At 44.6% G+C, this 142,569-nt stretch overlaps 3 protein-coding genes and 1 non-coding gene across 9 annotated transcripts; 1 reads left to right on the top strand and 3 right to left on the bottom strand.

Annotated features, from left to right (window-relative positions):
- Nucleotides 1–32,086: 32,086 nt before the first annotated feature.
- Nucleotides 32,087–46,091, bottom strand: TMEM230 (transmembrane protein 230). 3 transcript variants are annotated; one of them, XM_054467887.2, is made up of 4 exons: nt 45,954–46,091; nt 41,765–41,878; nt 38,598–38,720; nt 32,087–33,174 (listed from the first exon to the last, which is right to left on the bottom strand). In XM_054467887.2, exons 2-4 carry the CDS (start codon nt 41,861–41,863, stop codon nt 33,034–33,036), a joined length of 363 nt encoding a protein of 120 aa, XP_054323862.1. In that variant the 5' UTR covers nt 41,864–41,878; nt 45,954–46,091; the 3' UTR covers nt 32,087–33,033. The 3 variants fall into 3 exon arrangements, with proteins under 3 accessions (XP_054323862.1, XP_063515068.1, XP_063515069.1); XM_063658998.1 differs by having other exon boundaries at nt 45,748–46,068; XM_063658999.1 differs by lacking the exon at nt 38,598–38,720 and having other exon boundaries at nt 45,748–46,077.
- Nucleotides 46,092–47,946: 1,855 nt separating this feature from the next.
- PCNA (proliferating cell nuclear antigen) lies at nt 47,947–59,675 on the bottom strand. Of its 2 annotated transcripts, XM_054467884.2 has the most exons (7): nt 59,491–59,675; nt 52,576–52,912; nt 51,759–51,856; nt 51,600–51,667; nt 50,445–50,639; nt 48,434–48,557; nt 47,947–48,351 (listed from the first exon to the last, which is right to left on the bottom strand). In XM_054467884.2, the coding sequence occupies exons 2-7, from the start codon at nt 52,794–52,796 to the stop codon at nt 48,272–48,274; spliced, it is 786 nt and encodes a 261-aa protein (XP_054323859.1). In that variant the 5' UTR covers nt 52,797–52,912; nt 59,491–59,675; the 3' UTR covers nt 47,947–48,271. The 2 variants fall into 2 exon arrangements, with proteins under 2 accessions (XP_054323859.1, XP_063515067.1); XM_063658997.1 differs by lacking the exon at nt 59,491–59,675 and having other exon boundaries at nt 52,576–54,021.
- On the bottom strand, nt 54,407–54,529 carry LOC129022184 (small nucleolar RNA SNORA26). Its single transcript, XR_008496273.1, has one exon. It is a non-coding gene; the product is annotated as a small nucleolar RNA SNORA26 (small nucleolar RNA).
- An 89-nt stretch (nt 59,676–59,764) lies between the features above and the next one.
- CDS2 (CDP-diacylglycerol synthase 2) lies at nt 59,765–131,025 on the top strand. Of its 3 annotated transcripts, XM_054466830.2 has the most exons (13): nt 59,765–60,140; nt 106,645–106,781; nt 108,284–108,380; nt 109,732–109,829; nt 111,878–112,017; nt 115,487–115,545; nt 116,161–116,243; nt 117,960–118,047; nt 118,861–118,929; nt 119,788–119,940; nt 122,164–122,283; nt 122,834–122,937; nt 123,201–131,025. In XM_054466830.2, exons 1-13 carry the CDS (start codon nt 60,084–60,086, stop codon nt 123,331–123,333), a joined length of 1,338 nt encoding a protein of 445 aa, XP_054322805.1. In that variant the 5' UTR covers nt 59,765–60,083; the 3' UTR covers nt 123,334–131,025. The 3 variants fall into 3 exon arrangements, with proteins under 3 accessions (XP_054322805.1, XP_054322806.1, XP_063515066.1); XM_054466831.2 differs by lacking the exon at nt 118,861–118,929 and having other exon boundaries at nt 59,787–60,140; XM_063658996.1 differs by lacking the exon at nt 123,201–131,025 and having other exon boundaries at nt 59,787–60,140; nt 119,788–119,960.
- The last annotated feature ends 11,544 nt before the right edge of the window (nt 131,026–142,569 follow it).

Genomic DNA, 142,569 nt, shown 5'->3' with positions numbered 1-142,569 from the left:
GTGAGCCACTGCGCCCAGCCTCAGGCTCGTCTTTCTTGCTTCACCATCCATTATCAAGGTCGTTCTCTTCAAGGTTGCAAGGTCCACACTGCAGTTCCACATCCAGGTTCCAGGCAGGTGGAAAGGTAAAAGAGTATCTTGCGGCTGATATTGCAGCTGTTCCCGTTTTAAGGCGTTTTCTCCAACAACTTCCACCTGTGTTCCATTGGCCAGAACCTAGCCACATGACCATACCTAGTTAGAAGGCATGCTGGAAAATGTAGTTTTTCTATTAATGGCTGTGCGTATTAGTCTGTTTTCACACTGCTATGAAAAAATATCCGAGATTGGGTAATTTATAAAGAAAAGAAGTTTAATTGATTCACAGTTCTGCATTGTTAGGGAGGCCTCAGGAAACTTACAATCATGGTGGAAGGCAAAGGAGAAGCAGGTACCTTCTTCACAGCTCACCAGGACAGAGTGAGTGCAAGCAAGGGAAATGCCAGATGCTTATAAAACCATCAGATCTCATGACAGTCACTCATTATCACAAGAACAGCATGGGGGAAACCACACCATGATCCAATTACCTCCACCTAGTACCTCCCTTGATACATGGGAATTACAGGGATTACAATTCAAGGTGAGATTTGGGTGGGGACACAGAGCCAAATCATATCACCATGTTAGGCCAAGATTATCCAGTGGTTTTATTACTTATCCAGCTAAGGTTCAGCGGTTCTATTACTAAAGAAAAAGGGGAGAATGGATGTAGTACTGGGCATCCAGCCATCTGTACCACCCTGCAGTCCGTTTGTGAGAATATGAGCATCCCACTCTCTTCAGCATCGCTCTCAGTGCCAAGGATGGTACGAAGGGGACAAGAATCCTCCTACCCTCAGGAACAGAGGTGGGGCCATGGGGAGTGGTTGGCGCCATTCTCACCATTCACAAGAGGAGTTGCATAGGGGGTAGGGGGCAGCTGGAATTCCTCTGGCCTGCTCCTCTAGGCATATGGAGCATTCCCTCCACATATCCTGCTCTTAGTAGGAGAAGCTGTCTGCTGCATTTTACAATCAGAGTCATTTTCATGCTGACATACTTATTCCTACGACATTTTCAGTTTAGCCCTTTTAAGATACTTATCTCAAATTAGAGGCACCAACCTCAGTCAGGTGGTGACACCTGTGTTCTTCTTCCTTCTGGAAGCCTTGAGCTGAGTCCTCCTTCGGGACTCCTCCCACTGATGCCTCCCATCATGTACCCACGGGATGCTGGTAGGTGTCTGTGGTCAGCTTTCTTTTGTTCCTGTGAGGTGGCTTCAAGACTCTGAGAAAGAAACACCCCTTCTCAATTCCACCACAATTTCTGCCTCTTCAAACCCTCAAAAAATCCTAATTGTCAAGAAATCACATCTTATGCATTTTGGTGCTCCGCAACACTTCCTGAAGGCCTGTGTGAGGCAGGAGCTCAAGATCTACTTGTTCATTGCATGGTTGTTTGTGATCTGTCACTCAGTGAGTGACCAAGGTAAACTACCTCTGAAGAGAGCAGACACCGACATTTCCTTCCCTCCCCGTAGATGAATGCTGCAATGCATTTCAAGGGGTAGAGTATAAGTCCCTTTCCTTTCCTTTCCTCTCCCCTTTCCTTTCCTTTCTTTCCTCTCCCCTTCCCTTCCCTTCCTTTCCCTTCCCTTCCCTTCCCTTTTCCTTTTCCTTTCCTTTTTCCTTTGTGAGACAGTCTCCCTCTGTTACCTAGGCTGGAGTGCAGTGGCACCATCTCAGCTCACTGCAACCTCCGCCTCCAGGGTTCAAGTGATTCTTGTGCCTCAGCCACCCAGGTGGCTGGGATTACATGCATGCACCACCACATCTGGCTAATGTTTGTATTTTTAGGAGAGACAGGGTTTCACCATGTTGGCCAGGCTGGTCTTGAATTCCTGGCCTCAGGTGATCTGCCTGCCTTGACCTCCCAAAGTGCTGGGATTACAGGTGTGAGCCACTGCACCCAGCAAATTCCCTTTTCTTTGAATTGGGGCTGACCTTAGTGACTTAAGAGTGGAAAGGACATCTTATATCTTCCAGGGCATGGCGTTAAGAAGCCTTACAGGTCTCATCTAGCTCTCTTGGAACTTTGCTCTCGAGGTACTCCTTCTCAGACCCCAGCCCCCATGCTAAGTGGACTCCTGAGCCACCTGGAAGGGCCATGCATAAACTTGCCAGCTGACTGTCCCAGCTGAGTTCTCAGCAGACAATTAGCATCACCTACCAGCCACATAAATGAGCCATCTTGTATTTGCATCCAATTGAGTCTTGTGCTAACTGTAGCACGAACCAATATCTAACAACAATCACCTGAGAGATCCCACATGAAAACTGCTGAGCTGAGCCCAGTGAACTCGCAGAACCATAAGACACAAAAATCGATTGTCCAGTGATGAAGTGTTGGGGCCATTTGTAATGCAGAAATAGACACCCGGAAGAGTGACTAAGCCAGGAAGAGAACCCGGAAGAAGTTGTCTTGATCACCAAGGAGTCTTACTGGTGAGAAAGCACTGCCCAGCTTACCTACTCTGCCATATTGCTGATCCAGATGAGCTAAGGGCTGTGGCAGGTGACAGGTGGCCTCCTTTCACCACAATGTTTCCACTAATTCAAGTGTAAGTGAAAGCAGTATTTAATTATTGAGAGGGTGAAGACCTAACAAATATTTGCATAAAAGAATTTTTGTTTACCCTTTGCAAATAACCTGGCAGATTTTGTTTGTTGGTTGGTTCTTTATTTTCCTTTTGAGACAAGATCTCACTGTTGCTCAGGCTGGAGTACAGTGTGCGATTAAGGCTCACTATAGCCTCAACCTGCTGGGCTCAAGCGATCCTCTCACCTCAGCCTCCCAAATAGCACAGCACCACTCCTGACTAACTTTTTTTTTTTTTTGGTTGCTCTGAAACAAATGTGGCAGAATAAAAGAAATAGGCTTCCCAGAAGATATATAGAATCTTCTGTTTATTTGTTCGTTTCTCCTTATTTTCTAGGAGAAAACAATGACCCATTTCCAGGTGAATGGCAATGGAGTAGTTGTCCGAGGGTACTCAACACTCAAGAGTCAGCTGATCATGTCCTTAGATGCACCAGAAATGATGGTAAAGCTTGGGAGTGGGGATACCTTTGATTCTAGTTATTAGCGAATGCCTCAGCTCAGCATCACTGGGCTATATGGGGCCTAAAGCAGGGCAGAGCCAATCAAGAGCACACAAAGACAGACAGATGCAGAACTGGGCATGGACGTGTAGGGACAGGAAGCCGGAGAAAGATGAGAGCATGAATATGCATGTAAGTGTACATAGATTTGGCCGGGCACGGTGGCTCACACCTGTAATCCCAGCACTTTGGGAGGCCGAGGCAGGCGGAGCACCACAGGTCAGGATTTGAGACCAGCCTGACCAACATGGAGAAACCCCATCTCTACTAAAAATACAAAATTAATCAGGCGTGGTGGCGCATACCTGTAATCCCAGCTACTTGAGAGGCTGAGGCAGGAGAATCACTTGAACCCGGGAGGCGGAGGTTGCAGTGAGCCAAGATCGCGCCATTGCACTCCAGCCTGGGCAACAAGAGCGAAACTCCGTCTCAAAAAAAAAAACAAAAACAAAAAAGGGAACACAGATTTATAGTTATAGTGATACATATATAGCAAGGTGAATACAGACATTAATATGTGCATTTAGAGAAAGATATACAGGAAGTAGAAAAATGTCTTTTTTTATTTTTTGAGACAGAGTCTCACTCTGTCACCCAGGCTGCAGTGTAGTGGCATGATCTCAGCTCACTGCAACCTCTGCCTCCTGGGTTCAAGTGATTCTCAAGCCTCAGCTTCCAAGTAGCTGTGACTACAGGTATGTGCCACCACGCTGCCACCACACCCGGCTAATTTTTGTATTTTTAGTAGAGATGGGGTTTCACCATGTTGGTCAAGCTGGTCTTGAATGCCTGGCCTCAAGTGATCCACCTGCCTCAGCCTCCCAAAGTGCTGAGATTACAGGTGTGAGCCACTGCACCCAGCCTTTTTTGAGTTTTTGTTGGAGATAGGGTCTCACTCTGTCGCCCAGGCTGGAGTGCAGTGGCACCATCATGGCTCACTGTAGCCTTGACCTCCTGGGTTCAAGTGATCCTCCCACCTCAGCCAGCTGAGTAGCCAGGACTATAGGCATGCACCACCATGCCTGGCTAATTTTTGTATTTTTTTGTAGAAATTGGGCCTCACTGTGTGGTCCAGGCTAGTGTTGAACTCCTGGCCTCAAGCGATCTTCCCACCTCAGCCTCCACATTAGCTGGGATTACAAACAAACATGAGCCTCCATACTCAGCCCCTTTCGAATCATATAGTTCTTGGCGAGTTTGCAGGACCATAGTTCCCTGTCCATGGCGATGGTTCCAGGGAAGGATAGCCACCCATGTTGGCCAAGAAGAACTCTCCCCAGCATTTTTCTACCTGGAGCTGGTAGGAAAGAGTGTTTTTTTTCCTTTTTGGCCGTGAGACTATAAGAACATGAACTTGAAGTTTCCTGATGATCTAGTTCCAGCTGGGCGTGGTGGCTCACGCCTGTAATCCCAGCACTTTGGGAGGCTGAGGCGGGCGGATCACCTGAGGTCGGGAGTTCGAGACCAGCCTGACCAATATGGTGAAACCCCGTCTCTACTAAAAATACAAAAATTAGCCTTGCGTGGTGGCCGGCATGTGTAGTCCCAGCTACATGGGAGGCTGAGGCAGGAGAATTGCTTGAACCTGGGAGGCGGAGGTTGCAGTGAGCCGAGATCGTGCCACTGCACTTCAGCCTGGAAGACAGAGCGAGACTCCATCTCAAAAAAAAAAAAAAAAAAAAAACACAAAAGATCAGTTCCAACTTCTTTGTGGAGACTGATGACTTGAGAAACAGAAGCCAAACAGCACAGTAACTTAGTCTGGATTCCCCAGGAATAGACTCTGAAGTGAGGATTCATGTGCAAGAGATTATGAAGGAGGTGCTTCCAGGGGAAACAGTAAGGGAATGAAGGAAGCAGGTCAGGGAAAAGGAGAAAACTGAGCTAGGGTGGCATTTCATGTGAAGTTCCAGTCTCAGCCTTGTCCCTTGGGAAGCTGTGGGGTGTCAATTACACCTCAGGGTTATCCTTCTTCAAGGCAAGAGATCTGGACTTTCTTCCTCCCACACTATCACCCTGGTAAATATAAAATCCCAGTGCTTACACAGCAGCTCAAAAAACTCCAGAAAGACTCTACTGAATGTCACAGGTGTGGGAAAGAACCAGGAAGGTTCTGAAGGTGGGGCGCCAAAGACAATGAGAGAGAATGTGGACACAGGGAGCCCTAGTTGAAGTGGCCTGGAGGTTCTGCATTTTTCCTGCCCTGGGGCTTGGCTTTGGTGGCTCACACGGAGGGAACTTCACTGTGTATCCTGGCTTGGTGCCACTGGCTGGGACTCCAGGGTGTGGTCAGAGCTGTTGGAGGGCAGGACCGGAGCCAGGGCCTGGCTGAGGCCTGGCACCAGGGACTGTACTGGTGAGGCTGCTTGGGCCCTGGATAAAGAGCAGTGATGTGAGGTGCCAGCTCAGAGGCCAGAGATAGGAAAGCCCAAGGGCTAGCCTAAGGCTTGGGTAGTGGGAGTTGATGCAACAAAGTGGGGGAGACTGAAACAGCTTCCTCTCTCTTCCTTTCACTCTTAGACTGTCCTCCTTGAAGGGAATCAGAATATGCCACCCCAAAATATGCCACATTGGCACAAGAATTATTTTGAGCTGAAGCCAATTAAGAAATAGCAGACACCGGAAGAACTCTCTGCCTGTGTTACTGTGTTTGCGGGAATACCTGAAGCTGGGAATTTATAAAGAATAGAGGTGTATTTGGCTCACAGTTCTGCAGGATGTACAGGAAGCATGGCACCAGCCAGGGCTCAGCTTCTGGTGAGGACTCAGGGAGCTGCCACTCATGGTGGAAGGTGAAGCAGGAGCAGGCATGTCACATGGTGGGAACAAGCAAGGCAGGGGAGGGGCCACACATTTGCACCACCAGATCTTGCCTGAACTCAGAGCAAGAGCTCACTCATTACCATGAGATGGCACCAAGCCATTCATGGGGGATCTGCCCCCATGACCTGAACACCTCCCACCAAGCCCCTCCTCCAACACTGGGGATCACACTTCAACGTGAGATTTGAAGGGGCACACATCCAAACCATATCACTGCCCCTCCCATTTCTGCCTAAAAGCAGAACATAAATTTTCATTTGTAAGGTTGTCTTTCTCTCCCTACCAGGAAGAGTAGAATAACTCTTAATCACCATTATCACTGGAGATGGTACCAAGATGAATCTGCGTAAACAAACCTTACTAGATAACCCTTATCTAACCTATTTATAGTTTCCCCCTTATATTTTCTTTCCCACAGTTTACAACCCCTAGAAGCCCAAACCCATTTTTCTTTGTCTAGTTACCTCTCCACAATTTGTCACCCTTTGTTAAAACGATATAAAGTTTCAGGCCTAAACACTGCTTTAGGTTTTCACTTCTTTTCTGTGAAGTCCCTGTGTAAACACAAAATAAAACTTTCCTCCTGTTAATCTGTCTTTTGACAGTTTAACTCTCAGGCCCAGCTATAGAATATAAGAGTAGAGGAGACCAGGCATGGTGGTACATGCTTGTAATCCCTGCACTTTGGGAGGCCAAGGCAGGCGAATCACTTGAGCTAAGGAGTTTGAGACCAGCCTGGGCAACATAGTGAGATCCTGTCTCTATAGAAAAATAAAAATAATGAAAACATTTTATTGCCTTTTTAAAAAAATTTTATTTTTATTATTTTTTTAAAATAAAGACAGGCCTTGCTGTGCTGCCCAGGTTTGTCTTGAACTCCTGGCCTCAAGCGATTCTTCCGCCTTGGCCTCCCAAAGTGCTGGGATTATAGGCATGAGCCACCACACCTAGACATAAATTTAATGTTATATGTTTTTTACCACAATAAAAAAGGCATACAGAATATAGGTATATACATTTATCTAAGTGCATCGACCTGTATAGTTAAAATGGTACTTTTTTTTTTTTGAGACAAAATTTTACTCTTGTTGCCCAGGCTGGAGTGCAATGGCACGATCTCGGCTCACTGCAACCTCTACCTCCCGGGTTCAAGTGATTCTCCTGCCTCAGCCTCCTAAGTAGCTGGAATTACAGGCACGCGCCACCACACCTGGCTAATTTTGTATTTTTAGTAGAGATGGGGTTTCTCCATGTTGATCAGGCTGGTCTCGAACTCCCAACCTTAGGTGATCCACCTGCCTCGGCCTCCCAAAGTGCTGGGATTATAGGCGTAAGCCACCGCGCCTGGCCTAAAATGGTACATTTTATGGAACACAGATAGTACTGCAGTAAAGCTGATTTAAAAGAATAAAATAAAACTAAAAAGAGGCCAGGCACGGTGGCTCATGCTTATAATCCCAGCACTTTGGGAGGCTGAGGGTGGATGCATCACCTGAAGTCAGGAGTTCGAGACCAGCCTGGCCAACATGGTTAAACCCCATCTCTACTAAAATACAAAAATTAGCTTGGTGGCACATGCCTATAATCCCAGCTACTTGGGAGGATGAGGCAGGAGAATCTCTTGAACCCATGAGGCAGAAGCTGCAGTGAGCTGAGATCACGCCACTTCACTCTAGCCTGGGCAAAAGAGAGGAACTTCGCCTCAAAAATAATAATAATAATGAATAAATAAAAAGAAATAAAAAGAATCTTTTTCCTATAGGGGCCCAACCTCATAACATCCTATGAAATCATGTTTTGCAATTGCTGTCAAGGTTTCTAACAATGAGACCAGGTTTAGTGGCTTACACTTGGAGGCCGAGGCAGGCAGATCACTTGAGTCCAGGAGTTTGAGACCAGCCTGGTCCACATAGCAAAACACTGTCTCTACAAAAATATATATACAAAAATTAGCTGGGCGTGGTGGTGCGCACCTGTGGTGCTAGCTACTTGTGGGGCTGAGGTGGGAGGGTCGCTTGAGCTTGGGAGGCAGAGGTTGCAGTGAATTGAGATAGTATCACTGCACTCCAACCTGGGCAACAGAGCAAGACCCTGTCTAAAAAAAAAAAAAATTGCAGCAATAGCTTAAGCACCCAAGTCCTTCACTGGACAGGAAGTGTCCTAAGGGTACTTTCTATGGTCTGGTTGTTATTGTGCCCCAGAGGATGACATGATGCAGTGACTTGAGAGGCAACCGTTAAATATTGTTGGCCGGGCACGGTAGCTCACGCCTGTAATCCAGCACTTTGGGAGGCCAAGGCGGGCGGATCATCTGAGATCAGGAGTTTGAGACCATCCTGGCCAACATGGCGAAACCCCGTCTCTACTAAAAATACAAAAAATTACCCAGGCATGGTGGCAGGCGCCTGTAATCCCAGCTACTCGGGAGGCTGAGGCAGGACAATCACTTTCACCCATGAGATGGACGTTGCAGTGAGCTGAGAGCACGCCACTGCACTCCAGCCTGGCTGAAAGTGAGACTCCATCTCAAAAAAATAAATAAAATAAAATAAATAAATATCGTTGAATGGATGGACTCACCAATTCGTGTTTGTCTGTTATGTAACAAGCACCTATGTATATTCTCTGTGTATACTTTGCCTGTTTATATTCTTGGATTGATATTCTTTTTTTTTTTTTTTTTTTTTTTTGAGACAGAGTCTTGCTCTGTTGCCCAGGCTGGAGTGCAGTGGTACGGTCTCGGCTCACTGCAACCTCTGCTTCCTGGGTTCAAGCGATTCTCCTGCCTCAGCCTCCAGAGTGGTTGGGATTACAGGCAAGCGCCACTACACCTGGCTAATTTTTGTATTTTTAGTACAGACGGGGTTTTGCCATGTTGGCCAGGCTAGACTCGGTGATCCACCCACCTTGGCCTCCCAAAGTGCTGGGATTACAGGCGTGAGCCACCATGCCCAGTCAATTGATATTCTTTAAATTCATTCATACATTCTTTCAACAAATATTGGCAGAGCGCCGTGGCTCACACCTGTAATCCCAGCACTTTGAGAGGCCAAGGCGGGAGGATTGCTTGAGCCCAGGAGTTTGAGATCAGCCTGGGCAACATGGTGAGACCCCATTTCTACAAAAAACAAACAAAATTAGCTGAACATGGTGGCATGTGCCTGTAGTCCCAGCTACTCGGGAAATTGAGGTGGGAGGGTCGTTTGAGCTCAGGAAAGTAGAGGTTGCAGTGAGCTCAGATCATGCCACTGCACTCCAGCCTAGGCAACAGAGCAAGACCCTGTCTCAAAAACAAAACAAAACAAAACAAAAAACAAACATTTACTGAGTCCCAGCTATCTGACAGGCTATCCTAAATGTTGAGGTTACACAGTGACCGAAACAGAAAAACTTTGGTACTTGGCCTGGTGTGGTGGCTGATGCCTGTAATCCCAACATTTTGGGAGGCGGGTGGATCTCCTGAGGTCAGGAGTTTGAGACCAGCCTGGTCAACATGGCAAAATCCCGTCTCTACTAAAAATACAAAAATTAGCTGGGCATGGTGGTGCACACCTGTAATCCCAGCACTTTGGGGGGCTGAGGTGGGTGGATCACTTGAGGTCAGGAGTTCAAGACCAGCTTGACCAATATGGTGAAACTCCATCTCTACTGAAAATACAAAAATTAGCAGGGCGTGGTGGCAGGTGCCTGTAGTCCCAGCTACTTGGGTAGCTGAGGCAGGAGAATCACTTAAACCCGGGAGGCGGAGGTTGCAGTGAGCCGAGATTGTACCAGCGCACTCCAACCTGGGCAAGAAAGCGAGACTCAATTAAAAAAAAAAAAAATCTGTGCCCTTGTGGATTCCATCTTACTAGGGGAAATACTTGTAAGTAAGATAAATTTGTGAAATATATACTATGATGGTAGTGAGTATTAAGGAGAAAAATGAATCAGAATCAGAGATAAGTAGCATGGGGCTTGGGGGCTTAGCTTCACTGAGGTGATATTTGTATCAAGACTTCATGAATGACACACAGACATCAACCTCACTGCCCCGTGGAAGTATAATCTGAGGCAGAGCAGTAGAAACTGGCTCAGGAGAAAAGGGAGGATGCAGACATGTCAATTAGACACAGCCAAGGATGCTTCATGATTTCCTGGGTGTGTGACCTGTGTAGACGCACAGGGACCCACGCTTAGAGGGACTCTGTGCTTGATTTAATGCTCTGCTGTCACCCTCTTGAAGTTTTTAATCAGTTTTTAAACAAGGGACTGTGCATTTTCATTTTGCACTGGGCCCTACAAGTTATGTAGCCGGTCCTTCATTCTGTTGAATAAACAATGGCTTCTCCCTATCACCCTCTTTGGAAGCACAGATACTCCCAGCAAATGCTAATCATTCATGTTTCTAATTTACTGGGGTGACTTGTTTTTCCTCTAACAGGTGTGAAGTATGAGATAGAGACTGTATCATCCAGGGTAGGCTGGAGTATGCTGCATGACAGAAACGCCCAAATCCAGTGGCTTAACACAACAAAGGTGTACTTCACTCTCGCACTTTGTGTTCATTATGGGTCAATGCGGGGCTCTGTTGTGCATCATGATCACTCTAGGACCGTGGCAGAGGGAAAGTGAAACAAGGGAAATTACGCACTGGCGGTTAGAGCCGCTATTCAGAAATGACACATATTGCTTGAATTCACATTTCCTCGGCAAGGCAAGTCATGTGGCAACACCCTCCTTTAAGAGATGAGGAAGTTCAATCCAAACATGAGCCCAGAGAACTGGGCCACTTGTCTTTTTGTGTGTTTTTTTGAGACACGGACTCTTGCTCTGTTGCCCAGGCTGGACTGCAGTGGTGTGATCATAGTTCCCTGCAGCTTCAACCTCCTGGGCTCGAGCAATCCTCCTGCCTTAGCCTTCCAAGTAGCTGGGACTACAGGCATGCACCAATGGGCCCAGCCTACATTTGTTAATTAGTTATTCCAACACTATTTATTAAACAAGCTATCCTTTCTCTGGTGATTTTAATTGCCCATTTATCATATACAAAATTTTGCTGATATTTGTGACTCTTTTTGCATAGTGTTTCTGTTCCATTGATTTTTCTTTCAATGCCTATGCAGAATCACCCTGTTTTAATTTCTGTAGGTTTATAATGCCATTTTATTTTATTGTTTTAGAGAGAGGGTCTTGCCATGTTGCCCAGGCTGGCCTTGATCTCCTGGGTTCAAGGAATCCTCCTGCCTCAGCCTCCTGAGTAGCGGGACTACAGGCACAAGACACCATGCCTGATTTGTAATGTCATTTAATATCAAAGAGGTTAAGTATTCTCAAGATTCCCCTTTGACTTTTTCTTGGCTATTATATTAATCTTTTATTTCTAGATAGATTTCAGAATCACTTTGTTGAATCCCCCCACTCCTTCTATGTGATTTTGATTGGAATGGAATTGCATTTGTAGATGAATTTGCATTTCTTTATAATATTGAGACGTTAGGTTTTTGTTTTGTTTTTAGAGACAGCTTGCTCTGTCACCAAGGCTGGAGTGCAATGGCACAATCATAGGTCACTACAGCCTCCAGCTCCTGAGCTCAAGTGATCTTCCCACCACAGCTGGGACTACAGGTGCATGCCACTGCTTTTACTAGTGTAATGAAATAATCTTTCCATCCCCTGGGAGAATGGTCACTCATGACTGAAATTCACTGAAATTTTTAAAAAAGAAGAAAAAAAAATTGGAAAGCCTTATTTTCTCTCTCTCTTTTCTTTTTTGAGACAGGGTCTTGCTCTGTTGCCCAGGCTGGAGTGCAGCGGCGCGATCCCGGCTCACTGCAACCTCTGCCTCCCAGGCTGAGGTGATCCTCCTGCCTCAGCTTCCCGAGTAGCTGGGACTACAGGTATGCACCCCCATACCTGGCTAACTTTTGTATTTTTAGTTTAAAAAACTAACTGCATAGTTTTTGTTTGTTTGAAAAAAATCATTACATCTTACTGAGATACTTAAGAAGATTATTTTATAAAACTAGTAAAAGCCGGGTTACTATATTCAGTAACTTTCTATTAATTTGATCTTCAAGTATTTTGTTTTATAGTTCTTGTGAATGAGACAGTGTTCCTAAATGTTATTCTAGTAGAAGTTCTCTCAATTTTGATATTATTTGTAATCATCTATCCTGCTGCTGAACTCTCTTATTAGTGCAAACAGCTTTTTGAAAAAATCTCTGTGTTCTTAAAATGTAGAGGCCGGAAAATAAAGAAGAAAAATCCTCTTGGTTTTTGTAAGTTGCAATTAATGTGTTCACAAATTATGATTAGTCGCTCATTCTTTCTTTCTTTCCTTTTTCTTTTTGTACCAGTTTCATACTTCTCATTTCTACAGCAAGACTGAAAGTTGCTATGTTAACTGATACATTTTAATTTCTGCTGTCTTCTGTGACCCCATGACTGCTTCTCTCCAGCCTGGCAGCAGCTAGCGTGTTCAGTGCCTACTGGCTTAGGGAAGGAATGACACAGCAGAACGTAGAAAAAGGAAGTCAAGTTCTTGAAATTTTTAGTTTCTAAAGTCTTTCTCTTTTTTTTTTTTTGAAATGGAGTCTCAGTCTATTGCCCAAGCTGGAATGCAGTGGCACAATCTCGGCTCACCACAACCTCTGCTTCCCGGATTCAAGTGATTCTCCCGCCTCAGCCTCCTTAATAGCTGGGTCTACAGGCATGCGCCACCACACCGGGCTAATTTTCACCATGTTGCCCAGGCTGGTCTCGAACTCCTGGCCTCAGGTGATCCACTCACATTGGGCTCCCAAAGCTGGGATTATAGGCATGAGCCACTGCACCCAGCCATCTTTCTCGGACTTAAAATAGCAGATGAGGCGAGTGACACTCTATACCAGGTTACACACTGTGGCCCCTGGACCCCTGCTGATCCATGAACTGTCTGTTACTGTCCATGATGAGTTAAGTACAGATATTGAGAACAAACATTTAGCAGCTGTTATAGCAATATGATGTCACAATATCCAAGTGCATGACTGGCAGACTCATTTCATTCAATAGTGTACAGGCCAAAAAGATTAATTCATGACAATTAGAAGTAAAACAAAACTGGTCTTCCGTCATAGATTGTTTGATAAGTGCTTCTTTAACTAGAAGTCTCTAGATGCAGAGAAAGAGGAGAATTAGAGAGAAGCATGTGGGTTTGAATCTGAGATGTGTCCCTGCATCTTGTCCCCTCCCCTAGAAGCCCAAAAAATTGCTGTAAGTGGGTGGTGGGGTATGGAAGGGGCGACCTGCCAGCAGGAGAACAAGAGATATCCTTGACGAACCAGAAAGCTGGAATCTGAAGGGACCCATGCCCTTTTTCTAAGTAGAGTCTGGGAAGTGGCAAGACAGTGAAAAGGCTATGGGCACAGCAGGGGAGCTGGGTCTGGCAGCCCACATGGTTCTCACGCACCCTGGCGGAGCAGCAGAACAATTTGATGTGTGTCCAGAAGGAGCCCAAAGGCAGCAAAGAACCTTGAACACTCCCACGAAGTCGGCACACATGCCACCTAAAGCTCCCACATGCCCAAATGGGGTGCAGAAGGAGCTAAGAGACACAGATCAGAAGAATGTTCATGGCTGAGAACAGGGAACAAAACCACAGCTACCTGTATCACCAGTACCCAAGGTCTAGACAAAACAAAATACATCTCAGCCAGTGTGGACACTCAAGAGTCAGATGCTCCTCCTTTCTGGAGGCCTTGACACTAAGTGACAGCCCTCCCTGCTTGCCGTCAGAAAGGGCAACACTCTCATTATGATGAGGAGTAAATTTCCATCACCTAGGAGAATGGTCACTCATGTTTGAAATTCACTGATTTTTTTTTTTTTTTTTTTTTTTTAGACAGAGTCTTGCTGTGTCACCCAGGCTGGAGTGCAGTGGTGCAATCTCGGCTCACTACAACCTCTGCCTCTCGGGTTCAAGCAATTCTCCTGCCTCAGCCTCCCGGGTAGATGGGATTACAGGCACCCACCACCACCCACCATGCCCAGCTAATTTTTGTGTCTTTTTTTTTTAGCAGAGATGCGGTTTCACCAGGTTGGCCAGGCTGGTCTCAAATAGCTGACCTCAGGTGATCTACCTGCCTTGGCCTCCCAAAGTGCTGGGAGCCACCACGCCCAGCCATTCACTGAAATTTTTAAAAAAGAAGAAGAAAATGGGAAAGCCTTGTTTTTCTCTCTCTCTCTCTCTCTCTCTCTCTCTCTTTCGAGATAGGGTCTTGCTCTGTTGCCCAGGCTGGAGTGCAGAGGCATAATCCCGGCTCACTGCAACCTCTGCCTCCCAGGCTCAGGTGATCCTCCTGCCTCAGTCTCCCAAGTAGCTGGAAGTGCAGGTGCATGCCACCATGCCTGGCTAATTTTTGTATTTTTAGTTTTTTAAAAAATAACTACATAGTTTTTTTTTTGTTTTGAGACAGAGTCTTGCTCTGTTGCTCAGGCTGGAATGCAGTGGCGCGATCTAGGCTCACTGCAACCTCAACCTCAACCTCCTAGGCTCAAGCAATCCTCCCCACCTCAGCCTCCTGAGTAGCTGGGATTACAGGTGCCCAACACCACACCCGGCTAATTTTTGTACCATTAGTAGAGACAGGGTTTTACCATGTTGGCCAGAATGGTCTCGAACTCCTGACTCTCAAGTGATCCGCTCACCTTGGCTTCCCAAGGATTACTGGGATTTCAGTGCTGGGATTACAGACTTGAGCCACCATGCTCAGCCTTAAGGAAACCCTTATTTCTTGCAAGGCTGTCTGTATATTGACATTCATACGTCCTTTGGCTTTGTTCAATCAAAATGATAGATGTTAGTGGGCATTTTTACCTTGTTTCTGATTTTAATGGGAATGTATTTGGTATTTTATTATTAGTTATGGCATTTGTGATTAATTCTTCATATTCTGTTTTTTTTTTCTTTTTGAGATGGAGTTTTACTCTTGTCGCCCAGGCTGTAGTGCAATGGTGCGATCTCGGCTCATTGCAACCTCCACCTCCCGGGTTCAAGCGATTCTCCTGCCTCAGCCTCAAGAGTAGCTGGGATTACAGGCGTGCACCACCACACCTGGCTAATTTTTGTATTTTTAGTAGAGATGTGGTTTCACCACGTTGACCAGGCTGGTCTCGAACTGCTGACTTCATATGATCCGCCTGCCTCAGCTTCCCAAAGTGCTGGGATTACAGGCGTGAACTACCGCACCCGGCCTAATTCTTCATATACTTGATGATGTTAGGGCCCATCTTTTGGAAGTTGGTTAGGGAGTTTTTTTTTTTTTTAGAAGCGGAGGTTTAATAGAAGAAAGAGAAAGAAAAACAGCTCTCTCTCTCTATTGAGAGAGCGGGGACCTCTGAGAGGAAAGACCCAGCTAGGGAGTTTTAATATGCCTTTTTATTAAATCAGGAATAGATGTAGAATTTTATCTGATGGCTTTTTGGCTTCTATCAAGAAGAGAGTCATATGATTTTTTTCCTTCAACCTATTAGGGCAATCAAGTACACACAGATTTCCTTAATATACCTTTGACTTTGCCCATTTGTTTTAACCCATAGCTTGGTTTTATCTTACTATAATTTATTTACAATCTTAAAATCAATATTTATAAATGAAGTTGGCATGTACATTTCTTAACACATTCGTTTGGATGGGCTTTGATATAAGCGTTCTACTAGGCTTGTTAAATGGACAGTGATGCTTCTAAACTTTTCTCTTGCTTTGGATTCTAGAATGCAAAATTACCTACAGTCTTTCTTCAATGTTTAGTAGAAAATTTCCATAATATTGTTCAACTAGGTCTGAAAATTTGGAGGCATAAGATCTTTTTCTCTCTCTTTTATTTTAGGTTCAGGGAATACATGTGCAAATTTGTTACGTGGGTAAATTATGTATCGTGGGGGTTTGGTATACAGACTATTTTGTCACCCAGGTAATGAGCATAGTACCCGAAAGGTAGCTTTTTGATCCTCACCCTCCTCCCACTCTCCACCATCAAGTAAGCCTCTGTGTCAACTGTTCCCTTCTTTGTACCCAAGTGTGCTGAAGGTTTAGCTCCTGCTTATAATAAGTGAGAATGTGTGGTATTTGGTTTTCTGTTCCTGGGTTAATTCATTTAGGATAACGGCCTTCAGCTCCATCTGTGTTGTTGCAAAGAACACGATCTTATTCTTTTTATGGCTGCATAATATTCTATTTTAATTTTTTTTTTTTTTTTTTTGAGACGGAGTCTCGCTCTGTCACCCAGGCTGGAGCATAGTGGCGCAATCTCGGCTCACTGCAACCTCCGCCTCTTGGGTTCAAGAGATTCTCCTGCCTCAGCCCCCTGAGTAACTGGGACTACAGGCGTGTGCGCCACCACGCCTGGCTAATTTTTGTATTTTTAGTAGAGATGGGGTTTCACCATATTGGTCAGGCTGGTCTTGAACTCCTGACCTCGTGATCCACCCACCTCAGCCTCCCAAAGTGCTGGGATTACAGGCATGAGCCACTGAGCCCGGGTTCTATTTTAATTTTTATTATTATTGTTTTTTGAGATGGAGTCTTGCTCTGTTGCCCAGGCTGGAGTGCAGTGGTGCAATCTCTGCTCACTGCAACCTCCACTTCCTGGGTTCAAGCGATTCTCTCCCTCAGCCTCCTGAGTAGCTGGAACTACAGGCGTGTGCTACCACAGCCAGCTAATTTTTGTATTTTTAGTAGAGATGGGGGTTCACCATGTTGGCCAGGCCGGTCTCAAACTCCTGACCTCAGGTAATCTGCCTGCCTCAGCCTCCCAAAGTGTTGGGATTACAGGCGTGAGCCACTGTGTCTGGCCCCATAATATTCCACGTTGTATATGTACCACGTTTTCTTTATCCAGTCCACTGTTGATGCAACATAAGATCTCTGGTGACTCTTTTCCTATCCTCCAGAGTTATTGGTTTATTCCAATTTTCTATTTCTTCCTGAGTCAATTTTAGTAATTTATATTTTATTTTTAAAATAGTCCATTTCATTTATTTTTTAAAAGTCCATTTCATTTCCATTTTTTAACTCACACACAAGGTTGTACCTAATATCCTGTTACCTGAATGTTTATCCCTGAATCCAGAATTTCATCTGAAAGCTGTGTTCTTGGACTCCAGATTGCCACCTACAACAGCCTCTCTGATCTCACTGTAGGTACGAACCTTCTTTTTGTACAAGTTTCTCCTGTTGCTAGTAGCAACTCTCCTCTAATTCTCCTGTTCCATTTTTTTTTCATGCTCCTGAATCTTTTTTTCTTTTTCTTTTTTTCTTCCTTTTTTTTTTTTGAGACAGAGCCTCACTCTGTCACCCAGGCTGGAGTGCAGTGGCACAATCTCAGCTCACTGCAACCTCTGCCTCCTGGATTCAAATAATTCTCATGCCTCAGCCTTCTGAGTAGCTGGAATTACAGGCATGAGCCACCATGCCATGCTAATTTTTCTATGTTTAGTAGAGACAGGGTTTCACCATGGTGGCCAGGCTGGTCTCAAACTTCTCATCTCAAGTGACCTGCTCGCCTCGGCCTCCCAAAGTGCTGAGATTACAGTGTGCCACTGCGCCTGGCTTCCTGAATCTTTTCATGAGCCAAGTTCCTCTTTACATCTTTACCCAAAGGAGCCTGTTTTTCTCTGGTGTCAGGAGTTGTGATATGGGTTTCCTGTTCTAATCTTGTAGTCCCAGACAAAAAAAAGCCATACTTTATTTGGGCTTATTTACCAGATTTAGATGATGAGCTGAGAGTGAAGAGAAGGGCTGGACCCCCAGCTAGGGTAGGGGACGGGAGGCCAGGCTCTTTTCCATGACATAAAGGACTCTCCAACATCTCACCTGCCTGCATCCTCTTCCAAGGCCCCTCATGTTACAACCCCTTAGCCATAAGAAAGCAGGTGGTTGTCAGGCCATACCTGCCGTGTCACCTCTCACAGGTGCTCCTCTCACAGGCTGCTCCATCAGTCCAGATGCCCACGTCATGCTTCTTGACTTGGGTAGTACATCCTTGAACTTCCACTTTTATAATTTAAGCTATACATTTAGGTTCATGTACTTTTCCATGTATGTATTATATTTCACAATGAAAAGGGTTAATATGCAGCTGGGTGTGGTGGCTCACGCCTGTAATCCCAGCACTTTGGGGGGCCAAGGTGGGAGGATCACTTGAGCTCAGGAGTTTGAGACCAGCCTGGGCAACATAGTGAGACCTCATTTCTATCTAAAAAAAAAAAAAGTATTGGACAGCACGGTGGCTCACGCCTGTAATCTCAGCACTTTGGGAGGCTGAGGCGGGTGGATCACTTGAGGTCAGGAGTTCAAAACCAGCCTGGCCAACATGGTGAAGCCCCGTCTCTACTAAAAATACAAAAATTAGTCAGGCGTGGTGGCAGGCACCTGTAGTCCCAGCTACTCGGAAGGCTGAGGCAGGAGAATTGCTTGAACTCAGGAGGTGGAGGTTGCAGTGATCAGAGATTGTACCACTGCACTCCAGCCTGGGGGGCAGACTGAGACTGCCTCAAAAAAAGAAAAAAAAGTGGCGGTGCGAGGTGGCTCACGCCTGTAATCCCAGCACTTTGGGAGGCCGAGGTGGGCAGATCACAAGGTGAGGAAATCGAGACCATCCTGGCTAACACGGTGAAACCCTGTCTCTACTAAAAATACAAAAAATTAGCCAGGTGTGGTGGCGTGCACCTGTAGTCCCAGCTGCTCGGGAGGCTGAAGCTGGAGGATGGCGTGAACCCGGGAGGCAGAGCTTGCAGTGAGCTGAGATTGCACCACTGCACTCCAGCCTGGGCAACAGAGCGAGACTCTGTCTCAAAAAAAAAAAAAAGAAGAAAAAGAAAAAAAAGTATCTGTATATATTTTTATATATGCTTTTTTTTCTGGAAGAATACAATGACAGATTGTTAATATGTAGGCTTTAATATTTTGCTTACTATAATTCCATACTTACATAAACAATTCTATTTTTATCTTTTTTTTTGAGGTAGGGTCTTGCTCTGTTGCTCAAAGTGGAGTACAGTGGCACAATCACAGCTCACTGTAGCCTCAACCTTCTAGCCTCAAGCAATCCTCCCACCTCAGCCTCCCAAGTAGCTGGGACTACGGATGCACACCACCACGCCTGGTTAATTTCTTATTTATTTGTTTAGTTATTTTTTTGACACAGAGTCTCACTCTGTCCCCCAGGCTGAGTGCAGTGGTGTGACCATGGCTCATTGCAGCCTCGACCTCCCAGGCTCAAGCAATCATCCTGCCTCAGCCTTCCAAGTAGCTGGGACTTCAGGCATGCACCATCATGCTCAGCTAATTTTTGATTTTTTTGTAGAGATGAGGTCTTGCTGTTTTGCCCAGGCTGGTCTCGAACTCACAGATGCAAGCAATCCTCCTGCCTCAGCCTCACAAAGTGCTGGGATTATAGGCATGAGCCGCCATGGCCGGCCAACAATTATTTTTCAAAGTCTGGAAGATGACATAGGAAAACCCAAGACTGACCCTAGAAGACAGAGACACCATCACAGTCTCAGCTGTGTCCAGATTTCAACACGTAGCTGTCTCCCTCCTAGACAATAGACAACCTTGCCTTCCAGCCTTCACTCCAGAGTATCAATTACTCACAGGGTTTTAAACTTTGGGACCTGATCATTGCTAGGTCTTTGCCAGGCTTTGTACACTCCAGGTGCTTTCCAGATTTAGATGATGAGCTGAGAGTGAAGAGAAGGGCTGGTCCCCCAGCTAAGGTAGAGGATGGGAGTAAGGAAGGAGTAAGGGGACATATTTTTTTTTTTGAGACAGAGTCTCATTCTGTCTCACAGGCTGGAATGCAGTGGTACAACCTACAACCTCTACCTCCTCTCCCCTGGCCTGGGTAGAGCCTGGCTTCCTGTCCCCTACCCTAGCTGGGGGTCCAGCCCTTCTCTTCACTCTCAGCTTATCACCTAAATCTGGTAAATAGGCCCAAAGAAAGTATGGCTTTTTTTTTTTTGTCTGAGACTAGAAGATTAGAATAGGAAATCCATATCACAACTCCTGACACCAGAGAAAAACAAGCTCCTTTGGGTAAAGATGAGAAGAAGTATTCGATGGAGTAGCTGGGATTACAGGCGTGTACCACCACACCTGGCTAATTTTTATATTTGTAGTAGAGATGAGTCTCAAACTCCTGGCCTCAAGTGATCTGCCCGCAGTGGCCTCCCAAAGTGCTAGGATTACGGGCATGAGCCACCACACCCAGCCAGGATATACTTAAAAAAAAAAAAAAGAGTTTCAAGGCCAGGCACGGTGGCTTACGCCTGTAATCCCAGCACTTTGGGAGGCCAAGGTGGGCGGATTGCCTGAGGTCAGGAGTTCGAAACCAGCCTGGCCAACATGGTGAAACCCCATCTCTACTAAAAATACAAAAACTAGCCTGGCGTGGTGGCGCATGCCTATAATCCCAGCTACTCTGGAGGCTGACACAGGAGAATTGCTTGAACCCGGGAGGCAGAGCTTGCAGTGAGCCGAGGTCGTGCCACTGCACTCCAGCCTGGGCAACAGAGGGAGACTCCGTCTCACAAAAAAAAAAAAAAAAAGGTTTCAAACACAATTAATTCAAACCAACCTCCCTTAAAAAGAAGGAAAAAAAGCCAGCATTTTCCACGGGAGACAGAGATTTGAAAAATGAAGCTGTGTTCGTGTCTCCTAACTCGGCTAGTTCAGCAGAAGGGTGGGCAATAGGGAAGCAATCAGGTGTTTTTTTTAATCCTCCTGCCTCAGCCTCACAAAGTGCTGGGATTATAGGCATGAGCCTACTGCACTCACCTGGCTAGAGGGCGGTAGCATGATCACAGCTGACTGCAGTCTCCACCTCCTAGGCTCAAGGATCCTCCCACCTTAGCTCCCTGAGTATCTGGGACCACTGGCACATGCCACCACGCCTGGCTTAATTAAAATTTTTTTTTTGTAGATGGGGTCTCACTATGTTGCCCAGGCTGGTTTCAAACTCCCGGGCTCAAGAGATCTTCCCACCTCAGCCTCCCAAAGTGCTGATATTACAGGCGTGAGCCACCATGCCCAACCCAGAACCAGGTTTAATAACTGTAGAGGAGGCAACGGTGATAGGCGGTCTAAGCAGCAGGTGGAATGATACTGTTAAATGACATCAAGTTCATCTGAGTGTGGGTGGGAACTTAGTATAATAGATTTTAAAGGGATCACTCTGACTGCTGTGCTGATAAGTGACTATTTTATGTTGATAATATACTGAGATAAAAATGTTATGGTCACGAAATAAAAATTGATTGCTGTAAAATGTGAACAAGAGTCCTTGGACATTAAAACCATGATAGCAAGTAACAGAGCTGGGTGTGGTGGCTCACGCCTGTAATCCCAGCACTTTGCTGGGCCGAGGCAGGCAGATCACGAGGTCAGAAGATCAAGACCATCCTGGCTAACACGGTGAAACCCCATCTCTACTAAAAATACAAAAAATTAGCCGGGCGTGGTGGCACACACCTATAGTCCCAGCTACTCGGGAGGCTGAGGCAGGAGAATTGCTTGAACCTGGGAGGCGGGGGTTGCAGTGAGCCAAGATCACCCCACTGCATTCCAGCCTGGGCAACAGAGCGAGAATCTGTTCCAAAAAAAAAAAGAAAAGAAAAAAATAGTAACAGAAGAGTTAGAAGGCTGGGTATAGTGGCTCATGCCTGTAATCCCAGCACTTTGGGAGGCCATAGTGGGCAGATCACTTTGAGGCCAGTAGTTTGAGACCAGCCTGATCAACATGGCGAAACCCCGTCTCCACTAAAAATACAAAAATTATCTGGGTGTGGTGGCACAGGCTTGTAATCCCAGCTACTTGGGAGGCTTAGGCAGGAGAATTGCTTGAGCCTGTGAGGCAAAGGCTGCAATGAGCTGAGATCGCCCCACTGCACTCCAGCCTGGGCAACAGAGTGAGACTCTGTCTCAAAAAAGGAAAAACAAAAACAAAAACAAAAACAAAAAACAGTAGTAGAAAGTATAACAGAGGGCTGCATGGTGGCTCATGCCTGTAATCCAGCACTTTGGGAGGCCGAGACCTGTGGTCAGGAGTTCGAGACCAGCCTGGCCAACAGGGCAAAACCCCATCTCTAGTAAACAATACAAAAATTAGCCAGGCATGGTGGCACGTGCCTGTAATCCCAGCTACTTGGGAGGCTGAGGCAGAAGAATCGCTTGAACCTGGGGGGCGGAGGTTGCAGTGGGCTGAGATCATGCCACTGCACTCCACCCTGGGTGGCAGAAGACTCCATCTCAAAAAAAGAAAAGAAAAGAAAAGAAAATATGACAGAGGAGTTGAAGGAAAAAAACTGAGGAAATCTTCCACAAAGGAGATCAAAAAAACAAAATATGGAAAAGAGACAAAAACATGAAAAATAGAAAAGGACTGACATCTAATGAAAAAATTCCAGAAACAGGAAACCAAGGTATGAGTGAAATAAATTATCAAGTAAATTAATTTCAGAAAATTCCCTAGCATTAAAGGACATGAGTTTCCAGACTGAAAGAGCCAAGAGCACCTGGCACAATGGGTAATGGGTGCTGAATAGAAATAGGCCAACAGCAGGACATGCATTGTGAAATTTCAGAACACTGAAGACAATTCTACAAGCATCGAGAAAGAAAAATGACGACAAAGGAGGAACCAAGAATCAGAAGTCACGCGGGAAGCCAGAAGGCACTACAGTCACTTCCTCCCCTCAGAGGGACAATGGGCAGGAAGAGGACAGGGCAGCAGCCTCCTTAATGGAGAGAGTTCTTTCAGATGAAACGGATGGGAGACTAGGGGATATATACAAATGGGGTCAATTTGGGCTTAACTAGGGACAGATACATAGAAAATCATGCAAATAAACATGATTATTAACTCCAATGAGAAACTAAAAGTTGTGTCAGAAGGAAAAGAAGTCATACTATGTGTTCTGGCTCAGCTATGAATAGCGTTTGTGTATCCTTAGCAATATCAACATTAATATTGATCCAACCAAAATGACACAATTATATGGACAAATGGAGGGACTGAAAGCACGTGTCTGTGATGAAGGATGACCAAAGAGCAGCCCAATCTGCACCACTAGATATAGTCAGTTGATAAGGCCTAATACTGAACAATTGTGAAATGGTAATAAAAATATTTCACATGGAGATGAAAGTTAATACTAAAATATTCATCTGGAAGAACTGAAGGTGGTTGTCTCTTGCAGAGAAATGAAAGAGGGGTTGCCAAGAACTACTGATTTTCATGATAAGCCTTGTTGAATTTTTTTTTTTAGGCAGGGTCTCGCTGTCACCCAGGCTGAAGTGCAGTGGCGAGATCATGGCTCACTGCCGCCTTGAACTGGTGGACTCAAGCAAACCTCCCACCTCAGCCTCCCGAGTAGCTGGGACTACAGGTATGGGTCACAGAGCCCAGCTAATTTTTTAATTCTTTGTAAGGATTTTTGTTGTTGTTGTTGTTTTTACTGTTTTACTTTTTTTTTTGTTTGAGATGGAGCTTCGCTTTTGTTGCCCAGGCTGGAGGGCAATGGGCTCACGGCAACCTCTAACCTCCACCTCCCAGGTTCAAGCAATTCTTCTGCCTCGGCCTCCCAAGTAGCTGGGATTACAGGTATGCATCACTACACCTGGCTAATTTTTGTATTTTTAGTAGAGATGGGGTTTCACCACGTTGGTCAGACTGGTCTTGAACTCCTGACCTCAGGTGATCCACCCGCCTCGGCCTCCCAAAGTGCTGGGATTACAGGTGTGAGCCACTGCACCCAGCTGGTATTGCTATTTTTGTTGTTTTTTTCTCCCAAATATCTTTGATCTGCAGTTGGTTGAATCTACAGATGTGGAACCCAAGGATATGAAGGGCTGACTGTACTCATTTATTAATATTACTTATTATATTTGTTCAGTTATTTCAAATATGGATCTATTTCTACATAAGTATATTGCAAACTTCTGGAGGATGAGCATGGTGGATGATTCCCTTTTGATACCTACCAAAGCTATGTCCATAGTAGATGCCCCCAAAATAATTCATGGATAAACATAAAGGTCGAATTCAAGGTGACTTGATATGCAAAGTTAAGTCAAAGTCTGGAGATAAAAACCAAGGTTAGATTAAAGCTGACACTGTAAATAGTTAAGATATTTGGAGAACCTAAGTACATCAAGATAGAGCTGCATTCAAAGTTCTGTGGTCTACTTTTTTGGTTAATGTTTATTTGTTCTAATGAAGAGATACTTTTGTTCCCAAAGTACTCTCAAGTTTCAAGTTTTGGTGACCTGGGACTTGGTATATACACATGGGTTTACTCTGCCAACACCCTATGTGACTTTCCAGACTTTGTGCCTACCTCCTTTGTTTTCCTAGATTGCAGTCATAATCTCCACACACTGAGATACTGAACTTCTTTTATTGCTGGTCTGATACGATTCGCAGAGAGAGATTAGTTTCTTGCCCCTTGCTGGAGGTGGGGAGATGAAAACACCAGGGAGAAAAATACAGTGGAAGATCATCTTGAGTTGATGTTCAGAACAAGGAGTCCTCGATCCTGGGCCAGCATCAGTCCATGGCGCTTTTGGTCTCACTGTGGTTTCACTCCCCATTAAATGGGGAAAATACGTGACATTTTCTGACATTCCGGGTTCTACATATGCATATCAGCAAATGTAATACACACGGTAAGAGAATGAAAGGCAGGCCAGGCACGGTGGCTCACGCCTGTAATCCCAGCACTTTGGGAGGCCGACGCAGGCAGATCACCTGAGGTCAGGAGTTCATGACCAGCCTGCCCAACATGGAGAAACCCCGTCTCTACTAAAAATACAAAATTAGCCCGGGTGGTGGCGCATGCCTGTAATCCCAGCTACTTGGGAGGCTGAGGCAGGAGAATCGCTTGAACCCGGAGGCAGAGGTTGCAGTGAGCCGAGATTGCACCATTGTACTCCAGCCTGGGCAACAAGAGCAAAACTGTCTCAAACAACAACAACAACAACAACAAAAAGACAATGAAAGGCAAAAATCACGATCATCTCAATAGATGCAGAAAAGCATTTGAGAAAATCTGACATCCTTTCATGGTAAAAACTCTCAACAAGTTAGGTATAGAAGGAATGTACTTTGATGTACCTTGGAATTTACCTTGTATGACAAATTCACAGTGAACATACTGAAAGCTCTTCCACTAACATCAGGAACAAGACAAGGATCCCCACTCTCACCACTTATATTCGACATAGTAATGGAAATCCTAGCCAGAGCATTAGGTGAGAAAAAGAAATGACAGGCCTCCAAACTGGAAATGAAGAAGTAAAACTGTCTCTATTTACAGATGGCATGATCTCCTATATAGAAAACCCTAAAGACACCACCAAAAACCTGTTAGAACTAAATAAAATTGTAGGATACAAAAGCAACATATAAAAATCACTAGTGTTTCTATACATTAACAAAGAACTATTCAAAGAAAAAAAGAATAAGAAAAAATCCATTTTATTTCATATTTTATTTTATTTTAATTTTGTTATTTTGTAGAGAGAGGATCTATGTCACCCAGGCCGGAGTGCAGTGGTGCAGTTTTGGCTCACTGCAACCTCCACCTCCCGGGCCCAAGCTATCCTCCCATCTCAGCCTCCTGAGTAGCTGGGACTACAGGCACATGCCACCATACCTGGCTAATTTTTTTGTAGAGATGGGGTTTTGCCATGTTGCCCAGGCTGGTCTTGAACTCCTGGGCTCGCGCGATCTGCCTGCCTCAGCCTCCCAACGCGCTAGGGTTACAGGCATGAGCCACTGCGCCTGATTTATTTATTTATTTATTTAGAGATGAAGTCTTGCTCTGTCGCCCAGGCTGGAGTGCAGTGGCACCATCTCGGCTCACTGCAACCTCCACCTCCTGGGTTCAAGCGATTCTCATGCCTCAGCCACCCGACTAGCTGGGATTACAGGAGTACACCACCATGCCTGGCTGATTTTTGTATTTTTAGTAGAGACACAGGGTTTGCCATGTTGGCCAGGCTGGTCTTGAACTCCTGGCTTCAAGCGATGTGCCTTCCTTAGCCTCCCAAAGTGCTGGGATTACAGGCATGAGACACTGCACCCAGCCTAAAAGGTCCCATTTATCAAAGCTATATAAAATGTAAAATACTTAGAAATAACTCTGATATCCCAAAACACGAGAAACTTGGAGCTATCAACAAATCCGATCAAGTGAGCTTTTTTTCCCCCTTTTTCCTTTGTGAGATGGAGTCTCGCTCTGTCACCCAGGCTGGAGTGCAGTGGCACAATCTTGGCTTGGCTCACTGCAACCTCTGCCTCCCGGGTTCAAGCGATTCTCCTGCCTCAGCCTCCTGAGTAGCTGGGATTACAGGCGCGTGCCACCATACCTGGCTAATTTTTGTATTTTTAGTTGAGATGGGGTTTCACCATGGTGGTCAGGCTGGTCTCGAACTTTTGACCTCATGATCCGCCTGCCTCAGCCTCCCAAAGTGCTGGGATTACAGGCGTGAGCCACCACACCCGGCCTTTTTAAGTGACAAGGTCTCACTCTGTTGCTCAGGCTGGAGTCCAGTGGACCATCATAGGTCACTGCAGCTTCAAACCCTGGGCTCAACTGATCTTACCTCAGCTTCCTGAGTAGCTAGGATTACAGACACACACCACCACACCTGGGTAATTAAAAAAAAAAAATTTTTGGCCAGCATGGTGGCTCACGCCTGTAATCCCAGCACTTTGGGAGGCTGAGGCAGGAGGATCACGAGGTCAGCAGTTTGAGACCAGCCTGGACAACATGGTGAAACCCCATCTCTACTAAAAATACAAAAATTAGTCAGGCATGGTGGCACGTGCCTGTAATCCCAACTACTCGGAAGGCTGAGGTAGGAGAATAGCTTGAACATGGGAGGCAGAGGTTGCAGTGAGCCGAGATCCCGCCATGGCACTCCAGCCTGGGATGGATCTAGACTCCATCTCAAAAAAAAAAAAAAAAAAAAAAAAAATTTTGTAGATCTGCTGCTCAGGCTGGTCTCGAACTCTTGGCCTCAAGGGATCCTCCTACCTTGGCCTCCTAAGTAGCTAGGACTACAGTTACTCGCCACCATGCCGAATGCCATCAGTAAGCTAAGTCTTACACTTTTCTGATCACAGCTACAGGGACAGCTGGTCTTACTGCCCAGGTTCCTCATGGTCACCTCCTATTTCCCAATGCAAATCATCTCCTCGCAACTACGGGCAAAGGGGCACTGCTTTTCTTCAACTCTACCAGGCCACAGACCCTCCCAGGATGTGCTGGTGATTTTGCTGCTGCCATTATTTCAGCTGTGGGGCAAAAGCAGCCTGGTGGATGGTGGTCTCAGGGCAAACTCTGTAGACATTAATTCTAGAGAAAACCCTCTCGAAGGATTGGCATCTTAGCCAAGAAACTTTAACCCTCAGGTTGGAGCATTTTCTAGTTGGCTCTTCTTGTGTTAGTGAGAGGAATGAAAGAATGGAGGCATTAGAGACCCACGGATGGAGGCAAGCCAGCACCTCCAGTGTTCGGAGTAAACTCCTGAGCCACCAGGCCTGCCTCCCACAGAAATGGAAAGAAAACCTATCCTGCCTCTCACTGGGTCATAAATTACACATCGTCCCCTTCCCTGAGCCTTCAGGGAACCGAAGCATGTTCCACTCCTGCCACCGACCTTCCTCATCTTTGGGACTCCTGTCTTGATTTCTCACTGATCACAAAAAATGATCTTCACAAAGTCTTCCTGCATTGTTTCTCTGCCATTTCTATGAAGCTTCTGCAGACTTTGGGAGTTACTGTCTTAGCTAGAGAATAATAGTGGATCAAAGAGGAGAGACTATACCTTCTAAGTGCCCCCACACCCAGAGCCACCCATTGGCACTGCCTGAGGAGGTCCAGTCTCAAGGTGAGGAGATGGACTAGGAGGGAAACTGGGCCCCCATCAGTCAGCGCTTCTCAGACACTGACATGGCAACTAACAGGTAGAGTTCTTGACATACAGGGCTCTTGCTACAATGCGGATACCGATTTAGGAGAGGAGCCCAAGATTCTGCATTTCAAATTTCCCAAGTGATGTTGATGTTGCCGGTCCACAGACCAGACTGCATTTGCGTAGCAAGGAGCAAGACTGAGGGGAGGTGAAAAAATAGAGGAAAAACAAGCTCCATGAGAGGCGATCTGGTGACGCTCCAGATCTAAAACCTCTTGTCTTCAAGGACTTCCCTGCAGGGCCTTTCACCTTTTCCAGAGGATTGGAGCACACAGCCTTCCAGGCCCAGCCGCATGCTGGTAAAGGGCCAGGGGCCTGAGACCTCCTCACACCCTCCGTCAGCAGCTGTCAGGGAGAGGAGCCCCGCCTGGGCTGGGCAATCAACCCTCGCCCCTGCCGCTGGCTCTGGGGTGGTTCTGCCATGGAACAGCAGGTTCAAGACGGCAACAGGGTAACAGATGGTCTCTCTTCCCTCCACCTCTGCCTCATCCCAGGCTCTGCTCCCTGAAGCCAAAGCAGTGATCCTCTTTACTTTCTCAAACAGCAGCTTACTTTGTGCCAGGCTGTGTGAACCACCATCTGGAACTGTTTTTATTTAATCCTCACAATCACCTTGTGAAGTAGGAATTGTTCTATCCCCACTTTAGAAGGAAACTGAGGCCCCATCACTGAACTACATACCTGTGAGGCCAGGAGCCTATGGGACTGAATCTAGGAGAGAAGCCTCAGGATAGGAATTTAATGAAAAATCAAGGCAACTAAGGTGCTTTGATTGGTATAGGACCCTTCAAAGGTAAGCAGAAAGCCAGTGCTGTTACTGTCCTTCTACCAGGTTCCCTTACCATACACCAGTGGCAGGAGGTTCTCCTGTGCCAGCTGGTACAGGTAGGTCATGAACTGGGCTCCTTGGCCTGGGCAGAGGGTGCCAGGCAGAGGCATGACTGACCAGGCAGCACCAACTGTGTGAAGAGTAGCTGGCCTGCTAGGCAGCTGGTGGAAGGCCATTTAGGAAAGTCTGAAGTAAATGTAGGTAGGTACTCGCCTACCTAACCATACCTCAAAGGAACAGTGTCCTGGGATGGAAATGCACACGATTCCAGCTCTTCATTTGATAAACCTGTGCCTACAAGCACTGTGCTAGGCTTTGTGGGAGGGTTTAAGACACAGTCTTTGCCCTTAGTGAGGAAAATTAGCATGCTGGATATAAAAGTAAGAGTGGTGGAAACTTTGGTGAACTGGAGAATGCTGCTCAGCTAAAACTTGTACTACCTTACTTTAGTTGGCTGGAGCCTCTCTGCAATGAAGGACCACCTGATTTTTCAAGTCCAAAATCAAGACCATGTGAACACTTCCCTTTTTAGAAACGAAAAGAACTTGGGGATAGGTGGTCAGAAAATAAAATGGAACAATTCAAAAAATCAATCCTCAAATGCAGGCCAACATGTAGCTGCTAGTTTGCAACCTGTGCTCCTCATTACCCAAGCCCTATATTTTCCTGTTGTACCTCCAGCACCTCACAATTCCTGGCAGAACAGAAGTGCCTCTGGTATGACCACATGAAGCTCAACCAAGAGACCCATCAGAGTGGCAACGGATCTGAAATTTCCATCATATGCAGAATAGCTGAAGCAACTGGAGAGGGTTTTTAGCCTTGGAAATGACTAACAGGAGGCCTAAGAGTTGTTGCAAATAAGAACACCCTTTAAAAAAGTTAGGATATATAGTCTGGCCAACACTTTGGAGTTGGGAGGAGGCTACTTTCAGGTAAAATATACATCTGACAACTGACCACGGTTCCCCAACTACTTCTACTGTCCATACACACCTCCCCCATTTCTTCACTGGCCCATTACCTAAAAGCATTTGGCTGTCATATCTGGTAAAGGGAATTCAGGCTTTGCCATATTATTTTTTTTAGTTTTATTATTTTTTTGAGATGGAGTCTTACTCTGTCACCATCTGGAGTGCAGTGGTGTGATCTAGGCTCATTGCAACCTCCACCTCCCAGGTTCAAGTGATTCTCCCACCTCAGCCTCCTAAGCAGCTGGGATATAGGTGCCCGCCACCACACCCAGCTAATTTTTGTATTTTTAGGCCAGGCTGATCTCGAACTCCTGACCTCAAGTGATCCACCCACCTCGGCCTCCCAAAGTGCTGGGATTACAGGCGTGAACCACCATGCCAGGCCCAGGCTTTAATCTCAAATATCTCACCTACTTCCTACCTAAGAATCTTCTCTAACTCAGGATTTTTTTTTTTTTTTTTTTGAGACGGAGTCTGGCTTTGTTGCCCAGGCTGGAGTGCAGCGGTGCGATCTTGGCTCACCGCAACCTTAGCATGCTGGGTTCAAGCGATTCTCCTGCCTTAGCCTCCCAAGTAGCTGGGATTACAGGCATGTGTCACCACACACAGCTAATTTTGTATTTTTAGTAGAGATGGGGTTTCTCCATGTTGGTCAGAATGGTTGAACTCCCAAACTCAGGTGATCCGCCCGCTTCGGGCTCCCAAAGTGCGGGGATTACAGGCATGAGCCACCGTGCCCAGCTAACTCAGGATTTTTCTAAGGATTAAAATGAGATATGTAACAAAAGTATTTGGCAGAATATCTGGCAAAGGGGTCAAGAAATGTTCAACATTATTATGGAGGTTTACATCTTTTCTCCCATCCGGGTGTTAACCAGGCCTGACCCGGCTTAGCTTCCAAGATCAGATGAGGTCGGGAGCATTCAGGGCAGTATGGCCGTACAGGTTTAGGTCTTTTCTATAAAACACCAAATAATACAACTATGGTCAAAACACAGAAGTTGCAGGGAGTCTGATTTTGGCTTCATAAATGATACTTCTGTAACAATGCCAGCTGGAATGAGATTACAAGTGTGAATGTTCAAACAGAGCAGCAAAGGTCATTCCTCAGGGAACTCTGGAGAGGAGATTCCTACCCCAGGTAGGAAGTTGGTTGGTTTCTGCTCTGATCCTATGACTACTAAATGCATAGTATGAAAAACTACACTTATAATGTGCATTAACAAGAATATGACTGATCTTCATGGATATGGAAAGATATACAAAATAGAACTGGGGGGGGGCGGGAATTATAGAACCATACAATGGGAGCCCAAGTTTTAAAAACCAAATATATATTTATGTGCTTAGAGCATTTCAGGAAGGGTATATTAAGAAATTTATTTGGAAAACCTTGAGAGGTAAGCTGGAGTGAATGTACACTCTCCACTCCATGCCAAAATGTTTACTTTTCACTTTATACCCTTCTGTTTATTTTTTTTGACCAGCAGCATCAACTTTTTAAAAAAGGACCGAATAGGCCAGGCTCAGTAGCTCATGCTTATAATCCCAACGCTTTGGGAGGCAAAGGTGGGAAGATCACTTGAGCCCAGGAATTCAAGGCTGCAGTGAGAAATGACTGTGCCACTGCACTCGAGCCTGGGCAGTAGAGCAAGACTCTATCTCAAAATAAATAAATAAATAAATAATAAATAAATAAACCAAATCATTTGGTTGGCCAAAACCTTCTGATCTGAGCTTTGCTTGGCAACCACTCTCCAAGATAAAGCTTTATGTGTCACCTCACATATTCACTGTCAAGGCTCAGGAACTCTAGACTACTGGACTCCCCAGTCAACATTCCCATTACCAAAAGTGCCTAATCTTGGAGGCTGCTTCAGGTCACCCTTCTCTTTGTCCCTCACTTCCTGAGTTTTTTTTTTCCCTCCAACTGCACTTACTCTACCGGTGATCTCAAACAGCCCTCTGGCTTTTAAGATACTGACTCCCAAATTTTTATTTCCATCCAAGACCCAGTCTTAAACTCTAGACACACACATGCATCGCAACTGCCTCCTCAACAGCTCCACTTGGATATTGAGTAGACATCTAAAACTTGCTCTTCCCACAGCCTTCCAACTCAGCTGATGGCATGTCCAGGCTTCCAGTTGCCCAAGTCCATAACTTCAGAGTTAGGGAAAGTCGAGTGTGACCCACAATGCCAACTACCTAGAAACTAAGGTAGATCTGGGTACTGGGATTAAAGATATCATAAAATCATTAAAATGTTTCCTGATATGTTTGAAGTTAACTCATTTTATTTCTAGGATTTGGATTTCAACATTTTAATTTCTTTGGAATGTAAGTCACTTTTTGCAAGCTAAAAAACAGAATCAAACTAAGGTGATCTAGTCCTCTAGGTATCCAGGCTGATCCTTGGAATCGAGCAGAATGATGCCATACTACAAGGTGCTAGCAAGAGGGCTATAAACTCTAAATAATAACCACTAATCTACATGTTTCATTAGGAAATAGCCAAAAGTCCAGCCATTAAAGGAATAATCTGCAGAACATCTTGATTTACAAGGGACAAAATGATGCAAATTATATGCTGTCCAACCTACTGGTGAACTGGATCAGAATGGGCCAAGGACTGTTAAACTGTTAAAGTATTTACATTTTGAAAACTTGCTCTGCAGGATAAAAAAATTCCTGGTTGCTGTCAATAAGAAAGCAAGTAAAAAAATATTACAGATGAACTCACTGATCTTTGATTTTACTAAGGTCTTCCACCGGAACATGAAGGTAGGGATAAGTGTAGAGGATAATATACTCAGATATTTTTAAAATAAATTACTTAATAATAAGAAATTAGCCATACTACATTCTTCCATTTGCTACAAGAACAAATTGGCAATGAAGACTATTTAAAAGAAATGCTCAGGTCTACAGAGGGTGGTGGCAGGCAACACTTTTCCATTACAGAATAACGTCTATTCTTCCATGATACATATTCCTGTGGAAAAACTTGTCAGGGCCAAGGGATGAAAAACAGAGCATGTCCTAATTAGCTAACTGTAGGTTCACTTAACATCTTTGGGAAGGACCCATAAAATCTGGCCATTATTTTCTTAAACATCTGCAAGCTGCAGAATTCCTTAGTCCTTAGCTATAGTTTCTGCTAGGTATCTTAAAGCTGGGACAGTTCCACTGTGACTCTTCTCCTCAGCTATGGGGTGGGTGCTAGTCATCAAAGTCTGGAATGTCATCATAGGAGTAACCACGGTAGCCTTTGGATGCGTAGTAAGCGATGCGCAGGTGGTAAAATCCGGGTAGGAACACCAGAATGCCAATGATCAGGACTGGAATGGCCCGGTCTGCCCCCTGGTGGCAGAAGGAGGCAAACACATTAGTACCGTAAGAGTTACACATTTTAAAATAAAAAAACGTCACAGACCTAATCCTTAGATTAGTATTTTATACTCTTCAAGTACATTTTCTTTGAGTTGTATACCACCGAGGGAAAAGGTTTCCTCCTGATTATAAATTGAAGAAAAAATACAAAGTACTAACAATTATAAAGAAAAAAATGACCCATTCCCATCCAGATATTTTGGCTTCTTTTCCTTTTTTTAAAGCTCTTAGTTGTGAACACACCATACTCTGTGTCCTGTGGCCAATATTATTAAAACCTTTTCATACATTTAAATTGTAAGGATGTGTAACATACCACCGAAACGGACATACCACAGTTTTACTTAATTGCCCCACATACAGCTGCTGGACACTTCGGTTGTTTTTCACCTTTTGTAATTGTACAGATACCACTACAATAAACTCTTGTGTTTTTCTCAGCCTTTCAGGTTTTCTTTTCTTTCTCTTTTTTCTTTTTTTTTTTGAGGTAAGAGTCTTGCTCTGTTGCTCGGGCTGGAGTACAGCGGTGTGATTACAGCTCACTGCAACCTCGACTTCCCGGGCTCAAGTGATCCTCCCACCTCAGCCTCCAAGTAGCTGGGGTTACAGGTGTGAGTCACCATACCCGGCTCATTTTGTACATTTGTTTGTTTGGTAGAGATGAGGTCTCGCTATGTTGCCCAGGCTGGTCTCGAACTCTGGGGCTCAAGCAATCCTCCTGCCTCAGCCTCCCAAAATGCTAGAATTATAGGCTTGAGCCACTGCACCTGGCTGGCTGTGTTCCCTGTTGTGTGTTAGTTATAGTCAGAATTGGTTCAGGACAACTTAGATACTGTGTATGTGGGGACAGCCCATGAGAAAGAACCACCAACTACTTTAGGTTTCTAAGGTTTCATACTGAAGCTCAACAGGAACTCCAACCAAACCTAATGTAAGAAGGAACTGACTTATGAGGCACAGTGACCCCACACATATAACAGAATTGCTATTTCTCTCCAAATACTGACAGTATGTCCATGGCACTGCACAGCTACAATGACAGCATGCTGCTCCAGCTACAGCCCTTTACCAATCAGGACTCCTGTATGCCAGGCTCAGCCATGTTGTTCCAAACTATGACAGGGCAAACTGTCTAATATCTCAGGGGCCAAGTTTGCCTACCTGCCCACCACCTCCCTTATAGGAACTATGGAAGTTTACTGTTGCTCAAAGGAAGAAAAACATGTTTTTCCAACAGAGAACAAAATGTACAAGAAAATCTTTTTGTTTTTTCTTGTACCAGACATGAATATAAATCTGCTGTACCAGACATGAATATAAAAACAAAGATTGAACCATGAAAAAAAATCTAAAACATGAATAGACAAACAAAGAGTAATGAGATTGAGGCCATAATAAAAAGTCTCTTAGCAAAGAGAAGCCTGGGACTCGATGGTTTCGCTGCTGAATTATACCAGTTAAAGAATTAATACTTGGCTGGGCATGGTGGTTCACTCCTGTAATCCCAGCACTTTGGGAGGCCAAGGCAGGCAGATCGCTTGAGCTCAGGATTTCAAGACCAGCCTGGTCAATATGGTAAAACCCTGTCTTGACAAAAAATACAAAAATTAGACAGGCATGGTGGTATACGCCTGTGGTCCCAGTTGCTAGCGAGGCTGAGGTGGCAGGATCACGTAAGTCTGGGAGGCAAAGGTTGCAGTGAGCGGAGATCGCACCACTGCACTACGCCTGGTGACAGAATGAGACCCTGTCTCAAAAAAAAAAAAAAAAAAAAAAAAAAAAGAATACTAATCCTACTGAAACTATTCTGAAACAGACATGGAGAGAATACTTCCAAACTCATTCTACTAGGCCAGTTTTACCCTGATACCAAAACTAGGCAAAGACACATTGAAAAAAGAAAAATAGGCCAATATCCCTGATGAACATTGATGCAAAAATCCTCAATAAGGAGGATAATACTAGCAAACCGAATTCAACAATACATTAAAAAGATCATTCATCAGGACCAAGTGGGATTTATCCCAGAGAGGCAGGGATGGTTCAACTTATACAAACCAATCAATGTGATAAAATCCTATCAGCAGAATGAAGGACAAAAACCATATGATTATTTCAAACAATGCTAGAAAAGCATTTGATAAAATTCTACATCCACCTGGTGCAGTGGCTCACGCCTATAATCCCAGTACTTTGGGAGGCTAGGGTGGGCCTCACACTGACCATAATTAACACACAACAGGGAACATAGTAAGAGGGGTGCAGTGGCTAAAGCCTGTAATCCCAGCACTTTGGGAGGCTGAGGCAGGAGGACTGCTTGAGCCTAGGAGTTTAAGACCAGCCTGGGCAACATAATGAGATCTCATCTCTACCAATAAAAAAATTAGTTGGGTATGGTGACTCACACCTGTAACTCCAGCTACTTGGGAAGCTGAGGTGGGAGGATCGACTGAGCCCTGAAGATCGAGGTTGCAGAGAGCTGTGATCACACCACTGTACTCCTGGACTGCTTGAGTCTAGGAGTTCGAGATCAGCCTGGGCAACACGGCAAAACCTCTTCTATACAAAAAATGAAAAAAAAATTAACCAAGTGTGGTGGCACATGCCTGTGGTCCCAGTTATTTGGGAGGCTGAGGTTGCAGTGAGCCGAGATGGTGCCACTGCACTCCAGCCTGGATGACACAGTGAGATTCTGTCTCAAAAAAACAAAACAAAACAAAAAACCATACACTGGGGAAAGAACCAGTCTTTCCAATAAATGGTATTAGGAAAACTGGATATCCATATGCCGAAGAATGAAACTAGACCTCTCAAATCTCTTGACATATACAAAAATCAAATGAGAATGGATTAAACACTTAAATGTAAGACCTAAAACTATGAAACTACTATAAGAAAACATGGTGGAAACTCTCCAGGATGCTGGACTGGGCAAAGATTTCTTGAGTAATGCCCCCAAAAGCACAAACAATCAAAGCAAAAACAGATAAATGAGATCACATCAGGTTAAAAAGCTTCTGTACAGCAAAGGAAACAATCAACAAAGTGAAGAGACAACCCACAGAATGGGAAAAAATATATGCAAAGTATCCATCTGACAAGGAATTAATAACCAGAATATATAAGGAGCTCAAACTCTGTAGGAAAAAATCTAATAATCCAATAAAAAATGGGCATTTCTCAAAAGAAGACATACAAATGGCAAATAGGTATATGAAAAGGTGTTTAACATCATTGATCAAATAAATGCAAATCAAGACTACAATGAGATATCATCTCATCCTAGTTAAAATAGCTTTTTAAAAAATATAGACATGAGGTCTCACTATGTTGCCCAGGCTGGTCTCGAACTCCTGGGCTCAAGTGATCCTCCTGCCTCAGTCTCCAAAAGTGCTGGGACTACAGGCGTGAGTAACTGCACCCAGCCAAAATGGCTTTTATCCAAAAAAACGGCAATAACAAATGCTAGCGAGGATGTGGAGAAAAGGGAACCCTCGTACAATGTTGATGGGAATGTAAATTAGTATAGCCACTACGGAGAACAGTATGAAATAGAACTACCATATGATCCAGCAATCACAGCTAGGTATATACCCAAAAGAAAGGAAATCAGTCTGTCAAAGAGATATCTGCACTTCCATATTTATGACAGCACTATTCACAACAGCCAAGATCTGGAAGCAACCAAAGTATTCTTCAACAGACAAGTGAATAAAGAAAATACGGTACATATATGCAATGGAGTACTATTCAGCCACAAAAAAGAATAAGATCCTGTCACTTGCAACAACATGGATGAAACTGGAGGACGTTATGTTAAGTGAAATAAGCCAGGCACAAAAAAAAAACACTTTCCATGTTCTCACTCATTTGTGGGAACTAAAAATTAAAACAATTGAACTCATGGATATTGTAGAATGATGGTTACCAAAGGCTGGGAAAGGTGGGGGGAAATGGGGATGGTTAACGGGTACAAAATATAGTTACATAGAATGAATAAGCTCTAGTATTTGATAGCACAAAGTGACTAGAGAATAATTTATTGTACATTTAAAAATATAATAACTAAGGCTGGACGTGGTGGCTCACGCCCGTAATCCCAGCACTTTAGGAGGCCCAGGCGGGCAGACCGCTTGAGGTCAGGAGTTCGTGACCAGCCTGGCCAACATGGCAAAAACCCATCTCTACTAAAAATACAAAAATAAGCCAGGCGTGCTGGCTTGCCACTGTAGTCCCAGCTAACTCAGGAGGCTGAGGCAGGAGAATCACTTGAACCCAGGAGCCGGAGGATGCAGTGAGCTGAGATCGTGCCACTGCACTCCAGCCTGGGTGACAGAACAAGATATATATATGTATGTATATACATATGTATATATGCAGTGAGCTGAGATCGTGCCACTGCACTCCAGCCTGGGTGACAGAACAAGATATATATATATATATATGTATGTATGTATGTATGTATGTATGTATGTATGTATGTATGTATATATATAACTAAAAGTAGGCCAGGCACAGTGGTTCATGCCTGTAATCCCAACACTTCGGGAGGCCAGCCTGGTCAACATGGCGAAACCCCATCTCTACTAAAAATACCAACATTAGCCGGGTGCGGTGGCGCACGTCTGTAATTCCAGCTACTCAGGAGGCTGAGGCACAAGAATAGCATGAACCTGGGAGACGGAGGTTGCAGTTAGCTGATATTATGCCACTGCACTCCAGCCTGACTCTGTCTCAAAATAAATAAATAAATAAAAGTATAATTGGAATGTAACACAAATGATGAATGCTTGAGGGGATGGATACCCCGTTTAGCCTGATGTGATTATTATGAATGCATGGCTGTATCAAAATATCTCATGTATCCCCTAAGTATATACACCTACTATGTATCCGTAAAAATTGGAAAAAAAATTGAAAAAAAAAAAAAAATTGGCCAGGGGCAATGATTCACACCTGCAATCCCAGCACTTTGGAAGGCTGAGGCAGGCAGATTGCTTGACCTCAGGAGTTAGAGATCAGCCTGGGCAACATAGTGAAACCCTGTCTCTACACAAAATAAAACAAACAAAAATAAATAAATAAAAAATAAAATTAGCTGGGTGTGGTGGCACACACGTGTAGTGGCACACACGTGTAGTCCCAGCTACTCAGGAGGGTGAGGTGGGAGGATCACTTGAGCCCAGGGAGGTAAAGGTTGTGCCACTGCACTCTAGCTTGGATGACAGAGCAAGACCCTGTCTCAAAAAAAATAGACCACTGGGAAACACACACACACACACACACACACACACACACACGCGCGCGCGCGCGCACACACACACACGCACACTAGAGCCCTGGCTGACATTTTAAAAATCTCACAGCTTATTCCCACATGCCCGTCAGCTTACCCCTTTGCTGATGTAGCCTGACAGCAGGAGGGAGCCTATAATAATGAGAAAGGCGCCAATCAAAAACAGCACAGTGGCAAGTGCGATGGCCTTATAAGGGATCTTAGGAGGGGTTTTCTTAAACTGGAAGAGAAACAGAGATGAAAAAGACAACGAAGAACATTATGCAAATACCTGGGTTCAAACATTTAATTAATTATTTGTAATTTTTATGTTTTTGTTTGTTTGTTTTGAGATGGAGTTTCATTCTTGTTGCCCAGGCTGGAGAGCAATGGCGCGATCTTGGCTCACTGCAACCTCTGCCTCCTGGATTCAAGTGATTCTCCTGTCTCAGCCTCCTGAGTAGCTGGGGTTACAGGTGCCCGCCACCACACCCGGCTAATTTTTTTGGTATTTTTAGTAGAGACAGGGTTTCACCTTGTTGACCTGGCTGGGCTCGAACTTCTGACCTCAGGTGATCTGCCTGCCTCGGCCTCCCAAAGTGCTGGGATTACAGGTATGAGCCACCGTGCCTGGCCTAATTTTTATGATTTTAGAGACTGAGTCTTGCTCTGTCACCCAGGCTGGAGTGCAGTGGTGCAATTACAGCTCATTGCAGCCTCGAATTCCTGGGCTCAAGCAATTCTCTTGCCTCATCCTCTCAAGTAGCTGGGACTACAAGTATACGCCACCATGCCCAGCTAATTTTTAAATTTTTTTTTGTAGAGACGAGGTCTTACTATGTTGCCCAGGGTGGTCTCCAACTCCTGGACTCAAAGGAATCCTTCCACCTCTGCCTCCCAAAGTGCTGGGATTACAGGTATGAGCCATCAAGCCCAGTCTCAAACACTTTAAAACAGGGAGGAGAGCTCACACCTGTAATCCCAGCAATGTGGGAGGCTGAGGCAGGCGGATCACTTGAGCTCAGGAGTTTGAGACCAGCCTGAGCAATATGGTGAAACCTCGTCTCTACAAAAAATATAAAAATTAGCCGGGCGTGGTGGCATGCGCCTGCAGTCCCAGCTTCTTGGGAGGCTGAGATGGGAGGATGGCTTGAGCCCAGGAGATGAAGACGCAGCGAGCTGAGATTGCACCACTGCACTCCAGCCTGGGTGACAGAGCCAGAGCCTGTTTCAAATACAACAACAACAACAAAAACAGGAGGGTAATTAAGAACCAAACTAGATGCTTTATGTGTCTTAAGTATGTCCTACCACCCAGTGCAGCTCTGAGAAATAAAAGGGACTGGCAAGAGATGAAGCTCTAGTTATTGCTCTCACAGTTACTCAAAGGATTCTCAGAGGAATGTCATTCACTCTAGTTCGAATCTCATTCCATAAATCATTCATTGTATCATAAGAAACTTTTTTTTTAAAACAAAAACAGAAATAACTTTACTGTCATTCATTTGTTATACATATATTTATTAACTGCCTGGCACATAGATGGCTGTACTAACTTATGGGGATTTAAGAGATCCTGTCTCTACAAAAAATTTTAAAATTAGCTGGGTGTGGTGGCACATGCCTGTGGTCCCAGCTATTCAGGAGGCTGAGGTGAGAAGACTGCTTGAGCCCAGAAGGTCAAGGTTACAGTGAGCCTTGATTGTGCCACTGTACCCAAGCCTGGGCAAAAGAGCAAAAGAGCAAGACCCTGTCTCAAAAAAAAAAAAAAAAAAAAGAAAAAAAAAAAAAAGGCTGGGTGAGGTGACTCACGCCTGTAATCCCAGCGCTTTGGGAGGCCGAAGTGGGTGAATCACTGGAGGTTAAGAGTTCGAGACCAGCCTGGCCAACATGGCGAAACCCCATCTATACTAAAAATATGAAAATTGGCCAGGCATGGTGGTGCACGCCTGTAATCCCCCAGCTACTAGGGCAGCTGAGGTACAAGAATTGCTTGAACCGGGAAGGGGAGGTTGCAGTGAGCCAGGATTGCACCACTGCACTCCAGCCTGGGCAACAGAGCAAGACTACATCTTAAAAACAAAACAAAACAAGAGGCTGGGCGAGGTGGCTCACGCCTATAATCCCAGCACTTTGGGGGGCCGAGGTAAGATGATCACCTGAGGTCAGGAGTTCAAGACCAGCCTGACCAACATGGAGAAACACTGTCTCTACTAAAAAATACAAAATTAGCTGGGCATGGTGGCGCATGCCTGTAATCCCAGCTACTTGGGAGGCTGAGGCAGGAGAATCACTTGAACCTGGGAGGCAGAGGTTGTAGTGAGCCAAGGTTGTACCATTGCACTTCAGCCTGGGCAACAAGACTAAAACTCCGTCTCCAAAAAAAAAAAAAGGAAAAGAAGGCAATTTCAGCTTATTCCAAATGATTAGTTGTTTGTTCCACATAGCAAGTAAACCTGCCTTATGAACAAATTCAATTCAAGGTTAAGATTCAGAGACAAATTTTCCAAGGTTTGGCTCATGGTTGTGTCTGACCTAAGTGGCTGGAAGCTTCCCAGATCTTTCCAGATCTATTTTTATCTCTCCTTCAAATGTGGGTCCAAAGAGTAATTTATTTATTTATAAAGGATGGGTTCCTGCTACTTCCTCGTTGGCCCTAGTTCCACCTAGAACATTCTATTGTAAGGGGAAGTGCGCAAAAGGAGATGCTGTAGTATTGACTAGTTTATAAATGGTTAGGGTAGGATACAAACTTAATAAATACTGTGTTTTACTTACTATTTATCACAAAGAATACCTTTAATAAATTGGATCTCATGACATCAGGAAAGAAGGAAGATTCCCACAATCTGCTGGCTTTAGTAGTAAGTTTCTCCCTTAAAAGGTGAACTGGCTTTGACTAAAGTGTAAATAAACAGTGATAAAAAAAATTCCACCTAACAAAAATTTTAAAGTTCCTTAAAAAAAAAAATAACAACAAAAAACTCCACTTAACAAAACACAATCTGATTAGTTTCTGAATAAAGTAAATAAAACCTGTAACTACAAGGCTCTGGCATTACAACTAAAAATTCTTAGAAATGGACAATACTGGAATTGGTTTGAAACTACCCTGCCACCACCCTCTTCTGCAATTATGGCTGAAAGGGTCTCAGAGCTGAGTTTTCTTCTTGTTGCTCCCTCTAATCCCCAAGGATAGTTAGCAAAATCTCCATCTGGAAGGTCTTCCTGCTAACTCAACAGAAACACAGCCAGCCAGTCTTGTCAGTTCTCTTCCGCATTTACCTGAAGGTCAATGTAGCCATCATCTGTGCTGGAGAGCCTTGAATATTTCACTTTACTACTGGGGATTCCAGTAGCCAGGTTGGTACGGGACGGCATCATAACACGCTGACACAGCTACAGTTTAAAAACAAAAAACCCATTATTGTCTATAGGTGACAACGGTGCATTATAGCCAATGAGTTCAGGATTATTAGATGCTGTGCATTGGAGTTCTGGGTTGCCATGTCAGACTAGCAATGGGCAATTTACACTTCACTGCTAAATTTTCATTGTGTCAGAGGCATATGCATACGGAAAACCAGATATGCCTCCGACACAGTGAAAAGATTCTCACTATGCATTAAATATCTAGTCTGGTCTGTCCTTGTAGAATAACAGTGAAGACACTCACCAAGAATCACATTCCAGTTTATTTTGCCACCAAGATTCCCTGACTTTTAATTTTTCCAAAGTCACACAGAGACTAGGTAGAATAATGGGGACTTAAATCTAGGTCCACCTGACAGCACAACATTGCCTGTGCCCTGCTCCCGCTTTTAAGAAAAAGCAAGAGGAGCATATACTCAAATGATTCTCTTGTTTGACAGGGAGGGAGAAGAGGGCAGGGAATGGAATACACTCACATCAGCATTTTGCCTATTTCCCCTCCATAGAGATCAACCTTTTAATGCAAAAGATCTGTAAAGTTTCTTGCCGTAAATTTGTGTTTTTTTGTTGTTGTTTGTTTGTTTTGGAGACGGTGTTTTGCTTTGTCACCCAGGCTGGAGTGCAGTGGGTTGATCTCAGCTCACCACAACCACCGCCTCCAAGATTCAAGCGATTCTCCTGCCTCAGCCTCCCGAGTAGTTGGGATTATAGGCATGCACCACCACGCCTAGTTAATTTTTGTATTTTTTAAGTAACGACTGGTTTTCACCATGGTGGCCGGGCTGGTCTCGAACTCCATTTTTTTTTTTTTTTTTTTTTAAGGATACTTTTTCTCTTTAATGTGCATGCCCATCTCTGAGAAGCTGCCCCCAACAGGTTTGGTCCGGATTTAGCCCACATGGGGGCTTCTTTCTCACTTTTGTTTTGGCTGTTCTGCTTCTTTTTTTTTTTTTTTTTTAATGAAGTATTTATTGATCATTCTTGGGTGTTTCTTGGAGAGGGGGATATGGCAGGGTCATAGGAAAATAGTGGAGAGAAGGTCAGGAGATAAACACATGAACAAAGGTCTCTGGTTTTCCTAGGCAGAGGTCCCTGCGGCCTTCTGCAGTGTTTGTGCCCCTGGGTACTTGAGATTAGGGAGTGGTGATGACTCTTAAAAGAGCATGCTGCCTTCAAGCATCTGTTTAACAAAGCACATCTTGCACCGCGCTTAATCCATTTAACCCTGAGTTGACACAGCACATGTTTCAGAGAGCACGGGGCTGGGGGCAAGGCCATAGATCAACAGCATCCCAAGGCAGAAGAATTTCTCCTAGTCAGAACAAAATGGAGTCTCCTATGCCCACCTCTTTCTACACAGACACAGCGATAGTCTCACTTTGTTGTCCAGGCTGGAGTGCAGTGGCGCAATCTCTGTTCACTGCTGCCTCCGCCTCCTGGGTTCAAGCAATCCTCCTGCCTCAGCCTCCTGAGTAGCTGGGATTACAGGCGTGCGCCACCATGCCTGGCTAATTTTTGTATTTTTAGTAGAGATGGGGTTTTACCATGTTGGCCAGGCTGGTCTCGAACTTCTGACCTCAAGTGATCTGCCCAATTCAGCCTTCCAAAGTGCTGGGATTACAGGCCACTGCGCCGGGCCCCTTGTAAATTTGGATACAGGCCTGGCTATACTAGTGCCTCCAGAAGCGCCCACCTCTCTGTCCCATCCCAAGCACCGAAAGTAGTGATTTCATTTTCCTAATTACTTCTGTACCAACCTTAAGAAACGGAATATGGTACAATATCTTACAAGAAATTTTAAATAAAGAAAGAAAAAAAATGGAATAACAACCTGGTTTCTTGTTTAAAATATTCAAAGCAGACAGCGGTAATGAAATCATGGCTATTATGTCACTAGTTTAAGAGACAGTGGGTAAGTTTGAAAAATCATAACATTTAAATTAAGACAATTTGTATTAATAGGCTGGGCGTGGTAGCTCATGCCTGTAATCCCAGAACTTTGGGAGGCTGAGGTGGGTGGGTTACCTGAGGTCAGGAATTCCAGACCAGCTTGGCCAACATGGTGAAACCCCATTTCTACTAAAACTACAAAAATTAGTCGGGTGCAGTGGCACACACCTGTAATCCCAGCTATTCGGAAGGCTGAGGCACGAGAATCGCTTGAGCCTGAGAGACGGAGGTTACAGTGAGCCGGGACTGCACCACTGCACTCCAGCCTGGGCGACAGAATGAGACTGAGTCAAAAAAAAAAAAAAAAAAAATTTTTTTTTAAATTTGTCCACTTATCCTCCATAAAGTAACAAAGCTACGTGATCAAAATGGGTAAATATATTTTAGTCAGCGTTTTTAAATTCTAAATTCAAAAACACATCTTTAAAAAAGAGAAAACTGGCCAGGCGCAGCGGCTCACACCTGTAATCCTAGCACTTTGGGAGGCCAAGGCAGATGGATCACGAGGTCAGGAGTTCCAGACCAGCCTGGCCAATATGGGGAAACCCTGTCTCTACTAGAAATACAAAAATTAGCTGGGCATGGTGGTGGGTGCCTCTAGTCCCAGCTACTTGGGAGGCTGAAGCAGAAGAATCGCTTGAAGCCGGGAGGCGGAGATTGCAGTAAGCTGAGATCGCACCACTGGGCTCCAGCCTGGGCGACAGAACTAGACTCCGTCAAAAAAAAAAAAAAAAAAAAAAAAAAAAAGAAAATTAAGTATTTCAATAAGGGCATAAGGGCAATATAAAAAAAGGACTAGTTTTTCTCTGGGATGGCATTTTGAAAATTCATCATTATTATCATCACAATAATGGTGGTTAGTACTTACCTAGTCTTTGTTAGATGCCAGCTGTTCTAAGTACTTTGTACATACCTAATTCCAAAAAATAACAAACTGTTTTTCTTTTTTTCTTGGTGTTTTCTTTTTTTTTGAGACGGAGTCTCGAAGTCTCGCTCTGTCACCCAGTTACTGACCCGATCTCGGCTCACTGCAACCTCCGCCTCCAGGGTTCAAACGATTCTCCTGCATCAGCCTCCCAAGTGGCTGGGACTACAGGCGCCTGCTACCACGCCGGGCTAATTTTTCTATTTTTAGTAGAGACGGGCTTTTTATTTTTAGTTGAGACCACCATATTGGCCAGGCTGGTCTCAAACTCCTGACCTTTTGATCCGTCCGCCTTGGCCTCCCAGAGTGCTGGGATTACAGGAGTGAGCCAGCGCGCCCGGCCTAACAAACTGTTTTACGTGGCTTGCAGTCAATGTAAAATAACTAACATAATTAAATAATTGGTGCTAAATATTAATGTCCCTTTTTATTGACTACATCCTGGTCTAGAAATCAAGTATTTAAAAATTAGCATAATGTTAATCTCTATACTTTTCAAAAAAGATTGGATCAAACTGCTTCAAATACTAGGTTTTTAGTGTTGTGATCCCGGCTGCATTTAATTCTATAAAACAAAGTTCAAACTACCAGTATGTGTGGTTTTTGAGGCAATTTAACCACATCTAACTTGCAGTTAGACTTTTTTTTAAAGTACGTCCCCTGACATTAACTGTTCATACATCCGCATCATAACAATACATCGCAAGGGCGTGAGGGAGAGGGGAGACGAATGTTTACTCTTGGCAAAGAGGATTCTAAAAGAGGGGAAAAATAAAAATGAGCATTTTCAAAGTATCAGTCTTCGTTCCCAACAGGCTTTTTACCAGCTCACCGCTACCCCCAAACTCCCTCAGCACCTGAATGTTACGAGACTTCTAAAAGCATTATAAAACGTTTGGCACAGTGCCTGGCATTACGCGCCTCTACATACGTTATTCTCCTGCCCGTCTTCAGACCTTACCAGGCAGAGAAATAAGAACCGACGCGAATTTAGACCTAAAACAAACAAAACGGGATTCTGGAAAGAGGCCAACTGTGGCAGGGAGGACGAATGCCCCACACGGATGACTCGGAGCTTGATTTCGGCGGGGAGCGCGGTCTCGGACACGCCCAGAGCCCGAGAGGACGGTTCTGTCCCCGCCCCGCCCCGCCGCACACACGCCTTACCGGAGCGCCGCGCCAGGCCGCCCGCACACCCAGAGCTCGCCCACGGTTGGCAGCGCCCGAGGTTGCATGGCATGGCCCGCTTAAGTGCCACTCAGCCCGCCCCAGCCGGGATCAGTGCGCCGGAAGTGGCGTCCCGGAAACAGGCGCGTCGGAAGTTGCGTCTCCGGCAGCGTTTGTCTCCTCACCCAGCTTCCCGGGCTAGACCTTGCTGAGTGTCACCTGCAGGAGGCACCGGGACTCCGGGGCTGCACGGGCCTAATGCTTCTTCGTGGGTTTTGTTTAAGCAGCCGCGACCTGTGCCTGCCGCCGGCTACCTCCGCTGTGGCGGGCAAGCACCTAGGGTCCTCGCCTACCTGGGTCACAGGCCCAGGGCAAGCCGGCTACGTGGTTTCTTCCCTCCTCAGTACAGGGGCCAGGCTAGAGACCGCCGTGGCTTCCCAGGGAGGCAGAAGCCGAGTCCGTCGCAGCCTCAGGACCAGCAGTCAGAGCGGCCAGATATCCGCTGCAAGGCGCCAGCCTTCCATGGGCGCGCGCCGTCAACACCCCACTACCACACTTCCCTTGAGTAGCACATTTGTCTGTGCTGTCAACACCCCACTATACTTCCCTTGAATAGCCCCACAAACTTGGGCTAATCTTTAGGCCTTGTCCAGGTAAAAGGCCTGCCCACAAGGGACATTTTGCGGCAAATGAAGCTTTTTAAAAAGTTAGGTTTATTAAGGTATTATTTACACACAAGTACAAATAGATGAGCTCTGAAAATACATAGGTCCTAGAACCATCACCAATCTAGATGGAAATATATCCATCACCCCAAAGTTCCATCGGGCTCTTTTGCAGCCTATTTCCTTCACTCACAGGCACACTGTAGGAAAATTAACTTACTACTGGATATGGTTAATTCTCATGTCCAGTAACTAGAACTCAGTCCAAGTAATTTAAGAAAGAAATCAGTCATTTAATCTACCAAACACAAAAATGCACTGGAAAAAAGGATTATGATAAAGCAATTTTTAAAAATGTTTTTTCTAAAGCCAAATTGAGCAACAGGGGTTGTATACCTACTTTAGTGATACTAATGTTAGTAAGTTCTGATAACCTACTACTATTAAACCAGCCAATAATTTTTTTTGAGATGGAGTCTCACTCTGTTGACCAGGTTGGAGTGCAGTGGCATGATTTCGGCTCACTGCAACCTCCACCTCCTGGGTTTAAGCGATTTTTCTGCCTCAGCCTCCCAAGTAGCTGGGACTACAGGCATGCACCACCATGCCTGGCTAATTTTTTTTTTTTTTGCATTTTTAGTAGAAATGGGGTTTCACCATGTTGACCAGGCTGGTCTCGAACTCCTGACTTTAGTTGATCCACCTACCTCCCAAAGTGCTGGGATTACAGGTGTGAGGCACCGTGCCTGGCAAAAAATTCTTAATACACAGCACACAGTGAACTTGTAGCTATTAATGGGAATGTTTTTAAGTCTTTCTTCACAACTTCAGGGCTTTTTCACTTTCTTGGTTGGATCCAACATCCATGGAATTTAAGACATCTTCATCCTTTGAGTGAAGTTGCAACGTGTACTTATACTAGAGAAATTTTGTACAACCATACTCCTTGGGCCCCATTACAGATCTACTGAAACATCCAAGACTCTTGTAAGATTCCCCAGGCTAAAAAGAAACACTCCATTAACATCTTATAAAGCCCACACGACTTTGGGTACATTAAGCTTCTGAAGAGTAGTAATTTTTGCCAAGTAAAATGAAATACACAGGATTTGTACTTCTCGCTTGTTCCTTGAGCTCAAATTGGAATAACAAGTTTGACAAGTGAATCCCCTAAAATATCTAGTAAACTACTGTATTTGAAATCCTTTTGATCTCCATCAGGCTGCTCTAAACTGAAAAACCATTTACACGAAAGGGTAGTTGTAGCTGGGAATTCAGTAGGATACTTCCAACAGTCCTGGTCAAAATGAAGACACTGCCCTGTGATGTTTGAAATTCAAGTAACTTTATTTAAATTCAAAAACAATTCTTAAAACTGCATTTAGAGTCAAGACCCTTTTGTATTATAAAAATCACAAGTATTTCTAAGAGACAAAAATACTACTAGGTTAACTAGACCAGATCTGACTTTGGACTTTATTCTTTAAACAAATTGCAGAGAATAGAGAAAAAAATAGGTTATTTACAGAAAACAATATCTACATATGTACTTAGAGGTACAAATTTGGTGACAGAAAAGACTTCAGTATATGCTGGCATCTTAGAAGCAGTTCTCAAAGAGCTTAGTTTTATTTTCTTGAATTTTAAGAATGCCTAAGATCCTTCTTCATCCTCGATCTTGGGAGCCAAGTAGTATTTTAAGTGTCCCATATCAGCAATTTTATACTCTACAACTGAAAGACAGGAAGATGGTTAATTACTGAGGAGTATCACATATGACTACTTACAAAACAAGGTTCAAATTTATTATCTTACCAAGGGGTACATCTGCAGACATACTGAGTGTCACCGTTGAAGAGAGTGGAGTGGCTTTTGTAAAGAAGTTCAGGTACCTCAGTGCAAAAGTTAGTTGAACTGGTTCATTCATCTCTATGGTAACCTACAAAAGATTCATCATTGAAAAACATCAAAAAGTTGCAATCTATTAGCTCATTATATATTTATAAAAACCCACAAACACTTTTATTGGTCACTTTGGAGGGAGCTATGAAAATTTTGAAGACTGATACATAAAGCAAAAGATTCGATTATCTAGCTTGTCTTTCCTATAGCTATAATTTAGATAACCAAATTATATAATATGGGAAAGCTTTTCTTTATGGAAGTTTTTCTAATAAGCAGCCAATAAGTGAATAAAACGTATTAATTTCAGCTCTGCAAACTCTAATTAATGACTTAATGGATCTAGACAATGACTATTACAGCTGCTAACATTGCAAAGACATCCAGACACCCTGTGCCTCCTACTAGAGGCACACACCACTACCTATAAAGTATTCTTGCTCTCACCCCCGAAACAAAACACCCTGAATATCAAGGCTCCAGGGCTATAGCTACCAGTCTGTAGGACACACAGGGTAGAGGAATTTATGTATACACAGGAATGCAATCAGCAAAATCCAAACTCTGGAAAACTTAACAAATGATCTAATTTCTTCAACAAATAGATTGTAATGGAAGGGGGAAAATGAAATTAGAGGAAACCAGGCTAGGTGTGTTGGCACACACCTGTAGTCCCAGCTACTTGGGAAACTGAGGCAGGAGGCTCACTTAAGCCCTGGAGTTTGAGGCTGTAGTGAACCCTGATTGCACCACTGCACTCCAGCCTGGGTGGACAGAGCAAGACCCTGTCTCAAAAACAAAGAAAAACAGAAAAAGAAAAAAACGAGGTTGGCAGGAATGGAAATGTGATTCAGGAAACAGATAAAGAATCAGCTTTATTAATTTAAAAAAAACCTTTCGACTGAATTTTACCTTTATTTAAACTAAATGTTGACTACCCATTCAAGGAACAAGAGAGCAATATATAGTATTTATTGTAAGCTTATAATATGCCAGACACAGCATATGCTAAGCTCTTTAATGCCACCATATTTAATCCTAACAAGCTTATGAGGTTAGGACCTTTGTCCTTGATTTACAAAGTTTTAATTTATGCCCAGGTTAGCGAGTTTTTTTTGTTTGTTTAAGATGGAATTTTGCTCTGTCACCCAGGCTGGAGGGGAGTGGCATGATCTGGGCTCACTCCAACCTCCACCTCCTCGGTTGAAGTCATTCTCCCGTCTCAGCATTCCAAGTAGCTGGGATTACAGGTGTGCGCCACCACGCCCGGCTAATTTTTTTATTTTTAGTAGAGATGGGGTTTTGCCATGTTCTTTCTATTTTGGTTAAACAAGGGCTCTCTAGGTACTCTCAAAGTTGCATGAAGTCTGCTTTCTAGCCTTAGTGAGAAGTCTCCTTCCTGTTTAACCTTTGATTCCTACAGCCTGTGACTTTGGCTAAATTGTCACTTAAGGTTGCTCAGCCTGCTTCTCCACCTTTAAAATGGGCTACCAATTGGACCCACAACATGTAAGCTAATATTAGGATTATATAAGCGCTCCTAACAGGTAGACTTTTACTCCTAACCATATCCTTCTATTGAGTTGCTGTCCTATGCTCAATTATTTGGTAATAGAGTAAATATCTCCAGAAAGCTAAAGGTTATACGCCTAACTTCCCAACCCTATCCTTAAGAGCTGGTGTGGGCTTGATCCATAAACCATTGTTCTGTGGTATGTACTTGTGCTGAATTTGTATTCCCTTCTTGTAAATATAATTCTAAATTGGATGACACTTATAAATCAGTTGCAGATTTCAACAGTATCTCAATTTTCAGAAATTACTTGGGATCCAATTCTGTCTACTTTTAATTTTAGCAATTAACCTAATAAGCAGTATTACAATTCTCTTCAAACTATTTTCTTTTTACTTAAAAACTACTTACAGCTTCCTCCTCTTTATCGACATTACTTGTCTGTGACAATTTAATGTTTCCATTTCCAAGTTCTCCACTTGCAGAAAATTTCACTCCGTCTTTTGCACAGGATATTACAACAGCATCTCCAATATGGCTGAGATCTCGGCATATACGTGCAAATTCACCAGAAGGCATCTTTACTACACAGCTGTACTCTTGTTCCTATTAAGAACAAAAATTTTCCAAAAGTTAATTGTTAGAAGTTTAATGATTTGGCACCCTCACTTTCTTAAAAGGCAACATCTAAACAACTCAGAATCAATATTTTCTGATTACTTTAAAATATGACTTGTGTAATTTAACAAACTCCACTCAAAAAAAAAATGGCTATTAAATGCACTATCCAGGGAACAAGAGCCTCCTCCTCCTCATCCTCCAGGGATAAAGTAAGAGAACATTAGAGTATGGCACAGAAATGATGATGGTGCAAGCAGGCCTAACTACTTTCTAAAAGAAAACAAGAGAATATGATATTAGGCATTTTCAACATTCAAACATTTCTTCTCTCCTTTGGTGTTTATAAACCTAACCTGGATAAATTTCTTCCAAGACAGCTTTAAAATCCACTTAATAAAAACCAAGCATTCTAGAAGGAAACAAATTTTAAAAGAGGTTCATGGACGTTAATGCAAATAGGCAACTGGCAGTTGTCTATTTAATAAATAGACAAATCTAACCTGTGAGTTTTAGACTTGTGGTAAACAACAACTATCCAAATACTAAAATCTCTCTTTGAAACATGCACCAGTAGATATATTTCTAGAAAAAGTTGTTATGAAGTAGGCTTAAATTATATTAACATATCTTGACGGAGGAGGATCACTTGAGGCCAGGAGTTCCCGACCAGCCTGGGCAAGACTGCCCCCACACCCACACACAAAAATGAAAAAATTAGCCAGGTGTGATGGGACAGGCCTGTAGTCCTTCCTAGCCACTTAGGAGACTAAGGCAGGAGGACTGCTTGAGCCCAGGAATCCCAGGTTAGAGAGAGCTATATGGCACTACTGCACTCCAGTCTGGGCAACAGAGCCAAGACCCTGTCTGTAAAAATAAACAAACATTCTATGACATAACTATCGTGCCTGTGTACAGCACTCTCTACAATGAGAAACTGATACTCACTGGAATTCCAAGTTGTTCAACATCTAAATCCATCAACTTCATTTCATAGTCTGAAACTTTTTCCTGGTCTACCAAAAGAAAGCAGATGTTGTTGAGAAATACTGACACAGAGTTTTGATTTTCTGTAGCTTCGTAACTCAGTAAAAAGGTACGACTTACTTGGTGCTTCAAATACTAGCGCCAAGGTATCCGCATTATCTTCGGCCCTTAGTGTAATGATATCTTCATTGCCGGCGCATTTTAGTATTTTGGACATACTAGAAGACAGGAGACACGTGGTTTAAAATCAACACCATCTGCTGAAGGTCTGTATTTCTAATGCAGTTAGAAGGGGTTATCACTCTCACCCATCAGGCCGTCTCAGAACTGGTGGAGGGTAAACGTACTGCTGGAGGATGCGAATATTAATGCAGACGTTTTGGGATGCATCTGGCAGTATTTATACTAAAATACCACCAGCAGTCTCCCTTCTGGATAGAAACAATCTCCTGCCACTAAGTAGGATGACAGGCTGACACATTTCTCGCAAGGGCATTATAAAGCATTTAAAGTCAACCGCGACTGAGCTGGGAGGATCGCTTGAGCCCAGAAGTTGGAGACCAGCCCGGGCAACACACCGAGACCGTCTCAGAAACAAGAAAGCCACAACTAAAGCGTCCATTCAAGGCCAACAGGATTTAGTGAACAAAGAGCCCTGGAGCAGTGGAGCAGTGTTCCTGGCATTGCGGAAAAACCCTTGATTTTCCCGCCACCACCGGCTTTGTGACTTTGGCGCGAAAAAGTAGGTTCGCGCAGCAGCCAGCGCGGGCTTTTCCGAACCGCGCGCTCAGCTGGGCCCCACCCCGCTGCGTGGCAGGCCAATGAGAAGGCGCGGATGGCCCACGCCAGCCAATGAGGGCTAGGCTCGAAATCGCTCCCGCCAAGCACCGGAGGTGCGGGTTGGCAGGAGCCGGCTTCCCGGCGCCGCGAGGCTCACCTGGTGAGGTTCACGCCCATGGCCAGGTTGCGGTCGCAGCGGTAGGTATCGAAGCCCTCAGACCGCAGGGTGAGCTGCACCAAAGAGACGTGGGACGAGTCCATGCTCTGCAGGTTTACGCCGCTGGAGCTAATGTCCCAGCAGGCCTCGTTGATGAGGTCCTTGAGTGCCTCCAACACCTTCTTCAGGATGGAGCCCTGGACCAGGCGCGCCTCGAACATGGTGGCGGAGTGGCAACAACGCAGCAACAGGCAGGCGGGAAGGAGGAAAGTCTAGCTGGTTTCGGCTTCAGGAGCCTCAGAGCCAGCGGGCGAACGTCGCGACGACAGACTGAGACCTAGAAAGACGACGACCACTCTGCTACGCCTGCAACCGTTTAATGCCGCCGCGTCCACAAGCGCGCGCTCTCACCCTGCGCCGCGTTGCGACGTCACCACGCTGTCCGGCCCACGGCCTGGGCGGGGAAGACTTTAGGGCCAATCGTGTCCATGCTCCCCGCGAGGCCCGCCCCCTAGAGCATACATTGGAGGAAGCGGGCGCAGGGCGCGGCAGCGTCCCGCAGGTCTCCCAGCCTCTTTGACTCCTGAACCCGGCCGCTGAACAAGTCCGGGCATATGTGGGGATCAGGCCCTGGCCCCGGTTCGTCAAGCCCCAGCTTTATGGTGCCTCCTCAGCCTCCCACTACGTGGGTAGAAAGTTTCCAGCCACGAAAGTGAAAGTGAAATGCAAATCAAGCCTACCGGGAAGAAAAGCCTCCTTGCAGCCTGAAGAGTACAGCTGCTGCAAATATGCACTTTATTTTTCAATTACAGAATTGATGCGCTCCTAAGTGTCACACGATAAAGAGGTGAATTGTTATGTTAAACTTAGCTCCCTATCATCCTCTTAACATTCCCCCGCCAGCTCTTATAATCACTCAATCGTTCATTGTATAAAGCTTTTAAAGCTTTTTTAAAAGTTCGAATACACCTTTTCAAAAATGCACTCATTCCGTAAACACTTGGAAAAGTACTTAATAAAGTACATTTAATTTTATGCCACGTACATCTTTTTTATATCAGTACTTCTTTAAAAGATAGCATCACATGTATATAACATAATTTATCAATCTCCTGTTGTTTAACTACAAACACCTTTGAGCACTTAGGCAATTTTGGTGCTATCAACTCCTTGAAGTAATACGGCTGACTCAAAGAGCGTACACATTTAATATTTTTTTCTTTTCTTTTCTTTTTTTTTCTTTTTGAGATGGAGTCCTGCTCTGTCATCCAGGCTGCAGTGCAGTGACGTGATCTCGGCTCACTGGAAACTCCGCCTCCCAGGTTCAAGTGATTCTCCTGCCTCAGCCTCCCGAGTATCTGGGATTACAGGTGCCCACCACCACGCCTAGCTAATTTTTGTATTATTATTATTATTATTTTTTTTAGTAGAGACGGGGTTTCACCATGTTGGCCAGGCTGGTCTTGAACACCTGACCTGAGGTGATCCACCTGCCTCGGCCTCTTAAAGTGCTGGGATTACAGGCGTGAGCCACCACGCCCAACCAGAAATTTTCAATTGTTACAGGATGGACAGGATTTGTTGTTTCTCTCTTGCTTTCTTTACACCACTTCTCTTTAGTTACTTTTAATATCTTGGTCAGCAGAATTCTTTAGTTTTTCTACCATGTGTCTAGGTATGGATTTAGTTTTATTTGTCTTGTTGAGGGAACTGAAGATTCATTTCAAGTCTGACATATTCTCAATCATTATGGCTTCAAATATCTCCTCTCCTTAGTCTATTCTTTATCTATGGAATGCCTTTCTTTCCTTTTTTTTTTTTTTTCTAGTTCAGCTGTGACTCCATACAAGGTTCTAAGATGAGTTTCACAGTCTCTTCCCTGGATTTTGTGGAGACTTAACTTTACCCTTCTGTATCAGCCTCTTAAAGCACTGGGTCAGCCTTAAAAGGGAACAGGAAAGGACATTTCTATTATAAGATGCCTTCAGTTGTAATATGTACTATTATTTTATGTAGCACAAGCAAGAACACTGTCAAACTATTTTTTTAATTATTTTTTAGAGAGGGGGTCTCCCTCTGACACCCAGGCTGGAGTGCAGTGGCAAGATGACTGCTCACAGCCACCTCCAACTTCTAGGCTCCAGGGATCCTCTTGCCACCTCCCAAATAGCTGGGACTACAGGGGTGCACCACTGTACCTGGCTAATTTTTAAATGTTTTTGTAGAGAGAAGGTCCCACTATGTCGCTCTGGCTGGTCTCCAACTCCTGGGCTCAAGCAATCTTCCCAATCGGCCTCCCAAAGTGTGAGATTACAGGCATGAGCCACTGTGCCCAGCCTCAAACTGTTACACAATGCTTTATCACTTAGAATTTCTTTTTTTTCTTTTTCTTTTTTTTTTTTTTTTTTGGAGACAGAGTCTCACTCTATCGCCCAGGCTGGAGTGCAGTGGTGCGATCTTGGCTAACTGCAATCTCCGCCTTCTGGGTTCAAGCAATTCTCATGCCTCAGCCTCCTGAATAGCTAGGATTACAGGCATGCGCCATCGCACCTAGCTAATTTTTGTATTTTTAGTAGAGACGGGGTTTCGCCATGTTGGCCAGGTTGGTCTTGAACCCCTGACCTCATGTGATCTGCCTGCCTTGGCCTCCCAAAGTGCTGGGATTACAGGCGTGAGCCACCGCACCCGGGTCTATTTTGTTTTAAAAGAACTTTTAGACTTTAAAAACATTCTTATTATATATTACTCTTGTGCAAACATGAAAAAATTTAAGCTACATTGGTTAAGGCATTCCTACTGTTTCTCCACTCAGTTAGTTGCTGATACTGCTGTTTTTCTGTATAATATCCTACTCTGTGTTGTCAAGGGTATTGATGATGCAGTATTTTTCAATAGTGCTATTCTATTGTCTCTCGAATTTCTTGCAAGCCTCTGCTACTCATTTGTAAGTTTTGATGTTGGCACTTTCTTGCTTTATGTGTGATGGACTACCCATTTGCATACATCTCAATATCAAAGCATAATACAGCATCATCTGTTTGTGGTTATTTTCCTTTCTTGGGTCCGTTAAAATCTCAGTTCCTTTGCAAAATGCGGAATGTGTTCATTCCTCCAGTGAGGAACATTTGCTTCACTAAAAACAAATGCATATGCTCCACTACTCTGTTTCAGTTCTGTCTGCTTACATAATAACATTTTGGTTTAATGCCAAATTACATGTAATAGATTTGAAGACATTTTAAATGTCAATTAAACTCTATCCATGTGGGACCCACCATGTACATGAATCTGTTTATTTCTGCTATTACAGAAGTGATGTGCTCCTAAAAGTGTCAAATGATAAAGAGGTGTACAGTTATGTAAATTTTATGTTAAACTGAAATGAGGACGTAAACATGCCTATGACTGTGGTCAGAGAAGGCCTCTCTGAGGAGGTAGCATCTTATCAGAGAAGACAGCTGTTTGGAGAGTTGGAAAAAAGCATTCTAGGCTGAGAGAATAGCATGATTATAAAAGTCAGCATACTTGGAATATATTCAGACAAGTTTGATGTAGAACTCAGACTGATGTGTCTGAAGCAAGAGTGGTGCAAGGTGAGGTTGCAGACAGGCTGGGGTGAGCTCTTGCAGGACTTTGTAGGCTCTCTAAAAGTGCAAGGGAATGTGGTCAACAGCAGATCTTTGATGTGATCCAATTTACATTTTAAGTGGCTACTCTAACATCTAGTAAAGGTACTATTGGATCAGTGGAAGAAAGAATGAAATAAATTTTGATCAGATAATTGGTTAAACTATTAGAAAAGAATAAAAGCTGTAGACTTTTCTGGATGGGCGCAGTGGCTCATGCCTGTAATCCCAGAACTTTGGGAGGCTGAGGTAGGTGGATCATCTGAGGTCAGGAGTTCGAGACCAGCCAGGCCAACATGGCGAAACCCCGTCTCTACTAAAAATACAAAAATTAGCTGGGCGTGTAATTCCAGATACTAGGGAGGCTGATGCAGGAGAATTGCTTGAACCCGGGAGGCAGAGGTTGCAGTGAACCAAGATTGTGCCACTGTACTCCAGCCTGGGTGACACAGCAAACCTCCATCGCAAAAAAAAAAGACTTTTCCTAATAATTATTCACTAAATTCTAGATAAATAATTCAAATTCAAATCTTGACCCAATAAGAAATGGAAAAATATTTTGGTAAATATTTATGAGATCTTCCTATGGGCTTCTAAACATAAGAAAAAAACCCATAAAACATAATGAATGACCATATAAGTTTTAAGACTTCAGTATGCCTCAAAGGATTATATTGGTTAGTATAGATTAGGTTTCAGTGACAGAGAACTCAACTTGAATGGATTAAGAGAAATAGAAAATTTATTCATCTAAACAAAAAGCCAGAGGTATCTGGCCTCCACTGTCCAGTCCTAGTCTTAGTAAATATGTGAAGTTTGTCAGCCACATTAATAAGCAAAGAAATGTAAATTCAATGGAGACAGAATTTTAACCTACCAAATTAATAAAAATCATGTTAACACCTGGCGTGTTAGGAAGGATTCAAGGAAGTAGGCACTTAAATACATTGCAAGTGGGAGTATACATTGGTATAATTTTTCTGGTGGAAACTTGGAAATGTGTATCAAAAGCCTTAGAATTTTACTTATTCTTTGACACAGAAATTCGATCTCTAGAGTTTTTTCCTACAGAATAAATCAGGGGAATTTACCAAGATCAAGCATGCTTAAGAATGTTTCTTGAGCCAGGTGCGGTGGCTGACGTCTGTAATCCCAGCACTTTGGGAGGCCCAGGTGGGCGGATCACCTGAGGTCAAGAGTTCAAAACCAGCCTGACCTAAAACCCCTGTCTCTACTAAAAATACAAAAATTAGCCGGCTGTGGTGGCGGGTCCTGTAGTCCCAGCTACTCGGGAGGCTGAGACAGGAGAATTGCTTGAACCTGGGAGGCGGAGGTTGCAGTGAGCCGAGATCACACCATTGTACTCCAGCCTGACCAACAAGAGGGAAACTCTGTCTAAAAAAAAAAAAAAAAAAAAAACCAAAAAACCAAAAAACGAGAGAGAGAGAAAGGCCCTAAAGCTGGCCTAAAGCCCTATTAGCATGACTTCCACGAGACCCCTGTTCGTCACACAGTACTGACTTCAGGAATATACTTGATCTGAGTTCCATTAACCTGAGAGGGCTGAGTGTAATGGATGAGAAGTTTGGTCAGACCACATTTTAGGATGTTATCCATCCTAGTAATCATACTGTGCATTCTATAATTCTGACTTATGTGTATTGGTTCTCCAAGCCTCCTTTTATTAGGCTGGATTTGAAAAGGAACAGCTGAGTTTCTAGAAGGACTGACATGACACTCACTTAGATATGACCTTTCATAACTATGTGCCCCTAAAAGTGAAGTTCTAGACACTAACATCTCCACCTGTCTTAGAAGATCATCTTGCTTGAGTGCTGTGGCTCATGCCTGTAATCCCAGAACTCTAGGAGGCCTATGTGGGAGGACTGCTTGCGCCCAGGAGTTTAAGACCAGCCTGAGCAATAAAGTGAGACTTCATCGCTACACAAAAATTTAAAACTTAGCTGGGTGTGGTGCTGCACACTTGTAGTCCAAGCTACTCGGGAATATACTTATATAGAAATGAGGAATATATAATGCTGTTTTCAGAATTCTCACTACCTGCCCCAAAACTCACAGCTCAGGTCAAAATTACCAATAGGAAATTTTAGCCCGGCATGGTAGCTCATGCCTGTAATCCTAGCACTTTGGGAGACCTAGGCGGGAGGATCTCTTGAACCCAGGAGTTCAAGACCAGTCTGGGCAACATAGTGAGACCCTGTCTCTAAAAAAAGGAGAAATAAATTAATTAAAATTTAAAAATTGAAAAGAAGAAAAATGTAAAATTATATATTTTAAAAAACGAAATTGCAATTCTTTTGTGTGCAAGTGTCTCATTGTGAGATTACAATATGCTTAAGTTGGGGACCCAGTGTTATATGTGTTTTACATCACTTACAGGGCAGTGAATAGAAAGAACAGGAAACACCAAAGGAAATGCTGGAGCAACACAAGTATTAATAAATTCAGGCAGGCAGTATAGTATGGTGGTTAGAGTGTGGGCTGGTAACAAACCTGTTTGTGTTCTAATTCTTACTAGGCACTTTCTAGCTGGGAGACCTTGGCTAAGGTCCTTTTAAAAGTTTTAAATCCATCCAACAAGTACTTAAAATTGATGTGTCAAAGGCATAGAGGATGCACAGTAAACAAAGTAGACAGCACTTCTGTCCCAAAAGAGGTCTTTCCGTAGTCCAGAAGACAAATTTGAAAAACTGAGGAAGGGCTGGTCGCGGTGGCTCACGCCTGTAATCCCAGCACTTTGGAAGGCCGAGGCGGACGGATCACCTGAGGTCAGGAGTTCGAGACCAGCCTGACCAATATGGTGAAACCCTGTCTCTACTAAAAATACAAAAGTTAGCCAGGCGTGGTGGCGCGCGCCTTGGAATTGTTTGAGCCCGGGAGGCAGAGGTTGCAGTGAGTCGAGATCATGCCACTGCACTCCAGCCTGGGCGACAGAGCGAGACTCTGTCACAAAAAAAAAAAAAACCAAACCAACAAACAAAAAACAAACAAACAAAAAAAAAACCACTGAGGAAGATCTTAACTGTAAAATTCAAATCATACCCACTTCCAAGCCATGTGTGGATTAAACGAGATAAGCCAACTAAAGCGATTACTCAGCTCAGTGCCTAGTATACAATTAATGCTCAACAAGTACTAGCGACCGCTTGGCAAAGCAACGCAGACTGAAGTGTGGGTTTCATTTCTCATCATGTGATAAGTGATAAAATGCTCTTAACCAGGTCGGCTCACCTGGCCTTTCCATTAGACCTAAGTAACGTCTACTTACTTGCGTAAGGGAAGAGCTCTGGCCCAGGTCAGCAAGCATTTGTCAGGCTGGAGCCTCCGGGTGGCGCTTCTCGCCCTCAGTAACCGGTTACCTCCAGAACCAGGGCGCCAGCTCCGGCCATCCGCGGTTAAGCGGGAGCTCTCATTGGCTAATCGCACCCTGAAACGCACGCCTTTTCCCGCCCCTGACGCTGCCGTCCAATGCGCGCCTCTCGACTCTGCTCCGCCCCGCCCCGCCCCCGTCGCCCTGCCTCCCTGGCGTATTTGCGCCATTGGTGGATCTTCCGGACCGTGATGGAGGCGCTGCGCGTGCGCACTCGCTCTGAGCCCTGCTCCCGGGAGAGGGAGCTCTCGGGTTGGGGCTAGGGAAGGCTGACCCCGCTCGGTCCGGGTGAAAGGGCGGCGACAGCACTGGGTGGGGCCGAGCTCCAGGGCTGGCTGCTGGGCTGCTAAGGGAATTGTGAGCCGCTCGGAGCCGCGCGCCTCCCGGGCGGGGCGGGGCCGGCCGAAGGAGTCCGCGCGTGCCCGCGCCGAGCCGCCTGCTCAGGCGGCTTCGCTGCTAGCTCGCGGGGACGTCGGGCCGGTTTTTCCAGGATGACCGAGCTGAGGCAGAGGGTGGCCCATGAGCCGGATGCGCCACCCGAGGACAAGGTAGCGGCAGCGTCGGGGTGGGCGCGGCCGGGACAGCGGCGCATCCGGGAGGCCTGCGGGGGACGCGCGCAGAGGGGTCGTCTTGTTCTGTGACCCTTTGTCGCAGCCGACGGCGGCCCCGGGCCCGGGTAGCGCGAAGGGCCCTCGGGTGCCCGGCCTTCGCGGCGCGCGCGTCAGGGGTCGGCGGGTCGGGGCCCCGGCTCAAGGTCTGACTGAAGTGGCTCCCCCGGGGCGCAGGAAGGAGCTCCCCGGAGTGGCGCACGGCCTCCTGCCTCGCTGGGCTGGCTGCGGGGACTCCCCTCTCCCCCAACTCCGTGAGGCCTTCCTGGAGGTGAAGATGTGCAGAGCCTTCTTAGGGAGGCGGCTCCTCTGAGCGCAACTTAGGCTCTCCGTTCCCTTTTACAATGTTATTATTTTGGGGGGTGGGGGAATCAGGACAAGGCCATAGCATTTGCCTCCTGGGAGATGTAAATCCCTTCTTGGGCATGAAATCATCGGCTTTGAGCAGAGAGGTGTTACTCAGTGAGCCAGTCCGTCATCAGCAGGTGTTGGAGGGCGTCCTCCCGGTTAATGGGTTGTTTCCTGCACCGTGTGGGCTCTGGTGGGTAGGGGAGGAGAGTAGGAAGGAGGCCATCTTGGCGGGGACAGTGGCGGGGGGTGGTGGGGGTGGGGGTGGGGGTGGGGTGGGGGTGGGGGTGACGGGTTGGGGAGTGGATTCCTTTGGGTGAAGTGAAAGATCTGTGTAGGGGAGTTAAGGAAGGTAGGGATTGGTTTTATTACTGTGGAGGTTGAATGGCAGTATAGGACTTTGGAGCAGTAGTTGTGCTTTCCGAGATAGCAGTGATCAGGAGCCCTGTGTTTGGAAAACTGATCTGACAGTGATGTGTAGAATGGACTGAGGGAGCCTGGACCAGACTGAAGGAGCCTGGACCAGAATGAGGGAGACTGGTTCACTAGGGGATTGCCCATGAGTGACCTGTAGATGTTTTCTTTGGCCCACATGTTGCCTTAAAAATCAGAAAATTTCTCCTAACAATCTTAAATTTCTTGCCTGTCTTAGATAATTGGAGGGTCCACCATCACTTTGTCACCTGATCAATGGTTGGCTGGAGCTGAGGATCATCTGTTCCCACCAATCCCTGTTGCCTTACACCAGGCTCACGGCTTCCCCTAATGCAGCCTGTAACTTTTTGATGACTGGACGCAACGGACATTAGGGAGACACCAAGAAGGAAGAAAGCACAAGATTTGGTGACAGGATGTCAACAGAGCAGTTACACTAGGAGGAATGTTTTTAGTGAAAGATAATGAGATCATGGGTTTTTTAAAACAACTTTCGTGTTATTGCAGTTGTCAGTGGACTATCCAAAGAGAACTGTTCCTACTGATTTTTAGAACATATATTTTGGCCAGGCACAGTGCTGCTTGCCTGTAATCCTAGCTTCTAGGGAGGCTGAGGCAGGAGGATCACTTGAGCCCAGGAGTTTGAGACCCTGTCTCAAAAAACAAAAACAAAAACATATTTTGGAGAAAATTTAGGGCTGGGGCTGAGGATTTAGCAGTCACTTGCAGAGACAAGATACTTTGAAGTCTCTAATTTTTCATTTGGCTATCCTGGTTCAGCCTGAAAGAATTCTGACTTACCTTGTACTACTAGCTGGTGAGCGTGCAGATGTTTGGAGGCTCTGTAGCTCTGTTTAAGGGTGAGATCATGCTTGATGTCAGTGGGACTTTGTGGACCTAGAAGGTGTGAGGAGAGAGAGAAGAAAGAAGGCATGATAGCTGGTGGGCCATGTTTTTGAAAAGCTAACTATGTACAATAATTAGAATGTCAAAAAACAACCTTGGGGTTATGAGATGCAACATAAAGATTCTACCCTCCTTCCCGTACTCATTGGATCCATCCCCCAGAGATAAAGTGCGAGTTGAACCGTCTTACTTTCACATCCTGTACTTTAGACAGGGAGGACCTGAGGAGCTGTCCAGCTAGAGGTGCACTTATATCACTTACACAGTGACAGAATGCCTGGGGTCATGAGGTCCACTTGTGGCATGTTGTTTCCTAAAGTACAGCTGCTATGCACTCTGTTAAAAGCCTGATGTTCATTACCGAGAACAAGACAATCAGTTCCTCACCCCATCATTCAGAACTTCTCAATTGTCACTGAATTGTCATGTATGGGATTTTATTATTATTTTTTTAGACGGAGACTCTCTCTGTCGCCTAGGCCGGAGTGCAGTGGCATGATCTTAGCTCACTGCAACCTCTGCCTCCCAGGTTCAAGCTAGTCTCCTGCCTCAGCCTCCTGAGTAGCTGGGACTATAGGCATCCGCCACCACGCTCGGCTAAGTTTTTTTTTTTTGAGAGGGAGTTGCGCTCTTTTGCCCAGGCTGGAGGGCAATGGCATGATCTTGGCTCATCGCAACCTCTACCTCCCAGGTTCAAGCAATTCTCCTGCCTCAGCTGCCCGAGTAGCTGGAGCTGCAGGCGTGTGCTACCATGCCCGGCTAATTTTGTATTTTTAGTAGAGGCAGGGTTTCTCAATGTTGGTCAGGCTGGCCTCAAACTCCCAACCTCAGGTGATCCTCCCGCCTCAGCCTCCCAGAGTGCTGGGATTATAGGCGTGAGCCACTGTACCCGGCCTTTTTTTTTTTTTTTTTTTGTATTTTTAGTAGAGATGGGGTTTCACTGTATTGGCCAGGCTGGTCTTGAACTCCTGACATTGTGATCTGCCCGCCTCAGCCTCCCAAAGTGCTGGGATTACAGACGTGAGCCACCACACCCGGCCATGTTTGGGATTTTTAATAAGGGAACATTTTAAAAACTGTGAAATCTATTATTTGTCTTTGAAGGTATATAGTAAACTTTTGTTTGTTGGTTTGTTTTTTTGTTTTTTTTGCGACAGAGTTTCGCTCTTGTTGCCCAGGCTGGAGTGCATGGCACAATCTCGACTCACTGCAACCTCCGCCTCCCGTGTTCAAGCAATTCTCCTGCCTTAGCTTCCCCAGTACCTGGGATTGCAGGTGCCTGCCATCACGCCTGGTTAATTTTTTTGTGTTTTTAGTAGAGACGAGGTTTCACCATGTTGGCCAGGTTGGTCTTGAACTCCTGACCTCAGGTGATTTACCCACTTTGGCCTCCCAAAGTGCTGGTATTACAGGTGTGAGCCACGGTGCCCGGCCCATAGTAAACTTTTAAAAAATCCTGATTTATTCTGTTTCATAGTTTGGGAAACACCTACTTCCATGACTTTGGCTTTGCCAATATTCTTGTGTTAGAACCCAAGGAAATTAGAAATAATAAATTTTAAGGAAATGCGTTATGAAACAAGAACTTTTTAATTTCATAGTAGAAGAATCCAGTGAACAATTTTCAAGTCAGTGCTTTAAAAGCTCTAGAATAGGCTGGGCGCGGTGGCTCACGCCTGTAACCCCAGCACTTTGGGAGGCTGAGGTGGGCAGATCACCTGAGGTCAGGAGTTCGAGACCAGCCTGACCAACGGGGTTTTAGTAGAAACCCCGTCTCTACTAAAAATACAAAATTAGCCAGACGTGGTGGTGCATGCCTGTAATCCCAGCTACTCAGGAGGCTGAGGCAGGAGAATCGCTTGAACCTGGGAGGCAGAGGTTGCGGTGAGCTGAGATTGCGCCATTGCACTCCATGCAGCCTGGGCAACAAGAGCCAAACAGTGTCTTAAAAGAAAAGAAAAGAAAAGCTCTGGAGGCTGGGCGTGGTAGCTCACGCCTGTAATCCCAGCACTTTGGGAGGCTGAGGCGGGTGGCTCATGAGGTCAGGAGATCGAGACCATCCTGGCTAACACGGTGAAACCCCATCTCTACTAAAAATACAAAAAATTAGCCGGGCGTGGTGGCGGGCGCCTGTGGTCCCAGCTACTCGGAAGGCTGAGGCAGGAGAATGGCGTGAACCTGGGAGGCGGAGCTTGCAGTGAGCCGAGATGGCGCCACTGCACTGCAGCCTGGGCGACAGAACAAGAGACTCTGTCTTAAAAAAAAAAAAAAGCTCTGGAGTAAACTTGAAAGATTCCTCAAAATGTTACAGTTGCTTAACTGCTGTAAATAGAAAATCATTAGTATCAAAATAATCTGGAGAATGTTTATTTATAAAAGTCAGAAGGTATTTTGTTATATTTAGCATCTGAGAATGGAATTTTCAAAGCCAATTGCTAATAAAGGAAATGTTCTCCTCTGGGAACTGTGCTTATAATTTTAAAGTCCCAAAGCACAGTATAGTTGCCAAACTAAGAAGCTTGGAGTTTAGGCTTTGGGAATGATCCTCTTCCTACCCAACCATATTTTTCTGATGGAGCTTAGGAAAGCAAAGGATGAGATGTGGTCTGAAAGATTGGCATCTTAAAATTTATGATTGAGTTGGCATTTCAGGAGATTTTGTTTCGGAAGTTAGCGTATAGGTTCTGGGGTTTTCTGCTTTACTTAATTGCTGAAGTGCTATTTAAATTAGAGCTTTACTTATTTCAAGGCTTCCTTTCTAGATAGATGAAACCCATGTGGAGAGGAAATAGTGACATCATTTAGAAAGGGGAGTTTAAATTTTAACTGAAGATAGCGTGTAAGAGCAGGGGCTTGGGTGGGTTACATCTACCTTGAGCCTGGGCTCCGCCACATAGAGGCTGTGTAACTTTGAGTAGATCACGGAAGTTGTGGCAGCCTCAGTTTGTCCATCATTAAAATGGGGATCATAAAATTGTATGTGCTTTACAGGATATTCATGTGGATTAAATGTATGTATGGGCTGACAGCAGAGCTTGTCACATAATATGTTAGCTATGTTGCTACTGATTAAAATAGATTTTTATAGAAAAAACTTTAATATTCATCTTACACTCTTGAAAGGTGATTAAATCTTCAAGTTATATATATTTGTAGAACCTATTCATATTCATTAGCTTTTAAGGAAAGTTTTATAGAAAGGACTTAGCCTTCTATGACCTATCTTCGGTTTATTTTCAATTTTAATTTTTTTTTTTTTTGAGATGGAGTCTCGCTCTGCCGCCCAGGCTAGAGTGCAACGACATGATCTTGGCTCACTGCAGCCTCTGCTTCCTGGGTTCAAGCGATTCTCCCATCTCAGCCTCCCGAGTAGCTGAGATTATAGACACATACCTCCACGCCCAACTAATTTTTTTATTTTTAGTAGAGACAAAGTTTCACCATGTTGGTCAGGCTGGTCTCAAACTGCTGACCTCAGGTGATCCACCCGCCTTGGCCTCCCAAAGTTCTGGGATTACAGGCGTGAGCCACCGCGCCCGGCCTCTTTTTGGTTTATTTTCTTGCGGAATTTTTCAGTACTCCGGATCACAGGCTTTAACTGTAGAAGGACCACTGAACATTGTTGTATGCAATTACCTTCTTTTATAGTTAAAAATGGTTTTCAATAGACTTTGAGATTGAACTACTCAAATAAAATATTAAAGAACTATGACTACTTCAGGTATAAGAGAAATGCTTAATTTTTTTCAAGAAAATTTTTTTATGTTGAGAAATAATTTGGGAATTAAAAAAATCAGTAAACCTTAACTATGATTCCCAGGCTTAACAGGGAGAGGAGGTGAAAGATTGTTTTCTCATATAACCCATTATTTTATCTTTCTTATTTTTGTTGCTCAAACAGTATGATTTTATTTAAAAAACTCAATTACTGCATGATTTTTGACTATTTAAAATTAGTTTTTCCAAAATCTATTTTTAAAAAATGTTTTATGTTTGCCCAGGTTAACGTGGTATTTCATTAGAAGAATTTTTATCGGCTGGGCGCGGTGGCTCACGCCTGTAATCCCAGCACTTTGGGAGGCTGAGGCGGGCGGATCACAAGGTCAGGAGATCGAGACCGTCCTGGCTAACACGGCAAAACCCCTTCTCTACTAAAAATACAAAAAAAAAATTAGCTGGGTGTGGTGGCGCCCCTGTAGTCCCAGCTACTCAGGAGCCTGAGGCAGGAGAATGGCCTGATGGCGTGAACCCGGGAGGCGGAGCTTGCAGTGAGCCGAGATCACACCACTGCACTCCAGCCTGGAGGACAGAGCGAGACTTCATCTCAAAAAAAAAAAAAAAAAGAATTTTTATCATCTTTTAAAAATGTTAAATTGCTCTCCTTGGATGTTAGGACTAGAAGGGACTTTAAAGGTGTTTTTTATTTTTAGGAACAGGGTCTCACCTTGTTGCCCAGGCTGGAGTGTAGTGGCACAGTCGTAGCTCACTACAGCTTTAAACTCCTGAGCTCAAGCCATCCTCCTACCTCAGTCTCTTGAGTAGCTCAGGACTACAGGCCTGAGCCATGGCACCTGGCTTGAGGTAGTTATTTTATAGAAGAGGATGCCACAGCTCAGAGAGTTTAAGTTATTAGCTCAAAATGACATAGTTGGTTAGATACAGAATGGTTCGTATTATGAAGGTCTTCTATTTATTTATTTTTTGAGACGAAATTTCGCTCTTGTTGGCCCAGGCTGGAGTGTAATGGTATAATCTCAGCTCACCACAACCTCTGCCTCCTGGGTTCAAGCAATTCTCCTGCCTCAGCCTCCTGAGTAACTGGGATTATGGGCATGCCACCATGCCCAGCTAATTTTGTATTTTTAGTAGAGATGGGGTTTCTCTATGTTGGTCAGGCTGGTCTCGAACTCCTGACCTCAGGTGATACTCCCGCCTCGGCCTACCAAACTGCTGGGATTACAGGCGTGAGCCACTGCGCCTGGCCTATGAAGGTCTTCTAATTCCCGGTTGTTGTTTTTTATTTTTTTCTCATAGAATTAATTTACAGACTTTAAAAGCTTCTATATTGATTAACATTGATAGATATGATACCCAAATATTACCTATTTTTCTTATTTGGCTACAAAATCAAAAAAATACTATATAAATCTTTCAAAATGTTAAATGTTAAAAAGGTCTCAGAGTAAATGTGGAGACTGTGCAGAAAAAAATGTATGTTTTTTATAGAGAAAGTTGATTAGTTTCAGTTTTCCTGGTTATCGGATGACTGATTTAGACATTTGTGAGCACTTTCCTGGGAGTGGCCACTCTGGTATCCTTGAAAGGCACTCCCAGCGCGGTGCTTGAAGACCACAAGGCACCTCACCCAGGCAGTGGGTGAGGCTGCTTGGAAGAAATGCTTTCCAGTTAATGACTGTTAGCATGAGAACCATTTGTTCTAGTAATAAGCAGTCATTCAGTATTCAACGCTTCTCTTTAGAACATTCACTGACTCTAGGGTCTGCTATGGACAGTGTGTGTATTTCTGAGAGGGGCTGGTATTATCAGTGTTCATAAGGATATTATTCAGAATTTTATGCCTGTTTTGACTCCACATAATCAATTTTTTCCCTACCGATTTAAATAAATAATACAATCTTTTTTAAATCAATAATATTTAAGAGTTTTATTTTTATTTATTTATTTATTTTTTGAGATGGAGTTTCTCTCTTGTTGTCCAGGCTGGAGTCCAATGGCGTGATCTCAGCTCACTGCAACCTCTCCCTCTCGAGTTCAAGTGATTCTCCTGCCTCAGCCTCCCGAGTAGCTGGGATTACAGGCGCCCACCATCACACCCAGCTAATTTTTATATTTTTAGTAGAGACGGGATTTCACCATGTTGGCCAGGCTGGTCTCAAATTCCTGACTTCAGGTGATCTGCCTGCCTTGGCCTTCTAAAGTGCTGGGATTACAGGCGTGAGCCACCGTACCCAGCCGACTGCATATTTAAATTGGTAAGGTAGAAAATGATCATGAGAGTCTAACAGCTGATGGATATGGGAACACAATACTTGATAAAATCATTCGGAATATGTTTGATAAACAAGAAGATTGTATAAAACCTGCACTGTCCTAATGTAAAGCATTTCCCCTCCCTCACTTTATTCTCAACCTTACAACTGCCAGAAATTATATAATCTTGAATATATTTGAGAAACTCTTTTTAAAATGAATCTTGTAACTAATTTCGTTTTTGAATTTATGTATATAAATATATATATTTATTTTATAATAGAGACAGGGTCTTAAAATGTTGACCATTGGACTCCTGGGTTCAAGCGATCTTCTCGGCTCGGCCTCTCAAAGGACTGGTACAGCGTAAGCCACTGTGCCCAGCCATTGTAACTAATTTCACAGGGCAGATAATCATCCTTTAAACTGTTTGAAAAGATTTGAGTGTTACTATTTCTGGTTTTCACACTTTTCTGTCTTTTCTAGGATCCACGTAGGTGGAGGACATTCCTCTCCACAGTTTGTTAACCTACAGTCTATGTTGTTAAGGTCTCCCAGGCCTTCTGGACTGGCACTAGAGGCTGTTGGGGGTGAAAAAGTACAGCTGTTTGTATATCATACTGCCTCTGGTTCAGAAAAGAGACGGACACTGACTCTTCACTATTAATTTTGCCAAAGTCTCCTTGAAAGAATGTTAATTTGTTCCTGGCATTGGGCAGGGTTCCTGCCTTCCAAGTCTTGTCACGTGGTGGTTACTTGGCTGGGGTAATAGTGAGGCACCCCCTCCCCACCCCTATGTATGGTCCACACCGGGCAGCTTCCTATGCCAGTCACTGATATTTGTTCTCATGTTGTTTGCCCCAACAGTAGGGATGGCATTGAGCCCGCTAAGTTGACTGACCTTTTGAAGAAAGTTAAACTTTATGGTGTTATTTTGAGTAGGCAGTGTGTGGTTCAGAATTTGTAGGGAGCAAAGGGTACTCTGTGAAGTTTCCTTTCTCCCACCTGCCTCTCCCCAGGGACAGCCTCATGCCACACTGTGGTTCTCGTGAGCACTGCTGTCTGTGTGGAAGGACCTGACCTGTCCTACCAAAGTCAGACATCTTTTTGATTTGTTGTCTTTGGCAGAAGCTCCTTTGTATTAAGGTCACCATAGGGCCAGCTTGGGGCTTCTCTGTAAAGACTTTGCTGAGGTTTTGAGAGTTCCTGGGACTTGGGATTTACGGGCAACACTCTCTGCCCGTGGGTCTCTGATGTGGAGAGGATGTCTGCCATTGACACCGAACCCCTGAGTGGGCAACTCTTAGAGCCGTATTTCCACAGTCCATGCCCGGCTAGTCCTGTGGTTTCAGTGGTCTACGGGACATTCCTAGGTGCATGCCCTTCAGTCCACACAAACTGACTTTGTCTCAAATCTGAATTCTCTCATTCTACTCTTACCACCCTCCTTCAGTTTCTTCTGCGATAAAATCACAGATGACTCGGTTACTCAGGCTTGAAATCTCCTGTTCCTTTGTTCCCGTGCCCAGGGCAGGATGCAGATTCTAACCAGGTGTGACTTGGAATCCTTATCTGTTTGTTGTTTGTTTGTTGTTTGTTGTCTGTTTGTTGCTCTTGGAGATTTCAACATTTCCGGACTGTAGTATTGTAAATGCCTGCAATATCCTAAATCCGAATTCCTTATCTCTCCTGGAATCCTTATCTGTCTTTTACTCTTTCAGATTTCCCAGATTTCAGGATTTATTGCTTGCCTTATTGTAAACCCTATGAATTGAGCTCCCTCCTGTTAGGATTTGCTCTAGGTCCCTCCTAATCCATCTTGTCCTTTGTATCTTTCAGGAGTTCTGAAACTACCCTAATAATTATTGTTGGGGTGGGGTGGAATGATAGAATTCTGGCTCTTTTTCATAATGCTTAAACTTTAAGATCCTTTGTAGTCTTCTGTCTCTCATGTCCTTCCAATTCTTATTTTAGGTTCGGGGGTACGTGTGCAGGTTTGGTACGTGGACAAATTGCACGTTGCTGAGGTTTGGTGTACAAATGATTTTGTCACCTAGGTAATGAGCATAGTACTAGATGGGTAGTTTTTCAATCCTCACCAGCCTCCCGCACTCCACCCTCAAGCCCTGGTGTCTGTTGTTCCCCTCTTTGTGTCCATGTGTAGTTCCCAGCTCACTCTGCAAGTGAGAACATGTAGTATTTGGTTTTCTCTTCTTGCATTAATTTGCTTAGAATAATGACCCCTAGCTGCATCCATGTTGCCACAAAGGATATGATTTTATTCTTTTTTATATAGCCTTCTCTCTTAACTGGCCTTTCTCCCTGCTTGGTGCCTCTGTGTCATGGATCTTGATTCTTGCTCTTTCCTATCTCTGAAATGTGTTCTTTCTGTCACCCTCCCTCATTTGTACCTTTTTTTTTTTTTTTTGAGATGGAGTCTTGCTCTGTCACCCAGGCTGGAGTGCAGTGGCGTGATCTTGGCTGACTGCAGCCTCCACCTCCCGGGTTCAAGCAATTCTCCTGCCTCAGCCTCCCTAGTAGCTGGGACTACAGGTGCTTGCTACCATGCTCGGCTAATTTTTGTATTTTTAGTAGAGTTGGGTTTCACCATGTTGGCCAGGCTGGTGTCGAAGGCCTGACCTCAAGTGATCTGCCCGCCTTGGCCTCCCAAAGTGTTGGGATTACAGACGTGAGCCACCGCGCCTGACTTTTCTACCTATTTAAGTCTTATTTTTTCAAAAATTATCTCAGAGCATCTCTGGCTAGAAGAGACATAAGCATGTATTATTAAAAATTACAGAAGTAGGTCTCTACAAAAATATTTTTTAAAATTTGCTGGGTGTGGTGATGCATACCTGTAGTCCCAGCTACATGGGAGGCTGGGGCAGGAGGATCACTTGAGCCCAGGAGTTTGAGGCTGCAGTGTAGCCCACTGCACTATAGCTTGGGCAACAGAGCAAGACAATGTCTCAAAAAATATACATGCACTCTAAATGTTGCTCAAGTTTTTAAACATTTTGACCTAGCATTAAAAAAATTTTTAGTTGATGTATATTTATATTTATGGGATACAGAGTGATCGTTCCATACATGTGTTCAGTGTATAATAATTAAATCAGGGTAATTAGCATATCCATAACCTCAAACATTTATCATTTCTTTTTTTTTTTTTTTTGAGACGGAGTCTCGCTCTGTCGCCCAGGCTGGAGTGCAGTGGCATGATCTCGGCTCACTGCAAGCTCCGACTCTCAGGTTCACGCCATTCTCCTGCCTCAGCCTCCCGAGTAGCTGGGACTACAGGCACCCGCCACCACGCCCAGCTAATTTTCGTATTTTTAGTAGAGACGGGTTTCACTATGTTAGCCAGGATGGTCTTGATCTCCTGACCTCGTGATGCGCCTGTCTCAGCCTCCCAAAGTGCTGGGATTACAGGCGTGAGCCACCGCGCCCGGCCACATTTATCATTTCTTTAAAAATTTTTTTTTTTGTAGAAACAGGATCATGCTGTGTTGCTCAGGCTGGTCTCGAGCTCCTGGCCTCAAGTGATCCTCTTTCCTCAGCCTCCTAAAGTTCTGGGACACGTGAGCCACCATACCCAGCCTCGAGTTGATTTTTGTATATGGGGAGAGATAGGATAGGGTTCTAGTTTCACTCTTTGGCATATAGATATCCAGTTTTCACAGCACCATTTATTGAAGAGGCTGTCCTTTTCCCAGTGTGTGTTCTTGGTTCCTTTGTGGAAAATCAGTTGACTGTAAATGCATAGATTTATTTCTGAGTTCTCAATTCTGTTCTATTGGTCTGTGTGTCTGTTTCAATTTAATTTAATGTGTTAATTAATTTTATTTATTTTTGAGATGGAGTTTTGCTCTTGTCACCCAGGCTGGAGTGCAATGGCACCATTTTGGCTCACTGCAACGTCTGCCCTCCAGATTCAAGCCATTCTCCTGCCTCAGCCTCCCGAGTAACTGGGATTACAGGCATGCACCACCATGCCCAGCAAATTTTTGTATTTTTAATAGAGACGGAGTTTCACCACGTTGGCCAGGCTGGTGTCGAATTCCTGACCTCAGGTGATCCACCTGCCTTAGCCTCCCAAAATTCTGGGATTACCCGGGAGGCTGAGGCAGGAGAATCGCTTGAATCTGGGAGGTGGAGGTTGCAGTGAGCCAAGAGTGCACCACTGCACTGCAGTATGGTTAAAATGACCGTACTACCTAAAACAATGTACAGATTCGCAGATATTTTTTAAATCCTGAAATCTGCATGGGATCACAAAAGATCCCAAATAGCCAAAGTGATCCCAAGCAAAAAGAACAAAGCTGGAGACATCACACTATCTGATTTCAAAATGTACTGTGAAGCTATCGCAACCAAAACAACATGGTATTGGTATAAAAACAGACACACAGGCTGGGTGTGGTGGCTCATGCCTGTAATCCCAGCACTTTGGGAGGCCAAGGTGGGTGGATCACTTGAGGCCAGGAGTTCGAAACCAGCCTGGCCAAAATGGTGAAACCTCATCTCTGCTAAAAGTATAAAAATTAGCCGGGTGTGGTGGCCTGCACCTGTAATCCTAGCTACTTGGGTGGCTGAGGCAGAATTGCTAGAACTTGGGAGGTGGAGGCTGCAGTGAGCCGAGATCATGCTATAGCACACCAGCCTAGGCAACAGAGCCAAGACTCTGTATCAAAAACAAACAAAAAAAGAAATGCTGCTGATTTTTGTATGTTGTTTTTGTGTCCTACAACTTTAGTGAATTAGTTTATCAGTTCCAAGAGTTTTTTGGTGTTTTTCAGTTTTTCGATATGTAAGACCATGCCATCTGCAAAGAGGGATAGTCTGACTTCTTCCTTTCTAATTTGGATGCTCTTTATTTCTTTCTCTTGCCTAATTTCCCTGGCTATGATTTCCAGTACTATGTTGAATAAGATTGGTGAAAGTGAACATCCTTGTCTTCTAGTGCTTAGAGGAAGGCTTTCAGCTTTTGCCTATTCAGTATGATGTTAGCTGGGGGTTTGTCGTATATGGCCTTTATTATGTTGAGGTAGGTTCCTTCTGTGCTTAATTTATTGCGAGTTTTTATTGTGAACCGATGTTAAATTTTACAAGTGCTTTTTCAGCATCTTTTTTTTTTTTTTTTGAGATGGAGTCTCACTCTGTCACCCACGCTGGAGTGCAGTGGCGCGATCTCAGCTCGCTGCAACCTCCACCTCCCGAGTTCAAGCAATTCTCCCTGCCTTAGCCTCCCGAGTAGCTGGGATTACAGGCGCCTGTCACCACGCCCAGCTAATTTTTGGTATTTTTTAGTAGAGACGGGGTTTTGCCATGTTGGCGAGGCTGGTCTTGAACTCCTGACCTCAGGCGATCTGCCCACCTTGGGCTCCCAACGTGCTGGGATTACAGGCGTGAACCGCTGTACCCAGCCAGCATCAATTGAAATGATCATATGGTTTTTGTCCTTCATTCTGTTGATATAGCATCATTTTTATTGATGTGCCATTTTCATTTTGTGGCTGTATCTCAACTTATTGAACCAATCAGGCATTTAAGTTGTTTTAAGGTTTTTTGCTATTGTAAGTAATGCTGCAGTATGGTATTCTTAGATAAGTGCCTTTGTTTGGAACTGCTGACTCAAAGGGATGTACTTTGTTTAGGTTTTGATACAATTAATATATTCCCTTCTGCAGTAAATTTGTAGCCACTCTGTGAATGTCTGTCTTTGTGATCTCTCCTCCCTGTAGAGTAATACTGAGTATTCACTTGTTTCTTGATTTTAGCAGAGGCATTTTAGTCTACTGATTACAATCATAAACTCAGGAGTTGGACTCCTTGGTTTATAGCCTAGTTCCATCATTAACTTGTGTCTGTTTTCTCACCTGAACAATAGGGCTGAGAATAGTATCAACCTTATAGGGTTGTTCCAAGGCATTATCATTTCTTTCCTTTACAAATTGTGTCTTAGAGCTCAAGTAGTTGATTAGGGAAAGTTTCTCTTCATAGAATAAATGATGAAGTGATATAATTAAAATACTTAAAATTTCCAATCCCCAATGAATTGATAGAATGAGGCAGTAATCATCAATGCTGCTACCATCACAGAAACAACCAAATACTGTGTACCTCCTGATGGAGACATCTTGTCATAAAATCATATTTGAGCTTGATCAAGACTCTAGTTCTAAGTGCTGGTTTATAGGAAATTCAAGAGACCGAAGAACACATGGACCTGGTTGCTTTAGTAAACAAGTGTGTGTGTAAATTTCTTTTTCCGTGTCTGTGATTTCCTGGCTTATAATTCTGAAAGCCCTTATTAAAGTCTCTTGTTATAACTTTGGGGCACTTGGAAACTCAGAAGCAGGCCTCCGAAAATAAAGTCTCCCTCTCTGACCATCTCCTCCTCCCCTTTTACCTGCTCCTTTCTCTCCCCAAGGCAGGAATCTTCTCCTGCCTTTCTGTCTTGGAGCTGGCCATAAAAAATTATCTGGCTTTCCTTGTTTGATTGCTATAAGACCCTCATTTCAAAACCCTATAGCCTGGAGGAAAGACTGCTGCACAGGGAGGCTAAGAAGGATCTGAACAGACAGGCCTTGCTGGGTTTCCCCACTTAGTCTATTAGTATTAGATAGTATCCTTTTTGTTTAGTCACATTTCTGCATGGTTGTCCATGCAATGTGTGCATCTAATGAAGTCTCTATAAAAGGCTTTAGAGGACAGGGTTCAGGGAACTCCTGAGTAGCTGAACATGTGGAGGCTTACAGGAAGGTGAACACATGCTAGGAGGGTGGTGCACCCCAGCTCCACTGGGACAGAAGCTCTTGCACTGGAGACTCCGAAGCTCTTGCAGTGGGGACTCTTCCAGACCTCTCCCTATATATCTCTTCATCTGGCTGTATATTTGTATCCAATATGCAAATATTGTATATTTGTATCCAATATGCAAATATTGTATATTTGTATCCAATATACAATATTGTATTGGGGGGGTGATGGGGACTCCAGCTTGAAACTGGTAGATCAGAAATTCTTGAGCCTCAGATCTACAACTGGTGGGAAAGAGGGGGTGGTCTTGTGGGACTGAGCTCTCAACCTGTGGTTTCTGAAGCTGTCTCTAGGCAAATAGTGGCTGAAGTGAATTGAATTGGACGGTACCCAGCTAGTGTCCACTGCAGAATTGATTGCTTGTTGAGTGTGTGGGGAGACATCCAAAACATTTGGTCACAGAAGTCTTCTGTGATTGTTGTTACAGTGTGAGAACAGAGGGAAAAAAAACCAGTTTGAGTTTTACCACTTTCACACACTACTCTGATTTCAAAAAACATGGAAGAGTGGGGAGAGATAGAGATAGATATGAAAGGTAAAACCTATAGATTAAAAGACTTTAGGTGCTGGTTCACTTGTGCCTGTAATTCCAGCACTCTAAAGGCTGAGGTGGGAGGATGACTTGAGGCCAGGAGTTCTAGACTAGCCTGAGCAATAGAGTGAGACCCTATCTCCCAAATAAAATATTTAAGGCCAAGTGCGGTGGCTCACATCTATAATCCCAGCACTTTGGGAGGCTGAGGCAGGCGAATCAATTGAGGTCAGGAGTTTGAGACCACCTGGGCAGCATTGGTAAAACCCCATCTCTACTAAAAGTAGAAAAATTAGCCTGGCATGGTGGTGCATGCCTGTAATCCCAGCTACTCGGGAGGTTGAGGCAGGATAATCGCTTGAACCCAGGAGGTGGAGGTTGCAGTGAGCCAAGATCACGCCACTGCACTCCGACCTGGGTAACAGAGCAAGACTCCGTCTAAAAAAAAAAACTTAAGGCATATTAATGATTTCTGGATCTAATTTGGATCCTGATCCAATCAAACTGCAATAAAGAGAAAGAATTGAAGTTATTGGGTAAATTTGAATATTGGATATTTAAAATAAAGGAACTGTTAATTTTTTAGGTGTGATATTGGCATGGTGATGTACATTCCTCCTGTATGAAAAGTACTAACCATAAAAGAAACTGTTGGTAAATTGAGCAACATTAAAATTAAGAACTTATGTTTATTGAACCACAGTATTAAGAGTGAAAAGGAAGGCCACAGGCAATGAGAAGATATTTATAACAAATGTATCTGATGCGGGGCTAATTTCTAGAATCTATAAATAATTACTTCAAAATAAATATATATAAAAAGACAACTCAGTAGAAAAATGGGCACTTTGTTTTTTAATTTTTTTTTGAGACAGGTTCTCACTCTGTTGCCCGGTTGGAGTGCAGTGGCTCACCAAAGCCTCAAACTGCTGGGCTCAAGGGATCCTCCTGCTTTTGCCTCCCTGATAGCTGGAAATACAGGCAAACACCACCACGTCTGGCTAATTTTTGTATTTTTTTGTAGAAACAGGGTCTCACTATGTTGACCAGGCTGGTTTTGAACTCCTGGGCTCAAGCATTCCTCCTGCCTCAGCCTCCCACAGTGCTGGTATTATTGGTGTGAGCTACCATGCCCGGCCAAAAATGGGCACTTCAGATGATCAATAAACATGAAAAGATGCCTAGTATCATTAGTCATCTGAGAGATGCAAAATTAAAACCCTCGATAAGATACAACTGCACACCCACTAGATTGGCTAAAATTAAAAAGAATGAAAATTTTGGCGGTTGGCAAGTATATGGAGCAAGTGGACCTTTTTTCATAGACTGCTTTAGGGAGTATAGATTGGCACAATCATTCTGGAAAACTGTTTGACGATATTTACTAAAGTTAAGTATACACAGACTTTGTGATCAAGCAGTTCCACTCTTAGGTGATTGCCCAGTAGAAATCTGTACATGTATTCACCAAAAGTCAAGTTCCAGAACATTCAAAGCAGTGTTCTTTGTAGTAGCCCCAAACTTCAAACAATCCAAATTGTGAATAATGCTGCTAGGAACATGAGTGTGCAAATATCTGTTTGAGTCTCTGCTTTCTGTTCTTTTTCTTTTTCTTCTTCTTCTTCTTCTTTTTTTTTTTTTTTTTGAGACAGAGTCTTGCTCTGTCATCCAGGCTGGAGTGCAGTGGCATGATCTTGGCTTACTGCAACCTCTGCCTCCTGGGTTCAAGCGATTTTTGTGCCTTAGCCTCCCAAGTAGCTAGGACTTCAGGACCGTGCCACCATGCTCTGCTAATTTTTGTATTTTTTGTAGAGATGGGGTTTTCCTGTGTTGGCCAGGCTGGTCTTGAACTCCTGGCCTCAAGTGATCCACCTACCTTGACTTCTCAAACTGCTGGGATTATAGGCATGAACCACCATGCCCCCGCCTTCTTTCAGTTCTTTTGGGTATATACCCAGAAGAACTGGATTGCTGGATCATATGGTAATTCTGTTTAATTTTTGGGGAACTGCCACACTTGGGTATTCTTGTATTTTAGAAACTTCTTGGTTTTAATTTCTTCTGTAGATATAATCTACATAAACAACTATTGGGATCCTCAGTAATTCAAGAACTACTTTAATGAACTGTATTATCAAGGAGAGGGTTGAAGCAGCAATTGTCAGTGAGTGTAGAAAGTGATAACATGGGTGAGTTGGGTGACATACTCTTTTGCTCTCAAGTGACCCAGTTTGGATGATACATTATATGGCCCACCTAGTAATGGAGTTCATATTAGGCAGATGGTCACACTTGGTAATGAAGTCGCCTTAGTGTTGGTGTTCCTGTGGAGCTCCCTGAACTCGCAAACTTTAATCTTCCTATGATGGCCAACCTTGGTGGACCAAGGTTTAGAATGAAAGAAACTGCTTTGGAGACTACATATCTCTTTTGAGATTTGACATACTTACCAAAATGAGTAATGATTCTGACGTTCTTCCAGTGTTATTTGAAATTCAACATGAAACTTTTCTTACATGTTTCTTTGTTAAAAATGTTGAGTAAATTTTGAGACAAAATGTGCATTTTTTTCATATAAACATTGAAACCATCATGTTGAGGATTACATGCATTCTGTGAAGTTTGTGGATTAACAATCCATGTATGTCTTCCCAGGAAAATGTTAACTGCGGAGGGTTTGCAAGCTGTGTTGGCTTGATCCAGTCCTTTCCCCTCTGGCTTGCAGAACATATCGCTTCCTCCCTAAGTGAGGCAGCATGAAGCCCCATCCAGTTACTACTACTGTGAGTGGCTCAGAGTTCAGCATCACAGTTTAATGCCCAGTAGTCTCCTTCTTGGGTCTAGTGACTGTGCACCAAAGGGTTATCTGTCCTCCCTTTCCCCTCCAACTGCAGTTGTGGAAGAGGAACAGGATGGAGTGGGGCAGAATAACCAAAATAAGCTTTCCTATTCTGACAAGGAAAGAATGGGGAGACAAGACACAGTAGTGTCTTGGCTCACCTCTCCTGAGTGGAAATTGGACTAAGATCTCTGGGCACATAGATGGAGTCTTTTGCCCGGTAGGCCTCATTTTAGGGAGAATGGGTAGAAAGGAAAGACCCCACCCCCACCACCCCCCCACCAAATCCAAGAATTAGGAGAGTTCCATTCTAGGGCTCAGTATTCACACTGGAAGCTTAAATTAACCCAGATGGTCTGTTTGGTTTATTTAAAGATAAACCTAGTTTTGAGCCTGGAGGAATAGCCACGTTCTCTGCAGGTGAGTCTGGGAATAGAGCTTGTAATTTGCATAGTTGTTTCAGTGTACAGACCTTCAATTTCTGTTACAATCCCTAGTTCTTGCTCTCATCCACTATCCCATTTGCCAGATATTGGTCTGGAGCTTCTCCAGGGTTTCAGAGGGCAGAGGCTCCTTCTTCCTCCAGAGCCTTCCTGAAGTACACTCTTGGCTGCATTTTCTGTTTTGTTTCATCCATCTTAGCTCTTCAGACTATTTTGTCATCCAGAAATTTTCTGAAATCTCACATCCACTGGTGATGCCTGTCCCCTGCTGTTTCTAAGGCCATAGTGTCCTTCCTTACTGTACTTACTGACATTCATTTCATTGGGATATTGGGGCCCAAAGCATGGGCTTCATCTCCTATCTTCTGCAGGAAGTTCCAAGTTGTGTGTTTTGCTTTTTGTGTTTTTTTTTGTTTTGTTTTTTGTTTTTGTTTTTTTTTTTGAGACAAAGTCTCACTCTGTTGCTCAGGCTAGAGTGCAGTGGTGTAATTATGGCTTACTACAGCCTCGACCTCCCACACTCAGTCAACCCTCCCACCTCAGCCTATGGAGGATCTGGAGCCACAGGCATGTGCCACCATGCCCAGCTATTTTTAAAATTTTTGTAGAGATGGGGTCTCACTATGTTGCCTAGGCTGGTCTCAAACTCCTGGGCTCAAGTGATCCTCCCACCTTGGCCTCTCAAAATGTTGGGATTACAGACATGAACCACTGCGCCCATCCAATTTTGAGAAACTGAGCTGGCATTACAACATAGAAGCAGGCAGTTGCAACACTTTTGTTGACATTTTTTAGTTTTGTTTTGTGTATGTGGTGAAGGATAAAAATGGTTCCTTTTGATTGATGACACTTGTGAATTCTGGGTTTCTGCTGTTGGCATTAAGATAGGCAGGTGCTGACAATGACCCTGGGAATTGCTTGTGTTTGGTTGGAGGTGGGTGATGAAGCAGAAGAGTCAGGGAAGGAAACCAATGAAAGAGTCAGGAGAGTTTGGGGTGCTACCAAAGCCTGAATGTTTTTGAGAGGGAGGAAAAGGTCAGTGTCAAGTGCAATGGGAGGGTGTCGAGTAGCATAAGGAGACGTGGTTTATCTCACCCTTGTGTGCTTCCTACAGTGGCCCAGATGACAGATGAAGATGCTGTCATCTCAGGTAATAGGACCTAAGTGTTTTTGAGCAGTAAACCTTTATAAAATACATTTGCTATATTCTGGATGTTGCTGTTATTTATGATTTTTTTAGCCTCTATTCTCTTATGAAATAACTACCACTTTGCGTTTATAACCTGTTTCTTTAAACCATTACAACAAAATTTCAGGCTTTTATACCAAAAAATAGTCCATGTCTTTTTAACTGCAAATGACCGAAAACTAAATATAATAAACAAGCTAGAAGTTTATTTTTCCTCACTTAAAATAAGTCTGGAGGTCAGAATTCTAGCAGCTTCACAGTGTGTAGGATTCAGGTTTCTACTCTCTTGCCCTTCTACCTTCCTGAGTGTGTGGCTTCTATCTCTAGTATAGGATGGCTGCTAGAATTCCAGCCATCACTTCATACTTCAGTAAGCAGGAAGGAGAGAGAGGTCTGCTCCTTTCCTGTAAGGATACTTTCTGAAAAACGTATGATTTCTGCCCACATCTCATTGGCCAGAACTAATTTGCATGTTCTTACCTAACTGCAAGGGAAGCTGGGAAATGTCCCTCCTGAGGTGTCGTGTGCTTGGCTAAGCATTGAGGTTTCTATTACAGTGGAAGAAAAGGAGAATGGATGTTGGGAGACAACCAGCAGTCTCTGAGAACTCTTAAAGGCCTGAAGATGCCTGTTAAAAATGGACAGATCTAAGATGCAATACAGAGGAGATGCTTGGAGATTATAAGGATGGAGAGTAGATGAGACCAGTTGTGGTTGCTGGGAGTCTTCATTAGTAATGGTAAGAGCTGATTCAATGACAGCGAGGCAGAAAGGGAAGGGGAACTGTTTTGTAGGTCTGGGGATAGGAAAGAGGGGGGTCAAGTGTAGTCACAAGCAGCTGCCTGCACATCAGTAGTGGAGCCCAGGAGAGCACAGGCCTTGCAGGTCTTTTGGTGTCTGGTACATAAATGTTTGGTAAATAAAGGGATTAATCTGCAGAAAACTCCCTGCATCTCAGTAGCTCTCAAGTATGTCCAGGCCCACTTCTTTCTTTTTATTTTTGTAGAGACAGGGTCTCCCTATGTTGCCCAGGCTGGTCTCGAACTCCTGGTCTCAAGTGATCTACCCTCCATAACCTACCAAAGTGCTAGGATTACAGCTGTGAGCCACCCTGCCTGGCCACATTTTTTTTTCTTTTTTCTTTCTTTTTTTGTTTCTTCGGTGACAGAGTCTTGCCATGTTGCCTAGGTTGGTCTTGAACTCCTTGCCTCAGCCTCCTGAGTGGCTGGGACTATAGTGGCACACCATTGCACCCGGCAGGGCACACTTTTCTAAAAGTAGAGGAAAAACCAGTCTTTCAGCTCTATGTCACTCATTGTCTGATTTGTGTCTTTTGATCTCTAAGAGCAGTAATTTTTTTTTTGTTGTTGTTGCTGTTGTTTTTTCTTTTGAGACAAAGTCTCACTGTGTCGGCCAGGCTGGAGTACAGTGGCATGATCTCGGCTCACTGCAACCTCTAAGAGCAGTAACTTATCTAACATGATCTTGAGCTCTTACAAAATTGTGTGGAAATGACCTGTTGAAGAGAGCTAGTAATGGGGCTGCTTTAACAAGATGACTTTGGATTCAAGTTATTGCAGCTGCACCCCCTTCCTGCCATTGCAACAGAAATATCTCCTCCTTAGATGTTGCAAAATGACTTGCTGGAGGTGGCACAGGTACCAGTGTGGCTGAGATTGAAACCCAGGTGTCCTGCTGTCTAAAGGGCCTTTTGAGGATGCCATGGTTAGGCTCTTATCAGCTTTATGGGGGCACTTCTCTCTGGTGAAATGAATGGGTCACTAATGCAGTTTAGTAGACAGTCTTCAAAATAAGAGGTCTTTGGTGCAAAAATACGAAAGGATAAGGTTAAGAAATAGGTCTAGGCCATCTGTTTTGTTACATGTGGAAACTGAGGCTCATGGAGACTGGTAGGCTGGCCAGATGTCTGATTGCTTCTGGCCAGTTTTTTTCCATGGGCTTAACTCTGACGGCATAAAAAATGAGTCTTTAGTCCCTTCAACTGTAGGTTTATGGTGTCCCATAAATCTGCTTCCAGTGTGAGGGTGGCATGTAGATGCCCTGCAATCCCTCCTCATTGCTGATCTTTTGGCACTTTGAGTAGAATCTCCCCCTACAATGCGGTTTGCACTGTGGTTAGGTCAATATCTGTCCCCTCTTGTGATTTTGGGAGTGTAAAAGCTGCCTGAGCTTTGTTTTCTCACAGGGATGTCAGCCAAACACCCAGTTTTCTCTTGAACAGTTGCTATTTCTATCTCCTGTCTGTTCCACAGAATTCTCTGTACAGAGATTTTTTTTTCAGTATGTACGCAGTGGTCTCTCTGTTGAAAACATAACCACTAGGAGTAACTTTTGAAAACTTACCAAGGACTGTTTGTTCAGAGATACTAGTCTCTTTTAGGGACTTTTCTTTTTTTTTCTTTTTCTTTTTTTTTCTGGAGACAGGGTCTTGCTGTGGTCACCCAAGCTGGAGTGCAGTGGCACGATCATGACTAACTACAGCCCTGACCTCCTGGGCTCAAGCGATCCTATGAAATGGTGCCAATTTCCATTTCCATAGGTACTATTTGAGTATGGTATACTAGTTTTCTCCAAACCTGGCCCATCAACCTGATGTGAGAAAAATTGTTTCTCATGGCCATTTTATTTTTTATATCATAGATTATTAGTGAGGTTGAGTATTTAAATATACATGCTATTTGTATTTGATAAATGGCTTTTCTTTTTTGCTAATTTTCCTATTGGCATGTTCACATTTTTCTTATTGACTTGTAAGTTTTTTAAATAGTTAAAGAAGTTGGACCCTTTGTTACATGCTGCAGATTTTTCTCAATTTGTCATTTTTAGTGTTGTTCCATTTGAAGTGTTATTTTGGCTAAACCTATCAGTCTTCCTTTGTTTCTGCCTGTGATGACATGCTTAGAAGGGCCTTAGTCCTCCTCTCCTTGCTTCCCCCACCATATAGGTACTTAATTTATATGTTCTTTTAGTTTATTTTTAGAAATGGGGTCTCACTATGTTGCTCAGGCTGGTCTCAAACTCCTGGGTTCGAGTGATCCTCCTACCTCGACCTCGCGAAGTGCTGGGATTACAGGTGTGAGCCATCATGCACAGCCTTCTCCTAGTGTTTTTTGTTTTTTGTTTTTTTGAGACGGAGTGTCTCTCTTTCGCCGAGGCTGGAGTGAAGTGGCGCAATCTTGACTCACTGCAACCTCCACCCCCCGGGTTCAAGTGATTCTCCTGCCTTAGCCTCCTGAGTAGCTGGGATTACAGGTGCCTGCCACCACGCCTGGCTAATTTTTATATTTTTAGTAGAGATGGGGTTTCTCATGTTGGTCAGGCTGTTCTCGAACTCCTGACCTTAGTTGATCCACCCACTTCGGCCTCCCAAAGTGCTAGTATTACAGGTGTGAGCCACTGCGCCTGGCCCTCCTAGTATTTTTATAGTTTGCTTTTGACATTGAAATCTTTCATCCATCTGGAATATCTTTTAATGGGGTGTGAAGTAGAGATCTAAAATGTGGTATTTTCTTAAAGGATTTTAAAAAACGATCCATTTTTCAAAGTGCTGCCACTGTGATAACTGAGGAGGGCTTGGGGCAGGGTGTGGCTTTGTGTTGGCTGGCTGCTCAGCAGGGCTGACCATGCAATGACCAGCTGTCCGCCTGTGTCCATTTCTAGAAACGGGCTCACTGGATTATCAGAAGCATTGGCCCTTATTTTACCGGGATGAGCAAACAGACCTGCAATTCAGTAACTTGACATGTTGGAGTTTGAACCCAGGCGTGCTGAATCTCAGTTCCATGTTCTTTGTGTTACGATTCTGCCTTCCCAGCTTCCTGGTCTCCGCCAGTCATTTTTCTCCCATGGGTTGGCCAAAGAGCCCCTAACACAGGGAAGACTTGCAAGTTTCTCAGCGTCAGCCAGCCAGGGCCATGAGGAGTGGGGCAGCCCTTGCCTTACTTTGTACCCAGTCTCGGAGAGAAGGGGAGGTGACGGGGGCCACTGGGTTCCATGGGGCCTGCAGGCCAAAAGCAAGGGCACCCTGGAGCAGTGCAGGCCTGTGTGGCACAGTGCCCTCATCCCGAGGCCCAACTCAGCCCCAGCCCCAGCCTCTGCTGTGGAGCATTCCTGACGCTCCCACTCCATTTCCTCATCTCTGTCTCCTCTCTAGGCTTCTTGGAAATTGACTGTCCAAACCCTCATTACGTGCTGTCTCCTCAGCAGATGGTCTCTGGAGTCAGGTTCTTTGTCTTAGATTTCTGTAGCTCCCACATGATTCAGTAAAGGCATGTTGATTCATCATAGGGTTCCTGGCAGAAGGACAAAACTATCAGGGGAACAAAGTAGCCAGAGATCACATGCTGAGCCACCTTCTGACTTGGTCAAGTACTCCTTGCTGGTCAGACCTGGCTGTTCCTAGCACGTATGGTTGTCAGGAGGTTGAGTTGGTACTAAATCAGCTGTGAAGATCAGCAACTGCCTGGGCAGTGAGAACCAGGCCTCTGGTTTCGGGAGGAATTTGTTGTGCAGCAAAATAAAATATTGCCATGTTAGTGTTTATTTTTAGTGTTGAAGTGCCACCTTAAGTTGACAGTGTTAATGCTACATTAACATATGATATACTTAGTATCAGTCCCAATATTTCATTAAAAAGTACTTAGAATTTATAAAACTAAAAAACTAAAACTGATGCAAGTGCACCAAGTTTGGACACATTAGAGAATATCAAGTAAAAATCAAATTTGATACAAATTAAATGCACAACATAAATTACCATTCCTGTGTAGGTTAGTAGATAAAATTTAATGTTTACTAAGATGTACTAAATTACATTTACTTCATTTACTACATTTAATTGAAAGTTAAAACTAAGATTTAAAATGTAGTGATCAGTGGACAAGGTGGTATGTACCTATAGTCTCAGCTACTTGGGAGGCTGAAGTGGGAGGATTGCTTGAGCCCAGGAGTTCGAGTCCAGCTTGGTAAGATAGCAGGATCCCATCTCTTAAAAAAAAAATTAATAAAATAAAATTTTTGTAGAGGTGGGATCTTGCTTTGTTGCTCAGGTTGGTCTTGAACTCCTGGCCTCAAGCCGTCCTTCTGTCTGCACCTCCCAAAGTGCTGGGATTTCAGGCATGAGCCACCATGCTTGGCCTAGACTCCATGTCTTTTTTTTTTTTGAGACGGAGTTTTGCTCTTGTTGCTCAGGCTGGAGTGCAATGGCGTGATCTTGGCTCACCACAACCACTGCCTCCCAGTTTCAAGCAGTTCTCCTGCCTCAGCCTCCCAAGTAGCTGGGATTACAGGTATGCGCCACCATGCCCAGCTAATTTTGTATTTTTAATAGAGACAGGGTTTCTCCATGTTGGTCAGGCCAGTCTTGAACTCCCGACCTCAGGTGATCCGCCTGCCTCGGCCTCCCAAAGTGCTGGGATTACAGGCGTGAGCCACTGCGCCCGGCCTGACTTCATGGCTTTTTTAAAAAAACAAACAAACAAAAAACGACAAAAACGGACAATGATCTTTTAAAATATGCATCGTTGGTGACATTGATACAAGTATATTTTGGTTCAAGTTTTTTTTCTTTTTTTCCTGGTGCTGATAAACTAACTAGGAGTAGGGGAGTGATGAGAGCACTGAACTGCAACTCTTTCCTCTTAAGCTTTCATCTCTAAAGAATCCCACCTTTTGTTTGATAACTTTAAGGATTTCTTTTTTTGGCCAAGATTGCAGCCTTTTAATTGCTAGTGTCCTATGGTTTTTGTTTCAAAGACAGCTTTTCCTGTTTATCTTGGTGTACTTTCGTTTCATCTTTAGTTTGGATACTCTTTGAACTGGCATTAAGAATTAGTCTCCAGGCAGGCCAGGTACGGTGGCTCACGCCTGTAATTCCAGCACTTTGCGGGGCCAAGGCGGGTGGATCACTTGAGATCAGGAGTTCGAGACCAGCCTGGCCAACATGGTGAAACCCTGTCTCTACTAAAAATACAAAAAACTAGCCAGGCATGGTGTCACACACCTGTAATCCCAGCTACTTGGGAGGCTGAGGCAGGAGAATTTCATGAACTCGGGAGGCGGAGGTTGCAGTGAGCCGAGATCGCGCCATTGCACTCCAGCCTGGGTGACAAAGTGAGACTCTGTCTCACACACACACACACAGACACACACACACACACACGAATTAGTCTCTAGGCAAAAACATTGCTTTATTGATTGGTTTTCTTCCTCCTCTTGAGGATTATGGAGGAAAAGAAGAAGCCTTTTAAATGAGGACACCTTGGTGTGGGTAAGTCTCAAAATATAAGTGGAGTAACTGGAAAAGCATGCCATTTAGAATGCATTTGTACCACACGGGCATTATGGCTTTGTGTTTTAGGTTCTCATCTGTAAAAGGTCAGCAATACTATGTCTCCTGTCCTTCCTGTTTTGTCCCACAATAATAGCCGGCTTTTGTGTAGTTTAGTTTACAATATTTTGTCTGGATTGTCTTGGGGCCTTTGGGGCTAGTTTTGAACTTTGATCTACAGGAGTAAATACAACTTTACAGTGTGTCCCAATACCACCTTGCATGCATAGATCACTTGGAAACAAAAGTTTCAGGAAGCAGTACTTACTATTTGTGATATATTCAGAAGTTTTCTTTTCTGTTTGAGTCTATCTTAAACTTTTTATGTACACTTTTTATTAAAGTATAACATATGTATAGAGTGCGTACATATCATATTTTTACAATGACTTTTCATAAAGTAAGCACATCCTTGCAATCAAGATAAAACAAAATGGCACCAGTCCCTGGGAAGCGTCTCTCCTGATGTCTCCTAATCACTGCCCCCACTCAGGGGCGCCACTAGCCTGACTTCTGGCTCCATATCTTGTTTTATATTTTGCTAGTTGTGACCCACTGAATTGATTTCAAGACCCAGTAGGTCTCAACCTATAGTTTAAAAAACACAACCTTGTTTTATTTTCCCAATAACTCTTAGGAATTCCTTTTTATGGATGAAAAAGCTAAGGCCGGGTGGTCAGATTTCTCCCAAGATCGTACAGCTTGTACTGTTTCCTTTTTCCCATGCATTTGAACTGCTCTTCTTCCTGAGATGAGGAGTGACTTGCTTTGGAAAGACAGTTGCAGCCCTTTTTGTTTTATATCTTGTTTATCACTCTCCCTTAATGTGTTTACAAGATTGATATTCATTATTAATGTAGCTTTAGTGAGTTCCTGATCTTACCATTCTTAAGTACTGAGAATGTTTTTGGTTTGTGTTTTTGTGACTGAGTCAGAGACATTTGCTTTTGCTTTGGAGGTTTGTGGCTTGGAAACTTTCATGATATTTGTCTTTGGCCTCCCCCTAATAGGATGAAGCTCTTCAGGTGGCATGCAAGTATGACAAATGATGACTGTGCACAGCTTCCCACCGTCACTGTGCTGACCTGCAGTTCCTTCCTTGCCTGTAGGCTTTTCCTATAGAGAGATTTCCTTCCACCCCGTTCCCACCTCATGTCTCCCTTAGGCTCCAGAATACCTATGTGGAGAGCCTGAGTGCTAAGCTGTCCTGTCATCTGCAAGCTTGTCTGATTGTGAGATTGTTGTTCCCAGCCAGCACCTCTGGGAGTAGAAGTCCCGTAGCCCATACCTGGAAACTTTTTCCCCAGCTGCCGAGCCTGGAGGCTCTCTTGGGCTGTGAAGTGTTCACTGGCTGTGGTAGTTCACAGCTGAGGCTTTCATTCTAAGAGCCTTGACCTTCTGGGTTCACCACCCTTGGTAGTTCTCTGCCTCTCTGGGAGAGAGGCAGCTTGGAAACACTGTCAGGGCAAATATGTCCCAGGCTATGTTGTAGGCCATGGGGATATAGCAGTGAATAAACAAAGTCTCTTCCACTCTGAGCATTCGTCCGAGTGGAGGAGACAGACAGATGTGCAGTCATTTCAGGTGGTAGTGATGTTAGAAGAATAAAACTGGTTTTTCTTAATAGGATGTAGCCTTTTGAAGTGCCAGTGTCTGAAGGAGCATTCCAGTGTGCTGTCCAGTTGGCACAAAGGACAGATGTCTTTTTTTTTTTTTTTTTTATGAGACAAGGTCTTAGCCTGTCACCCTGGTTGGACTGCAGTAGTGCGATCTTGGCTAACTGCAGCTTCCACCTCCCGGGCTCAAGAGATCCTCCCACCTCAACCTCCCGAGTAGCTGGGACTACAGGTGCGTGCCACTACACTCATTTAATTTTTGTATTTTTAGTAGAGATGTGGTTTCACCATGTTGCCCAGGCTGGTCTCAAACTTCTGAGCTCAAGCGATCCGCCTGCCTTGGCCTCCCAAAGTGCTGGGATTACAGGCATGAGCTGTTGCGCTCAGCTGATTTGTTCCGACTCTGCTTAGAGCATTTCCTGTTATTCAAGGGAAACGAATGGAAACATCTATAGACCTATACATTCCACAGGGCAAGATTGAACCGTTTAGGACTCTAAAAATTTTTACTCTGCCTACTTAGTCATTATCCCGGGCAGCACCTTTGCTGCTGTGGGAAACGCAACTCATTTATTACCACCCTCCATTTTATGGTGGTTCCCTGGAGGCACTCCCCCACCCCAAGTCATTTTAACCTTTGGGAAGGGCTGAAATGCTGTGCTTTTAGTCATTAGTTGCATTTATGTAACTGTAACTAAGGTTATCTTTCCCGCACAAATGCTGGCAAGCCAATATTGCAGGCCTTGTAGATAAAGGTTGACGGATTTCATTCATTTTAAAAAATTACTCCTTGAGCTTTTAACAGGTTCAAGGCAAGGAGCTCTCAAGGTAAACAAAGATGAATAAGGCAGTCCCTACTTTTTATCATCTCAAAGTCTAAAATTATGGAAGGTGCCCTTTTACTGTAAATATAACTCATAAAAAATCATATGGGGGCTTTAGGGAGGATGTAGCTGTCTCCCTTCTGGCTTCTGTTGGCATTCCTTGGCTGTAGCCATGTCGCTTTCTGCTCTGTCTTCACATTGCTCTCTCCTCTGTGTCTAATCTCCTGCCTCTCTCATAAGGATATACATGATTATATTTAGGGCCCACATGGATAATCCAGGATAAATCCCTTCTCTCATAGCTTAGTCATATCTTTTGCCATGTAAGGTAATAGTTACTCTTCTTGCCATGTAAGATAATATTCACAGTTTCCAGGGATTAGGAAGTGAATTAATTTTATTGGGGGGAGTTTTCTGCCTACCCATAGACAGCAATCAGAGGAGGTTTTTCTTAGTAGCTTCTAAGGATGAACAGGGAGGAGAAAAGACTGAGAGTAAAGGGGGAGATGAGGGAAGGGTGAGATGTAATCAGGAACAGGGAGCAGCAGTTTTGCTTGGCTGGAGCAGGTGGTGTGGGGGATGGACTGGGATGGATTGTGGAGGACCTCGAATGGGAACAGTTTGTCTAATTCATTAGGCAAAAATGAATGGAGGAGGGATGTAATCAGAGCTGTGCTTTTTGAAGATTAATATGGTAGTGTATGGAGAATAAATGAGAGAAGGGAGGAATTTGTGGAGATGCCAATTAGGAGGTCAGCTTAGTAGTGAAGGGTTGATCTGCAGGCTTCAGCAAGGGTGCTAGCTGTGAGAATGGGAAAGACCCTAAATGAAAGGGTCTGCATAATGTGAGAACTGAGGAGGTGTGTAGGGTAGGGGATTTGGCAACAGTGATGCAGACAGTGTTTTCCATGGGGCACATTTCAGGGAGATGAGGGTCTTGAAGGAAAGCAGAAGGATGAACTAGTGCGGGTGGGAAAGATGGTGGTTGTGTTTGAACTCACTGAGTTGGAGGTATCTTGTTGGCAGGTTGAAAGGTTGCACTGGAGCTTGGAGGAGAGGACGTAACTCGTGTTATGGGAGCTGGTCCACAGAAGAGAGGCTGAATGGCAGGGTCAGCTCACTAAGGGGCAGTGTGGAGATACAGCCTGGGGGAGTTACTGGCATTTAGGAAGTGTGAGGAGGAAGAACTGAGAAGATGTCATTGGAGAGGATTCAGATATGATTAATTGTAAATGCAGGCAGCCAGTCACATTGACTAAAAAGAAAAAAAGGAATCCATTGGCTCATGTAACTTAGAAACTAAGGTAATTCTAGCTTCAGGCCTGGTTTAATCAAGGGGCTCAAATGTCACCAAGCTTTGGTCTCCCTGCATCTCTTGGCTCCCCCTCGTGTTGGCTTCATTTTTGGGTTTTAAATGGTAGTAGCTAGATGAGCAAGATGTTGGCCAGCAGGTGAAAGTCCCATGGGAATGGTCATGCCTTCCTCCTGGTGGCTCCAGAAGCACAGGAAATCGCTGTTATGTGTTCTTGTCATCTCTGACCTGGTCACTGTGGTCAAGGGAGCACAGTGCTCTGATGAATCAGGTCTAAATTATGTGCCTACACTTGGAGTAGGGGGTGGGAGGAGTACTCCAAAGCAAAATAAAGGAACCGTTACTGCACAGAGTGGAACGAAGCTGGGTAGTAAGACACTAAATGTTCAGGGCACCAGGGATCTGGGTGGGAGGGGGAATGGTGGTACGCAAAGCAAGGATTGGTTGGATGCTACTGAGATGCCTGTGAGGTTGCTGGAGAACAGTGTGTGGGGCTTGACAGTCAGGAGTTAATCTTTCAGGAAATGGTTTTCTGACACAGTGTAGGTTGAAGCCAGACTCAGGAAGTTTGGGAACATATGGTAGGTGCAGACTTTGTAAAATAGTTTAGAAGTAAAGAGGGGGAGAAGTGGATTGGTGGCTCCAGGCCAAATGGAGTTGAAAGAAAAATGGTTTTAGGACAAACATCTGAAGAGTGGAAAAAAATCTGAGAGAAAAGGTCATGATGGTAGAGCCAGAGAGAGGAGGAGTTGATTGGCATAGGAGAGCACTGGAAGATGTGGGACCTGGGGCCTGGGCAGGGAAAGAGAGGCCACGTCTCAGTCTGTTTGGGCTACTATAATGAAACACCATGAGCTGGGTGGCTTATAAACAACAGAAGTTTATTTCTCATTGTTTTGGGGTCTGGGAAGTCCAAGATTATGGCACCAGCAGATTGAGTGTCTGGTAAGGAGCTGCTTTCTGGTTCATCCAGGGCTTCTCACTGAGTCCTGATGTGGTGGAAGAAGGATTGCTCTGGGACCTCTTTTATAAGGGTGCTAATCCCATTAATGAGGGGTTCAGCCTCATGACCTAATCACCTTCCAGTAGCTCCATCTTCTAATACCATTGAGATGGGGGTTAGGATTTCATCGTATGAATTTTGGGGAGACATAAATATGCAGACCACAGTAGGCCAAGACTTCAGATTGGGGTAGGTGGCAGGCACTTATTTCACTTCTTTCTGAAGGAGCTTGTTACTGACAGATTATCATTTTAGGTCCTTTAGTTCAAGCTTGTCTGACCCACGAGCCAACACAAATTCGTAAACTTTCTTAAAACGTTATGAGTTTTTTGTTTTTTGTTTGCTTGTTTTAGCTTATGAGCTATCGTTAGTGTCAGTGTATTTTATATGTGGCCCAAGACAGTTATTCTTCTTCCAGTGTGGGCCAGGGAGGCCAAAAGATTGGCTCTTGCTTTAGGTCATCTTTTTTTTTTTTTTAGACAGAGTTTTGCTCTTGGTTGCCCAGGCTGGAGTGCAATGGCACAGTCTCGGCTCACTGCAACCTCTGCCTCTCGAGATCAAGTGATTCTCTTGCCTCAGCCTCTCGAGTAGCTGGTATTACAGGCACCTGCCACCACGCCCAGCTAATTTTTTTGTATTTTTAGTACAGACGGGGTTTCACTATGTTGCCCAGGTTGATTTTGAGCGCCTGACCTCAAGTGATCTACCTGCCTCAGCCTCCCAAAGTGCTGGGATTACATGTAGGTGTAAGCCACTGGGGCTGGCCTAGGTCATCATTTTTTAAACAACCCTGTAAAATCTCACCAAGATTTTTCAGTTGTTTCCAGATTATAATGGAGTCTGTTTGATTCTGGTCTCCAGGTTGTCAAATGACATATTTTCAGGATATAAGACTATAAGTAGACTTTTCTATTAACAGTAAAGCTTGTGAATCTTGGTTTGATATGTACAAACAGAGCCACCACTATGTACCCCAATTTCTGGTTGGAGTGACAGAATGAGAACACAGCCAGTTTCTGAGCAGCTGGCGGTTTGGGAACACAGTAGGAATTTAGTACTGGGTGATCGTTGTATCTTACAAGGTGCATCCTCAAGTAGTAATAACCCATTTGTCAGAGATATATGGTGGTGTTTTGCAGTGATTTGCAAACTGTGTTCTCTGCTGATAAGTTAGGGGTTCTCCAAACAAAATTTAAATCTGACAGTGAAGATGAACTGAGACTCCTTCACGCTGTTATCTCAGCACAGGTGAGGGTGAGGCACTTGATGTCAGGAAAACCTTGCTTTAACCCATGTGTCTTTGTGATGGAACAGAAGGATAAGCAAGCCGCTTTGAAAATCAGATTGATTTTTTTTTTTTGTAGTAGTTAAGTTTTATCAAACATTTAAAACCTTTACAAACTTGACTAAATTTTGTTATTCATTTCAAATTAATATCAGAAATCTAATGTGTTACATTTTCTTTTTTTTAATATATATATTTTTAATTATACTTTAAGTTCTAGGGTACATGTGCACAGCGTGCAGGTTTGTTACATATGTATACATGTGCCATCTTGGTGTGCTGCACCCATTAACTCGTCATTTACATTAGGTATTTCTCCTAATGCTTTTCCTCCCCCCTCCCCCCACCCCACAACAGGCCCTGGTGTGTGACATAAATTTTATGTCAGATAATGTAGAACAGAGAAGCATCAAAAAATGACTCAATGGTCTTGATAAATTCATTTGAAGATGAAATTATGTTAAAATTTTATAGTTCAGTAATTTAAAAGTATATTATAGTTTTTTTTCTTTTTGTTTTGGATGATGTGCATGTAAACAAGTGTAAGGAATCTTTGTAAAGCATCAGAAGAAAATTTTAGGTGTTTTGATCTTTGTTAACAGACTATTAGCAAGATGTCAAAGGAATCATAATGCCTGTGCAGATGGTAACCGCTTTGTTCTGTTCCTCTTTTCCCCAAAACAGATTTGTAAAAATTGTATTTGTTACATTATTCACAAACCTTTTCTACAAAATATATACCAAACTATGTTCTTTTGAAAGATGTTTCTAGTAATTTTTAGGTCATTTCCATATATATTATGTGCAGTTTAAAAAGCAAACCAACCCTAGTTTGTTAAATAATTTGCCTGTTTTTACTTAAAAAATAATGGGGTTGTGCACCTGTGTAAAGTTTGTACATCTTAGCAGTATAAATTACTGACACATTTTTAAAAATGAAGTAAAAACTCAGAATCCTTGTGATTCAGTGCCCTTATGTTTTTAAAAAAGAGGGAAAAATAATGCAAGATTCAGAATATTGGAGTGGTTGGCATGCCTGTCTTCATTTTACTTTTTGACTGGCTGCCCATATGCCGATGATGATGAAGCTGAGCTGTTTGTGCCACTGCCATTTGACGCTGTGAGAATCACAACTGTTTTATCTGTTGCTGCTGCTGTTAAAAGGCAGAGTAGTAACTGGCCACTGAATTAAATTTAAAAGAAAGGCAGGGGAGAGCTGGAATCTCTGCTGAGGATGGCTTTGCTCAGGTCTTTTCTTAGCCCTGCAACTACTTAACAGTTCATATGCTTGCTGAAGGGATAGGTCTGTCCTTGACTGGTTGAACCTTGTTCAGAATCCTGTTCACCTGGCTGTTGAGGACTAGAAGTTGTAGGATGCTGAGGTGGTGTTGGGGGTTCTAGCCCCCTCCTCACAGTAGTAGGGGAACCAGAGCTTTGGGGAGCCTTAGCAGTTTTCTTCCTGGTTGCAGGTTGGGGTGGATACAGCTGTTAGACTGTCTGCATTGTCCAGTATAGTAGCCACTAGCCACATGTGGCCAATTAAACCTTTTCTTATTGTGGCTAAATATTATATATATCATAAAATTGATAATTTTAACCATTTTCAAGCATATGGTTCTATGGCATTGAGTACATTCACATTGTTTTGCAACTGTCACCAGAACAAACATTCCAGAATATTTTCATCTTCCCCAAATGAAACTCTGTACTCATTAAACAACTCTCCCCTCTCACTCCCCCAGCCCCTGGAAACTCTGTACCCATTAAACAACTCTCCCCTCTCACTCCCCTAGCCCCTGACAACCACCATTCTATTTTCTGTCTCTACGAATTTGACTACTCTAGGTACCTCATGTAAGTGGAATCATATATTTGTCTTTTTGTGTCTGGCTTATTTCACTTAGCACAATGTCCTCAAGGTTCATCCATGTGGTAGCATGTGTGAGAATTTCCTTCCTTTTTAAGGCTGAATAATATGCCACTGTATATGTATACTACATTTTGTTCATTCCTTTGTTGATGGATACTTGGATTGCTTCTACTTTTTTGTTTATTGTGAATAAGGCTGCTATGAACATGGGTGTACAAATATCTCTTTGAGTCCCTGCCCTCAGTTCTTTTGGGTATATACCCAGAAATGGAATTGCTGAGTCATGTGGTAATTCTATGTTTGATTTTTTGAGGAACTGCCAGACTGTTTACTATAGCAGCTGCATTATTTTACATTCTGAACAACAGTGCACAAGGGTTTCAGTTTTTTCACATCTTCTCCAGTACTTGTTATTTTGGTTTTTCTTTTTTCTTTTTTGAAAATAGCCACTCTAGTGGATGTGAAGTGTGTGGCAGTTTAAATTTAATTAAAAATAAATACATAAATTCACTTCCTTAGTCTCGCTAGCCACATTTTAATTGTTCAATAAGCCACACGCAGCTGTGGCTGTCATATTGGACAGTATAGAGAGAACATTTCCATTATTGCAGAAAGTTCTATACTGACAAAACCTGGAGGTAGCAGTGGACCTGAAAGGGATTGATCCAAGCCCAGCAGAGTCCCAAGGATTCAATCAATTGATAACTGACACATACATTGAGAGGCAATCCATTGATAACTGACGCATACTTTGTGTATGTAGTATAACCCAGCATAGACATAGTTTTATATTCTGCCTTTTTCATGTTGCTGCACAGTGTTTATAGTTGTCTTGTTAATAGCTGCACAGAAAATTGATTTAGCGTAATTTACCTAATAATTTTTCCTTGTTAGGGACATAAAACCAGTTTCTCCTTTTCAGTACTGCAGTAGAGTATGCTCATTTCCCAGTTGTCTCCAGGCTTAGCCCTTCTGGTTTCTTCATCTATTCATTTTATTGTCTTGCTCTTTTTTGTCTCCTTACTGTTTTAACCACTCTATTGGACATACTTGGCCTCTAGGTAAAGTCTGACTAACGCTAACTAGAACCAGACCATGACTATGTTAATATAGCCTAAAATGCCATTAGCTGTTTTTGCTGTTTGAACTGATTGTACCATCTTGGGTGAAGTGCCTACTCCAAAACAGTCAAGGTGCACATTGCCTTAGGCTGGGGTAAATGCCTGTTCGTGAACCTGTCACTGTGACAGAGGGGCAGAATTAAAAATAAGTAGACTGTACAAGCTACTGTATACCATGAAATAGTTTATGGATTTTTAGGAGGGAACCAACTGCAGTGTCCAGTACCTGGGGGAAGATGGGGAGATAAGAATTAAGGGTCGAACATCCCAAAATCAAAAATTTGAAATTTTTAAAATCTGAAATTTTTTGAGTGCCAGTGTGACGCTCAAAGGAAATGCTCATTGGAGCATTTTGGATTTAGGATTTTCTGATTAGGGATGCTCAACCAGTAAGTATAATGCAAATATTCCAAATTCTGAAAAGAACTCTGAAATGCAAAACACTTCCGGTCTCAAGCATTTTGGTTAAGGGATATTCAGTCTCTACCTGTCAGGTTTCTGGCTTATGCAGGGTATATAGACTCGCGTGCTGTCAACTGATTGACTAGGCAAGACTTCAGGATCAATAGTTTTACGGAAAATGTCAAAAGTGCTCTGTTTAGATGTGTTATTTTTGAAATGCCTGTAAGAACTTTCTCTTGGAGATGTCAGTAAGTGGTTGGAAATATGAGTCTGAAGCTTGGGGGAGAAGTCGGGGTTGGAGATACAAATGTTGGGGTCATTGGCATGGAATTGGTAATTAAAGCCAAGGGGCTGGATGATGATACCTAGGGAGAGAGTGTGATAGGTCCAGAACTGAGCCCAGGGCCCATTCAACATTTTGAAGTCAGGTAGACTTCAAAGTCACAGGAGACTGAGAAAGAGCAGCCAGTCAGGTAGAGTGAGAACCTGATAAATATGGTATGGAGGTAGCTGAGAGGAGACTGTTTCAAGGAGGAAATGGTCAACTAGATCTGACATTGCCAAGATATATGATAAGATGAAGGCAGGAGAATCTGTCTGATTTGGCAGCATGGAGGTTGTTTTATTTACTTATGTTTGAAGATGCACTTTAGTCTCCAGAGCCTGGGGAGATCATACTGAGGCCACATTGACTTTTCTTTGCTGGGGTAATGGATATTTGAAAGTAATTTGATGGCCAGGTACTGTGGCTCATGCTTATTCTCCCAGCACTTTGGGAGGCCAAAGCATGAGGATCACTTGAGGCCAGAAGTTTGAGACCAGCCTGGGCAATGTAGGGAGGCTCTTTCCTTTTAATTACTGGTTTTCAAAAAAAGATTTGGTGTTTCAGCACCCTTCAAAGGTGGCCAAAGTAGTTTTTTTGTTTCGTTTTTATTTGTATTTATTTATTTTTTGAGACAGACTTTTGCTCTTGTTGCCTAGGCTGAAGTGCAATGGCTCAATCTCGGCTCACCGTAACCTCCGCCTCCGGGATTCAATCGATTCTCCTGCCTCAGCCTCCTGAGTATCTGGGATTACAGGCATGGGCCACCACGCCCTGCTAATTTTGTATTTTTAGTAGAGACAGGGTTTCTCCCTGTTGGTCAGGCTGGTCTTGAACTCCCAACTCAGGTGATCCACCCGCCTCGGCCTCCCAAAGTGCTGGGATTATAGGTGTGAGCCACTGCACCTGGCCAGTAGTTTCTTACAATTATCATTAGGAACTCATAAATTTTCATATACTTGTGTTTAAATCACTTTTTGTTTATTATTTTAATGCTCAAATTGTCCTATCGTTGGCCATTAGGAATCTTTCTTCAAAGACTTTCTCATTTTCAATTTAATTTTTTCTCAAGGCATCCTTAGTGATTTATCAAAAAGAGAAACTATTTAGCATTGTGGCTTTCATAATTTCTTTTTTTTTTTTTTTGAAGCAGAGTCTAGCTCTGTCGCCCAGGCTGGAAAGCAGTGGTGCAAACTCGGCTCACTGCAGCCTCCACCTCCCAGGTTCAGGCAGTTCTCTTGCCTCAGCCTCCCAAGTAGCTGGGATTACAGGTGCCTGCCACCATGCCTGGATAATTTTTGTGTTTTTAGTAGAGACGGAGTTTCACCATGTCGGCCAGGCTGGTCTTGAACTCTTGACCTCAGGTGATTGCCCACCTTGGTCTCCTGGAGTGCTGGGATTATAGGCACGAGCCACTGCACCTACCCCATAATTTCTTCTATAACTAATATGACAAATTTGGGATTGAGAACACTGTTAATTCCATGTTCTTCAAGGGAGAAACATACTAGTTTCTCCCTTGAATAGTTAGAGTCTATTTGATTGGTACTTGATTCCATGATTGTTGGTTATAAACCAGGAATACTACAAAAGTGACAATATAATGTTCCAATATGGTAAACAGCCCCAGAGTGCTTGTCTGCCCACAGGAGTAGGGGAAGTTGGGGCATGAGACACTGGGGACATTTGCTCTCATGTCTACTTATTTTGTCTAGGAATCTTTGTAGAAAGCACTATTGTGAGGTGAGTGACAGTGAAGCAGGTACCAGATGGCGATTTATGATTTAGGGGCTCTTTGCATGTGGAACCCAGCAGCTGTCCTGGTTCTGCTTCCTGGCAGAGGTCTGGGGAGCACACTTGAGCCCAGTTTTGAGATTGCGAATATATTTTTCTTCTCCATCTTACTAGATCTTTTGGCAGTATTCGACATACTCCCTCCTTGGGAGAGCTTTATCTTAATAAACTGAGAAAAAAAAAATTCCTTCCTTCCCCAGTAAGGCTGAAAACTCATTTTCCCTTAAATACTAAATAGAGATGCCCGACTAAGGAACTGATAATAGAAGGACCTGTTGGACTCCAGTGGGGCTTCTGATTTTTGGTGTCTTTCCCCTAACCCTGGAAGACAATAGGAAAACAAGTGATGTCATCAGAACAGAGCCATTGGCAGAGCCTCCTGGGGACCTGAGTGGTTTTCTTGTCTCTGATAGTCTCTGTTCTAAATTAAGTAATGGCTTGTGATGGAGGTTGGTACTTCCTGCAGCTGTTTCATATTTATAGTTATATGCTTGCTATTAGTAAACAGATGCATCTACTCCAGAAGGAGGCTTTAATGGGCAAGGTGGGAGAGAGTGTTGGGAGAAAGAAGGATTCCTGATCATTCCTTGTCACAAAAATTATGGGTTTAATGTATGAGACTGGCAGTCATGCAGAGGTTGGGACTCAGTACAACTGCACGTATTTGAATTAGAAAGCCTTGCATTCCTAGAAGCTGGATTTCAGACAGGCTTTCCTCATCCTTTCTGAGACATACAGATCCTGTACTTTTTTTGGAAACCCCCGTATCACTTAGGATACATTTGGCCACCAGTGTCTAAGAAGAAGGGGAGATAAACAGTGGGACAGCTGGCTGCAGCCCTAAAATGCCTCCTCTAGTGCTACTGAGTGCAAAAATGAATTGTTGGCCTACGCTATATGTAGCCCAGCTATACCTGCCACTTTAGCAAACCCTGGATTCTCTCAGCATAATTGGCTATGGCTGCCTATGCAGATGTGGTTCTAGGTGCCAGGCCAGGTGCTGGGGGTACAGTGGTGAGGAAGTCAGCATGGCTACCCCACAGAGATGATGGTCTCGAGGCAGAGACTATGCGGTGTGGGAAGCCGTCTTCTTTTGTTTTTTTGAGACAGGGTCTTGCTCTGTCATCTAGGCTGGAATGCAGTGGCATGATCAGGTCTCACTGCAGCCTCAACCTCCTAGGCTTAGGCGATCCTCCCACTTTGGCCTCCCAAAGTTTTGGGATTACAGGCATGAACCACGGTGGGGAGCACTCCTAAGGAAGGACAGGGGCCGCTGGGACACACAGGCAGTTGGGGAAGATTTGGAGAGAAAGGGAACTCTTAAAAGATCAATGAAAATTTGCTGGAAGAGAAGTGGGTTTCAGTAGAGGGTGGTTTGCAGACTGTTTTAGGTAGGAACACAGGAGCAAAAGTCCTAAAGGTAAGAAAGTACAACCTGTTCTAGAAACTGACTCTAGTTCAGAATGGCTGTAAGAGATAAGGCTGGATGAGTAGATAAGACCCTGATCCCAAGGGGCTTGTACGCCATTTTAAAGACCTGTCATCTAGGTACTGGGGAGCTGTGGAAGGGGTTCAGGATGGAGAGTGACACAATCAGAATTTCTGGGAAGGTCCTCATGCTGCAGTGGCGTGAGTGTAGGTGGGAGTGGACTCTAGGCTGAAGGTGAGGTAGCCAGTTAGGCTGTTGCAGTTACTCAGAGGAGGGATGATGTTGGCTTGAATTAAGGGAATGACAGGTGGCGTAAGGAGTGGATGCAGCTGAAAGCTGTTTTGGAGGTAGCATGAACAAGCTTGGTGACAGATCTACAAGCTGAGAAAGGAGCCACTAAGGGTGATGGCCACCTTGTTCTCTTGAAAATTCGGGGAAAGGGTACCATTTGCTAAGATAGGTCACATAGTCGAAGGAAGAGGTTTGTGGGAAGAGATGATGAGCTTGGTTTTGGACACATGGTGAGTTTTAGGTGTCTGTGGAGACATCTAGTAGGTATTTGGATTTAGGGTCTGTAGCTCAAGAAGAGACAGCAGGGAGCATGAGAATGAATGGGAAAACTCAGGGAGAGTGGGAGGCAGCAGAAGAATAAGAGAGCTTAGGACCAACCCCAAGGAACCCTCAAATGAAGGGACAGGCTGATGAAGAGGCAGTTCCTAAGGAGAAGGCCAGCTAAAGATGCCTGGCCAGAGAGGCAGGCAGCAACCCAGGGGGAGGTGCTGCTTGGAAGCCAGGGGAAGAGTGTTTTTCAATAACAGCATAAAAAGCTGCTGAGGGATTGAATGAGGTGAGGACTGAGTCCCCGGTGGGTTTCGTGACAAGGTCCTTGTTAACCTGGGAGAGCTGCTTCAGTGGAACAGGTGGGGTTGAAGTTGGGTTGTTGTGGTTTGAGGAATGATGCACAGCCAGGGAGGGGACATGAAATGTCGACAGCTCTTCCCAGAGGTTTACCCATGAAAGTGCATTGGTTGGATGAGCTGTCAGAGGTTGTTTGTTGAGCCTGCCTAGATGGTTGTAAGTAGGGCTGTGGTGAGGGAGAGAGGTGAGAAGATGGAGAGGGCAATGGAGTGAGTCTCTGAGGAGGTGGGAGGAGAAGGCATGGCGAGCACATGGCTGACTCCGAGTGTGGCTGTCCTGGGGACAGTTGTCCTTTGCCATCAGTGTTGTGTCCTCTACCAAGTCCCCTGTGGTCCTTTGTAAATAGCTTTATCTGGAGACAAAATGGCTCACAGCCAGTTAGGTTTTAAGAAGCTGAATCTGCCACATTCATGTATTTTCTTGTCCTTTCTCTGAGTGCAGTTAACCTGTTAGAGATGCCAGAAGTGAAGCTGTCCATCTGGGTAGCTGAACACATTTTCTTTGAATCCCATTATTGCTATGAGGCTTTTGAAGGACAGGGTATGGCCATACTGGGGATGACTGTGAACTCATTCAGAGTGGGGTCCTCCTTCTGTTTGGTGTTTTGTTCTGACAATTGAACTTGTCAAATGGAGTTAGTATTAGGGCTAAAAGTATTTCTTTGTTATTCCCAACAATACACACACACAAATGCATGCTGTCACACCCTGGCCAGATATATGTATATATATGTATATACGTATTTTTTTTCAGTAGGAACTCAGATGAAAGCCTACTTGGCTTTTTCATTGAGAGGGCCACCTAAGTCCCTGACACTTATTAAGGATGCTTATTAAGGACAAACCCATCTCTGGTAATTTCTCTCCTAGGATCCTGTGTGAGTGGGGAGTTGCCCTCCCTGGCAGCTGGTCACAGGGCTTGATCTAGAAGATGGAGGCCATGGTATTCAGCAGAAAAGTTAGGCTTAGACTAATGACTTTCCTCCAGGAGAAAGTTGATAATTTGCATATAAAGCAGTGCAAAAAATTGTATAGGTTATGAAGTTAGTCAGTGAAACTTGTGAATTGAATGCAGTGTCAGTGGGAAAGGCAGAGTTGTTGGAGGCATAACCCACCAGTGCCTTGAAGTCTGCCTTTTAATGAAATTTACTTGAAGAAGAAAGAAAAAGAGAAGAAAAGCTGAATGATGGTACTGCTTATTTTCTTTCCCTAGTTTTTAGTTCCTCTTAGGCAAATATGAACAGAATATTAATATGTTTTCTTTAATGGAGTCCAGAGCTGAGCCATTATCTGGTAAAGAAATGGAGTATGGAGCTGGATACGGTAGCTCACGCCTGTAATCCCAGCACTTTGGGAGGCCGAGGCAGGTGGATCACCTGAGGTCAGGAGTTCAAGACCAGCCTGGCCAACGTGGCAAAACCCCGTCTCTATTAAAAATATAAAAATTATCCAGGCATGTTGGCGGGTGCTTGTAATCCTAGCTACTTGGGAGGCCGAGGCAGGAGAATCGCTTGAACTCGGGAGGTGGAGGCTGCAGTGAGCCAAGATTGCGCCACTGCACTCCAGCCTGGATGACAGAGCAAGACTCTGTCTCAAAAAAAAAAAAGAAAAAAGAAATGGGGTATAGGGTAGGGTAGGTTCCACTAGTGTGGAGCCTGACACAGTACCCAAGGGATTCTCTCTAGCCATAGGCACAGCCACACTTTTTTGGGTCAAACACTGACCATGTCATTACTTTGGGTGTCAGAGTCTTGAGAAATATCCAGGTAGGAGGGTGGGCCCCTGACACCAAGTGAAGACCGAAAGGGAGCCTCAGAAGGATGCTGTCCAGGAAGCCTCCCACCAGGCTGGCAGGAAACCCAAACAGCAGGGTTTTCTTCCCGAATAGTTGATAGTGAAAATGAGTTCCACAAATGCTGTTCTGGACTGAGCTAGGTCCCTGCCCAGGAAAAGCCAGACCTTAACCACAAGGAACATCTCCTCCTGCCCGCTGCTCCCTCTGGCCCTCCCTCACTGCCTTCTCTTGCTTCTGTTATGTTCTGATCTTTGGGTCAGTGCTGGGTGTGGGGAAGCTTCTGGGCAGTTGGTGGAGAAGCTTTCTGAGCATGAGTTTCTCCAAAAATGCTAATGGCTCTTAACTGAGCCCCTGGTACACAGGACACTCCATGTGTCCCTCATCCTAAGTGCTTCTGCCTTTCCCTAGAGGGTCTATGTAAACCAAAAGGGTGGGCCCTCAGAGGAGCTTTCCCCCTTCCTTTAAAGCAGCACTCTTGTTTCCTGTTTATACCAGCACTACAACCCCGTTGGGAAATGGCTGAAGAACTGTGGGAGGCGGTGGTTGAGAGAGAACCTGAGAGGGTCTGCCCCACCTGGCCCTCGGGATTGAAAGGGAAGGAAGGAGGAGGGTTGCCTGGGAGCTGAGTGGATATGAGTCGGAAGAGGCAGGGCAGCCTCTCCCTGCTGTGCTGGTCTCAGCACCCACCAGAAGTGAGGCAGGAGTGGACGCTGGTTTGGTCCTGCTGCCAGGGCTGCTGCAGGGGTACCAGTCAGGCACACAAGCAGGAAAGTGGGTGCTATCATATCTCAGTGTAGTCTGGACACTTTGGTCCATCATAGGTCAAGTAGAATTAATTAGCTCATTAATTCAACAAATCTTGGGGCACCTGCTATGTTCCAGGCACTGCTCAGCGCAGTGGTGAACAGGTAACTCCTGGCCTCTGACACAGTGCCGTGTCTCACATGTATATGGTGTTTTTACCATGTTCCCAGTTTACTCTCATGAACATATGCATATGTCTTGATAATGCCCATTACAAAGCATACATGGGAAAGAAAAGAAGAATGAGGTAAGTAGAGATAAGTTCTAAGATTTCCTCCCACACTTTGGCAGATGGTTCAGCTTCAGAGTCTTACTAGCATGGACTGTTGCTTTAATGGGTAGCTTTTGTGTTTCGGACACCACCTTACACAGTTTTGAGTCGGGGCTACCAGTGTGAAAGAGCTTGAAGCAAGATAGGCAAATGCTGTGCCCAGATCATTTATTAGCACTTGGCCCAAGCAAGGCCTGATGCTCTCCTTGGGAAGGGTGCCCAGCTTTTCTGGGGTAGGTGTTTTAGGGTCTCCTGCTTCTGTCCTGTGTGCTGTGGTCAGGCTACTGAGGGGAGTGCGGCAGGCACTTGCTGCTATTCAGTACTTTATAGTTTTCATAGCCTTTCATCGAGGTCGCATTGGTCATCCCAACAACCTTCCGAGATAGGGATTCCTTCCCCACTGAAGACCAGAGGATGGAGGCCTGTGCTGTGTGTCATGAATATCAGAGCCAGCCCTGGGCCTTGCTTTCCTGGACTGGCCACTGCCTCATTCTGCAGAAAGTTTTTCTTGATATCTCCCCACCTCACTGTGCCCCAGAGGAGCAGACTGATGAACGTGTTCAGCATGTACCACCTTTCTTGTGGGAAGGAGCATGGGTTCCAGGTCCCTGCCTGCTTCCAGACCCTCTGTGGAAGCTGCCGCTGGCACTCAGCTTCCTTTTCCTGGGTATGAGCAGCTGTTTCCCCAAGCAGAATGCCTTTGTCCACGGGGTGGGGAGGAGCCAGAAGACTGCAGGCCTCCAGGTTCTCTCAGGTTTCTGTTCCCTTTGGCGTCCACAGGACATCAGGAGCCAGGTGGCTGGGTGACCTGTCCCCCTCCTCCTCTGTGTCTTCCCCAGGCTGTGCAGTTTCCCCGCTCACAGGGATTTGCCCTTGGCACCTGTTCGGCCCTGTCTCAGCATGTGGGAGAGAGTGGTCTGTAGGTTGGTGTTGGTTTCCTGCTCAAAGGATGCTTCCTCAGTAGGCCCGGGTGAGGCCCAGGGAACCTGGAGTTACTCACTTAAAGGCAGCAAAAACCTAGAAAGTTAATCTATTTCAGGCTTGTTTGTTCAGTGGTTTTTTGAAAAGATCAACAAAATTGATAGACCGCTAGCAAGACTAATAAAGAAGAAAAGAGAGAAGAATCAAATAGACGCAGTAAAAAATGACAAAGGGGATATCACCACCGATCCTACAGAAATAGAAACTACCATCAGAGAATACTATAAACACCTCTACGCAAATAAACTAGAAAATCTGGAAGAAATGGATAAATTCCTCGACACATAATTCATTTCTTAGTTGTTCAGCTCAGTCCTCCTGAGGTCTTGGTAACAAGAGTTGCGATATCTTTGTAACCGTTCTCTGTCTCCTTTTACTACTCTCTGCCTCTGGATACCCCTCTTCACTTCACCCCTTCCTACAAGGAAGGAGTCAGGTCTGACAGTGTTGCAGGATGCAGTGCTGGGCTAACGGAAGGTCCAGAGAGGCTCCTAGCACGGAACTGGAGCTGCCTGCTCCTCCCTCGCAGGACGCTGCCTGGGTTCCGTTCCTGTCCTTCTCTGCCTGGGGAACTAGCAGCCTTTGTGAGTCTCCTTGACAACAGGATGGATAAGTTAAAAATAACCTTGTGCCGGGCTTTCTGTGTGTGAGTGCCCTCTCGCCTGCTGCTCTGGAGCGCAGTCCCTACAGCTTCTAGAGGCTCCTGAGTGCATCTGTGGAAGTCTCAGTGGGGTCCACTTGCTAGCATTTTGAAGCCCCGAGGTTTTAGAGGTCAAAGCCAGATGATCAGGCAGCATCATTACCTTGTAACTCGTAATGATTACCGTAATATTACTGGCAACTGGTGGTTGCCGATGGTGTGTGGGTGTCAATGTTGAAATAAAGATTGGACAGCTGTTCTGAATGCTTTGTCTTCATTTAGTCTCCCTGGAGAGGGACGACTCTGGAGACCTTACTGTGTTTCAGAACCTCTGGAGTGGTGTACTGGGCCACAGCCCTCGGTGAGAGTTTGGTTATATCGCTTCAAGGAATCCCCATGGGAAGGAGGGTCCTTACCTTACTGGGCCCCTTTTATAAGGTGAAGACGCCAAAGTACAGAGGCACTTGGGTGACTTATCCAGAGCCACCTGGCGCGACTGTGGCAGAGTAGGGAGCAGTCTCTGTCTTCAGAAGCTGTGGCTCTTTCCCTTGGATCCTAATGATGAGGCCGTCTTTATCAGGCCTTTAACCAAAGCCAGTTGTCTCTTTTTTATCAGCAGTCTGCACTAGGCGAGGCCCTCTGTTTTGCTAATCTGTTTTGTTTTTCTGTTTTGCTCATCTGCACTAGTTAAGGCCCTCTGTCTTGTCACAGTTGTAAATTAATTTAGAAAGAGCTGTCTCCCTGAGGGCAGGGGCTGGGTTTTTCTTTACACACCTGGACCTAATTCTTCTCTTCTCCTTCCATCCATTAGTAAGTGTTTTGCTGTGTGCCATGCATGGGGATAATGAGAACAAGAAGTTATATTCTTGTCTTTAAGGAGTTTGTCGTCAGCCAAGGAGACATTTACAAAAGTTCCTGTTGTGGTCAGCGCTGAGAGGGAGAAGGATCAAGTGTTAAGAGAGCAAATAACTGGGGTGTCTAACCTTGCCTGAGGTGAAGGTGGGGGTTAGAGCAGTCTGAGAGAACATATTAGTAACACAAAGTACTCAAATCTGGAGCACATAAACCACTACAAATCAATAAAAAAAGGAAGGCAGAAAACTCTGTAGAAAAACTAGCCAATGATTTGACAGACACTTGACAAAAGAAGATATCCAAATGGCCAATGAACATGTGAAACAGTCACAATTCCATGTATTTATCAGTCATCAGGGAAGTCAGAGGACCTGGGTTAATATGAGACATTGGGCCACACATTGAACTTCCCAGATCCCGTTTCTTATTTGTAAATGGGGCTTCTCCTGTCCCTTCCCTTCCTCCTAGTACTGCTCTGAAGCTTGCAGGCATGGGAAAGGCTCTTCAGACCTTGCGGGGCTATACAGATACTAAGTAGTGTTGTTACTCTAAGTGATTTAATTTCTCCTCCACCTCTGCTCATAGCAACTATTCTGAATTCCCCTATGAAAGAAAAGACTTGAGTAGTAGGATGGTTCCTAGGATTCAGAATAGCCTGTCCCTTGATACTTTGGGTGAAAGAGCTTGCTGCTGGCATGGCTCTGGTTCCCTCACCCAGGCTGGGAGCAGGGTGAGTTCCTGTGGGTCTTTTGTCACCCGGGGCCTGGTGGCAGGGAAAGGACTGAGATGCACCAGTCCTGGCTCAAGCATTGTCTGGAGTAGGCTGTCTGGTTCGTCGTCCACACTGACCGTGATTGACCTCCTCACAGAGTGCTCTAGTGAAGTCCAGAAATAACACTCTGGACTTGGGACATGTTGACATTAACGGGTCTACAGGGGCAACAGCCCACACCACCTGGCTTCCCCTGAGACAGCCTGGTCAGTGCCATTGGCTGCCCTAGCAGGCTCAGGGATAACCTCCTGGTAAAACCGGTCCCAGCCTCCCTTTTGCATTCTTTGGATACAAAGGAGCCATGTTCTCTCTCTTCTGGATCTGTCCTCTGCAGTTAAGCAGATGGTACACGGTGCAGATGCACACCACTCTTCCAGCAGAGTGTGGCTGGCCACCTCGGCACATGTCACAACAGTGTCAGGATTGCTGCCAATCCTGTCAGTCCCATCACCTGACTGCCAGTTTCTTAGGCCCTGTTTGGAGTCTTTTCCCACAGATCTCTCATGACAGGCATAGACTTCTCAATGGTCTACTCGGCACTTTTGACCTTTTTCTCTTCTGTATTTCTGCCGCTTAGGAGTCAGAGTCAGAAGCAAAGGTAGATGGAGAGACTGCATCGGACAGTGAAAGCCGGGCAGAATCCGCACCCCTGCCAGTCTCTGCAGATGATACCCCGGAGGTCCTCAATAGGGCCCTTTCCAACTTGTCTTCAAGGTAACCTGGCTTAATGATGCAGGTGCTTGTTGGGGGCTTTGCACCATGTCCAAGTGCCCTGGAAGAGCCTGCAGAGAGCCTGTGGTCTTGCAGAGCAGGCCCGCTGTCTTGCCTCAGCCTCCCATGCCGCTGCTCCAGGCTCCATTGAGTGTAATCTAGTGCTTAGCAGTGGCAGTGAGCAGAGTGACCAGGAGGGGAGGGCAACCAAGGCTGGAAGGATCTGGCCCCGGAAGGGTGCTTCAGACTGGACTAGGAAGTGCAGTCCAAAGAGGAAGAGGGGACAGGAGGGTTGGAGGTGGGTAAGGTCAGCTGACACTGCATAGCACAGGAAACCGGCCTTGGGTTTGTGATTAATGGGCAGGCTGCTTTTCACTGAGGAGTCCACGTTTCCAGTTCAGAGTTTAGTTTCTCTCACATCCATTGTGAACAGTTCCTTAAATTCTCCAGGAAGAACTGGGAAACATCTTAACCTAGGTGAATCTAGTGTTAAAACTTTTGGCCCTTGAGAACTTGGTTCTTTTCACACAGCTATGTGAGTAGATCAAAAACACATTATAAGACCCCAAAGCATTATCTCAGTGTTCCTATGTGTGCCTCCAGCTGTCCCCTTGGGAGTCTGAATTGTGCAGTGATTAAGCGTGTGGACTTTGCAGCCAGACCCCTGGATTCAGATCCCAGCTTTACTGTTTGCCAGCTGTTCGACCTGTGCCTCCATTTCCTCATCTGTAAAAGCGAAGTGTGTTGAGGATTGAAGGAGTTAACATATGTAAAGTCCTCATAAAATTACCTTATGCAGGCCGGGTACGATGGCTCACGCCTGTAATTCCAGCACTTTGGGAGGCCGAGGTGGGTGGATCAGGAGGTCAGGAGATACTAAAAATACAAAAAAATTAGCCGGGCGTGCTGGCGGGCGCCTGTAGTCCCAGCTAATTGGGAGGCTGAAGCAAGAGAATGGCATGAACCCGGGAAGCGGAGCTTGCAGTGAGCTGAGATTGCGCCACTGCACTCCAGCCTGGGCTACAGAGGAAACTCGGTCTCAAAAAAAAAAAAAAAAAATTATGCATATTTGTGGTAGCTGTTATTATCATTGCATAATGTTACTATTATTCCCATAATTATTCAGGGCAGTGCGGTGTAGGATCCTGCTGCCAGAAAAAAATATTTTTTTCTTCAGATGGTCAGCTGTAGAAACCATCCAAGTGGATACAGAAGCAGAGGGCACTACATTTCCCTTGGTTTTTTTGTTTGTTTGTGTTTTGCCTGATACCTTCTTTAAGATATAAGCTAGGTGTATTTTTTGCCAAGTTTGGTTGTGACTTAGGCATTGGTACTAGTGGTCCTGCTCCTGCCAGCATGTGGCTGGTGCTTCCGTCATGGTGAATCTGGAAAGGACTGAGCTCAGGGCCCTCATCTCAGGAAGATCCATGTCCCTTGAATTTGTGCATTGGTTTTTTTCTGGGCTCCTAACTGGTGTTTTCTGCTTCCCCTACTCTCTGACCTAGATGGAAGAACTGGTGGGTGAGAGGCATCCTGACTTTGGCCATGATTGCATTTTTCTTCATCATCATTTACCTGGGACCAATGGTTTTAATGATAATCGTAAGTGCCATTTCACACTATTTTAGTTTTCCCTTCAGTTTTTGCTGCGGGCCCGGTTGTCTTAAGTGTGAGGTGTTGGGTTGGTTGTGGGAATTGATGGGGGTCCAGGCTTCTCAGAAAACCTCTGCCATAGAACATCTGTGACTTCCCACTTCTCGGTAGCCACCTGGAGGGTCATTGGTGTAGGCTGGTTGTTTATGGTTGAAGATGTCTCAATGTCTTTTCTTTTAAAAAACTGACTTTATTGCCTGTGATCCCAGCACTTTGTGAGGCTGAGGCGGGCAGATCACGAGGTCAGGAGTTCGAGACCAGCCTGACCAACATGGTAAAACCCTGTCTCTACTAAAAATACAAAAATTAGCCATGTGTGGTGGCACACGCCTGTAATCCCAGCTACTCAGGGGGCTGAGGCAGGAGAATCGCTTGAACCTGGGAGGCGGAGGTTGCAGTGAGCCGAGATCATGCCACTGCACTTCAGCCTGGGCAACAGAGTGAGACTCCATCTCAAAACAAACAAACAAAAAAAACTGACTTTATTATTCCAACTCTGTAAACTTTTACCCTGGGCATGTCTCTATATGACTCCTGGTTTTGTTTCCTGTTTTCCTGGGGCCTCCCTCCTGGGCTTAGAGCTTTTATTAAGGAAATCCCAATCCACAGAGCTGGTCTCTCTGTCTTCCCACTGTCCTGGACAGGGTCAGGTGACCATCAGCTGCATGTGAGCAAAGCATTTGACTTTGAATACTTGAGACTTTTGAATACTTGAGTCAAAAGGAGAATGGATTGGTTGAATCCTGGGAGGTTCTAGAATAAAAAGTTAAAAAGGAGGTTTTAGAATAAAGTTAATTGAGGGCCAGGCATGGCGGCTCACACCTATAATCTCAGCACTTTGAGAGGCCAAGGCGGGAGGATCGCTTGAGCCCAGGAGTTTGAGACCAGGTGAAACCTCGTCTCTGCTTAAAAAAAAAAATCCTTTTGGCTGGGTGTGGTGGCTTACACCTGTAATCCTAGCACTTTGGGAGGCTGAAGCAGGTGGATTGCTTGAGCCCAGGAGTTCAAGACCAGCTGGGCAACACGGTGAAACCCTGTCTTAAAAAAAAAAAAAAGTTAATTGAAACATCAGGGTGTGTATTTTATTGTGAGTGGAAAATTGGATCTACTCCCTATGACATAGAGGGCTGCATTGCTCTGTGGGATGGTATGAGAGAGGAAGAAGGAGGGAAGCAGAACCACTGGAGGTCCGATATTTTTCTTAAGTATAATGGGTTTTCTGGAAGACTCATGACCTGTTGGTTTCCATTTCCAAAAATCATAAGAATTGGGGTGTCAGTGAATGTTTTGTGTCCCGCAGGTGATGTGCGTTCAGATTAAGTGTTTCCATGAGATAATCACTATTGGCTACAACGTCTACCACTCCTATGATCTGCCCTGGTTCAGGACCCTCAGCTGGTAAGCTCTCCGGCCCCACAGAGGCTTTTAGAATTTGGATGATGTGCTTTGTGGCAGGTACTTAGAGTGATGGTGGGTATTTCTATCACTTGCTATAGAAATAAATGCTGGGGAGGCAGTTATCATGTTAGGTCATACAAAGTTTCATGAAGAAAATGTCATTTGAGCAATAAGTGAAGAAATGGGTAAGAGAATGTTAGGAGTAGGAAAAAGGCAGGAGAAAAGAGGTGATTGCCACAGACTCGCACAGTGCCTTTGAGACCTGAGTATTTCATAGGCCAGACTGTGTGGTTGGCCTTGCAGGAGTCTTATAGTTATTGAAGTCTGGAATCTTCCTGAGAAGAAACCAGATGGGCTGCATTCTGTGACTGTGTTTGCCTCGGTATTTGGATTCCTTAAACTCTGTATGATGATCCCGTTTTTCTAGATCAGTATATTTTTCATGCTGTCATATCTCAGCATCCCACTAGAGTTGTCTGGAAGTTGTTAGGTTCTGCTGCCGGCTTTGTTATCCTTGGAACTTGGTTTCCTTGTCTCTAAGACAGATGGTTGAGACTTACTGGTTTCCAGACTGTGGTGTTTGAGCCCTACTTCATCAGAGGTGTTTTGAGTGCCAGAGTGGGCAGGAGTGAGACTGAATGCATGGGATCTGGGCTCCGCTGGGAAAGTTGGCTTTCTCCGTTTCCTAGGAAAGGACTCAGCTTTCTTAAAGCAAAAAGAAAAACCTGTAGCACATGTCTGAGACCCCTTTCTGATCTGAAACTCTGCTTTATTGGCTGTAGTATTCTCAGGTGGTGACTTTTGAGCAGAGCACTGCACAATGCTGAGAGGACCTGGGGCAAATGTGGACCTTCTCACCCCACTGTGCAGGGATACAGGGGTTGAAGCCATGACTTAGCCGGCTGGAGAGCAGTGGTTTTTGCCCCAGCAACCTGGTCACCGTCAAGGAAGCCAGTGTGCTCAGATGTAGGCTGGGCACCCCCTTCCTGAGGTGTTTCCTGTCACCCAACAGCACAGGCTGCCTCTCAGCCTCCAGATGGAATTGTGATTGTCACCTGGCTTAAGATGCATGTCCCTTTTGTGGCTGTTCTTTAGCTGGAAAGCAGTGTTTTGCATTTTGTTAACATACTCAGGAGGCCTGACTCCTGGCTGTGGTCACTTTACAAAGAAAGTTTTTTCCATGTAACAGAAAAGAAACCCAATGTGGGAGTTTTTGTACTTAGTAATTAAAAAAAAAAAAGAATGGGAAAGAAAAGCTCTCCACTTTCTTCTGTATCTCAGGATCCTTGCTGGGGGTTTTCAGTGATGGCTGCATGGTCCCATACTCAGCAGTACTGTGGAGGCTGCAAGGGATGGCTTCTCTTCTCATGAATGCCAGTTGAGGAGAGAGAATACACAAGTGAAGAGTTAACGCTAATGGAAGGTCTGTGTGTCAGAGCCAGGCTTCAGAGAGGGAGATGCATCATTAATTGCTTAGTCAGATAATCACATATTACTTGCTATAGAAATAAATGCAGGGGAGGCAGATGTCATGTTAGGTCATGCAAAGTTTTATGAATAAAATGGCATTTGAGCAAGGAGTGAAAAAATGGAGAAGCAAAGAGAATGTCAGGAGCAGGAAAAAGGCAGGAGAACAGCAGACAGGTGTGGCAAAGCCGGAAGAAACCATTTTAATGGGAGTGAAGGAGTTCCTGTTGGGAAGAGTGGAAACGAAACAGGGGAAGCAGGATGAGGCGTGTTTTTGAAGGTCGTATGGTTTAAGGATCCCTCAGTTAGGTATGGGAATGCTACAAAAGGGGCAAAAATGGAGTCTCAAGTTTGGGAGAAATGGAGAGTGAATGAAAGCTGCTGTTTCTAGATAAATTTATCACCTATGGTGTCACCAGAGAGCAGGAAACTGTGGTCTGCTTGTTGCTCTGTGAGCTGTCCTGGGGGACTCAAGGGTGGGGGGTACTCTGCTGCCCTCTGTCCCTTCCTCTGGGATGTCTGACTGCCTTGCTGTGAAGGCAAGGGTGCTCCCTGCGGCAATGACCTGCCTTCATTTACAGGTACTTTCTCCTGTGTGTAAACTATTTCTTCTATGGTGAGACAGTGACGGATTACTTCTTCACCCTGGTCCAGAGAGAAGAGCCTTTGCGGATTCTCAGTAAATACCACCGGTTCATTTCCTTTACTCTCTATCTAATAGGTATGCATTAAGCAGTTCTCCATTTCTTGTGTCTGTATTGTTTTTGTATGTCTGTCAGGTAGGAATTGGGGGAATTTCTTGGTTAGGGTACAGTTTTGTGACATTAACTCTGACCATGCAGGGGAGCAGAGCTGATGCTCTATGTTAAGCTGTAGCAGCTCTTGCCTTTTTTTTTTTTTTTTTTTTTTTTTTTGAGGCAGGGTCTCACTCTGTCACCCAGGCTGGAGTGCAGTGGCACGATCTCGGCTCACTGCAACCTCCACCTCCCAAGTTCAAGCGATACTCCCACCTCAGGTCCCAAAGTAGCTGGGACTACAGGTGCCTGCTACCAAGCCCAGCTAATTTTTGTATTTTTAGTAGAGACTGAGTTTCGCCATGTTGGCCAGGCTGGTTCCGAACTCCTGAGCTTAACTTATCTGCCTGCCTTGGCCTCCCAAAGTGCTGGGATTACAGGTGTGAGCCACCACGCCCGGCCTTGTAGGAGCTCTTTTAAGAGAAGCAGAGTGTAGGGGCAGGACTGTGGCCTGTGCCACCTGCCCCTGTGTTTCAGCCACCATTGAGGAACAGCACAGCATGGTCCTGTCCTGACTCTCCTGTTGGCAAAGATTCTGCAGTGGGACCAAAACAAAAATCATCTAGGAACTTACCATCTTTAGGGGAGTCATTTTAGGAGAATGCCTTGGGTGACATTGTAGCATGGTGGAAATTTTAGTGGATTTGGGCTTAAAAAGACTCTGCAACCTCAGGGGGAGCTAGGAACATAATATTTCTGAGTCTCAGCTCTTTTGTAATCTAGAGCTAAAACTGCAGGGTTACTGTGAGGATTAAATCAAATACATTAAAACTTCACAAACATTAAAGCGTTATATTAATATAAATTCAGCTAAGGCCACGTACTAATTCTAATAATGCTGATAGTTTTTCATAGCTACCTTCAAAGCTAGTTTGAGGTGCATGAAAAATTTGTTCTGACCTCAATGTCAATCTGACCTATTTTTGATCAGCTTGATAGCAATACTTCTGTGAATGACACCTGACTATTAAAATATAAAATCTGCGAAGGGGTCTGCTGCCATTGAGGATATTCAAAGAGTATGCTGCAGACCCCGAAAGCAGCCTTCCACAGTGGGAGGTCAGGGGTCTGGAAAAGCGACATGCGTATTTCTGGGCAGAACTGCTTTTGAGGATCTCTGCATATTTATGGGTAAAGGTTCCTTTCCTTCCTGGAGAAGGGGTCTGCGGACATGTTTTGCCACCATCTAGGTCACTGTGAGAGAGATAAAAAGGTGGTCTTGACCCTATACCATGTGGATCCCTCTTCTCCCAGCCCTATGAATACTAGGACAGGTGTTGGCAAACTTTTTTTTTTTTTTTTTAAGGGGAAGCAAGTTTATTAAGAAAGTAAAGGAATAAAAGAATGGCTACCCCTTAGGCAGAGCAGCCCCGAGGGCTGCTGGTTGCCCATTTTTATGGTTATTTCTTGATTATATGCTAAACAAAGGGTGGATTATTCATGTTTCCCTTTTTTAGATCATATAGGGTAACTTCCTGACGTTGCCATGGCATTTGTAAACTGCCATGGCACTGATTGGAGTGTAGCAATGAGGACAAGCAGAGGTCATTCTCATTGCTATCTTGATTTTGGAGGGGTTTGGCTGGCTTCTTTACTGCAAACTGTTTTCTCAGCAAGGTCTTTATGACCTGTATCTTGTGTATCTTGTGTGACCTCCTATCTCATCCTGTGACTTAGAATGCCTAGCCGTCTGGGAATGCAGACCCTGTAGATCTCAGCCTCATTTTACCCAGCTCCTATTCAAGATGGAGTTGCTCTAGTTCAAATGCCTCTGACATTTCCCCCATCACTTTTATAAGAGAACCCTTAATCCTAAGGGTTGCAGAGGGACGAAGATCCATACTCTGTAACTTCTTCAGGCTGATTAGGGGCAATGATATTCCTGCCTACCTATGGAGGTCTCTTGTATTCAGGGTAGAGAGGAGCTCAGTCAGAAAGTGTCAGTATGGTTAGGGCCATTCACAGCTCGGACACAAAGTGATATCTGGAAGATTTTGTAAGTGTTTAAGAGAACATTGAGTAAGCTTATCCTGCATTCCTACACAAATAGTACAACAGCAATATATTCCATATCAGTAAAGCAAAATAAGCAAAACTATCCCAAGTAAACTAAAGAAGGCTTTCCATGAACTGGGTAATTGTTGGAACCAAGCTGATACGGGGTCGGTAGCTGATTGCAATATGTTCCCAGAATTAGAATACTGATTCAGATTTTTACATCACCAATCCCTCTTGTTTCTTCTGAGCTGCAGCCAGAGATCACTGGTTGGTTCACAGGAACAAGCAGTCTAAATTGCAGAAAAAAACCAAAGTCAGCCAATCAGTGCTGCAGTCTATTTCCTTTGGGTTGGGGGTCTCCTCAGTATTGTCCCTTTGGGGTTCACCAGAAAGATGTTACCAGAAAGGGGTCCAGACCCAGACCCCAAGAGAGTGTTATTGGATCTCATACAAGAAAGAGTTTGGGGCGAGTCTGTGGAGGAAAGTGAAAGCAAGTCTATTAAGAAAGTAAAGGAATAAAAGAATTGCTACTCTGTAGGCACAACAGCCAGCAAACTTTTTATTAAAGTTCCAAACGGTAAATATTTTAGGCTTTGGGGACCATAGGGTCTCTTGCAGTTACAGTCATGCATCGTTTAACGATGGGCTACGTTCTCGGAAATGCATTGTTGTGATTTTGTCATTGTGCGAACATCGTAGAGTGTACTTACACAGACCTAGATGGTATAGCCTCCTACACACCTAGGCTATAATGTGTAGTCTGTTTCTCTTAGAGTACAAACTTGTACAGCATGTTACCTTACTAAATAAATATTGTAGGCAATTATAACACAATGGTAAGTATTTGTGTGTGTAAACATAGAAAAGGTACTATATGGTAATTAGTAAATCTTATGGTATTAAAATCTAATGGGTATTATAATCTTAGGGAACTGTTGTATATGTGGTGTGTTGTTGACGAGAACCTCGTTGTTCAGAGCATGACTGTTCTCAGTTCTGCTGAGCTGTAGCTTGAAAGCAGCCATAGACAATATGTAAACAAATGGACATAACCGTGTTTGAATAAAACTTAATTTATAAAAACAAGCAGCTGGCCTGACCACTGTTTGCTGGCCCATGTTCTAGGAATAAAACATTCCTATCTGATGAACCATGTTCTAAGTTTAGTGTGGTCTGCATGATTATAAAATATTGCCTTCCTTTTACTGTTTGGGAGGAGTTATTTTTTCCTTGTGACTGTTTATCTGGATAATGTTTTTCTCCCCTGGGCTTTGACATTGTGCACTGGTTAGCTGCTGGGAATAAATTAGCCAAAGAACCACTTAACATAGCTAAAGGAGGGCAAAGATAAATGCAGAACATAATTCATTTTTCTTTTCTCCTCCCACCTCAAACTAGGATTCTGCATGTTTGTACTGAGTCTGGTCAAGAAGCATTATCGACTGCAGTTCTACATGGTAAAGGAAATGCATGCGTGTGTGTCAGAATTCTTGATTTAAATGAAGTTTTTCAGGAACTCAACAGGCCTTTCATGCTTTCTGTGACAAATCAAAACTCAGGAACATGGTCTGATATGTATGCATCTAGAGCATGAAGGAAGAATGCCTATTTAGGTTTAACGGCTCTACATTGACTTAGACCCAGTCACTGTTACTTACACCTTAAGCAGCCTCTCCACTAGGACCCTGAGGTGGGCTCCAGAGAAGGCACAAGCTGAAGCTTCAGACACTGCCCACAGATGTCCTGTCTGGTACATCACTTGCTACCACTTATTCCCTGACTCACCAGAGAACAGCTCCTCTCTGAGTGCTCCAGGTGCTCAATAACTACTAAGAAAATGAAAAACACCCAGGCTTTCAGAGCATGGGAGAGCTCACTCACTAGTGGGCTGTGGGGGACAAAGTATTACTCTCAGAAGCCTGATCTTACCTGTTCACTTTCAATAAGTCAGATACAAAAGCAGATATTTTTCCTACCTGTTTCTCAGCAGTTTTCTATTTGGTACTGATTGTTCTTTGAAGTTACTTTCAAGGTAAACTAGTAAGTAGTGTTTATTTTTCTTTTTTTTGCAGTTTGGCTGGACCCATGTGACATTGCTGATTGTTGTAACACAGTCACATCTTGTTATCCACAACCTATTTGAAGGAATGATCTGGTGAGAATTGGGAGTTGGATTTTCCCTTTTATTTTGTGGGTGTTTCTCATGTACGGATACTCTCTAAGCCAGTGGCTCTCACCTTGAGCCACATCAGAATCCTCTGCAGGGTTCATTATAACACAGATTGCTGGACCCCACCCCTGACTTTTTGATTCATTAGATCTGGGGTAGGCTTGAGAATTTGAATTTCTAGTACATTCCTGGGTGGTGCTGATATTGCTGGACAGGACCTATGCTCTGAGAACCACTGTTCTAGATTAACAGGTACAGGAATATTTAAAGACTCAAATACAATGCAACATGTATGGCAACAGATTTGAAAACCTAGAGGAAATATTCATGATTTCCTGGCAAAATGTATACTAAAAGTCATGAAGAAGAAAACGTGAATAGATCGGTAACTCTAAATGAGCTTTGAAAATTATGTAAGATTCCATATCTGGAAAAAGAAACAGGACCAAATGGGTTAACAGCTGAGTTTTATCTAACCTTTATACCAAAGCCAGTGAGGAGAGAGAAGCAGGAATGATAAACCCATTTCTGCTACGATTATAGATAAATCATTCTAAATAAAATATAAGCAAATAGAATCTGGCAGTGTGTCAAGGGAATAATATGCAAATACTGAGTGGATTTTATTCCAAAAATGCAGTGGTGTCATCTATCAGCATTGGTAGAAATCACTGGCCAACTGAAGCAGCTAGGTGATCTTAGTGAAAAGGTTAAAGGGCGGGCACGGTGGCTCACGCCTGTAATCCAGCACTTTTGGAGGCCAAGGTAGGCGGATCACGAGGTCAGGAGTTGAAGACCAGCCTGGGCAACATAGTGAAACCCCTGTCTCTACTAAAAATACAAAAAAATAGCTGGGTGTGGTGGCAGGTGCCTGTAATCCCAGCTATTCCGGAGGCTGAGGCAGGAGAATCACTTAACCTGGGGGTGGAGGTTACAGTGATCCGAGATTGTATCACTGCACTCCAGCCTGGGCAACAGAGAGAGACTCTGTCTCAAAAAAAAAAACAAACAAACAAACAAACAAAAACCTGTAATCAAAGAACTTTTTAAAAAGTGTCAGTGTCAGAGAGTGGAGAGTGAGGAGAGAGGGAGTACAAGTGTGGAAACCACCTCTTTCATAGTGAAGATGACTGGATCAGCAGGGGAGTGTGCAGAGAGGAAATCTAGCTGTGCGTGTTGGGGTTTCACACTCAATACAGTCCTGGGGAAAGGTAGGGCCAACTAGAGCTAGTAATAAACAGCAAGAAAAGTCAGTAAATAATGAAAGAGACATTAAAGCATACTATTTAGAATTGGGGAGGTAACCACTAGAAAAATAAAAATTAGAAACGATTAGAAGTGGTTATTTTTGGGAATGGAGATAGGGATGGGAGAAAGAAGGAAAACTTTTTGTTCCTTTTACAATTAAATTTCTATCATTGTTTACATATATTTCTTTATCATGAAAAAAGGACAGATGACCTTTTAGTTTGCAACCTCCACTTATTCAGTAGTCATTCAGTAAACACTTGAATGTGTACTCTGTGCTAGGTACTAGGTATGACTATTTTGGTACTTTTTATGTTTTTAACTTACTCCTTAAGGGGTTACCAGAATTTTATGGGTGATTTTGGTGCTGGAATTTAAGAATGGCACTGTTTTGTGTACTTTTGAGGCACTGTCACCTTGCTTGAGTTGATCCTTACTTTGGTTCATTTCTAGGTTCATTGTCCCCATATCTTGTGTGATCTGTAATGACATCATGGCCTATATGTTTGGCTTTTTCTTTGGTCGGACCCCACTCATCAAGGTAAATGGATTATCCTAATGTGAAATACCACTGTGAGGGGAGGGTGGTGCTCTCAATGTGAGTAGATCAGCCTGGCAGACAGAAGAAATCTAGCTGTGTTGTATTGTGGCCATGTCTTCATGTCTTCCTGGAGAAAGGCCAAAGGAAAACACTGACAACTGATTAAAAAAAAAAAAAAGATAATAAAGGAAATAGGCTGGGCATTGTGGCTTATGCCTGTAATCCTAGCACTTTGGGATGCTGAGGCAGGAGGATTGCCTGAGACCAGGTGTTCAAAACTAGCCTGGGGAACATAGTGAGGCCTTGCCTTTACTAAAATATTTAAAAATTAGCCAGGCATGGTGGTAGCATGCACCTACAGTCCCAGCTCCTTGGGAGGCTGAGATGGGAGGATCTCTTGAGTCCAGGAGGTTGAGGCTTCAGGGGGCTGTGATAGTGCCACTACACTCCAGCCGGGGTGATGGGGCAAGATCGTGTCTTGAAAAAAGAAGAAAGGAAAATATTTTTACAGATTTATAAAATCTTTTTTTGGGACACATTTTTTGGGGCTTTGATCTGGATTTGAGTGTAGTCACTTAATTAGTATATCGTTTTCTAATATAAAACTATTCGAATGACTGATTGAAACAGAAAGGGAACCAAAGGGGGGGTATAAGATAGGGAACAAGGAAACCATATTTGGGGGAGCTTTAGAAGGTGACATGGTTAAGAGAATGGGGTTTTATGAAAGAAAGGTTCTTAACAAGTAATCATTGTTCCCAAAGCTGTAGTTATCAAAACACCCTTTGCTGAGAACTTGCTCTCTGTCCACAGCTGTCCCCGAAGAAGACCTGGGAAGGCTTCATTGGGGGCTTCTTTGCTACTGTGGTGTTTGGCCTTCTGGTAGGTGGTGGCTTTCAGCTGTGTGAGGGATTGGGTGGACAGAGTCCTCACACCACCTTCCAAGGCCTGTCCAGAGCTGGAGAGTGTTTTTGGAGGCCAGGACTGTCCTGCTGAATGGCAACCTTGCCCTGAAGAGGGCCACTGGCCATGCCAGCCATCCACTAGCTTTCAGGCAGGGTGCTAGCAGTTGGAGAGCACCTTCTATGACCTCTCGCGCCCAGGCACGGTGACATCAGCAGGTAGCCTTCTTGTCAGGCATTTGATGTTCCAAGGTCAGGGTGAGGGCACCCAAGGGAAAATGAGATACACAGCTTTTCTCCTATGTGTGCCTTGCCCAGAGGTGGGTGATTTTCCTGCCCTTTCCAGAGCACCATTCTCTGCTTCTGACCCTTGGACCAGTCCTCCTCCTTCAGCACTGTCTGGCTGCCCTTCAGTGCTCACCGCCCAGCTTTGTTGCTTTCCAGCCTTGTTCCTCCTGAGATCTGCCTCTCACTGTGCCCCTTCCCCATGGCCTCTCTCCAGTTATCACTGAGTTCAGAGATCTTGAGGAAAGTGGTCCTAGCTCCCCAAATGGGGAGAGTCTTCTTGTAGTTCTTTGCCCCAGTCCCTTCAGGTTTTCCCGGATTCTTTCGGGGCCTGGGTGTTTGGGTTCCTGTGTGTAACCTTGGTGGGTCATGAGTGTCTTTTTTTTTTTAATTGAGGTAAAATATGTATGGTAAAACATGAACCTCTGAACACATAGCTCGCAGTTAGCAGGGTACTAGGCACCCTGAGGAACATGGCCAAACCAGGTGCCTGTGTCTAGGCTGGATGGTTGGAACTTACCTCCTTGCCGGTCTCTCTGTTATTCCTCCTCAGCTGTCCTATGTGATGTCCGGGTACAGATGCTTTGTCTGCCCTGTGGAGTACAACAACGACACCAACAGCTTCACTGTGGACTGTGAGCCCTCGGACCTGTTTCGCCTGCAGGAGTACAATATTCCTGGGGTGATCCAGTCAGTCATTGGCTGGGTATGTGCCACTCACAGGGGGTGAGCGGCCTCCATGGACAGTGGCTACAAAGAGAGATCCCCCTACATCACCTGCCCTCTGAAAAAAGCTAGCTTCCTCCTTCCCGAAGCTGTAAGCCCCAGGATGAAGGAGAATTGCTCACTCCAGGTCAGGGTATGGGCAGGAGACCTTTCCCCCAACATCAGATTGTTTAGACCAGTGGTTTTCAAAGTGTGTTCTGTGGATCCCTGGAGGGCCCTGGGATCCTTTTAGTTGCGGGGGTAGGGTGGGGGGTCTGTGAGGTCACAACTGTTTCATAATTAGACTATCACGTTTCCCTTTTTCAATGTGTTGACATTAGCTGTGATAGGACACAAAAGCAGCAGTGGTTAAAACTGCGTTAAGGCAGTGGGTTCGTCATGCCACACACTCACAGTACAAACAGGCCAGTTCTTCTAATGAATGTCTATGAAATAGTAAAGTTACTAATTTTGTTAAATCTTGACCTTTGTACACACACCTTTTTAATACTCTCTACTGAAATGGAAAGTATGTGTAAAACATTTCTGCTAAGTACTGTAGTACAGTGCTTGCCTAAAGGGAAAGCATGTGTGCAGTTGTTTGAGTTGTGAGCTGAATTAGCTGCTTTTTTCTAGAAAAGAAAGTAAATTTTACTTGGAAAGAACCAACAAATTATAATTTTTCAGACTTGGGTATTTGGCAGACATTTTTCTTGAAAAGGATGAAGTGAGCCTATCACTTTAAAGAAAACAACTGAGGCTAGGCACAGTGGCTCACACCTGAAATCCCAGCACTTTGGAAGGCCGAGGCAGGCGGATCTCTTGAGGTCAGGAGTTCCAGACCAGCCTGGGTAACATGGCGAAACCCTGTCTCTACTAAAAATACAAAAAAATTAGGGGGGTGGTGGCGTGTGCCTGTAATCCCAGCTACCAGCTACTCAGGAGGTTGAGTTGCTTGAACCCAGGAGGCGGAGGATGCAGTGAGCCAAGATCGCACCACTGCACTCCAGCCTGGGCGACAGAGTGAGATTGTCTCAAAAAAAAAAAAAAAAAAAAGAAGAAGAAAAAAAGAAAAATGACTGACAGTAATTGTTACCAAGGATAAAATTTGGCTTTCAAATGAAAATTAGAATTTTGGAAAGCTTAATCTGCCAGTGTGAACTTGACAGTTTCCTAATACTTAAAAGCCTTTTCTGATGAGGTCTGTGATGATTCTTAACGACGTGTGTGTGTGTGTGTGTTGATCACATGAGAAAAAACACATATTTGACACCGTATAATGTGTCTACATTTGGAAGATTTACATAATTCAGTGAACCATTATTTTCTAAATGGCTGATGCATGGTGTTATATAGTCATGCATGGGTAAAAGATCCATTCAAGTATAAGATGGACCATCGGATTTTAATGTAAGACAGAACAAAGTCCATTGATAGAATTCTAGATTCCATATGACACCTAATATTCAAGAAATGACTACTTGTCAAGCTCTGGTGTAGTGTCAGAGAATACCCAAAACCATCTGAGGCTACGACTAAAATACTGTTTTCAACTATGTGTCTGTGTAAGGCTGGATTTTCTTTATATACTTCCACCAAAACAGCATGTTGCAACAGATTGAATGCAGAATATTTTAATGTTTTCCATTAACTTAGATATTAGAAATTTACAAAATGGGAAAAATTCACTCCTTTTATTGATTTAAAAACCTACATATATATAATTAGTTTCATAAAGAGTTACGAGGTTGGATGTCTTGGTTCTGTCTAGTGTTGATGTAACAGAACACTTGGGGCTGGGTAATTTACAAAGAAAAGAGGTTTACTTAGCTTGTTTCTGCAGGCTGGGAAGTGTGAGAAGTGTGGCATTGGCTGCTGCCTGGCTTCTGGTGAGGGCTTTTTATGCTGCATTGTAACATGGCGGAGAATGTCAAAGGTGGAAGCGGACACATGCAAAGAGGCAAAACCAGGGGCTTCATCACTTCATAACAACCCATTCCCTCGGGATGCCAGTGCTAATCTAGTCTCTTGACAGAACTCACTACCTGGAGAAAGGCACCAAGCCATTCATGAGGGATTTGGCCCTGTGACCCAAACACCTCCCACTAGGCATCACCTCCCAGTGAGGCCACAATGAGGATCAAATTTCAACATGAGTTGACAACTCAAACCGTAACACTGGGCATGTATGCACCTAAACTTTTACTTCATTTACTCTTCTCAGAAAACGGTCCGGATGTACCCCTTCCAGATTCACAGCATCGCCCTCTCCACCTTTGCCTCGCTCATTGGCCCCTTTGGAGGATTCTTCGCAAGTGGATTCAAACGAGCCTTTAAAATCAAAGTAGGAAAACTGTCTTACGTTCCTCTCATCTCACTCCCTCCTCACCCATCTTCTGCCTTTCTCCCCCTTCCCTGCCCCTTCCAAAATACTAGGCTGTACACCCTGGCATTTAATGTGTGGTCTTGACCCATGCACTGAATTTAGGTGAGTTAATTAATAACAATATTTTCAGGAAAATGCAGTCGTTGTTTTTCAGTTTATTGGTTAATATATCTTTCTTCGAAAGAACATTTTGGGCCAGGCAGTGGCTCATGTCTGTAACCCCAGCTCTTTAAGAGGCCAAGGCGGGAGGATCACTTGAGGCTAGGTGTTAGAAACTAGCCTGAGCAACATAGCAAGACTCCTGTCTTTATTAAATAATGAAATAAGAACATTTTGTAATGCAATAAAATTGTGTCCTAATATAGCCTCACTATTAGATTTAATACTTCTCACCTTCTATTGCCCTCAGCTACTCAGGACAGAAGCCTGACATTGGGGTGGGACCATTAGGCTGGGATTGGTCAGTGGCTGAGCCCAAGTTCACCCATCCTTCCCCTGACTCTAACAGGACTTTGCCAATACCATTCCTGGCCATGGAGGCATCATGGATCGCTTTGACTGCCAGTATCTGATGGCCACCTTTGTCAATGTATACATCGCCAGTTTTATCAGGTATAGTACCTTTCCATCTGAACCAAGTTGGTGGATTTTTAAGTACAGTGCAATTCTAGAATTTTAGCAGCATCTAAGTTCCAGTGAAAAGCATCCCAAATAATGCAGTTTTCAGTTGTTGCTGCTTACGGATTTTCTGAGGCCTCCTGCCATCTGTTAATAGATAACTCTCTGATCCAGAGATCAGAGCAGCCACTCAGATAATCAGGCCCTGGAAGCTTCCAGGCCCTAGCTCAGTGCTGTTTCTTCACATTCTGTTCCAGAGGCCCTAACCCAAGCAAACTGATTCAGCAGTTCCTGACTTTACGGCCAGATCAGCAGCTCCACATCTTCAACACGCTGCGGTCTCATCTGATCGACAAGGGGATGCTGACATCCACCACAGAGGACGAGTAGGGGCCACCCAGGGCCGGGAGAACAGGAACAGAACTGAGCAGGGGCAGGTCTCCAAGGCAAGCCCAGCTGGTGTGACTTAGACAATGACGAGGCTTCAGCTCACTGTCTTTTTTTTTTTTTTTTTTTGGAGGGTATTTTTTATTTGTGGGTTCAAAAAATCTGTATATACAGTCTATGTGTTTAGAATTTGTGTTGTAAGTAAACTACAGCTTTGAGTTGGAAAGAAGTCACGGGTTGTAAAACCATTTGGATTTTTTTAAAACAAAAGTATTAATAATCTGGAAGACAGTGTTGCCCAGGTCAGGAGTGTTTTCTTGGTGGTTCCAGCCCCCATCAATTGAACTGTTACTGGGCTCAGTCAGGCACAGACATTCATCTGTGTCTGACCAAATCAGGGGACTTCCTTACCTGTGGTGGGAGGCACAGCTTAGATGTTTTGTACACCTGGTCTTTTCTAGAAATCCCTGCTTGGAGCTGCAGAAGGGTTGCCTTCTGTAGGTTGGAGGAATGGAGGCTTACTAACCAGATAAGCCTTCTATGCATCCACACCAAAATCCTGCAGAACGTAAGTAAGCTCTGCTTTATAAGATGGGTTCACCTTCATCACAGACTGAAAGAAAGTTTCAGTTTTTATTTTTTTCAGAAAGCACGAAAAATTATTTATAATCGTCTGGAGAAAAAACACACTGTAATATTTCCAGTGTATGCAGTAGAATGTACTGTAACTGAGCCCTTTCCCATATGTCTAGGCTCTGGTGTCTCCTGTGGGTCCACCTAACTGTGTGTTTTCAGGGACAATGCCATCTATGTTTGTGCTGTAGACTTGCTGCTGCTGAATCCTTTCTGGGGACTTTCTCATCGGGCAGGGAGCAGAGGGCTTCTCGTTCATGCACCCTTTGCCTGAACACCCATGTAGCTGCTGTGTTGTGTATATATTACTCTTAAGAGGAGTGTGTGTGTCTGTGTTTATTTTAAAAGTCACTTATTTCTTACAGTGATTTCAATTGCACCATGACTTCTTCACTAAAACCACAAAGTCCTGCTTAAAACTATGGAAAACCTAACCTGATTAGAGCCTTGACTATTTTGAAGATTAAATGCACACTTTTTATATAATGTGACCAGTTTAAATGTAGGTTGTATTGTACTGGGGGACATTTTGTTGTTGTTTGCTTAAACTGTGATTTTTTTCCCCTCCCTAATTTCAAGGGTGAGATTGACTGTGGGAAGACAGATTAGTTCTTTGTCAGGCCAACAACAATGGAGTGCGGGAGAGAGAACTTGGTGCCCAAATATATTAAACTATTCCGTGCCATGGATGTTTTCATTGCCAACGAGGGTGTAATGATTTGCTTCAGCACCTTGGTCTAGTGCTGGTTTGTGGTGTTTTTGTTTGTAAATTAGCCTCACTGCCTCCCTGAAAGTGCACAGTCAGCCCAGGTCTCTAGAGTGTCCAGCAGAGGATGGAGCCCTGGGGATGTTTCAGCTCACACATCCTTGAGTGACTTCCCATATGTGTGCAGGGCTGAAGCGGCTTCTTTCCGCTGAACTTTTATTTCCATTTCAGCCTCGTGGCTTTTCTTATTCAGGTCCAAGGCCCCTTAAAAACAAAACGTATTATTGCAAGGGGTTTCATTTCAGTATTGGCTGTGTCACTGGCAGGATGCATCACTCTCAAGGGCCTCTTTTTTGGAGCTACTCCCAATTCCACTCTTATGTGATTCTGGCTGAGCAAGTTCATGCCGGCAGAGGCTCATTGAGTGAGGTCCTGGGCACCCCCCAAACAGGAAGTGTTTTCAGGCCCTTACATACTTATCCTTAAGATGAGTAGGTATCTCAGCAGCACACCCAAACAGTAAAGGTGATCAATAATGAAACTGTAGTTTTCAGATTGAAGAATGAACCTGGATCACCAAACTAGATACCGAAAGGGCTCCTCATTTGTCTCTTTTGTCCCATTGTGGGCATACGGTGGGCTCCTTGAGAGGAGGGAGTCTCAGCTGGGGCCCGGCTGCAGAGACCTGCTCTTGAATAGGGCTGCCTTTGGGATCAGGGAGCCCAGCATACTGGGCAAGGCTCATGTTCCTTTGTGGAAGTGGTCACTTGGTGGGGGGTGGGGTGGGGAAGGGGGGGTCCTAGGAAGCCGAAGCTGAGTGCTCACTAGAGCTGCTAGCAGGCAGGCCAGAGGGTCAGCTTGTGTTTTATTTTCTGATTTCCCCTGCATGCTTTCTGGAGATGAGGAATTTTTGTCAGGTAGCTAGGAGAGCACTGCCACCTTGTGTCCATATAGCACAATGTTTCTCTTTCTCCTGGTCACAGACAAGAGTCAAGAAACCATTTTTACGTATATACATTCAGATCTTAATGAATGGCATCACTTGCTTTAGACCCATTTTTTTTTTTTTTATTGGTCAGAAATAAAATGTGACTGCAACTGTGTGCCCTCCCTTGTTGTGAATTTCCTGTTTATCACTTCCATGCATGGTTTTATGCTTCTCATTTGTTTATGTATTCATGAATACTGCATAGTCCTGATTCAGAGACTTTTGCTTTGCTTTCCAACTTGTATCCCTACATTCTCACAACAGACTTCTTACCTCGGGTGAGAGTCATGAGCACCTTACCAGGCAGGGAGCTTCCCCAGGATAGCGTGGTGGAGTCAGGTCTCACTCCATCCTGCACTTTACCCACAGGACACCTGGAGGGTCCCCCAGCCCTGCTTGCTTTTGTGAACATCGTGTGAGTACACCGAGGTGTTGCATCTTTCCTTCCCTCTAGCTTAGGAGGCCTGGCCTGAGCCAGGTTGGAGCTTAAATTGCTGTTGGCTCCTGCCTAGTGGAACAAGGGGGTCATAGAAACCAGGGCTGATGGGCACCCCCCAGCCCCCGGGAGCTCTGCTCATGACCGCTCACAGGGTACCGAGTCTTTGCCTTTTGTGTGTGTGCATGCTGCCCTCTTAACTGCTTTTAGTATTCAAAAAGGTTCCATTTATGTTTTACTCCTGAAAGTGAAACCCTCTTAGGCAACTTGTTTCATATTCTGGGCATTTTAGTAGCTACAGTATTTTACATTTAAAATGTAATTACTCTTAGTATTGTACAGCCCTATAATGTATGAGAACTAGTTTCACATCCTTTGAAACTAATCTCTTTCATTGGGGAGGATATAACTTTTGACTTTACACAGGTGGACTTTGAATCCATTTTTATAGAATTTTTTTCCACTGTAACTTGACCTATATTATGCAAGAAAATCCCAAAAATATGTTTTAAGGGAGGCTACACAGACCTTGTGATTTGGTCTGAGCTAGTTGCTGAGTTGACTGGAGCCTTATTTGAATGGATCTTTGAGTTGAGATCTTCACACTGTCAGTGAGCCCTTGGCTCAGCCCTTGTCACCTGTTTGTATGGGGACCATGTTTCCCAAAGCTCAGGTTCATCTCCACTGTTGACAGAGTCGGGTAGTGGGAGAGTATAAATGACTTGGGACAGAGCGTCCTTGCTCAGAAAACTGTGAAGCAGGGGCCTTGTTAGTTACAAAGCCAGCCCTAGATGCATGTCCAAGGGGGTAGATTTTCATCACCCTACTAAATGTGGTATGTCACTGCTGAAGCCTTTCCCTGTTTTAGTAATATCTTAGGCACTATTGTCTTTTGTCTTCCCGAGTAACATATCTGGGCCCACCTTTCTTGCACACCGTGATTATGTGCTAAGAAAAGGGTGGAGTCGGGAGGACAATTTCACTTGAACAGGTTTCTGTTCTTCTGAGGTCAGGGTGGGGAGGATGTCCAGGTGACTTTTATGGACACATTAAGACAGTAAGCCGCGGATGGACTCTCACTTGTGCTTTGGAACACTGGTCTCCAAAGAGCAGGTGGAACAAACTCTGGCCTCCTGAAGATGATGGCTAATACTTGGGCAGAGCCTCATATTCTTCCCTGACTTGGTCAAAACAAACTTCCTTTTCCCTTGATCACCCTCCACGCAGTTGCCCAGCTTCCAGTTTTTAAAGAGATGAACAGCTCTCACTTCCTGACTCAGTTTCTCTTGTTGGGTGGGGGCCTTGTGCCACAACCTGCATGGGGTGCTAGGGTTTAAACCAAGTGGTCACGAAGGATTCTTATCTCAGGGCTCTGCCTGGCCCACCTTCTCTTGGGCCTGGACTGTCCTTATCCACATCCCTGCAGAAGGTGGGCCCTATTCTCAGAAGAGTCCTGGCTGCTGTTGCCATCTGAATGTGCCCTTACCTTTCAGGTTGACCAGCAGTGGCCTTACCTGGCCTCTCAGGTGGATGGAGGCTGTTCTCACCTGGGGCTGTCTCTTGATTAAGGCTGTCACCTGTTTGTATTGGGAACCATGTTTCCCAACGCACTTAGAGTGCAGTTTAGGAGGTATCCTTTGGATGCTGAAGTGTTGAGATTTTGAGGACATGTGGATGATTTATGAGAATAGAGGGGCAGAATTTGTGAAGTCTAGGGTTTTTTGTCCAGTGGGTTTCAAATTCGTTGGCTGTTTAAAGACCCTGTCTCCTCCCCAACCCTCCCCTTCATTTTCCCATCAAATGCCTACCTACTGAGGCACCTTCTCTTTTTATTCTTGAGCCAATGAGATATCAGTGTGTTTATTAATAAGGATTGCAATAGTATAGTGCTTAATATGTGCCAGGCATAGTGCTAAGGGTTTACATACGTTATCCCTTTTAATCCAGAAAAGAACCTTTGATTAGGTATTGTTATCTCCATTTTATAGATGAGGAAACTGAGGCAGTATGACTGAGGCTGAGAGCAGTGGTTAAGACAGACTTTGGGATCAAATCACCCTAGGTGCGGGCAGGTTTCTAGGCTGCTCTAAGCTTCCACCTTGAAGGCAGTTGGGTCTGATAATAGTACCTTCTTCCCGAGGTGGTTGTGAGGATGTAACGAGGTAATGCATGTAAGCATTTAGTACCATGCCTGGCACATAGTAAGCACTCAATAAATGGTAGTTACTTTTGTTTAGCTCAGCTGGTAGTTTGACCTCCGTTGGTGCAATGCCAGAGATGGGATTGTCAGCCACCACACTGCCACCACCCTGCACACAGTATGGGTCCCTCCGAGAGAAGCACGCCAACCTTAACATCCCCTACAGCATCTTGGTGCTTCACACACCATTTAGGAGGCCAGCCTAACGAGGCAAGAGGACATGAGGGTGTGCAGAAGTTCTGTTCTTAGTGAGAATGGCTGGCCTGAGAATCCAGCTCACCTCCTCTGCCCACAGTCTGGACTGCTTGTGGGAAGGCCATCTCCTCCTGTCTGGTGGTACCTCCACTCTGGGCAGGGAGGGCCTGTCTGTGACTCGCTCTGGACCCCACTTCCTGCTCTGGCCAAGGGCTGTCTTCTGTGCACATAGCTCAGGAGCCTGCAGCAGTTCCCTGTATGGGTGGATGTCATCGGGGCCAAGAAGAGAAGAATGGGGGCAATGGAAACCTGCTTTGTAGGGGATTATGTAGACTAAAAGCCTAGAAGTTCTGCCCACATCCTTATGACGCAGCCAATCTGGAGCTTCGTGTTTCCTTCTAAAAGTAGTAACCGGGTAGAAGTGGGTGACCCATTGAGGACACATGATGTGAGGTATTTCTGCCAGATTCTAGGTTAGCAAAGACTCAAATGGGTGACTCATGAATGAAGGGAGAACAGGCACAGGACTTAATGAAAAGAGTTTCTTGAACTTAGTTTTCTGAATGGGGGTGGGGAGTTGGGGCACGTGTGTGTAAGGGGAGGCCGCCTCACTTCGAAGGAATGGTGTTGGCTAACAGGATCCATGAAATTCTTAGGTCAGTTGAATAATAACTTTGAACTACTGGTTTGACTGTGGATTATTTCCTGGGTATTAATGGGACCCAACAGCACATTGCTATTAATAGTATGGAAATTATGGTCCCTCTGTTTCATTGAATTGCTGAAGTAATGATAATGCCATGAACCAGGAGAAGATGGTTGTGGGGGTTTCTAGGAAGCAGCTGCTGTGACAGGCCAATCCCAGGCTTGCCCCCGAGCCCTCCTGTCCTTCTGGGTTTGTGTTTGCCTCGCCTGGTGCTTCCTCCCTCATTGTGTTGTTGAATAGACCTAGGCAGCCTTGTATCCATACAAAGCCTCCACTGCGGGGTGGGGTGGCGGCGGGGGGTGGGGTGGGGGGGTGGGTGGGCGTGGTAAGGGCCCTCTGGAAATCAAGCAGAGAATGCCCTTACAGTGGTCTCCCAGGCATTGGGCAGGGCCTAGCCTTTTGCAGCCCCCAGAGGACCTTGCCTGCATAAAGCACTCAGAAGGGTTAGCCACCTGGTGATTCTGTGTCTAGTGAAACTGTGTTTGCCGATAATCATCCACATAGCCACCTCTGTCCTCGCAGTTTGGATGCCTTTTTTTTCCACCTGCGCTAGGTTCTTGTACTGCTTATGCTGGCTTTTCTTAAAGGAACAGCAGAGTAGAAAAGAGGTTGAGAATGTTTTCTAGCAGGCAGAATGTGCATACATGTTTTCATGAGTGTCCTTTGGGTGCTGTTTCTTTTAAATCCTCTGTGCACTGGGCTCTGGCCTTTAGTAAACCGTTTTTCTGTCTTACGTCATGCTGACTGGGTGCTAGGGGCTGATTACAAAGGGGAAGAGTTGAACAGACATCAGGGGCCGATGAAACCAAAGGACTCGGAGTCAGGAGAACAAGTCAGGGATTAGGAGACAGCGGTTTGGTTTATTGTTATCCAGCTGGAGGACTCCTAGGGGCAGCAGCAGGAGGAATACCAAGGCCAGGGAGGGGCCAGGAGTCTCACAGTGGAGGGCAGACTCTAACAGATGTCAGCTGAATGCTCGCTGGCCCTGGATGTCATATGAGTTGGGGACCAGAAATCTGGACTCAGAGAACCCGTCCAGGGAGATTTGAAGCCATGGGTTATCTTCTAGGGTTGATACTGATAACATATTTTAATTTTTATTGATGTTTAATACCTTCTAAAACAGGAGGGTAAGATCAGATTGGAAGCCCCTCTGTTGAAGGATCTTGGGAACCTTGGTGTTTTCTTTTTTTTTTTTTGATCGAGCTGTGGACATCCTTCTTAATTCCATTCTGAGGATTTGTTTAACTAAAAAGTTCCCAAACACAGAAAGGGCCTCCCCACCTGCTTTGGGGAGCTGTCTGTGTTGGGAGTGCCAGGTATCCCATGGGACCCATCACTGCCAGTGTCTGTGCCTCCCAGAGGTCAGCCCTGTGTCTGCCCTGACCCTGTCTCCCCTGTGACAGGGCAGAGCATTTCTGGTCAGTTTCTCCGTGGTGCCCCCGCCCCTTTGTAAAGTGGATGGACACAATGGAATTCAGTTGTCTCACCCTGATAGCCTGGGTGTTGATATTCACTTTTCCCGCACTCAGACACAGGTGACCTTGAAGCACCTCTCGGTGTGTAGAGTCCACGTGACAGTCCCCACAGCCTCCCCAGATAGCTGTGTGCCTGTGCGCTACTGCTGTGCCGTTTTCCCAACTTGGCGTTTCACTAAATGCAGCTGATCTCTCTCTCTGTGCATTCTGCACTCGTGATCCGTGTTGAACAATACATGTAGGTTTTTTTTCCACGCAATGTAAGAACATGATATACTGTACATTGGAAAGCATTTACCTTATTTATATACCCGAATGTTCCTACTACACAAATAAACATATATTAAATTCTAGATCATGTGTGGTTTTTGATGGTGGGGGTGGCGGAAGGCCAAGGATGTGGACGTTTGGTTGCTTATGTGGAGCCAGCATTACTTCCCAGGATGCTAGTGACCACCCCTTGCTTCTAGAGACTCCCTCTGTCCTTGGCCTTTGCAACCTGCTCCCCTGGCTTTCCTCCTGCCCTTGGTTGCTCCTCCTCGGTCTTCTTTCTGGGTGTCTCTTTCTGGGCCATCCCTTGGGTGGTGGTATTCTGCCTGAGGCTCTCTTTCGCCCACTGAATTCTCCCCTCTGGGTGTTCCCACCCCCTCCCAGGGTCCTGATCACCACACTCATTTCAACACTTCCCAAGTCCGTGTCTCTAGCCCAAGTGGGCCCGCATTTCCAGCTGCCTGTGAGGCCTGTCACACAGACTTTGCATGGTAAAACCCAAACCTATGACCCATGTCCTGAGTCCTGTGTTCTCTAACTACCCATGTGTTCTGTCACACAAGCCAGTAACTGGAGTGATCTCATCAGTCACCCAAGCCTGCCTGTTCTGCCTTCCAAACATCCTCGGAATCATCCTTACTGCCAGCCTTCTGAGCCAGGCCCCATCTCCTGCCAGGATTTCTAAGGCAGCCTCTAGCCCTCTCCCTACATCCTGGCCACCTCTGCTAATCCATTTCTTGCACGATAGCTGGGATGAGCTCTCTGCTTGGAACCTTTGGGGCCTGAGGTTAAAGTTCAGACTTGGTAAAGAGGCTTCTGGGGCCATCTGTGAGCTGGCCAGTGCCTGACCCACGCATTTGGGCCCTGCCTTCACAGCCACAGCTCCCGCTTGTCCTTCCTTGTTCCAGGTGTGCGCCTATCCCAGGCCCTGGTGTGTACTGTTTCCTGTGCCCCGTTTTTTTCCTTTCCCAGCTCTTCGTCAGCCTGCCTAACTCCTCTTTTCCTAGCAGTTCTCACCGTCAACAGCACTTCCTTGGGGAGGCCTTATGTTGTCTCTTCACTGTGTGTCTCCTGCCCTAGGACAGAAGGGTCTGAACTCCTGGGAGCCAGCAGGCCAGCCTTACAGGGCAAATGTCTGAGGCCAGTGGGACCTCTAGATTGATTACCTTTTGGACAGGGGCCTCTGCCATTTTCATCCACAGGAAACCTGCTACCATTGGAATTTCCTCAATGAATTGCTCGCCAACATTGAAGATGCAAAAAAACCCACTGCATTCACTTACTTTCCTAAACCCCACAAAATCTGACTGCAAGCCACCAGTTTCCAAGACTGATGGGAAAACCAACATGAGTCGTTTTCCCTGGCTGCCTTGCTCCCTTTTGTTGCACCAGGAGCCGAGGGCTCACATGTTGCTGAAGTGAGGGTCCCTGGGCTCAACTCCATCTGCTGAAGGCTGTGCTGTCCAGGCCTGTGAAATCCATAGGAGGCCCTAGGCCAGTGGCATCAGAGCACCTGTGCAGTTGCCTGTATCTGGCATCCTTCCATATCCAGAGCGCCCCGCACACTGGCCTTGATGATTTCTTTTTTCTCCTCTCTCTCTCTTTCTTTTTTTTTATTATTATACTTTAAGGTACATGTGCACAACGTGCAGGTTTGTTACATACGTATACGTGTGCCGTGTTGGTGTGCTGCACCCATTAACTCGTCATTTAACATTAGGTATATCTCCTAATGCTTTCCCTCCCCCCTCCCCCCACCCCACAACAGGCCCCGATGTGTGATGTTCCCCTTCCTGTGTCCATGTGTTCTCATTGTTCAATTCCCACCTATGAGTGAGAACATGCGGTGTTTGGTTTTTTGTCCTTGCGATAGTTTGCTGAGAATGATGGTTTCCAGCTTCATCCATGTCCCTACAAAAGACATGACCTCATCATTTTTTATGGCTGCCTAGTATTCCATGGTGTATATGTGCCACATTTTCTTAATCCAGTCTATCATTGTTGGACATTTGGGTTGGTTCCAAGTCTTTGCTATTGTGAATAGTGCCGCAATAAACATACGTGTGCATGTGTCTTTACAGCAGCATGATTTATAATCCTTTGGGTATATACCCAGTAATGGGATGGCTGGGTCAAATGGTATTTCTAGTTCTAGATCCCTGAGGAATTGCCACACTAACTTCCACAATGGTTGAACTAGTTTATAGCCCCACCAACAGTGTAAAAGTGTTCCTATTTCTCCACATCCTCTCCAGCATCTGTTGTTTATTGACTTTTTAATGATTGCCATTCTTACTGGTGTGAGATGGTATCTCGCTGTGGTTTTGATTTGCATTTCTCTGATGGCCAGTGATGATGAGCATTTTTTCATGTGTCTTTTGGCTGCATAAATGTCTTCTTTTGAGAAGTGTCTGTTCATATCCTTTGCCCACTTTTTGATGGGGTTGTTTGTTTTTTTCTTGTAAATTTGTTGGAGTTCATTGTAGATTCTGGATATTAGCCCTTTGTCAGATGAGTAGATTGCAAAAATTTTCTCCTATTCTGTAGGTTGCCTGTTCACTCTGATGGTGGTTTCCTTTGCTGTGCAGAAGCTCTTGAGTTTAATTAGATCCCATTTGTCAATTTTGGCTTTTGTTGCCATTGCTTTTGGTGTTTTAGACATGAAGTACTTGCCCATGCCTATGTCCTGAATGGTATTGCCTAGGTTAGACACAACAAAAAAAGAGAATTTTAGACCAATATCCCTGATGAACATCGATGCAAAAATCCTCAATAAAATACTGGCAAACTGAATCCAGCAGCACATCAAAAAGCTTATCCACCATGATCAAGTGGGCTTCATCCCTGGGATGCAAGGCTCGTTCAACATATGAAAATCAATAGATGTAATCCAGCATATAAACAGAACCAACGACAAAAACCACATGATTATCTTATTAGATGCAGAAAAGGCCTTTGACAAAATTCAACAACCCTTCATGCTAAAAACGCTCAATAAATTAGGTACTGATGGGACGTACCTCAAAATAATAAGAGCTATTTATGACAAACCCACAGCCAATATCATACTGAATGGGCAAAAACTGGAAGCATTCCCTTTGAAAACTGGCACAAGACAGGGATCCCCTCTCTCACCACTCCTATTCAACATAATGTTGGAAGTTCTGGCCAGGGCAGTCAGGCAGTAGAAAGAAATAAAGGGTATTCAGTTAGGAAAAGAGGAAGTCAAATTGTCCTTCTTTGCAGATGACATAATTGTATATCTAGAAAACCCCATCATCTCAGCCCAAAATCTCCTTAAGCTGATAGGGAACTTCAGCAAAGTCTCAGCATACAAAATCAATGTGCAAAAATCACAAGCATTCTTATACACCAATAACAGACAAACAGCCAAATCATGAGTGAACTCCCATGCACAATTGCTTCAAAGAGAATAAAATACCTAGGAATCCAACTTACAAGGGATGTGAAGGACCTCTTCAAAGACAACTACAAACCACTGCTCAATGAAATAAAAGAGGATACAAACAAATGGAAGAACATTCCATGCTCATGGGTAGGAAGAATCAACATTGTGAAAATGGCCATACTGCCCAAGGTAATTTATAGATTCAATGCCATCCCCATCAAGCTACCAATGACTTTCTTCACAGAACTGGAAAAAACTACTTTAAAGTTCATATGGAACCAAAAAAGAGCCCGCATTGCCAAGTCAATCCTAAGCCAAAAGAACAAAGCTGGAGGCATCACACTACCTGACTTCAAACTATACTACAAGGCTACAGTAACCAAAACAGCATGGTACTGGTACCAAAACAGAGATATAGACCAATGGAACAGAACAGAGCCCTCAGAAATAATGCTGCATGTCTACAACTATCTGATCTTTGACAAACCTGACAAAAACAAGTAATGGGGAAAGGATTCCGTATTTAATAAATGGTGCTGGGAAAACTGGCTAGCCATATGTAGAAAGCTGAAACTGGGTCCCCTCATTACACCTTATACAAAAATTAATTCAAGATGGATTAAAGATTTAAATGTTAGGCCTAAAACCATAAAAACCCTAGAAGAAAACCTAGGCAATACAATTTTTTTTTTTTTTGAAACAGAGTCTCCCTCTGTTGCCCAGGCTGGAGTGCAGTGGTGGGATCTCAGCTCACTGCAACCTTCGCCTGCCAGGTTCAAGTGATTCTCCTGCCTCAGCCTCCCAAGTAGCTGGGATTACAGGCATGTGCCACCACACCCTGCTAATTTTTTTGTATTTTTAGTAGAGACAGGATTTCGCCATGTTGGCCAGGCTAGTCTCTAACTCCTGACCTCAGGTGATCCACCCGCCTTGGCCTCCCAAAGTGCTGGGATTACAGGTGTGAGCCGCGGCTGGCTGTGTGTTCAGCCAGCACTTGTGGAGTGCCTGCTCTGGGGTAGGCCCTGTCCAGACACTGCAACAAAAACTCCTTGTTTCATGGAGCTCATTTTAGGGAAGAATGACAAACCTGAGAAAGCATGTTAGGTGGAGAAAAATGTAGCCAGAAGGAGGGAAGAGGGAATGCTGGTAGGGAGAGGTTGCCATTTTAAATAGGGTGAACAGGGAAGGCCTCACTGCAGAGGTGGTGTTTGGGTAAATGGCCACACCTCGAGGCTGTAGGGGAGGGAGCTGTTCAGGTATCTCGGGAAGTGCAAAGACACCTGTGCTGTGGGGGAACTGCAGGGTGGATGGAGCAGGGAAGTGGGGAGGAGCACTGGCAGGAAACCCAGGGGAATTACACAGGGCCAAGGCCATTGGCTTTTACTCCAGAGCAAGATGAGAAGCTGTTGGGGAATTCAGAGCCTAGGAGTGTCAAAGTGGTGTTTGTTTGCAAAAGGCTGCTATGTTGAGAACAGACTACAGCGGGCCAAGGGTGAAAGCAGGGTGATCAGAGAGGAGGCAACAGCAGCGATCCAGAAGAGAGAGAGCGAGAGAGACAGACACACACACACACACACACACACACACACACACACACACACACGGCTCAGCAGGGGATATGGGAGTGGGGCGGTGGTGAGAAATGGTCAGATTGTCAGAATCTGCAGAAGGATTAGGTATGGAGGAGAGGGATGAAGAGGAGTCAAGGAGGGCTGTGAAGTTGGCTTGGGCAGCCGGAAGGATGGTGCTGCCATTTCTGAACTGTGGACAGCTGTGGGAGGACAGGTGCAGGTGGGAGGTGGATTAGAGAGGGACAGTCAGTAGTTTGGGTTTGGATACGTTCGGTTTGAGATGCCAGTGAGATACCCACACAGGGATGTCCAGTCCTGGGGAGTAGTCTGAGATGGAAATAGAAATTTGAGAGTGATCAGGGTGTGCGCGTTATTCTACACCAGGAGCCAGAAGACTGGATAAAGTCATTGACGGAGAGGAGCTAAGGTCTGGAGATGAGCCCCTCTGTTGTTTTGGACTTGAGGATCTACTTTTTAGCTAGGGCTACTCCCTTCCCTTCAATAAGACAATCCAGCCTTCAGGCCTGGGGAAAGGCCTGGGTAGAGTTGCCTTCAGGTGGCCCCACTCCCACCTGACAGCAGAAGCAGCTATTAATTTTCCCCTGGGGTCAGAATTGTAGAGGCCTGGGTGCTCTTTCCTTGAGAAGAAAGGGCAGCTTTACCTTTTGGTCTCCTGGGAAAGGTGAGGAAGGGAAACAAAGCAAGAGTAACTTCTCTATTTGATTATTCAGAGGCCAGGCAGTTGGGGTGGGAAGTCCCAGAGATGGACTCATGGCCTGGCCATGGCATACTAACTTACACGCCATCCAATATTTACCAAAGGACATTGCCAGTTCCCAGATCAACTAAAACTTAGGGAGTTCTCAAATGAAATAAACACCATTATGCCATTTCCGTTAATATCACTTCTCAATTTTAACAAACTTCAGCACATTTTTAGGGTAAAAAGCACATCCATCCGACTGAGTCTAGGTTCAGGGTAAATTCCGATCTGGATTTGACCAAGGCAACTGAAGTTATTCCAGCAGCAAAGATTTGACCGATGGTGGATTTGACTGAGGCAACTGAAGTTATTCCTGCAGCTAAGATGGGCTCTCTGATCTTGCCCACATGGTCTCTGTTTCTCGTAGATTCCAAGAGCCTTAGAGGTAGAGCCTTTTAAGCCATTGATTCTCAAACTTGGCTGCACATTAGAATCGCCTGAGGAACCCAGGCAATATCTCAGACCAATTAGATAAGAGTCTCTGGGGGTGGGACGCAGGCATGAGTGTTAGAAACAGTTCCCTGGAGTTATTCCAAAGTGTAGCTGAGGTTGAGAAACAGTGATTGAAACTTCCTCTAGTGAGTCCAGCCCCTCTCAGAAACCCGCCACAACTGGTCAGCACCCTCTGCTGGAGCATCCCCAGGGTGAGCCTCAGGATGTCCCAAGGTGACCCTTCTGGGGTAATATTGCTGTTCTATCCAGTGCTGTTATTCTACATCACAAGCTATGGTGCAGAATGGTGTGTGCCTCTCAGTGCCTCTGCCCAGGACTCCTGTCTTCTGCTTTTTTTTTTTTTTTTTTTTTTTTTTTGAGACAGAGTCTTGCTCTGTTACCCAGGCTGGAGTGCAGTGGCTCAATCTCAGCTCACGGCAACCTCTGCCTCCCAGGTTCAAGCAATTCTCCTGCCTCAGCCTCCTGAGTAGCTGGGATTACAGATGCCCACCATCACACCCAGCTAATTTTTGTATTTTTTAGTAGAGATGAGGTTTCACCATGTTGGCCAGGCTGGTCTTGAACTCCTGACCTCAGGTGATCCGCCTGCCACGGCCTCTCATAGTGCTGGGTTTACGGGCCTGACCCACCACGCCTGGCCTCCTTCTGTCTTCTTACACCTCATAGACTGAATCTGATTTCTCTTTTGCATAACACATATCTACAATGATTCTTAAGTGCCTCCTGGCCTTCCCCTTGCTGCCCAGCCTTCTCTTCCCAAGTTTTCCATCTTGTTCTTTTCACTCTTCCTCACAAGAAATGCCTCCCACTCCCTTCACTATGCTGACCAGTTCTGGACACCCACAAGCTTATCCTTTTTGGGGGTCCCCAGTCACTGCCTGTAGTTATGCACCAGTGCATATGTTAGAGGGGGCATGCATGGGATCCTGTGGGCACTGAAGACCCCCGTAGCCACTGCCCAAGAGTGAGCTTCCCCGCCATAGCCTCACGGGCCCCTAAATTCCCTGTCAGCCATGGTGTTCATCAGGAAGTGGGGCCAGGAGGGAGCCCTCTGGTAATCTGTCAGTTACTAGAGAACCTCCTGAATCTGGGGAGCTGGGGTTGGTGGCTTCCTGAAGTTGTAATTATTTAACTTTGTATTTTGAATAGTTTTAGATTTACAGAAAAGTTGTAAGAATAGTATAAAGAATTTCCTACATCCTTCACCCAAATTTTCCAAATGTTAACATTTTGGCACATTTGTTTATATTCTCACTCCACACACACTTTTTTTTCTGAATTATTTGTAAGTCGTAGACATTATACCCCTTTACTGTTATATAACCTTATTCAGATTTCACCAATTATCCCAATAGTGTCCATCATAGCAAAGAATATTAATAATATGTTTTTGACTGGTGCAATTTGAGGAGCTCTGCAGGAGCTTTGAGAACAAGAAATACTCTTCCTGGCCACCCCTTCTTTCCTGTGATAGAGATGCCTGGGGCCACTGCTGTAGCATAGTGAGGCAGCACAGTGAGGCAGCATAGTGAGGCAGTGCTGTCACGGGCCCAGCAGAGGGCAGTAGTGGTTCAGGAGTGAGGCACAGGCAGGGCTTAGAAGTGAGACATCCTTATCCGCAGAGGATCCTAGCCCATCATTCACTAGCTTTGTAATCTGGAACAAAACCCTTAACAACTCAGCTTCCCCCTCTATAAAATAAGGGTAATTGAGCAAATTTGCAAAGCACGTGTCTACTCAGCATTTAGTAATCATCAAACAGAAAGTTTTATTTGCGCTATTTTAAACTTTTATTTGTAATATTACCACCTTGGCTGAGAAGTGAATTTCTCAGGGATGCCGGGGAAGAAGCAGAGAAATGTTCCAGCGAAGGCAGAGGCAGGGCAGGACATTGAGGCTGGGGGCGCAGAGAGGGAAGGGAGTTCTTGGGAATGAAGGGGAGGGGAATGAAGTGGTAGCCATGGCTGACCTTGCATTGAACACACCCAGGCCAGCTCGAACTGAAATTCACACTGGAATGCTGGCTATTTCATGGCATTGTCCAGGTTCCCATCAGGTGCTAGAACCTCCTCCACAGCCATCCTTACCAAATCCATGAAGGAGGAATGGCTTGTCTTCTTTTCCATTGGGGCTGGGGAAGTGCCTGGGTTCGATTCCTGACTCCATCCCTTAGTGTGTGTGTGGCCTTGGGCAAGTTATTTAACCTTTCTGTGCTTCAGTCTCCTTGTCTGTAAAACAGGAGATAATACCATTTATACTATGGGGATTATACTCACCCCCGTGATCATTGTGAGGGTTAAATATGTTAATACTTTCAAAGAGCTTAGACTAGCTTCTGGCACACAGTGAGTTTTCATAAATATTATTATTACTGTTATTATTTCAGTGTCTCTTCCCACTGGCACCCCCTTTTCTTCCTGATCTGAGTGCTTGGCCTTATCCTTTTCCTTTTTTTTTGAGATGGAGTTTCACTCTGTTGCCCAGGCTGGAGTGCAGTGGCTCTACCTTGGCTCACTGCAACCTCCGCCTCCTGGATTCAAGCAGTGCCTCAACCTCACAAGTAGTTGGGATTATAGGCACTGCCGCCACACCCAGCTAATTTTTGTATTTTTAGTAGAGACAGGTTTTTGCCATGTTGGCTAGGCCAGTCTTGAACCCCCGACCTCAAGTGATCTGCCCATCTCGGCCTCCCAACATATTAGGATTACAGGCATGAGCCACCATGCCCGGTCGCTTGGCTTTTTCATATCACCCCCGAGGTGGCCCCATTCTGGGTGGGGGAGTTACTCTTGGGTCTGGGTCTCCCTGCCCCTGAACATAGCTGTTGCACAAGTGGCTACTCACACTGAACTCTACAGAGCCATCAGTCAACCTTGAGGGATTGTTATCTGACCAAAGACTTTCTATCTGTCTTTTATTGCTGCAAACATACCAGAAAGCAAGGAAGCCATAAAAAGCAAACAGTAGGGTCATGTCAAAATGAGGCAGAGCCAGCAAGAAGAGGCTCCTAAACATGGGACATTTTGAACATCAATAAGGGTAATAACTGCAGTTGATGGAAACACATTGATTATATTTAAGTACATGAATTCATAATAATACCTAAATTCATGTTATCAGTATTGGAGGATGTGGGCAAACCAACTCTATTTATAAAACTAGTTAATGAAAGGAAAGAATCAAGCACGTTTCCTGCCTTTTCTAAATAAACTGTACCATTGGTGTTAAATATCTGGTTTCTAAAAAATGTTATTTTAATATATAGAGATAGGGTCTTGCTATGTTGGTCAGGCTAGTCTCAGATTCCTGGCCTCAAGCAATCCTCCTGCCTTGGACTCCCAAAATGCTGGGATTACAGGCATGAGCCAGTGCGCCCAACCAGTCCTTTCAATAAATGTGCTGGACCAATTGTATATTCATGTGAAAAATTACCTCACACCATAACAACAACAACAAAAATCCAGATGGATTTTTAAATCCATCTAAATGTGAAAGGTAAAACAATAAAGCTTTTGAAGAAAACATAGGAGACTGCCTTCATGACCTCAGAGTAGGCAAAGATTTCTTAAACACGACACAAAAAGTCTCACTATAAAAGAAAAAAATTGATAAATTAGACTAAAGGGCCACTGTATTAGATACCTTGAGTGATTGCAAAACCTGGTTCTTGTCCTTATGAAGTTCATAATAAAGCCGATTGTTTTCTTTTTCTTTCTCTTTTTGTTAAGAGCAGAGTTTTAAAAGCTGGCTGTCCTCCCTGTTCTGCTCTCCCTAGGTGGTAGACTACCTACCCCTCAGGCACCCTGCTGTTAATTCGCTGAGTTCCCAGAGAGCAGGGCTCCTCAACAAATAGCTGATCTTTCTCCCTTGCCTGGCCTAGATCGGCCTCTATTTAGAGAGGTGGTTTGGTGACTGAAGAATGAGAATGGGGTGGGAGGGGGACAAACAGGCCTCTTCTGTGTCATTGACAGCTGATTTTTGTTTGTCAACGTGCTAAGGTTGTGAAGTTGCCAATCCATGATGATTAAGATTCTGTTGGGGTCCTGTGGAGAGGAGAGAGGTGGTGGCTTCTGAGAACATAACCAGAAGACATTTAGGGAAATGGAAAAGTCATTGTACGGAGCTTTAGGCTAGTCATTCACTGAGCTCAGAAGTGCTCCTCCTCACCCCTCCTCTCCCTTCCTTTTCCTTTCTTTACTAGCTGGGATTGTTCTTTCATTTATTCATAAAAATAATGTACAAAAACAAATAATGCCTTGCCCTTGTTATTAAGAGAGACATTTAAAATGGATCATTGGAATACTATATGGGAAGGCTTATTCATAGTTAATTATTAATGACACTTATCAAAGCTTTTCCTGGACCAAGTATTGTGACTGTCTCTTTATTTGCACCATTTCATTTCATCGTCATAGCATCCTTATGAGCTAAATATTATTCTACCTATTTAATAGGTTATGATATTGAGGCTTATAAAGATTTAGCAACTTGGTCACCTGTATCGTTAAGGGTCTCAAGACAATCCTCTTTACAGGTCCAAGCCCATCAATCAAATGTCATTTGGCAATAACTCTTTCTTATTTTGTTATCAATGTGTCACCCACATTATTTGGAGCCTGAGGCCTTAATTAAAAATCTGGCTGGTGTGATTATAATGTGGCTGAGTGCTGATGCCAAATTTAAAGTCAGAGTGTGATTTTTTTAAAGCTATATATTTCAGAAGGATTGATGGTGGCTACTTGTCTTGTGCTCCAGAGCAGCACCCCCTTGATGGCAAGCCACTCCAGGAAGGTTTAGGGCCATAGATGGCTGGCCCCAAATAAAGAAAACCCAATGGCTGTGTTTCTGGAACGACCCAAGGCACAGGATACAAACCTGTCCATGCTGCAATTATTGCGCCTACTAGGACGCACTGATTAAAATTCTGTTTTCCCCTGAGAAGACATTTATTTCTCAATAAATTCAGGAAACCATTTGACAACATCCAGTACTCTTCAATGGTAAGAACACTCAACACGCTGGAAAGAGAAGGGAACTTCTTCAGCCTCATAAAGGATATTTATATAAAAGCCACAGCAAATGTCATACTTAATGGTGACTGACTGCTTTTGCTCTAAGACTAGGAACAAGAGAAGGATGTCTACTTTCACTGCTTCTATTCAACATTGTACTGAAGGTTCTAACTAGAGGAATCAGGGGAGAAAAAAAATCATAAGTCATCCAGATAAAAGGAAGAAGTAAATCCATTTGTATTTGCAGATGACATGAACTTGTATATAGAAAGCCCTAAGAAATCCACTAAACAGCTATTAGAACTAATAAACAAGTTCAGCAAGGTTGCAGGATGCAAGATCAGTATACAAAGTCAATTGAATTTCTATGTATCAGCAATGAACTATGTGAAAGGTAATCCAGAAAACCATCTCATTTA

This window comes from Pongo pygmaeus, chromosome 21 (assembly GCF_028885625.2).
Source record: "Pongo pygmaeus isolate AG05252 chromosome 21, NHGRI_mPonPyg2-v2.0_pri, whole genome shotgun sequence".
Classification (NCBI taxonomy): Eukaryota; Metazoa; Chordata; class Mammalia; order Primates; family Hominidae; genus Pongo; species Pongo pygmaeus.
Note: the sequence above shows the minus strand (reverse complement) of the source record. Positions and strands in the feature narration are given on the sequence as shown.

What these genes read in the sequence shown, in the direction of transcription:
- PCNA (XM_054467884.2), bottom strand. Translation starts at nt 52,796, where the DNA reads ATGTTCGAGGCGCGCCTGGTCCAGGGCTCCATCCTGAAGAAGGTGTTG. An exon ending in TCGATAAAGAGGAGGAAGCT is followed by an intron (nt 48,558 to 50,444) that starts GTAAGTAGTTTT and finishes AATCTTTTGTAG; the next exon opens with GTTACCATAGAGATGAATGA. An exon ending in GTCTGCAGATGTACCCCTTG is followed by an intron (nt 48,352 to 48,433) that starts GTAAGATAATAA and finishes CCTGTCTTTCAG; the next exon opens with TTGTAGAGTATAAAATTGCT.
- CDS2 (XM_054466830.2), top strand. Translation starts at nt 60,084, where the DNA reads ATGACCGAGCTGAGGCAGAGGGTGGCCCATGAGCCGGATGCGCCACCC. An exon ending in TGGTTCAGGACCCTCAGCTG is followed by an intron (nt 109,830 to 111,877) that starts GTAAGCTCTCCG and finishes CTTCATTTACAG; the next exon opens with GTACTTTCTCCTGTGTGTAA. An exon ending in TCCAGTCAGTCATTGGCTGG is followed by an intron (nt 119,941 to 122,163) that starts GTATGTGCCACT and finishes TACTCTTCTCAG; the next exon opens with AAAACGGTCCGGATGTACCC.
- TMEM230 (XM_063658998.1), bottom strand. Translation starts at nt 46,026, where the DNA reads ATGCCATGCAACCTCGGGCGCTGCCAACCGTGGGCGAGCTCTGGGTGT. An exon ending in ATGGCTACATTGACCTTCAG is followed by an intron (nt 38,721 to 41,764) that starts GTAAATGCGGAA and finishes TTTCTCTTCCAG; the next exon opens with TTTAAGAAAACCCCTCCTAA. An exon ending in CAGGCTACATCAGCAAAGGG is followed by an intron (nt 33,175 to 38,597) that starts GTAAGCTGACGG and finishes TTCTGCCACCAG; the next exon opens with GGGGCAGACCGGGCCATTCC.